Consider the following 144,179-nt stretch of genomic DNA (forward strand, 5'->3'; position numbering starts at 1 on the left):
ATTGCCTTTTTCACGTCACTGGCTTTACTGTAAAGTTTTTGTTTATGAGATACCATCTTTGTTAGTCTTTGGTTTCTTAGGCTGTGGGGTGAGTTGAGGAGTTTTGGGTTTTTGGGGGGGAGGAGATAGGGGCTTTGTGTTTAATTTTATTGTTTTGGGGTTTTTTTGTGATGGTGTTTTTCTTTTTGGTGAAAAGTGCTTGTCTTGTAATTTGAGCACAAACATGGGACATGAACAGATAGTGACAATTCAGAGGGAAGTCCTGGTATTTTGCGATGATAGCTTGTCTAGTGTTTTGGCAGCTACTGCCACCCCATGGTTTTCCATAATGGATGAATGATGCAGAGCTTGAATATGTTGCATTTCTCCAGAAATCTCCTGTAGGTCAGGGAGAAGACAATGAATATTAATTTTGTCTTATTCCCTCCTTCTCTACACCCCGTTTTCAGAGAAATCTCCTCTACTGAGAAAAGGGAGTATGGCATGAACAGAATTGCTTTGGTTTTAGGTTGGGTGAGTCCTTTCCATTCGATCTATAGCTATGTAATTGAATATTAATTTTGGCTCCTGGGAGTTCTCACTAATTATATCTGCTTTGGCAGAATATATTTTACTTTTTTTTGTTTTTGCTTTTTTTTTTTGAAACTTCAAAATGTACATCTGCAGAGAAAACTTTGAAACCTGTTTCTTAAAGTTGCTGCTGTTTTGGGACTCTGTTTACATCATGGATGCCTCATACAGGCAGATCAGGGTTAAAGCAATCTGGTCTAAACATGATGTTCTCTGAGCATCACTTAGAGCAGAGCTTTGCCTCCCCAATGCCAGCAAGCATCCGGCCAAAGGCTCTGACTGTACTTCACTACAGACAATACCTTTGGTATGCAGGAGGCTTTTTCTTTTGAGGAAGTGGCAAGAAGGATCACCTTTCATTTTGTCTGTCTTCTCTCTGGGGCTGGAAGCTTCTTTCCCTTTGGCCAGCCCTGATGAAACCAGATGTCAGCTAAATGGACTGTAGAAAATAACTTAGCTGGCATGGAGGCAGAGTCTTTGGCACAGGTATTGGGCTCCCAACTTTTAAATCCCAAACTTACTATCCGGAACTCCTAACTTCCATCCCTTGCCTCTACCTCAGCCGCCACCATATGAAGTCTACTGTGTAAGAAGTGTACCCACTGCACTGCATCTGTTTTTTCACTGCTCTCACAGAAGCTGGATCCCCTCTCCTTCAGCATTCCTTCCCGACGCCCAGAGGCCAGGGGTCCCTCAGCTGCTGCTCTGTGCTGAGGCTGGCTGCGGGGACACACACTGCACATCCCTGCCCCGCGGGCCGGGACCGTGGGCACCAGGTGACCCTGGTGCTCTAGGCTCAAGGCTAACGGGTGCAATTCCTCTCCCAGGGGGCTGAGCAGCTACTCTCTGCAGTCACCTGTAGATAGGCGCTGCTTTCCCTGCATTCCTCTGGAAAAGAAACCAGAAAGCAGCTATTCTCAGTCCCGATCCCTTCCCGCGTGTTTTCCTTAAGTGAACCAAATTTACATGTAGCAGGAGCGGAGGCAGTGCTGCTTTTCTAGGAGTGATGTGATATTTGTTTTTGCTGTCGCCTCCCCCCGCCCCACAGGGCTTGCAGTGGGGGACTGGAGGGGTACAAAGGGACGGCTCCCCTGTCCCCGCCCCGGGGGAGGAGCTTCAGCCCCAAATGAGGTGCGTTTTCACCTTTGGGCTCGTCTTGCCGCGGAGGCGCTGGGCTCCGGGCAGCGCCGGTCGCCGAGGTGCCCCGGCCCGGTGCCCATGGCCCCGCGCCCCGCCCGCCCAGCCGGCGGGCAGCCCCGTGGGGAAGGGCGAGGGGCCGCCGCTCCTCCGTGCCATGAACGGAGCGGGAGCTCCGAGCGGGCGGCGGGAGCCTCTCTTACGCCTGTCGGAGTCGAGCATGGAGGGATGTAAAATAGCCACCTGAACGCGGAGAAAAACAAACACGAGACCCAACAACAAGTAGTTCTCGCCTGGCAGGGAGGGACGGAGAGCGACTGGGAAGCGGTGTCCGCCGCCGCGCACGACCGGAGCCCGGCTGAGAAGAGGGGCTGCTAAGGCTAACCGTATCCCTTCTCCAGCAAAGGTAGGGGTCGGGAGGGATAGGGGATGGCGGGAGGGAGGGATTGTGAAGAAACCCACGGCAGCGTGACGCTGGCTCCACCGGTTCTTCCTCGAGATGCGCGCTCGTCTTCATGATTTGACTGGGAAAGTAGCGAGTCTAGCTCCAGACAGCTCTTCCAAGGGTGTGCCTGCTGCCTGAGCTCACTGAGGGGTATGGTATTTCTTTCCCAAAAGCAATCCCTCCCTCACAAAATGGGAGGGGGTGGGGTGGAGAAGAAACAAACCTCTAATCTTTTTTTTTTCCCCCGTCTCGTTAAGATGTTAGCATAATAAAAGATAGATGCCCATTAAATAATTAACCACACACTTTCTATTCCATCAGCTCGGTGCATGCAGCCCCGCGAGGGAGAAGGGGGTGGGGACGGCAGCGGATCCGTACACGGGAGCAGCAGCCGTGCCATTTGGGTAGCCTGCTTTCAGGGAGAGCGGGGAGAGAGCCCCGGAGCATTGCCCGGGGCGGGCAGGCGGGAGAGCCCGGCCGCGGGTGGTGCGGAGCCGGCGGCGAGGCGGGGGCGGGCCACGGGCGCTTTCCCAGAGGTGCGGGGCGGCAGGAGTTCGGAGGAATGAGGGGTCTGGGGCAGGCGGGTGACGGCGGGGAATCGAGAGGAGCCCTCTCCGCGCATCCCCCGTTCCCCCCCTCCCGATTATGCTTGGAGGGGGCTTCTCGATTTCATCTCTCTGTTTGCGTTTAAGGCAGAAGCTCGTCCGCCGCGGACCTGCCCGCGACCAGCTTCCCCCCCTGCCCAGCGACCGGTCCCGTCCCCCACCATCCCCGCTGCCGCCTCCCGCGCCTTCCCCAGTCATGTCCGACCCGGAGCGATGGGCAAGCTCGAGGACAACGAGAGGGTGATCCTCAACGTGGGGGGCACGCGGCACGAGACCTACCGCAGCACCCTGAAGACCCTGCCGGGGACTCGCCTGGCCCTGCTCGCCTCTGAGTCCCAGGGCGAGTCCCCGGGCGGCGAGGAGCCGTCGCCGCCCCCCAACCCGCCGCTGCCGCCGGCGGGCGGATGCCCGGATCCCGGCAGCGGCTGCAGCCCCCGGGGCAGCGCCGGCGCCTGCGAGTTCTTCTTCGACCGGCACCCGGGGGTCTTCGCCTATGTGCTCAACTACTACCGCACCGGGAAGCTGCACTGCCCCGCCGACGTCTGTGGGCCGCTCTTCGAGGAGGAGCTGGCCTTCTGGGGCATCGACGAGACCGACGTGGAGCCTTGCTGCTGGATGACCTACCGCCAGCACCGCGATGCCGAGGAGGCCCTTGACATCTTCGAGGCGCCCGACCTGCTGACGGGCGAGCCACCTCCCGACGGTGATGACGATGATCTGGCCGCCAAGAGGCTGGGCATTGAGGATGTGGGGGCGACTGCCGAGGGCAAGGGCGGGCGCTGGCGGCGGCTGCAGCCCCGTGTCTGGGCGCTCTTTGAGGACCCCTACTCCTCACGGGCTGCCAGGGTAAGCGTGGCTGGCTGGCACACCTGCCCCGGGGTGGCCAGGGAGGCTGCTGGGGTCCCTTGAGTGGGGGGTAGGTGTAGGGGGCGTAGAGGAGACAGTGACTCTGCTTGGGTGGGTGTGCAGAGGTGATGCTGTGGGCTGCTGTGTTGGGGGAGATATCAGCCCCTGTGGGATGTCAGTGCCCTGTGGGACAGCAGTGTCCATCCCCTCTGCATCTGCAGGCGACATGGGGCGGTGAGGAGGTCCCACTGTGCCAGCATCCCTCCCTAGGAAGGCTGCAGGAGCTGTTCCCAGAGAGGTCATGAGCTCCTTGGAGGTGAGGGATGCACTCAAGGGAGCCGTGCTCACCTCTGTGGCCTGGGTGGGGGTGCACTTGCTGAGGGCCTGTTTGTGTGTGAATGAGGACAGGAACAGCCTCAAGGTGCCCTCGTCCTTCCCAAGCACCTGCGTGGAGATGGGTTTGTGGCCGGCCATCATTTCTCCCCTAGCTGCCACAGCTCTCAGGTTTGGGGCAAGGTGGTGGCAGTGATGCAGGAACACAGCCTCAGCCCTTTCCCAGCTTTTCTCTGTCCGTGCTGGGAGGTGATCTGAGTTCAGTAAAGTAAGTGTGACAGGGAGTCACCCTGACTCTGCCTCATTGATTTCTCAGGGTGACCCTCACTGGCTCTGTGACTGAAAGTATGGGTCCGAGGCAGTAAATGATCGTACTAAGTTTCCATTACTTAGGTAGGGATTTTTAGATTTAGATACTATTTTCTACTTTGAGGATTTGGATTTTAGTTCCCTCTTTCAGTTGCTTTTGTCAGTGGCGATGTTGGTTTGCTTTCTAACCCAGGGCTTTGGAGCAAAGAAACAATAGTAATTCCTTTGAGAGAAATATACAGCGCTGCCTTGAATTTAACAATGAGAAAAGCAACCACTAGCAAATCCTCCCTGCAATACAAGCAAAAGAACTTTTACTGGAAATGTTTGATTTTCCAATAGTACTAGGTGTTTTGCAGTGTATTTGCTAGGATTCCCATGAAGTGTTTGGAGCTGAGCCTCATCCTGCAGAAAGTGCAGTTATGGTGGGTGTCATCTCCCAATGCAAACTCATAAATGTGACCATAAGTGTGTGATTATGGGACTTCCTGGATGGTACCCTATGGCCTGACGCAGTTTCTGTGAAGGTTAGCGACTCCTGTGAACTTACTGGGGTAAGTTAAACAGAAAGTAAGCCCTTGTAGTTATTACTGTCACTTGCTGAGTGACAGCGTTATGTTTTAGAAGGCTACCCACCAGTACGTTTTCCCTTGACAGCTGGCTCCAGCTGGTACTTGAAATACAGTTTTAGTAAAGGATCAGTTCTGAAGACAAATGACCAGAAGTGTCTGTCTTTGCTCATCAGTGACATACCCTTGTTTCTCACATCTCAACTAAGAGATTCTAAAGAAAATTTGTCTGTCCATTACCTGACGAAACAGTAGTGCATGTGGTGACTGTGCTGCATGTTGTCTTTCACCTACTGTTCCGTGGAAAGTTGCTGACAAAGTTGAATCTGTAGCTTTTGCAGTAGGGAATCTTTCTGCTCAATTTTGCTGGGGAACTGAGGAGCACAGAGTAAATGGTAAATGGAAGATATCAGGAAAAATAGGGAGGTGGACATGCTGATTGCAGTTGTACATGAGTCGTAGCTGTCGCTTGGGTTTTCAGTCTGCTTCAGTCCACTGTAACAGAACCTGTAGGCACTTGCTTTCCAAATTTTTCATCTACACTAGACCATCCTGAACTGTCCATGGCTCAGGTGAAGATATTTTGACTTTGCAAAATGAACGCTGTAATTAAAACTATAACAGAAGATAATGACATGGCAATATTGATCTCTTAGAAGATAAGGTATTTACCTCTTTATTACATCAAATCTGATTTTTAAATGGTGTATTCTGATTTCAACCCAAGGCAGGCAGAGTAAGGCTGTGTCAGAGCTGTAACAACAGTGTCTAAATCAGACTTTTCATTTCCTTCAAGGCTGCTACTTTGTATTTGCATCTTTGAAGTAGAGAGACAACTTTGAGAATTGCTAGCAAGTTTTAAAACATTAAGGACTTGGTTAGCATTTAAGAACTAGCATGCACTTATTAAGCACTCTTGAACACAGTAGTTTAATGTGATGGTAACCTTACATTGGAATTGAGACTTTACTGTCAATTCAACATTTTCCCACACCTGAAACAAATATGTTATTTTCTGAGTATTGTGGCAAATACACTTTTGTTTTGTGGCAGCTGAAATAATGACTAACTCTAAAAACATTTGAGTGAAATCCTGGCCTTACTGAAATCAAGACAGAACTCTGTGAACGTCAATTTTTGCCTCGTGGTGTTAGCTAGTGATTCATACACCTCTTAAATTACGGTGAGGCTGCTCAGTGGCAAACTTTCTTAATAACAGTGGTGATTATATTTTTTAGCAATGCTTCCTGATTTAACTTCAGCAATGTCTTTTCTGGGCGATATGATAATAAAAATGGTATATTTTCTATTAATGAAATGATACTTAATAGATGTGATTTTCTTTATCCTAAACTATGATCTCTAAAAATAGAAATTTATAGAAATTCAAATATAAGTTGCCATGGTAACCCATTGGGGGATAGTGCATGCAGAAGATTATTCTAGTAAGACCATCCAGTGATGTTATATAAATAGTGTAACTTGTTTGTTGATGAGAAGGTTTACTTTATTTGAGATCCCTGAAAAAAATGTCAACTTTTAGTGTAGGCAGTTTACTGTTCAGATGGCAACACCTACTAAACATGGCTTTTGTAAGTATAGAAAGGAATCCATGTACATACTATTGCTTTGAAATTGGCAATGCTTTTCTTTGTTTTTCAAGTTCAGGAGTTATGTCTGGATATTATTTCTGTTTTCTTTTTATGGTTCTGGATTTCATAGACCGTAATGAAAGTGTACGGCAGTACTCCTTTCACTCCAGGCTTAATAGAGCAATCATTCACAAACTGCTATTTGACAGAGTGCTATTATGTAGGTATGGAAAGCTACCACTATAAGATACTGTTCTAGGAGGAGAAGCATTGGGTAACTAAATCTTGTGTGTTGCTTTAAGTGTCTCTGAAACAGACTTCACCAATTCTTATCTCAATCAGACGTGTAGTGTGAGTTTTGCTAGTTAATAACTAAATGATTTTGGTATCCTGTGATGGCTCGTTAGTGCAAAGTACTCGTTATGCTTTAGTAAAGTGCAAAGATATTCTGAATAGTTCATAAGAAAGTACAAGAGGCGTAATTAAGCGCTGAGTTTAAAAGAGTGTCTGCAGATGCCTAGCAGGACCCAGAATGTCAGCCCTTGTCTCAGATATATTTCAAGTTAATTAAGCTTTTCAGGCCTTTTAGTTTTGAATAATAGTTGAAACATGATGCTGTTTAAAGAAGTAATTAGTATTTGTCATTGATTTTTCCTAAGGATTATGGATTGCTCATGTACTTAGTGTAGGAACTCAAAAATGGCCCTGGGACTCTCAAAGTTCCCAGCTATATATCATTCACTTTCTGAAAGGAATGGAAATCTGTTCATGGATAAGGGTGCAGTGCCTGTAAAGTTGGGTAGCTCAGCAGTCAGCATGGCCAGGGGCACTCTGGCACGCGCTGCCTGCAGCACCCTTGCTGCTCCCAGTAGCTGAAGGCAAGTCACACAACCCTTTTGCCATCCAGTCTTTGGGGTAGGAAAGAGCATAATTGCTTGGTTTGTAGGGAAGGATAAAAAGGAATTAGCAAGTATTTGTAAAGTTTGCTGTAAGTATTTACCAAAGTGCAAATAAAACTACAAAAGTCTTGCAGTACAGGCATCAAGATACTTATATCTTGCAAGCGTTTGTCAAAATACTGATTTTACACAGCTTCCTCATGACGTGAGGTGCTGGTTTTGAGCAGTGAGGAGCATTTTTGGACGGAGAAAACAAAGTTCACATCTACTGCTTTACCTGAAGTTACGTTGTCAAAGACTCCTTTCAGTGTCCCATAACATCTACACCAGCTTGGAACAGTCAGTGGGGTTGGTCATAGGAAGAATCAGCTGGAATGAGTGAGATAAGAGAGGGAGAAAATATTATTTTCTAGATCCCCTTGAAAGGCTAAAGCTGCAGAAATCATGTTGGAGACCATTCTTATGAAAGATAATATGTCTTTATTTTGGTGCCTTATGTTTTCTGCAGGCACCTAGATACCTATAATGTACTACGGTGCATGACTGGAGTGGGTTATATTTTTAGGGCTTTGACTGTTCATGATGTTAACCAGTTTTTATTTTTGGTGGAAGCAATACTACTGGGAAAATTTGAGATATTCGGAATAGAGTGGGGAATATATATTAATCTCAGAATTTATTTTTGTAGATTAATGGTGAATAGCAAAGTTTATTTGCTTTCCTAACCAATTCAAAGGTCTTTTTAATTTATAAGTGGAAATCTTTAGTCTCTGCCTTTTATTCAACAAGGAAAGCAAGTATACTTTAGACTTTACCATTTAATAATTTTTGATTTATGCAGGCATCTTCTGCCTAAAAGTGATACAAAGAAAACAGTAAAGGTTGATAAAGAAACTGCAAAGTAGTTTCTCCTTTTGCCGTGTTGGTAATCAAAGTGCTGAATTTATTTTTAGGTTGTAAAAGAGTCCATTAGATGAAATTGGTGAAAACAAGTCATTCTGCTTGAAGCATTTAGCCTATGGGAACTGTCTTTTTTAAAGGAACACCAAGATTGATTCCTAAGGAGAAAAATCCTAATGCATGACTGTTAGAGTTTTTCATAAACAATGTAGCTTTATGTATACATGAGCTGGCTGAATAATTGTAAGTAATTTTTATTAATTTACTCCAGGCCTGCTGGCTTTAAAAAGTCTTAATTGGAATTTATAGCTTAATACATGGCATATTTAATATAAAGTAGCTTGGTCTACCTTAAATGTAGATGGTCTCTGATGGTACTGACATAGTGGTAGAGGTATAATCAGCAAGATTTCTGCCTCCCTAACTTCTGCCTTTTCCTCTACAGCTGTTCTGCCTGATGCTGCTACTGTTTCCATGGAAACAAGCCAGCTCTTGGCTTCCTCTTTCCATTGAAAACAGCCTTCTTGCTGTCACTTATTCATCTGGCAAAGGCATTTTGTCATGGCTCTGAAATAAATGCCACAGAGGTGATCTATCCTGTCATTTCAAAAATAGATGCTGTGACGTATGTGCACGTGCGTACAGCCAGACTCATCTTCCAGTGACTAAAATCATTTGGTTAATGGACTTGGGCTGAATTTGCTTTGGTGTAACTGCAAGTGGAAATTAGCTTAACATACACAGCCTTAGATAAGTACAGTGTTAGAAGTATTTTAGGTTGAGAAATCTGGCAGACCATCTTCCCTTCCTTTTTGTGGTTCATATGCAATGTGCTGTCTGTCATGTTTGTTTACGGTGCTGACATTCTTATGTGGTTTACCTCGGGGATGAGAACTTGACTTCCAACTGTTTAAGATGGTGGTGGGAGGAACAGCTCATAGCTTCTTGTGAATATTGTAGAGGTTTCAATGCTACTGTCAGATGAGACATCGCATTATCATGTTGTCATCATGTGATGAAATCATGATATGAAGAAAATGACATAAGAAAAGGGTACCTTTGAGACCCCCATACACCTGAAGTGTCTGGTACTTAGTCCAAGGTAAATGTATCAGTCGCTACATTCCTGCAAAGAAGTCAGCTTTGGTGAATTTGTGTTGAATTGTAATCAAAGAAGTTCAGAACTCAGACTAATTGCAAATCCCTGATTAGTTTCCTTAGCTGTAGGAACCTTAAGATTTAAGGGAAGTTTGTGTGGAACTTGCTCGTCCTTTTTCCCTCAGTGATCATTGGCAGAAAGTGACTGTTTTCTTCTTATGAAGTTAGCTTGCAATTGGAGTAGAAGGATCAGAGAGAGGGAAAGGCATCCCTGTATAAGCTTTTAATATTTTAATAATCTCTTATGAAGTGTTGTCCAGTAGTTTTAAGATAGAAGAGACAAGTTCTTCTCAAGTGCTGTTTCACTGCTGTTCACTTCTCCAGAGATTCCTGCTCATCATGCGCTTCAGACTCTTGGGGAAACAGCTTCCTTCAGCCATAACTTTAAAGAAAGGATGTATGCTCTCTATATTTAGCACCTGATAAGGATAGTATGTTTCCACTTAATTCTCTTTAATAAACTCTTCTTTAAGACCTCACTTCTGGCAATGTAATTTACATAAGCTTATTGATTCAGTGTATAAACTGATTCAGTAGAAAGTTGTGATTTCTGCAAGTTTTGATTTTTTTTTGCTTTCTCTGTGAGTCAAGTAGTTGGGCAAATAAAATATAGGTATGGTAATACTTGAAATGCCAAGCTATCAGTTATTCTGCTCAGGACACTTCTTACAGTGATACAGTTCCTCTGTACACATTTACTCTTTCACAAGCACACACCCTTTCCAGTGTAAACTAGTAATTGCAAAGGAATAAAAATTTGTTGTTAACGCTAAGCAAGGCTGTTGAAGAATTTTATGTGGAGAACAAATATGGGAGCTATGTCCACTCTTATGTACGTGTGCTGTTATTTCCAAACAGTACGAGGGCTGAAACGTGAGGATATTTCACACAGCAGAAATAATTTAAAATAGTAAGCACAATATACAACTCTGGAAATGTGTACAGACATGCTAATGTAGACTTAATGTTGCCAATATTTAGCAACCCAACAAAAGGGATTCAAGTTACAGTGATGACCTGATACACTTTCTTTCCTATCCTGACATACACATGTATATGTTGATATAACTAAATGGTAATTTTGACAGAGCGAGCTGTCAAAATAGCTGCAGAGAATGAACATGAAATCACAGTCTTTTTCAGTTCTACAAATGTGTTTAATTAACATCTTTGTTGGTACTTTATGATGACTAAAGCACTTTCGAAGGAAAAACTCCACTTCCATCTGTTAATCAGTAGCATTAAAAATAGAGTGCCATCTAATCACAGGAAATACGTTTTTTTGTGATTTGGAATTTGCTTTACAGAGTTTTTGACTGAAGTGGTAACTTGAAGCTTAAAAATGAAATTATCCAGTATAGCAATGTGTTGTTCACTCTGCCAGCATTTCAGCTGAAAGTTCTGAAACACTGTGGTTTTGGTCTTTTTACCTGTAGGCTGATTATTACAGTGATGTAATAATTCAGCCCTTTCTTATTACAGACAGTGTTTCTAAGTGAACCTTAGCTATTGCATCTTTGATATGCTCTTGCAAAATGCTGTAAACAGAGAACAGACTCTTACCCCAGCGCTGAATAATGTGGTAAAATTCATTAGCATGCATTAACTATACCACACAATATCATCAGAAATAAGTATAGTTTAATGAAATGAAATGAGTATGGAAATGAAATAAATATAGTTTGTTAAGTATTTACATTTTATTAGTGCATAGCATACAAAGTTCTATGTTTTTTTGATGTGCCTAGTCTTTGAAACAAGGTGAAGTATCCTTTGAGGTTTGTGGGTTTACTGTTGGTAACTTGTAGAGTACTAGCTGTATAAGTAATAATCTTCTTTTTAACTGTTTAATCCTTATCGTAAGAGAAATAATTCTTCTTTATCTATGACTTCCACCACACTAAAATGCTTGGTTTGATAAAAGCACAAGGCTACTCCAGTACTAGAGATCTGATGGTACATGGGATTTTAGAGCAACAGAAATCAAATGCTGGAACTCAATCGGTGGCTGAGAAAAGTCTGTTTCAATGAATTGCATTGGAGAAGGTGAAGTTCAGGAGACTGATAAAAAGGGCTGCAGAGCAGTGCTGTGGAATGCTGTGTACATGTTGCTGCAACGAGGAGCACGGGCAGGGTTCTGGCTGATTTTGCAAGAGGGGGGGTGCATTGGTGCCTGCTGCAGCGCTGAGAGTACTTAACCATCCCCAATGGCATCCTGCTGGCGGGTGCTCTTACCTAGAGGGAAGAATAATGTCTTCTAATCATATTTCTGCTGGCCTGCTTAATTTCTCAGCTCATAAATGTTCACAAAATATATTAGGCTTTTATGTGCTGTCTGCTATAAGATTGAGGGTAATCAAGTATGTAGTAATTAGTATTTTTTTATAAAGCCCATGCAATAACAGAATTAATTTTTTTTTTTTTTTAGAAATAGTGGTAAAAATGGTTACAGGACAATGTAAAGGATGTTTTTAAAGTATATAAGTGTGTGGGTATAAACTTTAGTTCTTACAAAATACCAAAGGAGATATCCTCCTTAGTCCTTTTTTCTTACATAGGTATTTAAGAGTCCTCTCTATTTTTAAAGTGAACTGTCTATTTTATCTCCTTCATTGACACTTGGTAATCCTTTATCCATATGAATAGCAATTATTCTTAATAATTGGTTTCATGGGTATCTTAATTTTCACAGGATAACGATTGTTAGGAGCTGAAAAAGTTAACTTAGATTTTTTTACTCTTTTTTTTTTTACCATCTTCCCAAGTATGATGCAGTTTTTTTCTGCCAGGAAATGTGCAGTATTCTAAGTTCAATTCAGACATGGTTTCGAGAAGAATCTTATTTGTCTTCCTGATTTCTAATCACATTTGGAAAAGGAGTTAACTTACATTTTCAAATCTGGATCTGATATGTACTTTCAGTTTTCTGTTTTAATTTTAGGATATAATTAATATGCAAGAACATTTGAATTTAATCTTGAACATTCTTGCATTATTCTGGGAAATCACATAAACAAATTGTAAAAAACTTCAGTGGGAACTGAGTTTTGGCTCTGTACCGCTTCCATAGGAGGGGAAGTAGAGACGGAGTGCTGATCCGTTCTCCTGCTGATTGCTGGTATCCAGGGATAGGACACGTGGGAATGGTTCAGAGCTACTTCAGGGGAGGTTTAGATTGGACGTTAGGAACCATTTCTTTACTGACAGGATATTAAAACAGTAGAATGGCTTTCCTAGAGAGGTGTTCAGTGCTCCAAGCCTGTCAGTATTTAACAAGCAAAAGAACAAAGGGTAATGGGATGAAGCTGGAACACAAAAAGTTCCACTTAAATAGAAAAAAACTATTTCACTGTGAGGATGAGGGAGCCCTGGCACAGGCTGCCCAGAGGGGTTGTGGAGTCTTCTTCCTTGGAGATCTTCAAGACCCGCCTGGATGTGTTTGTGTGTGACCTGATCTAGGTGAACCTATTTCTGCAGGTGGATTGGATTAGATGATCTCTAAAGGTCCCTTCCAACCTCTATGATTCTATGATTCTGTGATTCAGTGACAGTGCCCTTCGTAACATGCTTTAACTTTTGATCAGCCCTGAATTGGTACAACAATAGGATCGGTCATTGCAGGTCCCTTCCAACAGAAATAGTCAATTATATTCTAAATAAATAAGTTCTGGTCTTCCAACCTTCTTAAGTCCTTTACTTAATAATTATGAAATTTCATGATTTAAAAAAGAAAGTGTATACAGTAAGTGACATCAACAGGTTTTTTTTTTGGGTAGAAATAAAGCAGGATGAGATTTTGGTACAGGTATTGGACATCAGCTCTGCTGTATAACTCACCGTCTATTCATTATCTGGTAATACTTTGTTAAACAAATTGATTTAAACACCTTGGGCATCTTCATCCTTTGGCTATATTAGAGGCTATTTGAGCATAGTTTGAAATTCAAGGACTGAGACTTTTGACAGCAGACTGGAGTTATTTTCCTTCTTGCCTAGGTGATCTGCCTGTGCAGCTTGGGCAATGTAATGGTCGTGTTTGTCCTTTGTCTCCAAAACAGGCATGTGAAGCTGATGTAGTAGTGACCCGTGAATGGTTTGATGCATTGCAGCTACAGGGTCTCCTTGGTTAGTCATTGTGTGTTTTAAGCTTGTGGCTTGATAGAACAAATAGGCTGGGGGAATTAGAAAGGAGAAAATATTTGATAAAAGTGCAAATTACATCTTGGTGAAAAATGAGCCATTGTGAACTGAAGCAAAAAAGATATTTTCATTGCTTTGGTTCATCACAGTATAGGCAGCCAAACCCTGAAACTGGCAAAGGCATTTTGTGTTGTATGTATGGAGGTTTTTTTTGAAGGATATTCATTGTTTTAAGGATGAAAGATGTTGATTTTCTTTAAACTGCAGATTTATCTACTTACTTTTTTTGTTGCAGTTACTACTTCCTTAATCTTAAAGGGAGAAGTGAGCTTTAACCTTTTCAAAATAAGTTCCCTAATGATTAGATTTATCATATTTTGGGAACAGCTACTGTAGGTAGGTATAGGCTTGCAGCCAGTCTCCACCTTAATCCAGGAGATGTAATAGCTGCAAGCATCTCCCAGAACTATCTCTGGAGGCTCTGGGATTTGCTTGTTATCTGCTTCTTCACACTTTAGCCTTACTGTTGCATTCAGTGTCTCACATTGTCAATGAGCCAATGACTGACTATTCTAATACTTATAAATTGATGCCTTTTCCAATGCTTTTGTGACAGTTAACCATTGTGCTGTGATTTGAAGTACAATGACAGCTGTAGATATCTCTCTACTGTTCACACTCCCTTTAGTAGACGTGCTAGTAGCTTTTCTTTGAAGGGATGATGGTATGCATCACTCATTGAAATGAAAACCAAGAAGAATTTAAATTATTTTTGTGTTCTCAACAATTTAAAGACATTTAAATTCAGTATTGGGTAGCAGAAATGTACCCATTAGTCTCTAGAGAAGTGCAGATGTAGTTCACATTGGGTTTGTATTTCATTACAGCAGCGTACTTTGCAGTCCTGACAGATTCATGAGATGAAAGCAATCTTTGAATGAAAGTGGGCATTATTTCAAATACCAATGTCTAACTTTCTAAAGCAGAGTGAGGAAAATTATTAAACTCCTTTCTTGTGCTAATATTATTTGTATACTCCTTGAAAAATATAGATCAGGAGGTGTATATTAGTAATTATAATGCACAGACTTTGAAAATCTTATTTTGTTTGTTTGCTGGCAATGCAATTTTATGAGAATGAGATAATTGTTACAGTTTCCTAATCCTACTGTGAGTAAAATACTGCCTTCAGAAACCCAAGCCTTGATTCTGGGTGGGAAAGTCTTGGCAATAGTGGAGGCTAAAGGAAAATGTGCGATTTCATGTTTTCATTGCAATTCTTCTGTTTAGACAAGTACAGTGTGACAACTGTGTGCACTGTAGAAACAGGACTAAAATGTGAGTCTGAGACAAGGGAGGAGAACATTTGTGGTCCTAGTGTTTTCAAACTTTACATGGAGTTTTTACCCATGCATATAAATACGGACAGAAATGTTTTTTGTATGTGTTTATATATGTGAATGTATATTCACACACACACACACACACACACGTTTCTAAGAAAATGCATGTATTGGTGTTTCTAACCTGTAATGATAGGCAGAAGATTGTGTTTTCCTTTTTTCACATTTGTTCTTGGAGATTTTAATGAAGAAGACTGCATCCCGGATCTCCCAACTTAATTCACTGTTCTTCCTTTTACTTGTTTAATTCAAGTTCAAGTAGAGTTTTGTGGATTGTCTGAATATCTTTATTAGGCTATGATAGATCTATCTTATGGGATATACATACTTATTACTATATTGGTTTGCAGTATTTTGTTAAACATGTTTGATGGCAGAAGTAGTATTCCATTATGTGCAAATTTTATCTTGCTGAAAATGGGGCAAACCTGAAGTGGTTATGTAACTTGCTTTCTGTGAGTGTATATCTTACGGGTGACTCTCAGGACCAATTACACTCTTTCCTGCACTTGGCATATTATAAAGTTTCAGTTGAGTGCAGATTTGTTGATGTCAGAAGGTTCTGAACTTGCTTCACAGCTTTTTCTCACTGAAAGTTTTGGATCGTTTTGAAAATCTCTGTCCTTTGGTCTAAGTTCGTTATAAATGACCAGCTTGCAGAGTTCTCAGATGAGGGATCAGTAAGTATTTTCTTCTTTTTTTTTTTCTTTAAATAAAACACAAGACTAAAAAAACAAATGAAAAAAACCCCAAACCAGAACAAAGTAAAGTTTCTTTCACATGGAAGTCCTGACAATTTAGGACATCTTTTCTCCAGAAAGCACTTACATTTACACTTGTTATGTCACAAAGCATAACTTTGCTGAAGTAATTGGAGCTCAGAAACAGGTTAAAAGTGCAAGTAGAGGCTGAAGGACTGTTGTAACTGGGAGGGAATTTGGCTGATGTAAGGAAATCCTTCCACACTTCAGAGCTCTGCCTTCTGTGCAATGAATACTGGATCAAGATGGCAATTGTTTGAGTGTTTAGTGCAGTCATTACTGCATTATGACATGCATTATGTCTTTTAAAAAATGCGTAATTATTCTAAAGCAAACCAGTATTTTATGGAAAGCACTTATAAAACGTAAACAAGGAGACTATTTCCTGTGTGACTTTATTTCAAACATCCTAGTACAAGCAAAAGTACTACTTTAATATTTTTTATGTATTTTTTATGCAGGTAATTCTGCGATAATATTGCTTTTACAGAGTTACATGGAACAGCTCAAAAACCGACTACAATGTCAAGTTCTTTTGGTAAATTATCTAGAATTATGCTAGAATCCTACTGATTTTTACATTGTAAAAACCTATACATTCTTTATATTATTTTATAAGACATTTTAAGGAAATAATGTCTCCTAGTGATGCAGCTTTCCCTCCTTCAGCTATTGGTAAAGGGACATGTTAAATACAATCATTTTTGACAATCATTTTCTTCAGATTGCACTTCTAACACATATAATGGTTTTTCATCTTTGAAGTGTTGCAACCTTTTTATTATTCATTTATCTGTGGTTTTTTTCATTTACGTTTTTATAAGGAAGAGAGGATCAGTTCAAGTCAAGATCATACATCTCTGCTTGTGAGGAATACAGAATAAAGGGAAATGCAAAACCATGAAACCAACATTTAAGCAGAAAATGTAGAAAATCATGGTGCAGTGAAACCTGTGAATGGCATAGGGATTATGTTATGATTAACTCATTTTGTCAGGCTGGGAGAGGCACAGAGAGTGAAGAGACCCTAGTGACTGAAGTGCTAGCAGTGAATTCTGGAGATCCGTGTTTATGCCTTTGCTAGGCTGTAGCATATTCTGTGGTTCACCACATCACTGTGGTTCACCCTGTCTGCAAACTGGGAAAGTACAAATGTTCTATTACCTTAGACAGTAATAATAAACACAAAAGCAGTTTAAAAAATAGGCAGTGTTCAAATTCTGTGGTAAAAAAGGCATAGTTAGATTTTAGTTGATAACTGCCAAATATACTGCAAAGGACAGTTTAGGTACATTTTAAAGAGAGTGGGAGACTGTTTGCTTATTTCTATCCATACGTAAAGTGGGAGTAAACTGCGGCCATGTAGACAGTCATTAGGATATATGCAGTAATGAACATGATGGAAACTCCTCATGATATTTTGATAATTTTGTTTGCAGAGCAGAGTTTGAAGCAGATATTCAAAGGTGGAGGCGTGTATATCACACCTGAACAATACAGAGGAAAAAAGAAAACTTTGAATTCAATAAGAAAACATTGTCTGTTTTGTGAACTGACTGAGGCAGGATCTACACGGGAGGAGACGCTTCAGTCACGTTAACAAAAATTGCTTTGTAGGATGTGAACACACAGAGATTGAATTAAGGTCAGGTTTTGGCACAGATAGTCAAAGGTTTTCCTCCAAAGCTTACTGTTACCGATTCTGAAATAAAAGGTTTCCAGAATTTAATGTACCTGAAACAATGTAGTTCTCCATCTTTCTTACATATTGCTGAATGTTTGCAAAGGCATTTGGCATTCGGCCTGTGCAGTTAGGTCTGGCACGACAGACTAGAGAGTCTTAAAATGAGAAATATTGGTCAGTCTTTACAGTTGGCTCTGCCACTAATTTGACCTTCGGTTCATTAGAATGATGGTTAAATGTTTTTGGTGCTCTTGTGCTGATTCTTGCTTGTGTGCTGTAGCTGTTTTTGAGGTGTAGATTGACAGTGAGCCTTAGCCACCAGGTATAGGGGGAATGGTTGAGCAGACAGGCTGTACTTCTAGGGGACACATTTTATCAGACTTTAAAAAAGAAAGAAAAGAAAAATGAAAGATCCCAAGGGAATTACAGCACTTAATTTTGTGTTTCAGAAGCATTTGCATTGGTTACTGAAAAGTAGTTGCTGTTAATTGCCCTTTTTTAATATGCTAATTATACTTAACTATATATATGATAAGTATTGACATAAGCATATAGCAGTGTTGTAACTGAGTTACTGTAAAGTTCAGTAAGAGATGATTTGAAAGGAATAGGTAATAGCTGCTCGTTAGTTCTGAAATAATGACCTTTGTTTCTTGCTTCTCAGGATCAAAACCTCCAGCTGTGAGTTCTCCCTATAGAGATGAGTGAATTTTTTCTATGCAGATGAATGCATTGTCCTGAATAGGATGTTGTTATTGTAACAAGTTATTGTGAAACAAAGCCAAACATTTTACAAACTTGATCAGAAACCTGACTTGTTTTGCAAGGCAGAAGCCATGGAGAACTGCACCATTGCCATCAAAATTGTTAGAGTGTTTTGAAGATCTACCTTTACAGATGCTTTGGGTTACCAATGATGTCAGTTTGATATTTTTATATGTATCAAACTATTTAATAGTTACAAAAAACTATATAAGGATATAGTTATATAACTATTACTATATAATATTAATTATATAAAATATAAATAATGGCAATTAGTTATTATTAATTATATGCAGTTATATAACTATGTACTATATGATAGTTATGTAATAGCTTATATGATAGTTATATATAATAGTTGCTATAACTATTAAGTAGTTATATCAAACTATTTAATAGTTGTTATATATTAATAACTATTATTATATAACTAACTATTAATAGTTATTATATATATTTTTACCCTCTTCTTGCCCTAACGCCCCTTATAAGTTCAGCATTGCATTATGTTTACATATCAGGGAAGCTATACTGAATTACTACAGGACATTCATTCATAATTTAATGGCAGAAGAAAATCAAAACAAACCCAAAACAACTATCCTTACCTCTCTTAAGATTTGAGGATGTGCTTGAAGCATGTGATGATGTTGACTGAACTAACTCCAAGAGATGGCATTTGACAGTTGTTAAGTCTGTTGTGATTGTGGACAGGCAAGCAATTTCTTCATTCAGTTAATTGCTTTGGAAAGAGATGCAGGATAAACAAGTGAGCTCAGTTTCTTTTTCTACCTGAAATGATCGTTGTCTATAGCCTTAAGAATAGAAAGCTTCTTTTTAGGATTTTCTTGTGAGTTTAACATGTAAAAATAATTCAATATATTCCTGGTCGTAACTGCAGATTACTGGTATGAATGACTAGTTTGGCCCTAAAAAAGCTAGGAGTTGGTAGCCATGATAATGAACTGCAATGCTTTTTAAACTGAATTTGTCACTAGATCTTAAGAAAGTCCTCCTACACTTCTATGGTTTTTATTAGAGTGAAACCCCTAATATCTTAAAATTCTTCCAAGACTTATCAAGCCAACTATTCACTTTGCTTTTTGTAAAGATTGGAGTTCATAATATTGTTCTTTTGAATTAAGGATATGTGTATTTAATTTGAATTAAGTATATATGTATTGGAATTAAGGATATACGTAAGGATATGTAAGCATAAAAAATACTTCCCACATTGGTCTGGCTGTCTGAATCAGGAAAGAATTTCCTAGAATATGCAGGGAATCCTGGACAAAGTGAGTATTTTCAAATTGATAAGCCAAGTGTGCTAGAGGATTTCAGTGCTCCTATAAATAGGAAACCAATCTGAAAAATTACGTTAAGACCTTGAGGAGGGAGGATCTTAAAGAAAAAAATCTAATCAGGAGATGCTGAAGAGAAGTGATACATTTGAAATTGCAATTAAATAAAAAGAAATACCAGTGGAGAGAAAAGAAGAGGGCTATTGGGAAGGGAGTTGGGTTCTTTTTGAAGACCACAAAGTAAGGCAGGCTTAGGAAATTAGCGACCGATGCTGCCCTGAAATGTAGGTTGTGTTGGTTATAGTTGCTTCTAGATTTGTTTTGTGCTGCTGCCTAGGGAAGAAGAAATACATGTTAACAGTTTTGTAGGGTGAAAATATTTGCATTTATCACAGTCCTTGGGAATTCTTCAGCTGATTATAATGAGGTATTGGCAGGGGCAAAGGAAAGGAGAGGGACAGTGAGAAGCCTCAATGCCCATTTGTACAGAGCTAAAGAGTCTTCACAGGCATAATTATACACTTGGTTCTTTAATTTTGAATAGCAATATATAAAATCTTTCAGTTTATGTTGAATCTCTCTGAAATGTTATCAGAAAGTAAACAATTCATTGTACCACTGTAAGCTCAGAATGGGATCCTGTATATGCATTTTCTTTATTCTTTTAGAGTAATTAGCTCACAACTTTGACACTGTGCTGGTGCTTAAACTGTCTATTAAAAGTAGTGCTTGTTCTGCAGCATTTTTAGCTTTTTAGATGGGAAGTGAAATGCCTGGAAATATGTGTCACATATGGCATTGAGGCACAACTGTGTTGGACAAAGCACTTGGAGTTAAATATGTACACATATGTACATATTAGGAACCAATATTAGGAACATTATAACATGGTTATTTTTCAAGAAAACACTGAGTTTTATTCAGTTCATAGGAAAGTGAAAAATAGGTCATGTTAAAGAGGCTACTAAGATAAATGTTTAATGTTTGAAATGTTTGAAAGTTTAAAAAGTAGCATAAATATTTTTTTCCCCCTTTTATTTCTAGCTGATTAGTTTTTTGACAAAATAACCTTGAATAAAATTATCCTAAGGGAGATTATAGTATACGTTGAGCTGTCATACTCAAATCAGTGCTTTTTCTACATCTCAAAACCTTCTTTAGGGCTATTGTTGGAAAAACATTGGTACTGAAGCAGTAAGAAGGCATCCTGATAAGGCTTTGAGGAACCTCAAATACCAAGTGGTTGTTCTAAATTTTTAAAGCAAGTGAACATTTTAAGGTTGTTGGAGACTAAGGAAGACAGGTGAGCTGTAGTCCACTGTGGAGTATTCTTCTGCAAAAATTATATTTATGTGGTATCAGCTAGTGGTGGCTTCTGTTCTTTTGGGAAAGAACCACAGAACATAGTGTAGGAATGGCTAATGTCTTGCTCTGTAGAGAAAAGGTGAAGAATACTGTAAATGACTTTTAAAAAATGATGTAATTTTTTTCCTACCATTTCTTGGTGCAGGGAAAATGTGTACGAATTAGAAGCTTGATATACATGTTTCCCAAGCTCTTATTCCTTTGACCTTACCTCATGCGTTTCTTCATTCAAAAGATAAAATCAAGAAGAAACTGTTCACCACACTTTTTTTTCCTCTGTAGGAAAGGATTAATTTTTCTCTCAGCTGTTGTCTAGAATACAGGAATGTGATCACCTCTATCTTGAGCTAATTATTGATTTTTAGTGTTTTAAAAGCTATCCAAAGCTTTGTACTACAGCCATTTTTATTAGATTTTCTCTTTTTTTGGTGGTAAACATATTGTAGCAATAAAAATGGTATTGTGATATGTAGTGTTTATGATTTATAATGTATTTTTATGATCACAGCAATGACAAATAGGTGGTCTGCTTCATCACTTTCTGTAATTCTGATATTGGTTTAAAATGTCATGCTTGTAAGTAATCTAGAACCGGAAATCCTTTGCTTGCCTCTAGGAGTCATACATTAATTTCACAGTAAACTGTTCCTGCTATGATTTAATTCCACAAAAAAAAGTGGAATCATTGTCCTTTACCTCGTCACTAATTTTCTGTCTTTAAAGATAGCACCGGTTGTGCTATTAGCTAATGTTAGTTTGATACAAAGAATGAGAGACTGAGCAGAAGAACGAGTGACTTGAAAGAAAAGAAAATCCTGTGTTGCTTGACCTATAGGGTACACTTTTATTACTGAGTTTAGGAAAATTATTTTATATCTGTTCGATTAAGATGAAAACTCAAGAAGGCAGAGGAATCATAGAATCATAGAATGGTAGGAAGAACAATAAAAGTTGAAAATGAAGCTTGCAGATTTGCAGTACTGATTTTCCTGAATTATAAATGATGGAAATTAAAGTGTCAGTCTTGATAAACTGCTTTGTCTGTGTTCATAATCAGACCACTTTATGGAAATTTGAAATATTTTTGGAACAAACAGGAAGCACTGGAACAACCCAACATGAAAATCAGTATGTGTGAATGATGATTTTAGAACAGCTCTTGTCAGAGATTTGCTTTGGAGTGTCTTGTTGTGTGTAGAAAGGAAAGCTGTGCCCAAATATGCACAGTCATGGACAGTTCTTGTCCTGCAGTAAATTTAGATTTTTCCTTTTTAAAATCCAAATTTATGTATCATCATTATTCAATAAATTTGGAAATTTTGGAATAAATTAGATTTCTTTTGACTATTTTCTATTTTTCTAACTCACTTTTCCCTCGTCTTAATTTTTTTTTCCTCATTTTTTTTTCTTATCACTTGATGACTTTCTAAATTTAAGTAACCCATTGCTTCTCTGTGGAAAGACTGATCAGCAAGGCTCAATAGTATGGGTCTTTACGTCTGTAGAGCTAGTGATATGTCTCATGAGATTACATACCTGATTCTAAAAACAAAATATGTGGATTTTTTTTTTCCCTTTCAGTGGGTAATTTAAAAAAAAAAAAAACAACAAAACTCTATAGATTCACAGCTTAGCACTATTAAATATAATGAACAATATTATTCTCTTTTAGAAACATGGTTAGCTTTACAAACTTGAAACTGCAGGGAGAACTGCCTCTACTTCTTTTATCCTCTCTGCAGATCCATTATATGCCTATTACAGAATCCTCTATAAAACTTCTGCTTGAAAAGTTCTCAAAAGTTATGGTATATAATTTTTCGTGTATGTGGCCAGGAGATGCAATTCAAAGCACCTAAAATTAGGAATCTTTAGAATCACTGCAATGTGAAAAGTGGAAAAAGAGGGAATCATTTGTGGCCTAAATACAGAATTAGCACTGATTTAACTAAATTGTTTGCTAAAACTTATTTTTCCTAAATCAGTGTAGCAGACCTGTATGACCATGATTCAACCAGATTAAGAGTGCCCAGTATTCATTTAGCTTTGTTTGGTTTCCAAACCAATTTTCCCACACTTTGCAGAATGCACCAGGTTCTAGCCAATTTTCAAACCAGTTTATCTAAATTGGTGCAATTTCTATGTGATTTCTGTATAGATCACTTGTGGTATTAAGATGTTCAGATTCTCATGAGATATCTGGGAAAACACTGTTGTATGCCTAGAGCTATTGCTTTTTCTCCCAAGTGCTTGATGTGTCTGAAATACACTTGCTCTCAGTATGTCTCAGTATGCATTATTTCTCTTGAAATTAATGTGAGTGAAATCAGATTGAACCAAGACCCAGCTACTCAGATACTTGCTTCCGAGCCACTCACTGCTTGTGTTTAACACTTTCCTGCTCATCCTTCTTCTCTTGGTCTCTTTGAACTTTAAATCTGGTGTAAGCACAGACCATTGCTTCCATATGTACACATGTATTTGACTTGTGCATGTTTTGGATTGCATGGTAGGAGCTCTGTTATCAGTTATGGGCTTCCCTAGTTGTCATTGCAATAGAGACAGTAGTAAGTTCCCAATGCAATTCGCTGTCAAGTCTTCTACATTTAGAGAGCTTGAACTTGAATATGGGGTTTTTTTGGTGATGGTATTTTTTTGTTAGGAAGTCATTAAAATCATCTTAATTCCATTCTAGAGTGTGTTATTAATGTTAACAGGGAAGAACTGTGACAGCTACCAGCACACTTTGTTACAACTTAGGACACTGTGTAACCACCAAGGGATGCTATTTTCATTCCTTACATTTGTGCTGAATTCTCCTTTGCCATGCCCCTCAAATGCATGACAGAGCCATTGCGTGCTTTTGGGACAGGCTGTGGTGGCATGAACCCTATTGGGGCAGACCAGCACACCCCAGCTTCTGCCTTTCCAAGCTGGGCTGTGCTGCACAGCAGGATTGATGTGGAGCTGGGGCATGTGTTTAGAATCATGAAAGAAATTCTTGTAGTAAATAGCAGGCTTGTGTTTTTGTAGTGAGTTGCTTGTGGAAGGATCAAGGGTGAGGTCTGCTTGTCCTCTGCCGTGTGAGGCAGGGAGAGCAATACTGAAGGAGATGACATGGACAGCCGCCTCTGTTGACCTGTCAAGGTCCATGCAGATGCAGCCTTGTTTTTATCTTTCAGACCTCTTTTGGTGATAGAATAAGAGACACACCAGAGCATCAACAACCTTAAAAGCTATTTTTCTACATGAAACAATAGACGGCTGTCACAATCAAAATGAAGGCCAGCACGTTTTCATTTTAAAAGGTACTAGGTAGCCTCTCTTCAAAGAGAAAGTAAAGCAATGGCTCAGCAGGAAGTCTCAGACTAGGCTGCAGTAGGCACACACCTGCTCAGCAGTGCTGAAGTGATGTTCAAGTAGAAAGCACCGTGCACCTGTGCAGTGTCACGGTAATTCTGTTTAGTTTCTTTTTACTTTATGAAGCTGGAAAAATTCCATAACTGTAAATTCCAGTTTTGCTGGTTTGATTTTTGATAAAGGAAGATCCTATTGGGGCTGAAATTTGCCTGTTGTCCTCTTCATTAAACATCTCCTTCCTGCTGCTATACACCCATGAGTGCAGCCCTCTGTGTTGGGTGGGGTGGGAGGTTGTACAGTTGCAGCTTTTATATCATTTACTCAGTCTGTGTCTGCCTGGGGAACAGAAACCTCAAACCTTCTAAAGATCTTTTGCTCACAGTAGATAATAGACCCATGCTTTCTTCTATGGGAAATAACTTTCATACACAATAGGTACCCTTTAAATGCAGAAATTACAGTAAAATACATCTATTAAAATTGTTCAGTTAACACCTTGAATTAGGGAATATTAAAACTCAGCATTTAGCAGCAATATCATCCTTATGTGTTTATTTATTTAAGATGAAGATTGCAGTGCTCAGTGATACCTAGTCAATGAGGGCTGTTACTACCTCCACAGTTTGTTCATCGAACTCCACTGCAGGGTATAGACATGCTAGTAGGTAGCTGTTAGTTTGTCATGTCCTTAGATTTTCTTGCAAACCTTGTAATGAATTCAGTATCTGTAGATCAGACAGTCTGGTGTAATCAGAAGAAGGATCCCAGTGTGGACTGTAAATTGCTTCCATTTGGGACCACTGTGTTTTCTTTTATGCTAAGAAGTTTCCCTATCTTTGAATTATATCTATTCTGCCTCTGTGGGAAGTGAAAATATTCTTATGACTCCGAAAGTCATTGAGAAGGATGTTGTTTTTATAAGTTGTGTTTGAAAGAAATAGATTCAGGGATTAAATGAAGCATAACATGGTGATGCTGTGAAGACCACCTTGGCTTCTTCATTGCATGCTAAGAGCTCTTCTAAATACTACTGTGGACACCACTGTGATTTCTTTCCATCCAAGCTGGCTTTTTACTCAGGATTAATAATGTGTGCACTGGTCTGGATGGACAGTTTACTGCAATGTAGTATTCAGCAGTGGCAAAGAGACCAGGGAACAAATATGGACTTTCTGTCAAAGGCCAAGAACTACCCTCCAAATGTTGCCAGAATAAACAAAGCAGTACTGAAAAACTGCTTCTAAAGGCCAGCTGCCCATTGCTATTTTGTTTTTTCAGAAGCTGGAAGCCAACTCCATTTGCTCAACTTGTAGTTAATGACTTCATCCATTTCAGAGAAAACTGTCTTGTAGCACACTAGAAAGAGATTGATGTTTGACTAAATGTCATTGGAAATGTCATAAATGTGAAAAAAGCCCTTACTTCAAATTTCAAAGCAACAGGTCTTGCCAATGGGACTGTAACTCAGTCATGTACTGTGTGGCTGCTTGGCGTCACTGCAACATAATTTGTTTCATACTTGTATTAAAGTTCCCAGCAAATTACAAAGGTTGTGAGAATGAGTTTTGCTACTTTACTGGCTGGTAGATGCTTATATGATGTGTTATCTTTTACTGATAGATTTCTTCAACTAAGTTTCTTCCAGTATGTAGTAGGATTTATTACATTCTTCAAATGTTTTGTAACCACTGTAGAATCTGACTTAGCAAAGAAATGAATGTTTCATGATTTTGACCTCTGAGGACACTCAGATTTTCAAGATTTGGCTGTTTCACAGCTAAGTTCTGATTGTGGTTCCAAAGTAATGTTTTATTTACTCTGGAGACAGGCAAAATAAATAAGAATGTAAGAGGAGTGAACTTTCTTATTTAGCTCACTGAATGCTGAAACTGGCTTCTAACCATAAGTGCCAAAAACATTAACTCTTTAACTGATGAACACATTAAGGAAAAAATGTAAATCTTATTTTTCTGGTTATTTATGGAATTTTGTAAAAAGTAGCTTAAGGACCAAGATTAAAACTAAATATTCAGACAGACTGATATCATAAAAGGTAATGTTTCAGTTAATTAGAATTGTGAAATATAACATCATGAAGACAATACTATAGAGCTTATATGACTTGTGTTGTGGTTTGTAACATTTTTGTCATTTTTCTGTAAAACATAGGCACAAAAGCTGCATGTTCAATTGCAGTTCAACAGCTGTATAAATATTTCCATATGACTGTCTTTGAACAATACTTGACACAGAAAAAAAGTGGAAATTAAAAAAATATTGATTCATATTTGACTAGGCATAAATACACCGCAATATTCCTCCCTCCTGAGTTTACCTGAGCCTCTGCACCTTGAGCTTTACCAATGTACTTCTGCCTTTCTCCTCCTGGTGCACCCCTTCTGAGAGGCTCTCCAGTAGGGCCAGCAGCAAAGTCTCACTTCAGGGTGAGTTAGTGGCTGGTATCTGGTAACAGGACTAAGTGATGCACTGCTTTTCTTCCCAGGGTCTCCGTGTGATTAGGTGAGCCAGGTTCACTGCATCTTCCATTTGCTACAGAAATTCTTATGAAGTATTATCTTTTCACTGGTTGCCTTGGTCAAATTCTCAAATGTCCCTAAACTGCTCTGAATTGGTGACTGATAACAACATGTTTGGGGAAAGATGGAAAAACAGGGAAGAAGATAATGATTTAGTGTGATCAAGTCTTCTGGGTACCTGGATGTAGCTTTTTCCTCAAAACCTGTGCTCCTGTAAGCATGAGTTTGTTTTTATTATGGAATAAAAAAAAAAAATGTAGATTAATGAAGACAGTCCAGATCACTGAAGTAGTCAGAAATGATGGCCTGTGGGAAAGAATAAAGGACCTAAGGTCCTAGGTGTTAGGGAACAGTATAATGTAGAAAGACGTAGGGAACTTCAAACAGCCTACTACAAAGAAAAGAGTAAGCTTTTTCCGTGTCTGTACCAAAGAGACCAAAATGTAATAGGATGAAATTGGAGGAAGAAAGATTTAGTGTAAATTTAGTTTAGTTTTAGCGCAGTTCAGGGCTTTAGCTTGGCCAGAACAGATTTTGATGAGACTGAGGTGAAGACACAAGCATGAAACATCAAGCCTTACTTTGCTGCCATCTCTCTGCATCTTTCCAAATTCTATAAAGTTGCAAACAGTCTTTAGAATTTAAAGTTCAAACTGTACTTCTATAGCTGGAGAGTTACAGATTACCAGGTGATTGCCTTAGATGAGCTCATCCATACTTTATTCCCATCCATGCTTATTGAAATTTTTACAAAGTGCTACTTTGTAAGAGCTTTTATGTAAAAGATTATGTAGTTCTAGACACAGAAATTTGCAAAATGTGTATTTGCCAATGGATTATGAACATAGATTTATAAAACAAGAGAGTGGCCTCAGAGTGTAAGTTAAGGTTTTCTGTAGGCCTGATTAATTTTTTTTTGGCAGACATTTTACTCCATGTTGTCTTTGTGTGTAGCTGTTAAAAACACCAGGTAGCAAAAGTAGTTCCTTATAACAGGATTTTTGGGAGCTGAGAGATATGAACTCAGGCAAAGCAGGCTGAAGCTATTTTGTGATAGTATTTAAATCACCGTGTAACTATAGTGATGATAGAGAGACCAGTAGTCCACCAGGAATAGTTGTCTGGGAAGCTTAAACATTTTTGCTTTACAGCCTCTATTTACAGTCCCAAATTTCTGATCCAGTTTCTAGTCATAAAGCAAGCTTCAGATTTTTTTTACAGATAGCCTCTGAAATTTGATTAAGGAGGTGCCAGATACCGTTGTTTTGCCTATATCCAAGCCAGGGACATAATTCATGATTTCTGTCATAAAAATGAAGATGTACAGGCCTCTTCTACATAAAAGCACATACCAGCCAGTCTGTACCTCTAAATCTACACTCCATGCAAAAGACTTCTACTAGTTCATAAATAATCCAGTGAGGTATCTAAATAAGCATGGAGAAAATAGAAACTTTTATAGTGTGTGCTTGTGCCAAAAATACTTCATCTTTATTGAGAGACCTATCTTTTTCTCATGGAAAATTGTAGCAAGATTTTTACTTGAAACAAGATTTGAAAATAGGTTTTGAAAAACTTGAGAATAATAATTTAAAAATTCTGAAATACTCTCCAAAACCTTCAACTCAACCAGATTTTGTCTTCCATATATTTTACATTCTTTCAACTGTTTCTCCTTCTGGATTTATCATGCCATATGATGTTGTGCCTTTTCATGTTTGTGCTTATGCAGCTAAGTGTCTATGCTTACACACTTTTCTGAGCTAAGGCTGTAATATTTTCCCGTAGTGTGTGTGGTCATGGAAGTCCATTCAAAAGCATGAAAAGCAGCTAAAATACTGGGCAATATTTACTACTTGGCCGGTAATAAATTCGTCCAAACTGCTATTTAGCGGAGATAGAAACTATTCATAAAACGTGGTGGTGGTGGATAATTTAAATATAGGGAAGGAGAAATAATGGGAAGTGGCAAAATTTTTAAGGAGCCAATTTTTTTTATATCAGCTGTTAATTCTGAAATGTCATTTTCAGTAGAAATATCATTAAAAGTTAGAAAAAAGAATTAGATAAGCTTAAATATTTTGACACTGAGGAAAATAAAAAAAATCCCTGAAAAAACACAAAAGCATCTGTTATGGGCTGATCTATGTTAGCATTTAGTAGCTCTTATATGTTCCTCAAACTGAGGAGTCCATTATTTTTATCACTCAAGTGACTGTCGCTGGTTAGACATCTAGGGCTTTCTGGGGAAGCTGGAAGAAAACAGGCAGAATTTAGGGCTCTCTGGAGGAGTCTTACAATAGCAGCATTAAGGGCAAAAAGCTCTGGATGTCAAACCTCCAAAGCAAAACTGACAGACTGCTCAGGTCAGGGAAGATGGTGTCATGAGCTGAGGTTGCCTGAAACGTGTACTGATACGTCTGAGCTGTGTGCGCTCTGACAGCAGTTGTCTGGAGAAGGTTCATTAATTTCAGAATGATAGTTTGTCCTGTGAGAGGAAAAGTGGAAGTCACGGCTCAGCATTTCAGCAGAAGTGAGAGATGTGCAAGGGGTTAAAAAAGAACCCCAAATCTGGTATTCTTGGTGGTCTTGAGGAGTTCATTAAGTCTCAGACTCGAATAGAGGCCAATTTTATAAAAATGTCATAGATGAGATTTCTTATATAAACATGATTACCTTCTGTTAAAAGCCTGTGTAGATAGAGTCTCTGAACATTTATTGTCTTTTTAACAGAGTTCATTATGCAGAAATATGCCTCTTCTGCTCATTTTTAAGTTTGGACATTAAACTTAATTAATTCATAAGAAGGCGACATTTGTAATAGGCTGTTATTAATGTGCATAACTTACTACGATGAACTTTGTTCTGCTGAATTCATAAGTGAATTGTAACAGAAATTGACCAATTACCAGCAGAAATGGAATGGTACCTCTTTGTAGACAAGGTATAAATACATGTTGTCACTGTAGATTGCTTTTAGATGTTATTGAAACAAAAAAGCCAAGGGAAGAACGACAGAAGTTACAACGGTGGGAAATGACAACAGTTAACTTCTCCATAACAGCAGCTATTCTGAATTAATGGAGTATGACTGCATGCAGCAAGGGATGGCCTTTTCTCAAAGGAGAAAAAAGTACAAAAAACACTTTGTGAGGCCTCTCTGCAAGAAATCAGTTGCTTTTTGCTCTGCTATGTGGAATACCTACTCAAAATATCTCCCTAAAGGCTTCTGTAATTTGTGCCGTGATGCATTTCTTTTATGCTGCTAGATGTGTGTGTGAATATTGTTGCCCAGATGTCAATGAGCTGTTGTCCAAGTATAAGCTTGTCCCTGGCCCTGTGAACATCAGATGTTCTATGGGGGCTGAGCTACCTAGTGCCAGATTCTGCTCTTGAGACCTATCTGTCTGATGTGATGTCAACTTGCAGGCCTGCATGAGTCTTCCTCATCTTCTAGAGGGCGTTGTAGACTTACTCGTGTGCAAGGAGGGACTTTCCCATAAATGGGAGAATTTGGAACTATGTCCTACCTTCTCTTTCTCTTGCACTTAATACAGTCTCAGTTTTGACTTGGCTCTGATGATAAAGCTAATCAGTCCCAATTCCATTTGCAAGATTTAAATGACTGTTTCACATTGAAAACTGAAAACAGGAGAAATGCTGTTTCAATTAAATGGTAATTGCTCACCAAGATGAAAAAGTTTTAAACTAGTCAGGAACTTATACCAGAACTGTTCCTTGCAAGAGTAGTTACTGGTTGCAGTAAGGTAAGTTTTTTAGGAGAAAAAGAGTTTGGACAACTCACTGGCAGCCTTATACAAAAGACTGCTGTTCACCTTCCCTTCAGGCATACGAGGTGCTCTTTTGCCCAATTATGGCATGAAGGGTGTATTATGTGAAGGAATAGCCACCAAAAAATACCTTAATTAAATTGAAACTTTGTTCTAGTATTAACAGAATTTTTTTTGCAATACTTATGTACTCTATGCTCAATGCTATTTCCCAGTCATTGTAGTTTAAATATGGGTTAACTCAGTTCAGCGATCTGTTTGACATGGTAATGAAGATGGATGGAGTTTGAAGTGAAGGCCTTTTGTACAGGAGCATCATTAGACACGTGCCCATAGTGTAGGCTGGTTTTGTTATTAGTGTTTTTGCTTACAGAATCATAGAATCATAGAATGGTTGGAGTTGGAAGGGACCTTTAGAGATCATCTAGTCCAACTCCCCTGGGTCCACCTAGATCAGGTTGCACAGGAGTGCGTCCAGGTGGGTGTTGCAGACCTCCAAGGAAGGAGACTCCACATTCCCTGGGCAGCGTGTTCCAGTGCTCCATCACCCTCACAGTAAAATAGTTTTTTCTTATGTTTAAATGGAACTTCAAGGTTAACCATCTTCAGCAGATGTTTTACCGGGAGCACTGATTTCCTGATGCTGCTGGAAGGTTTTCATCTGAGAGATGCAGCAGTGTCTTTCTCTGGCATTCATGATGTTACAGAGGAATTTCCTTTCAGAACAATGCTGCTAAAGGAAGAAAGAAATGCTAAAATAATGAAAGCATGTATCTTGACTATTTGAAGTTAAAAAGTTCTTTGAATGATCAAAGCAGCAAATAATTCAATCATAAAAAGATGGGAAAACACCCACTGAAAATACCAAACTCACCTGCTAATTATGTGACTGGATGTGCTGATTTCTCAAATGGGGCAGTGCTGGGATTATTTTGGCAGCTATGCAGAAATGAGCATCTTAGCATCAGTGTGACCATTCAGCTTATGGTCTTCTTGGGGCTTTGAAACATGTTTTTTATGTCCTCTTCATTGATTCCTCTGCCTTAGAAATTAATAATTGGCCAGGTAAATATGGACATTGAATCCATTTGAATATACAGTGGTGAATGAGGTCAGGAGTAACCCACACAAGGACTGACTCCAGAATATAGATCATTAGAGGCTTTTTATAGGGCAAAATTAATCTCACAGTTGTGAAGATTTATTTTTTTCAGTGGAGGAAGGGCTATAATATCTGTGGTGGGGGAAAAGGCATGAAGGGTAGTTAGAAAATGCATATGTGTGGTTGAAAGGGCAAAATAGGACACTTCTGGCCTCCCTTCATTCTGTTCCAGGAGTGGTGTACCGTTCCAGACAGGTTTGTAAGGAGTGACAAATTGAATCTGCTTCATGACCTTTCTAATGTGATGATGAACTAGTTCTTTTCCTGGAAGAATCTGATTTTGCATCAGTAAATAACTGCTATGCACACAACCAATAGCTTTTAGAAAATGTATTTATTTTGTTTTTCTTTTCTTTTCTTTTTTCTTTTTTTTTTTGTAGTAGAGGTGGTGTTTTGTTCTATAGGTAATTTCAGCATGTATCCAAGGCAGTCATTCTTCTGTGTATGAACTACTGGCTTTGTAACTAAAGCGTATGGGAGAAGCAGTCTAGTGGGAGGAGCATTTGAGAGATCTTCTAATCCTTGGGAAACCAGGGTGGTCATCATGGGAAATAGTTATTTGAACAAATCTGACAAGGTAAAGGTATTTCTAACTTTTTTCTGATAGAAAACAGAACTTGAAATTTTTATGTCAACTAAAACCTCTATGTTGAAATTGTAATTGTCATAAAACAATGGAAACTAGAATAGGCTTTTATTGTTTCTTAATGATTATTGTATTTGAGACAGATAGAATAAGGTGAAGAAAACAAAGAGATGAAAAATGCATTTTTTAAAAAATTCACTCTGTGTTTATAACTATTTGGCTATTGATAAATTATATTTGTATGAATAACAGTTTTCTCAACCAGATTTTCAATGACTTCAAAACAAATTGGCTGCTAATAATGGGAACAGAATTTAGCAAATGACTACCCCAGCTCAGCAATAACATTTGTTAAATTGTCTTATTTTTCTTTTTGCTATAATATAATAGAGCTAGTAATCTGAATATATTTTCTCTTCAATGGAGAGTGATAACTACTATAATTATTAATGCAATGCCAGTCACTTAAACATGTGGTATTCAGTATGAATAATAGTCTTTCTTTTAAAACAATTTTCACTCCTACGGTAATAATTTCATTACTTACTTCAAGTCATGTTATTATTAAATGGAGTATACCTAAATACTGCACAGAAAAGATATCACTGACACTTTCAAATTAATTTTAAGTCTAATTAAACTTCCACCATACCAGACCAGGCATTTGGGGATTTGAAAGTGTGTATATATATATATAAAGCAGGTGAAATGCCACTGGAACAGAAAGAGAGATAGAAATGCAAGTTGCTGTGACATGATATATTTGATCAGTCACACAGAGCTTTTCTTTCCCTGTGGAAATGTTAAATGAAGAGTACCAAGTGTCACAGGACACAACTGAAAATTGAAACTGCAGCATTTGAGTCTGTCGCTGGTCAGATGGGATGACACAGAGGTTGATGAGGCAAAGTAAAAACATCTGATGTGTTGAAACCAGTGGGAGTATTGGAATGGGTAAAAGAATAGGAGAAACTCTTTTTGTAAACTTGTGATATTAATCACCTTGTTCAAGCTCAGAGCCTGTTAAGTTTCCATTAGCAGGCAAATGGTGTGATTAGGCCCAAACACAGGAATACTGAAAGCCTGCTGTTGATGACGCTCTGAGTGGTCTGGTCTTCCTGATACAAATTTTAAAATTAATCTTAGGCCTGTGAAATGTGCCAAAGGAATATCACCCCAGTGCAATTGCAGAAGGGGCACATTATGATAGGCATATTTTATTTGCTTGTTCTCCGAACGCAGCATGACTTTCTGATTTGTGTTAATTGGCATTTTTTAGCTCTGGATCAGATGTGTATGCTAGGAACAGATTTGTTTTTTTCAACACTGAAATGTTTGAGAAGTAAACATTTGAGGAATGAAATTGTGGATCTAGCTGCATCTACAACTCTGAAGTTAAGAGAGGTATCGACTGATTTTTATCCTACATGCAATGCATAAAACTGCTATTATGTGAGATTTCCTTTATTCCAAAAGGGGAATTAAATGATACTCTGGCTTGTTGCTGGAGTCCTCCATGGCTCATAGCTGCAGTTTTCAAAGGAGAAAAACTATGTGCCAAATTTTATTGCATGCTAATAACGTTTCCGCTCATTAAACTGCTTTGTGATTCCTGGCTGACAGATGTCAATAGTCAAATATGTCACTCATGTTGTAAATTGCTTTAAACTGGATTTAATGAATAGTGGTACAGTTCAGTGGACCAACTCTCCTTTATACCACAATAGATGCTCACTTTTTTTTCTTTACTGAATGCATCAGAAAGCTGTTATTACTGCTTATTGATCAGACACTGAAAAGTATTTGCTGCTTTTGACCATTCAGTGGAAAATTGTCTTGGAACAACATTTTAATTTTGTGAGGGAAAAGGAAATTATTATTTTAAATTACATCAAAATAAAGTGCATGAGAGGGAGTTGCTTAACAGTTTGGGATGAGACTCTGCTGTGCATGTCTGGAAAGACTTAGAAAAATGTAGTCCTGTTTATAAACAATTCTAGGTTTAACATCAACTTCCTGTTAAATGTCCCTGTCATAACTGATGGAAGCATTTCCTAGACCTGATTAAGATTTTGATTCCACACTTTTTCTTCTTATAGTGATAGTTCCCTGTATAATTTGATGATACAGTGTCATGGTTTTGTGTGGAGCTGTTTCTGGTAATAGGGAAGGGTCTGTAAAGATGGCTGCGGAAAGAAGTTGCCTGAAACCCTCCTCAGCTCTGAGTCAGACCCACTTCTGAGGCTGAGACATTGGGTGCCTCCACAATCACTTTTTAAAGAGAAAAAGCTGGAAGAGGAGGGTTCTTCCTGTTCTTTCTTCGTTCTTTTCTGGCTGGTGGTGGTGTAAGGAGTTGGAAGAGAGAGATAAGCAACCATGCAGACCCCAAGGTCAGTGAGAGAAGAGGAGGTGTGCTGGAGCAGAGACCCCCCTGCATCCTGTGGAGAGGACTGGTGAAGCAGTGATTTGTTTGCACTTCATTAAAGACCCTGTACCAGGGGCAGTGACTATTCCCTGAGGAGGCCTTGTCCTGTGTGAAGGGCCCTGTATTCACAGAAGCCACAGCTGCTGGGAATAACCCACACCAAAGTTTGTTACGGACTCTGCAGAGCACTGCATCCAGTTGGGGTTTGGATATCTCCAAGGATGGCGATCACAACCTCTCCAGGCAATCTATGCTAGTGCTTGAACATCCTTGCTGTAAAACATTATTTTCTTTCATGAAAATGTCATTTCCTGTGTTCTGGCTCATGCCAGTTCCACTCTTCCTGTCTCTGGACACATCTGAGAAGCTGGCTTCCTCTGTTGCTTCATTTCCACTGGGAAATGTCTCAGCTGGGTCAGCCCTAAATTTGACTTGAATCGCCATGATGTATGGAGAGACTGAAAGCATTAATATACAGATCTTCTAGATTTTTCCAAAAACCATATGGGAAAACTGTCCTTAGTATTCCATTTGGTGTGGTTATTAGTTTTGCACTTTGATGAGTTTTTGGTATTAAAAATATCTCTTAATTAAAAAAAATCCCAAACATTGGCCATACTGGAAGAAAGAGAAGTTTTGTTTCAGAGGAAACAGCACCTTCTTATTGTACATATTCTACCCTGCTGTCTTTTAGAGTAAGTCTTTAGCTTGGTGGAAAAAATAAATATGCATTTATGAGACACCGTACTTCTAAAGTGTCACTTTTGTCAGAAAAAACCCTGATAGCACAGAATGGGACCTTAATAGTGAATTTAGTGTTAAAAAAGGTCTGAATGTTTACTTCACAACATAGAGAAGAATCTTATTAAGTCCCTATGCTATACCATAAAGGTGAGACCATTTTTCTCCATTAAAACTTGTGTAGCATTTGTGAGTTCATAATTCTCTACTCTCTGAGCAGTGCATGTGAAATTTCAATAAATCTCAGTGAACTATGAGTACAGCACGCTAGGGGTAGAAATTAATATGTTTCTAGTTTCTTTAATTTTAAGCCATTTCCCCAGAAAATTTGAACAATTTTGGGCAGTCTGGACACGGAGACTGCAAGTGACTCTTGCCGAAGCTCACATCTCCTGATGTCTTGTGTTTGGTGTCCTCTGTGATGTTCAGCTTTTTTTTTTTTTTGCTTGTGTATGTGTGTGGCATTAACAACTCTACTACCACTTTCCATCATTGTTCCTAAACTATTAAAACAGTGCTTGAAAGCTCACTTATCTGTCACAGTGCTATTTGTGGCCTAAAATGATTCAGGATATGTCAACGCTTCCATTGCAAGTTACTGTTTTCAGGATATAACTATGCTAAATACATTCTTTCTGCTCTGAAATATGACTGACAAGGTATGTTAGTAACAAGATTTGATTTTAATTAGTTTGCTTTAACTGAAACCTCTTGAGAGTGAGAGAGAGATTGGCTTTGGCTTGCATTCAAAGCCCGCACACTTCCCACGGATTCCTATGTTGCCACGCTCCAGCCTTTGCAGCATCGTCTCTCCTCTGGAAGGCTTTGCATTACAGTGAAACCATAAAAGGCTGCTAAAAGGGCTTTTCTCCTCTGAATGCTTAGGTTAAGAGCAACAGTTTTAGTTTATCCACACTAAATGTCAAATTTGAGTCCAGTCTTGTCGAAAATAAACAGTTCTGTCATTAAAACATTTAAACACAAGATTTGCTGAATTGTCCTGTTCACATTCTCTGTTAAAAGAAAAATACTTGTTCATGAAATGGCTCTTTTGAAGATCCACTGGTGTGATGAATAAAGTCCATGTACTACATTTTCAGATAAGTAGAAATCATGACTTGACTTTTACTTAAAGAAGAAAAAGAAGAATTATGTAGAAGATTAGTTTCTCCCCCCACTCTGCTGTGACCTGGTGAGGCCTCATGTGGAGTCCTGTGTCCAGTTCTGGGCTCCTCAACTCAAGAGGGACAGAGAATGTCTGGAGAGAGTCCAGCACAGGGCCACCAAGATGATCAGGGGACTGAAGCATAAGGAAAAGCTGTGGGAACTGGGGCTTTTTCATCTAGAGAGGACTGCAGGGGGGAATCTCATAAATATTCACAAATATCTAAATGGTGGATGTCAGGAAATTGGGGCATCCCTTTTTTCTATTTTATCTAGCAACAGGACAAGGGGTAATGGGATGAAGCTGAAACACAAAAAGTTCCATTTGAACATAAGAAAAAATTATTTTACTGTGAGGGTGAGGGAGCCCTGGCACAGGCTGCCCAGGGAGAGTGTGGAATCTCCTTCCCTGGAGGTCTTTAAAACCCACTGGAATGCATTCCTGTGCGACCTGATGAAGGTGGACCTGCTTCTGAAGGAGGGTTGGACTAGATAATCTTTAAAGGTCCCTTCCAACCCCTACCATTGTATGATTAGTTTCCAGTATCTTAGTGTGTTCATTTTAAGCCTGCAGATTTGTGCAGGAGCATAAGCCTTAGTATAAATAATGTTTGCTGCTCTAATGGGACATATATGCCTTGAGGTGATTACTGCTTGAGAGGAACATGTACACTCAGACTGTCCAAGAGTTAAGGCAACAGGACATTAGCTTCTGCACTTGTCTTGCCAAGAAATCTGCAGAATATGTCAGTGGAGGTATTTTCCTCCTCTTTTGGGAGGTAAAAAAAATCCCCTCTTTTCAACAGCTCCAGAGTATATGATTAAGTATCCTTGAGCATTGCCTTGGATTATAACCAGTCTCTTTGCTGAGCCTGAAAATCTGGTCCTTTAAACTGCCTGCTGTTTGATTATGTGTTTCTGTTGGGATTTCGGATTACAGCAAGTGTCTTCTAAGGACAGAGGTGCCAAAAGCAGATTGAAAGCTGTCCTTGCACCTCAAGATATATTCTCTTGTACAAATTTTCTGTTTACAAAGAAATATAAATGAAACAAAGAAATAGAAATAAAACTAGGCATTCCTTCAGTATCTGCTCATCTGGGAGCAGTTGGGGATCTTTTGTGGATCATGGGTCAGCCATGAGTGGGAGGGCTTAAGGAGAAAAAAGCTCAGAAATGGTGGGTGCAAAGAGAAAGTCTATATCTTTATCTTCTCTTGACAACCGTTTTAATGCATTTCAGCTTTTTATGGACTCTAATGGTAAAATCGGTATAGATGTAGGTTAGCTTAGGCTTTACTGAAACTGGGAGGTCTCATGCCATCTAACAACGAAGATGAAAAACTCATTTAAGGTAGACCATGGTAAGTTATGCATGGCAGTGGGTGACAAGGTTGCTAGAAATGGAACCAGCTAGTACGAATCTGTTGGTGTCTAGCTTGGTGATATCCTCAAAGATTTGATTTGATTTGCATTTACAATGTTCACTTGTACCCTTTTTGTTTGAATCACAGCCCACAGCTTAATGGGATTGTCCCTTGACCTTCTGTTGTATATTCTGTCTTCTCAGGAGTTTTGTTTTGTTTTTCTTTCTCTTTTTTCTTTTTGAAGCATACAAGAGTGGTTGCAAGTAGACATGTAGGAGAAACTGGTAAGATCTGCTGATGCTATGGGAAGTACCAGTGCATCATCACTCCCTGGATGGTTAGTCCCGTTCACATACTTGGACAGGTCATTGTTTTTACAACTAAGGGAGGATTGCTTACAGAGGTTTGAAAGTCGGGACGTGGTTAGTTGGTTTGTTATAATTTTAATTTCATTGAATGGGGTCTGGACCCCTTTCTTGGAGATCTCTTCTAGGAAAGAAATGTAAGGTTGTGGGTTTTTTGTTTAGGAAGAGGTTTGTTTTGTTTTAAATAGTATTGTGGAATTCTTGCTAGCACCAATGTGGACTCACTTCTTTAAAAAAATAAACCAAAATAATCTATTGTCTACTTACCTGCAATAGTAATACTTGTCTGCTTGGCCTGTGAGAGATTAGGCTTGATGACATTGGTAAAGTGTCCTGTTCCTGTCATTGTGGGCTGAGCAAGTGAGGCTGGCATTTCCAGCTTCTGAGTGTTTAATTTTTATGACCTAAGTAACACCTTTTATGTACTTCTTTCTGAGAGAACTGTGTAATACAGAATATCGCTTCATGCAAATTGTCTTTTGAAAAATACTGAATAGAGTAATACCTCATTCTTTTCAGTTATTAGAAAGTAACTTTCAAATATAGGAAATATCTACAAAGATAATATGAAAGGTACTTTTTTCCATCAGTGTGGCATATTTGTATTTTTCTTTTTATATTTTAACTTTTTATATCAATGTATTTATCAAGCAGCAATCATTTTGAAAGATGAAGCATTTACCTTAGGTCTTACAATTAGAATATGGAAGCAACAGGCATCTGTTTCAACTGGTTTTCCATTAACTGATCAAGTATATCCCTCAAAAAATATTTTTAGTTCTGAAGTGGATCTCTCTCAAAAAAGATACATCTCTATAAATTAAACCGATTTGATTTTCAGTCTTTTTTTAAACATTTACAAATTTACTTTGTGCTGAGGTAGTGCACAAATATTGCACTTTCTCACTCAGTAGGTCTTCTATTCAAACGTATTAACTGTGCTTAATGAAAAATTTGAAACCACTACTTAACCTTCCGCTGTTACAAAGAGTTGACTAGTGACTGCTTTTTCATGTATATCAGCAAAAGAATTGTTCACCCAAATCGAATTTATCAATTGTTTGTGAGCCATGGGAGTGTTTATCATATAAATACAATTTCTCTTTTCAAAAACATGAAAAGCTACTTCAAAATCTTCTGAATAGAGCACTAGTCCAGAGTGTGTTTAGAAATGAAGCTGCTGCCTTCAGAAAGATTGGAATGTTATCTAATTGTCTACCATTCTGTATAACTTCCAGCTATAAAACTCTTGGAAACTGACTTTTTTTCATGCTGTCAAGAGGTATAGGAGGTAGCACCTCAGTAGCTCTTGGGCTTAAAAAGAAGTATGCTGTGATCTGACCCAAATTTGCATGGGTTGTACATGTAAATGTCTTGGGAAAGGTCTTGAGGCTGGTTGTTTCTCGGGGCAGGGACCAGTCTGAATATTGACCAGTTTTTTTGAAAGTACTTATTGTGGGCTCTTATGTATGGATAGATACAGATAATCAAGTGAGAAGTACAATCTTCTCCCGTATTCCTTCTATAATTTAAATTCTCATCTGAAGCAAGATGAAGTTGTAAGTTCTGCAATCTAAAGGGTCACTAAACTTTTCCTCTCGGCTCAATTTCCTCCTATGGCTTTTATATTTTACTTTCCAATATTTATCCTCTTTTAAAGAGATGCTTTCTTCAGTTGCATTTTTCTCTGCTGTCTGACACAAATTCTGCCTTTTTTAGCTGTGTTTCTGCCTGAGCTGGAAAAAAAAGAGAAAATTCTCCAACCTTCTTTGCCTGTTTTCCATGTGATATAATGGCTTTTCTGAGAGGCATTGGCAAGGAACTGAGGTGCAGAAAACTGTGAAATACATGAAAATCCTAAAAGCATCATATAAAAAATTGAATGTCTAAATGTATAAAGCTCACACAGCATATCATCCTACTACATATTTAACAGTTTTTCTTGAGCAGTAGGCAGCTAATGTTGGGAAGTTCATGAATATTTTATTCTGTGAGATGAAAAGTAACCATGTAGCAAACATACAAGACCTACATTTTTTAGTTTGTTTATTCCTTTTTTTTTGTTTTTGTTTTCATCTGAGTGAATCAGCCTTTCATCTCCCACAAACCTTCTAAAATTATTCCCATCAATTCAGCAGTACTCATTGCTGAGGGCAGACCTCATAAGCTGGAGGTTCCCTTAGCGAAGGAGTGAGCTAAGCAGCAAATCACAACTGTTTCTTTAGCCTTGGAGCAGTTTAAGAATTAAAAAAAAAAAAAAGAGTTTATGGAGTTTAAGAAATGATAATACTGAGTATCAAAATTAAAATATAGTTTGCAAAATTAAAATATAGTTTGAACACTTTCTGCTGCTGGGAACTTTAACCTTCTGAGCTGACGACAGAAGCAGGAACCTGAGCTGTTGGTAAACAGGCTTTTTGACAGAGCAACTAGCTGAAGTGAAACCAGCCATCCTGTATGAGATGTTTGTCCTAATTCTGGTAGTCAGGCTGTTGTAGTTCTGCTAGAGATCTTATTAACATTTACAAATATCTAAATGATGGGTGTCAGGAGGTTGGGACATCCCTTTTTTCTATAGTAGCTAGCAACAGGACAAGGGGTAATGGGATGAAGCTGGAACACAAAAAGTTCCACTTATATTTAAGAAAAACTATTTCACTGTGAGGATGATGGAGCAGTGCCCAGAGAGGGTGTGGAGTCTCCTTCCTTGGAGGTCTTCAAGACCCACCTGGACATGTTCCTATGCGACCTGATCTAGGTAAACCTGCTTCTGCAGGGGGCTTGGACTAGATGATCTCTAAAGGTCTCTTCCAACCCCTACCATTCTATGATTCTATGATTGACAGGTAGAAAGAATATATTTTCTTAGATTAGAAAGCATAGATGGAAGATGTAGGCAAGGCTCTGTAAGCCCATATTCAGATGAGAGACTCTGAAAATGGGAATAGTAGAGGTTGAAGATAGTTGCCATGAGTTTAATTGTGAAGATTATCTAGACATCTTAGAGAAAAGGATTCTTCCTACTTGTAGTGTAAAGCACACTATTGTGATTGATCACATCATTTGATCTGGAGGAGACAAAAGCTTTAGTCTGATAACAATTGCTGACATACAGATTTTCCTTCAAGTCCACAGGTATGTTAGGGGGAATGCATGATCATTTTTGCCTTGGTAATTATTTTGTCACCATGGTGGAATTTCTTTTACGGCTTTCTGACAGGCATCTGTTCAAATTATTATAATGTGATTTTGAAATATTGTTTTGTGTTTTTTGCCCCCAAGGACTCTTGAGAGCTCTTGTTGCCCTCTGCCCTGTTATTCCTTTTAAAGTTTTTTGTTTTCTTTGCTATCAAATTTTCTTAGCTTACATCTCTCTCTCATTTTTCTGCGTTAATCAGAGAGTTCTTTTTTGTGTGGCAAGATGTCAGGCAGGTTAGCATGCCAATACAAGTTCCCCAGATGTCATATCACATGCATGGTATCTAGAACAGAAGTAAAGAAATTATCTGTATGCATTGTAGTAGGAGGCAGTGGAAAGGACAGCCTTCAGCAGCTGCCAACATTTATTTAGTATAGATGCTGAAACCAGGCAATCATTCTGCAGCTGTAGTTCTGAGGTGGCCAGATCTTCTGTAAAGGGCTAGAGACTGAATAACTGTCTTTTTTTAAAAAATGGAAATGCTAGTAACTGGTAATCAAACTCCAAACCAGTCCCTTGGACGAGAACACAGATGCAATAGGACAGCCAAGAGCACCTGAGCAATTATGTCTGGTGGAGGGGGCAGAAACCAATTGAATAGAGACAGTTTCCACCAGATGAAGATTTAGTGTGTGTGTTTTATTTCCTAAAATGTACACTAATATTCTGAGTGTTATCTAGGTACATCAGAAGAAAGGATAAGCCAGGCCACATAGAAAACGTGTACAATATGCTTAGCTCCTCATTTAAAACTGTTCTGAAACACTATCTACTGTATACTTAAGAAAAGTTCAGGATAGTTTGTGACGTGTAATAAAATGCACATGTTTACACATACAGCAGTTGGAGGACAGTAGATTTTATCACTGCCTGTGGAAGAGATAATATACTGTTGAATTGTTTTGGGAGCAGTGAACAGTTTGAGCCCGCTGCCCTTCTTCCAATACACAGCATCTAAAAAGAAGGCTGTACAAATGGATCTTGTCTTACCTCCCTTAAAATGACTTCTGCTTTGCAGGTCTATTAATAAAGATGAGCATCAGACTCACAAAGATGTAAAGTTACCTCATATTCCTATTTGCACTCTTCCCTTTTTTGTTCATGAGGTCATAGAGATTAAATGCTGTGGCATAGCATCACGAGATGTGCTAGAACTCCTCGAGTCCTTCTTCAGTTTTTCCAGTCCTGATCGCTTTTCTGTTTGCACATAAGCTTGAAACTATTGCAAATCTTTGAAGCCTGTAGGCTTTTCTCTCAGCATATGTTTATACCAGCAGAGTACCACTGAGTATTACTTCATTACATTCATGCCCCCTAATCAGCAGTGACTCTGAAGGTAAAACAGATGGAATTTGTTTGCTTATGAATTATGCAAAATTATAGTTTATTAAGTTCCTGCATTTTAATAGGCGAATGAACTAATGGTGATGTGGGTGGGTCGGGTACTACACAGTATGTAGCTGTGTAGACGGACTACAATTGCTTCAATTTGCTAACTATGCTGTCAAGTACACCTGTTCTCCATTGTGATTTTCAGCTGGAAAATTGGCCATCTGGAATCAGATCAAGTTTTGAACTGAAAACATGAATGGCCATAAATTTAGGTCAAAACACTTTTTTCTCAGCTAAAAGAATGCTCTTTTTTAATGGAACTTGATGACAGAAACAACTATTTGTTGAGCAATACAAAGATAATTGGAAAGTAAAGAGTTTCATATTGCATGCTAATGGATGATGAAAGCTGAAAATGAGGGAAATATGTAAAGTGTATTGGCACCACTTTAAATTTCTGCAGATTGCATTTAATCAGAACCTGATTTGACTTGAAATGGCTGTTTGTTGAAATTACAATTTTTATGTTCTGAGACACAGAACATAAAGCTCCAATGACTCTTTTTTGATTTAAAGAGAATGAACTGGAAAAGATAGGAAAGAGCAGATGACAGGTGTGCTACATGGTCATTGTCTATTCACAGACAGGAGATGGTCTTTTCATCTTATTTTTTTCATAGCTGGATGAAGTTTAAGGGAAGATTCTTTAAAAAATCAACATCTGTTTTGGTTTTGAAAGACCCTGTACCAACCCAGTTTTATCATACTAGCCTAAAAGGACAGGAAACTGTATTATAGGGTATCAGTGTAGAAAAAGGCAATAATTAAGATGTGAGAAGTAATGTTTTAATTTACTTGAATTATTTTTTGTAATCATGAAAAGTTTGTGACCCTGTAGGTGACTTAATAAAAAGAACCAACATGTGAAGAGAAATGGGAATATTATGTGTTAACAAATCAGTGTTCACTAGTTAATTTTATAGCTCCTCTTGTTCTTGGTGTGGAAGAGTAAAAAACTAAAAAGATGAACCAAAACATGCCTTTACATACACTAGAGCAAGTTCATAGACCTCAGAGTGATTGCACAGCTGTAACAAATGATGAAATGCGTTTGTTGGTGTGACAACCTTGTCTTCTGCCAAGGGCAAAGGCAGATCCCCTTTCCTGTAGATGTCAGAGAGGATGTTACAGCTAACTGTATTATCACCAAGATGAAGCCTACTATGACCAAAAGATTCTACCTGTAGGGAATAATTAATTTTTCATTCAGGTCTTCCAAGATGCTTAAGGAAGGCATTTAGAGCTAAGATGATGAGCTTTGCTTTGTAATAAAAAAGAATAAGCCTCCTTATATTTCTTTTCTTTCCTGTAGGACTGGTAAGCTGTAGGAGAGGACAAGTATCAATCAGCTCCTGGGGAAGAGTGGCAGTCCTGAGCCACTCTAGTAGCTTTAAAAATAGTCAAGGATATCTCTTCCTTAAGTCTCCAGTCAGTACTTTGTGGTAGTTACTGTTTCCTCCTGCTATTTTTATGCCATTAAGTGTGACTTCAGGTGTTGATTTTGGTGGTTTGAAATTTTAGTGGATTTTTTTCCTCTCCTTCTAAAGGGGAATGTTTGCTGATGCTGCATGATGCATAAATGATGAGCACTGATGACAGCTGCTCACTCACATTTGTCATCATTATGTAAACCACTGTCTGTCAGAAGTGGGCACCGTCTGAATAAAAAGCAGGAGAGCTCTACTGAGTATCAGCTGCCAGGCTGGGCTGAGCCATGACATGGCTGGCAAGATTGGTTGTAGACTTTTCCTTTGGCACTTGTTGCAGTGATGGGCTTTCAAATGAAATCAGTGTGCCTTGGCTGGCTGATGGGCATGCCTTGCTTCTGGTACTGTGCTCCTGAATAAACATTCAGCAGCTAATGATGTAAATGATTTCAAACGTTGCTGCTGACCATGGTAGCTTTTGCATCATGTTCACTGTGAACAGCAGTGCTATGTACGAGAGAAGAGTTTGACTACCTGAGTATTGCTTTTCCAGCAATAAATTCTACAATTTTGGAACCATCGGGCTTGGAAATAAGTAATGAAAGACTACTGTGGCCATAATAGAAGGAAAAGAGTAATGACTAATCTGAAACAAGCTGATAGAACCGTTTTCTGCTTTGCAATATAGTGCAGTTTGGAAACATTTTCTGACAATATGGCAGTTTTGTCCAGTTAGTAAGATACTATGTTAGAGGAAATTCCAGTTAAATATACTAAACAACCTAACAATAGTTACAAATTTCTATACATTCAGGTGCTTTCTTTTTGCAAGCTTATCTTCTTATGTTACAATTAAGTTAGCACTTGTCTAAACCCAGCAGGGTAATATTCCACATAAGCTAGTACTGTAGCGAATTCCAGCTGAAACAGCTCCTACAGCAAAAGAGATTGGTTTTGGTTTAAGTTTTATGCTTTATATTGCTGTAATGTAAAAATATTTCATTCACAATTCCTGATAACATGTGAGTCTTGATTAAAAAACATAATTTATTGAAACTTCCATTAAAAAAACCCCCTGATATCTTGTAAATCAGAAGTCATCGCAGAAAGATGATGCCTCCCTCAACAGTGCTGCAGCAAAATGCATGAACAGGGCAGGAGACAAGCAACGGCTAAACTTCATGTGCTCTGGAGGTTTACCTCTCGTGTTGACAGTGATGCAATATGGTACATCCTGCTTTTGATCACAGACCATTTAAAATGTGATTAGTGCATTTAGTAAAAACTTAAATATAAATAGAAAATAACCATCCATGTAAAAATATTCACTCTGTGTGATTTTTTTTGTTTCCCCTGGAGTATTAAATTAGCCAGTAAGAGGATTCATGCAGTTCTGTGATGTTTATTAGCTACTGTGCTTCAGAAAAAAATTCACTCTTTTCAATTTTATGAATTGAAGCAGTAGAAGAACCTTTGTTTGAACAGTTTGTGGCCAGATGTCTCAGACAACACGTGCAAGAAACAGTAATCTTAACTTTTAATATTTTTATAGCTTTACTTCATCAAATACTCAACATATCAGAATTAAAAATGTTTTTTGTTGTTTACGCTTGGCCTCAGTTACCCGAGATGGCAGATTTTGCGTTAAGGAGTTTGGAAGTACAAGGCCACAAGTTGTGGAGTCTGCAGAATTGGCCTTCTGGAGCAGAACTGAACAAATGTTTTGTTATACTGGAAATGATTAGGGGTAGTATCAGCATGCAACGCTACCGGTCTATACACTGTAGTCAGTTTGTACCACACACCAGCAAGCAGCTACTGATTATTCCCCAAGCCTGGGCTCCTTAACCTCCTCTCTGTTTTAAAAAGTGACATGAAATTCTCCCTGTTTGCTCTTGCATTATTTATGTTTTGCTGTCAAGCTTTTCTTCTGGTTCTTCTTAATCCACCTAGAAAATCTACTTTTTCTATCTCTTGCCTTTGCTATGAGGCAGAGGGCTAGAAGTCAGCTGTATTCTCTTTCTCTATACTTTCTGCAAACCTTTTTTGCTCCTTTCCAAACTCAAGAAGTCAGCTTCAGGCATGAAAGTCACCTTTATTTTTGTTTGTTGGTGACTTGACTCTGATAGTAACTGATGTACACCATCGCATTGGTTCTGTAGACTGTGGCTACTCTGTTTACACTGTAATGCCTCTGCTTCGCAGTCTCTTTTGTTGTGTTAGCTTGGGGCTGAAGTTCATGCTCAGCCTCAATTCTGTTTGATTCAAGGGGTTTATTTCTCTTATCCTGACATGAGAAGAGAGCCAAACTCTCAATGGTTTTCACTGGTTGGCATTGTCTGCTTTGTGGAGAACCTTCAACCACAACATGAGCATAATGATTCAGACTTTATAAGATCTTCATCAAATGTCCAGAGTATTTCTGGACTGTTCAAAGCCTTTTTCACTTCTCGTTCACAAGGGATTTAGGATGAAAAGGTAGAAGAAACAGCTGAGATAGATATGTGAACCATTTGTGATCTACTATGTGCCAAATATGCAAATACCTTCACTTCAAGTAATTTTATGACGTATATAATTAGGAAAAATATATATCCAGTAGTTTTCCAGTATCTAAAATGAACCAATAATGTTTATTCTGTTTTAACACTTAAATGGAGCAGCAGCTTCTTTATGTTGAGTTTATCACAGAATCGTCTAGTCTTCTAGTCCAAACCCCCTGCCAGAGCAGGACCACCTAGAGTAGGTCACACAGGAACTCATCCAGGTGGTTTTACAGGATCTCCAGAGAAGGAGACTCGACAGCCCATCTGGGCAACCTGTTCCAGTGCTCCCTCACCCTCAAAGTGAAGAAGTCTTTCCTTATGTTTCTTTGGAACCTCTTATGTTCCAGCTTGTACCCATTGCCCCTTGTCCCATCATGAGACATCACTGAGAACAGCCTGGATTCATCCTCCTGACACCTGCCCTTTACATATTTGTGAACATTAATGAGGTCACTTCTCAGTCTTCTCCAAGCTAAAGAGCCCCAGCTCCCTCAGCCTTTCATCATAAGGGAGATGCTCCACTCCCTTCATCATCTTTGTGGCCCTGCACTGAACTTTCTCCAGCAGCTCCCTGTCCTTCTTGAACTGAGAGGCCCAGAACTGGACACGATATTCTAGATGTGGTCTCACGAGGACAGAGTAGAGGGAGAGGAGAACCTCTATCTACCTACTGCCCACACCCCTTCTAATACATTCCAGGATGCCATTGGCCTTCTTTGTTCTTCTTCTTTTTCCTTTTAATTTTCACCTGTGAACTACTTCATAGCGTTTGTTAAAGCTTTCTGTAACATACCACATTTGGTCTGATTCTAAAAAAACTTTTAATCATGCATTTGCTGCTGAGATAAAAAGAGTAAGGGGAAAAATGGAAAACCGCTTTGCGGAAATGAACCTTATTACAACTTTGAGGAAATGACACTGTAATTAAAGCTGAGACAGACATTTTATTCAAATCCCTTCTCTTCAGCTGTGCATAGCATACTGAAAATTATGTTGCAATAATTTATCATATTTAAACTCTTTAATGGACAGTTTGTGGAGAGGATTTGCACTTAATTCTGAGAGAGAAAATAGACTATTTCTCCTTCATATGGTCAGACTTATGTGAACTTTTTGCAGAAAGTATCCTGCAAACCGACTTTAAACTTCTGTTTTGTGTCAAACTCCATATATTCTACATCCATGCATGTTCTTATATAGTGACATTCTGTCTTTTTTCTCTTAAGAGCCAGAAAACTGGAGTTTGGATTTTGACATTAATGCATATGATGTTGTGTAATGATTAAGGATTTTTTTTGCAAGAGTAGAAGTAGAAAAGGAGCAAACAGAAACAAAACCGAAAACATCCTCAACTGGATACGATACGATTGACATGGTTTCAAAGTCTTGCATTGTACCTGAGACCCTACCAGTAGAGGCAGTCCAGATTTGGGAATTTGTTGGGGAAAAAAGGAAAAGAAAGGAAAGGAAGGAAGAAGGGAAGGAAGGAAGGGAGGAGGGAAGGAAGGAAAAAGAATATGAGTAAATATGAGCATACTTGCACTTGTTCCCTCCTGTCTCAGCCATGATATGTACTATTTAGCTGGAAAAGTAATGAGATCAGACATTTTTGTTTGGTTTGCCAGTATGAGAATACTTGGAAAGATGAGTAATTGTCTTATTTCTTTCCTTTGCAATTCAGTTTCAGTAAGTCAATTATATAACAGTTGTCATTCTCCTAGCTTCTTCAGCCTTCTCTTAAAAACAGCAATATATATATATTCTTTCAATTAGAAAAGAATAGGTACAGGAAACATAGAATAGAAGATTTAAAGATTGACCCAGACATGCCATAGTTAGCCCTTCACCTTGTTCTGGTCATGAATACCTTTTTTTTTTTTTTTTTTCCAGCTTTTTCTTATTGCAGCCTTTTTTTAATGCCTTCTTTTTATTTACCAGCAAAGATGATAGTTTTTCAGAACACAGAGAAAATCAGTTGAGTTTGTCTGAACACAGTGAGAATCAAAGAAACTCATAGCTGTAACCTGCAGTTATATTGCCTGTTATTTTTAATTACAAATCCCTTTTTTCCCACTTGCTTATTTTTTTGTGAAAATCACAGTGTACCAGTATGTACTAAACTAATTGACAGTGTACAGACGGGGATGTTTATCAAGTAGATCCCATTCCCTAGAAAAGGGTAACTGTATTTTAAAAAGTTTGTGCTTAAATGAGAAGCAAGTTATGTGCATGAAATATAACAAATTTTATGTATCAATACAAAAAAATACCCAATAGCAAATATGCAAATATAAACCTTTGAAGAATTTAGCTTTTTTTTCTGAGAAGTATGAATTTTGTGATGGATTGTTTTTAGACAGGAAAAGAAAAAAATACTATTTTCAGTATCCTTTGTTGGTGTAGGGTCAGAGTTCCCAGCTATGTAAAGGGTGTAATTAGTGGTATGAAATCTTCTTCAAAGTGGCTTGTAAAAGCTGTCAAAGAAGATAAGTGATATGTCATAGTAAGTTTGAAAACCTTCGATACAAGCCATGTAGGCTGAAATTGCAGTTGAGAAGGACGACTTTATGCCTTGTCAAGCATTACAGGTAAAATAAGAAACAATATTTTTTTTCTGTGGCAAACCTGTATTTTTTAAAATGTATTTTTGTTAGCTGCAGAAAAAAATGTCAAAACAACTACCACAAAATATACTACATGGCTAAAGATATCAACAGTGAGGAACACTTCCCTAACAGTTCTGGTCTCTGCTTCAGCTTTTTTCCCCTCTTGCAAGAATATTTTCACAGATGCTTTTCAAAGAGAGTTTCCCAGTACAGGTGCTTAGCTGGAGAGGAAGACTGACAACACACCTGACTGGTAACTCTTAACAAGCAGTGATTATCAAAAGGGTGAATTCTTGTCATCGTCTTGATCTGTAAGACAAAAATTGTTGGAGCTCAACTGGTTGTTCTAAAAAACCCTACATATAGAAGCAGATAACTGGTTTTCAATATCCAGTGTTGGTGATACAGTGAGATTTCTAAGATCATTCCAAGATAACTATTAATGTAATACTTCAAAGAGATGCACAAAGCCTAGAGGGATGCTCTGACTGCTGTGTGTGATTGCAGAAGAAAGTCGTGAGGCTTGTGCACTTCAAAAGTCAGGGCATGCAAAAGTTCAAGGATTCTACGCAAATTCATCCCCCCCCCCAGCTTCTGCTTGTTTATTACAGTGCATATAGTTACTCAATGTGATTAATTTCTTCAGAGCGATTACTTTAGCAGTTAAGAGATTTGATGATATAAGTGTGAATGAAGTTCTTAGATGATGTTTGTTGGCCTTGAGTTTTTTTAGCTAAATAGAAATGAAACCTTTTTATTTTCTTGCTGCTGCTTTGCCTTTACAATCTATGTCTTTTTGCACCATGACTGTGTCTATTGAAGATCTCCCTTGTCTATTAAAGCAAGCCTCTGTTCTCAAATGCATATACAGTACACAACTCCCTGGCGTTTCGATCTATGGGCAGCATTTTCATATGTTGCAGTAGCTGAAAGAAATACTACATGTGAATGTTACCCTGCCTGCCAATGTTTAAATATAATCTAGTAACAAGATTTTATTTCCATACAGAAAGGAAACATATTTCCTTAAAAACATAGAGACAAGTTGTAGGGATGGAGCCTTAGCTCCACTCTTCCTCCAGGCCAATAAAATGACTCTGGCATGATGCAGACGCATATGGGTTTAAAGTAGCATGTTGTAAGTGCGCTCTGGAGTGTATGAGGTGAGGTGGAAATATCCTAATCAGCACTGTTATAGGTTTAAGTTCATGAATTTTGGCTTTTTCTGTGTATTAGAGAGGCTGAGTTGCACATAGTGGTTAGAGCAGCTATGTCCTGCAATGGCTAATGTAATATGCCCTTTACTTGTCCAAGGCTCTAGCAAGGCTGCAATTAAGCCTTTGTATTATTATTATTAATATTATTAAATAATAATAGTCTGGTTTCTGGGTTTTCACTGAGTGAGAAAACCCAGCCTCATTCAATACACAGACCGACCTTTGCCATTGGTTTCACAGGTATCAGTCGATGTCTAGAAGTGTTTTGGATTTGGGGACTGAGGTCTCTTTCCTCTAAAAAAATAAAATAAATTCATTATTAAGTATGACCTCAAAAATAGGGAATTTATAGCACTGTCTTTATCCATATAGTCAGGTAGTTTCAATGTAATGACTTTAAATACGTGTTTTTGGACATTTACATTTCTTGCAGAATATGTTATATAAGGTGAAAGGCAACAAACTGCTTATAAATTTCACTGTAAAGGATTCTTATGGTAAGATAAAATAGCCTAAACAAATTTATACTGACTTAATAGATTTTACTGGTGACAGGTTAAATGTGATAGATTTCATTAAATTAATTTATCAATTACTTTAAATTTGATAGATGTTCTAATTGCCTCCAGCATTAGCTATTGCTGACTAACCAGTTACTAAAGACATACAGTAATGTCAAACCTGCAAATACAAGCTTTATTAAAACAGTTAGGTTTTTTTTTTTTCCTGAACTATTCTTTTCCACTGCATGTTGACTCAGTTTACTTCCAATGCCTTTATCATTTAATTGTCAGGTTTTGATGAGAAATGCTAAAACTAGTGGTAAATGAGCTATAAGGCAAAACATTTTGAAATACTGTAATTTGTGTTTATGAAAAAGTATTTTAGGGGGAAAATCAAAATGGCCTATAATTAAAGCAAAGAAATGAGAGTCAGGTGTGCTCTTTATTTCCAGCTATGGCAGAAGCTTTATAGAATCGCTTAACCTTTTTGCATGTCTTTGTTTGCATGTCTGGAAAATGACATGATAAAGGTGAACAGGAAAGCTAAGCTAGTTCAAGGCTGCCAAGTGTTCAGAGACCCGTGAAGGTGTCAGATGGAACCATCTGAAACTTATTTCAATATGAAAAATTGTCTTATTTAAGGTAACTTGATTACAATGCTAATTATTTTTTTTTAATCTAGAGCATAAAGCACACCACTGAATCTCTCATGTGTACCAGAGTAATAACTTGTTTTAAAAAATGGTGGCAGAACTAGAAATGAGTCTTGTTTTCATGATGTACAACAGAGACCACTTTGATGGTTTCTGTTTCGTTTATTCCAACTCTGAAATAATTTTTAACTTCTACCAGGAATATGTAGCAATTATTCTAGGGCATTATCTAAATAAAATAAATTTTCATAGATTCTCAAATAAAGCAAAATATGGAAGTCTTGATTACTTGAACTAAAAGTGCTTGTTGGGAAACCTTTGAGCTCAACGAGTGGTTGAGAGGGCTAGGACAAAGGCTGGACTCAATCTTAAAGATCTCTTTCAGCTGAAACTGTTCTATAATTCTATAATTCTAACTAACCTGTACGGGCTTTTGATGGATACTCTTTCCTTTAATGGCCATTCTACCTATTTGATTTTGGAAATACTTTTAGAGTTCTCCAGAGGTCTTGTTGTTTGGGGGAGTAGAGAACTTTGGAGATACTTTGGTTAAGATGGTTGAAACAAAGTGTTTGGCTTAGAAATTTAGATATTGTTTAATTTCACATGAAAGTATGAGGTGGAAAGTAAAAATTCATGAATAAAACTGTTTTAAGTAATTTTTTAAACCAACTTTATGTGTTAAAATATCCATCACATTAAGACTGAGCATATTCTTGTTTATAATTTACTCTGGATTAGAACATTTACTGTCCCATGGTGAAATATTTAAGAGTCAGTATGTGCAAATGAAGCAAACAGCTAAAAATACGCAAATAGTGAATTATTGAGATGCATGTTACTTACTAAAGCGTCTCTAGGGGTTTAAAAGAAAATGAAATGTGGTGAATGTATTCTGTGTGGAAAATCATCTAGTAGGAAGATACTATCTTTGTCATGTAAGTAACAAGTAACCTCCCAGGGAACTTATACAAAGGAGAAGAATCTGAAGCCAGATTGGTTCTTGATCTCGGAAAAAATACTGAACGTATCAGGATTAATCTTATAATTAAATGATAAGCTTCTATTGAATTAGGCAAGTATTGTAAATTTGAATATTTTATCCCTAACATATGGTTTATTATAGTTGCTAGTTTTGCTATGCTAAGAAATACTGATATGTAAAGCAAGTGAAAGGAGGAAGTTATTTGAAATCCAGAGGAAAACTCTTTTAATGTTTCTATTCAAGTTTGCAAGGACTTGAGGCACTTGGTTGCGAGGTAATGTGTAAGAGATAGGTATGAGCAACCTTTCAAAGTGCAGGCCTTAAGAATACAAAATTGCTGTGTAAGTTTCAAGAAGAGGTAGTAACTAAATTGGTTCCACCTTTTGATAATCTGCCTTCATAGGAAAAAAGGAAGCTTCCCTCACATCTGGCAGTAACTTTGCATGAGTTTTAGGTTATATGATCCACATCCCTTAGAATACATAGAATGTGAATGAATCAATACAGTGAATTGGTCCAGCCTCGTGGTGATAAGCAGAGTGAATTATACCAATCTTTTTGTTATTATATGGGAAAAGAATATGTGATTTTGAATGTTAGATCTAGGTTTTTGAGCCAGTAATCTCAATCCCTCACAAGACATTCCTACACATCTATAATTTACCATGTCTCAGCATTGTCAACTCATATAGGGAAAAAATGATAAAGCGTATCTGAGGGTTTTGCCTAGCCATTTGTATTATTAACATCTTACATGCTTTGCTTGTTGATTCTTAAAGTGTTTGTGTTACAACTGCAAAAGCTATTTCAGTGTCCTGTCCAGATGAATGTTGCTTAATATTTCTATTGCTTAATAGATGCAAAAATCTGTCTTATCAGAGGTAAGAGTGAGCTAAATTGCTCACTGCAACTAAGACAGAATCAACTGCAGATTAACAGTGTGATAGGCTAGAGATGGTGCTTTGTGTAACTCTCTGGCTGAATAAATGTGCAATATTTCATTGTGTCTTAGAACTGTGGATGTTTGTTTCAGTTCTGTAAGAAAGAGTTGGACTAAATTATTTACTTTCTTCTTATATCATTAAAGATAACTGTGCAAAAGAGGGAATATCTTGGGTCTTGATCATAGCACAGTTTCAGGACAAGTCAAAACAAATTCCTGGACCCAAGAGCTCAGAAAAACTCACAGCTCCAATTTCAGCCACAGCTTTAATGTATGGGAGCCTTTTAATCAGATGGAGAAGAATTCTACCTTGATACACCATTAAGCCTATAAACAAGACTGTTTTTCTTTTCTAAATAAAAGTTTTAGTTAGAATTTACTTCTATGAAACTTTTCTGAGGGCTGATATTTAGCTGAACTGCAGCCTACTCAGAAAGGGGACAACTGAATGCTCTCTTGAAGTCCCTTAAGCAAATATTAATTGTCTACACTTGATAAGGACAAAGAATGCTGGAGGGGAAATGCTGTCTTGCAACCCTTGTGGTAACAAACCTAAGACTGACTAGAGCACAGGGAAGGTAACCCTTGCCTAAGGTTAGACTCAAAGTGAGATGTTGCCTTTGAAAATCTGAGCTTAAAGCAAAACCACACAATGGTTGGGAATTTCTGCTAGCTAGAAACTCTGTCTAAGAAAACAAGAACTGTCAGGGTAGTGCTACTTTTAGCAGAAATTCTGCTTCAAGGCTTGGGCTTGGGCTATACATGGAAGCTGTGGCTTTCATTCTGTCCTGTAGATTTAATTTTATTGAGCTGTAAATGTTATGTGTGAAAAACCATTTTAATGCTTCTGAGGCTATCTGCCATGCCAAATATTTAGTTCAGTCTCTGATAAGCCTATAGACTATAGATTCCATCACACAATTTTTTCACTTCTAGATATATAAACATTGATGCTGAATTGAGATCTGTTAAAAGTATGTGAATGCAGGTTTTATAATTTGAATTTTAGCTGCTTTTGTTCCTAAGGAAGCACTTTTAAGACAGATTTCTGGGGATTATTTCAGTGAGGATTTATTAGCATTTGTATCCTGTCTACAGGCTTATCCAGTCTCAGGCCTTTTGAAAAACAATCATTGTTTTGGAATGGAGTAGTAGTGCAAAACCAAGTACTATTCAGACAGTCTGAAAAAGTATAGGAATCAACAGAACAGAGATATATACAATCAATTTTGTAAGATAGTTCAAAGTTAGTTTTACTCACAGCCCATGAAAATGTCTGTTTTGGCTGCGTTGATGTTCCTGGTAGGAGGGGTTAGCAGCCTGAGGTTTTCAACTCTTTGTTGCCCAGGGATTAAAATCACTAAGAAAGCACACAGGGGCTGAGTAATCTTAGCTGAGTTTAGTAAAATCTTTCAGGAATTAGCAAATAATTTCCTTCCCTCACCTCAGTCTTAAGACGTGCTGTGGAAAAAGATGGAATCGTGAGCACTTCCACATGTCAATACTGAGTATTTTCTGTTTCTTTTTGAAACAGCTGTGCAGTGTTTACAAGAAAAAACTAAGTTGGGTCTCTGAGGTCCCATTGTTTCCTCCCCTCTTCAGTATGTCATAAGAAAAGAATTACTGACCTTCAGTCATTTATTTGCAGACTAGTGAAGGAATGTGGAAATCATCCCATGCTTACCTATTGATTTTGAGCATTTCACCCTAAATTGTAACACGCAATGTCTGCATATGTTCCAGTCTCCATTATTCATGCTAAATGAATAAAGTTAGAAGTTTTAGTAAATTAATTCTGAAAACTGGTACTTTATTAAAATATCTATTTTTTTTTAAGACATGTGAAGCAGAGAAGCTTCCAGATGAAAGCTGGTTAGCTTATAGGCTTTGGAGAAGTTGAGGGTCAGCACTGAAATTTATGGTATGACAACTGAGAACTCAAAAGAAAATTCACAAAAAAGTGAAAGGAAAAAAGTTGAGAGTTGTACACGAACATCTCTTAGCAACATAGTCCATAAAAATAAGGAAGATAATGTTAAGATCAGCACTTAAAGTGCCCATCACTCAGATGTCATGGCTGTATAGAGTAGTTTCAAGGGTGAATTAAAAGGCAAGATTGATTGACTGAAAGACAGTCTTTATTACTTGGTGTCAGGAAAGTTGTGGAATTACTGTTCTTGTTGTCCTCATCTGGTCCTGTCTGGAATACAACAAACTCCAGAAGGTCCATCTACTAGAAAATGAAAGGAAATTCTAATGTGTCCAGTTTCTTTATCATCCATACAATCTTCAGTTCCTTCTAGTAGGTACTTTACCTGGTGGTTGATGGTGTTTGTATTGCAATTTCCTTTGAGGAGACATAGAAGAACCTCTGCAGCTGACGAAGTTAAACCACTCTGTTTGTTTCCTTATGTCTGCATTTCTTTTTGCACTTGTCTTTATGTACCTTTCATGCAGAGAGGAGGACATCTCCTCCAGCAAAACTTCCCACTTCTCTTGACTTTCCTCTGTAGAACTGAGCACATCAAACAGTACATGTTCCAGGACCATTATCTCATGCCCATCTGGGCTACAACAGCAGAAGAACATCTGTGGGCTGAGATGCTGTGCCTCTTAAGAATGCTTATTTCTTTCCACTGTCTATGAAGGGAACAAAGATTTAGATGTCTACAGTACAGCCATCTACATTTGACCATTAATGCCTGCATAATGCTGCATATTCTAGTGGTCTTTTGGGATTCCATATAAAATAGCTCGATGGTACACAGAAATTGAGGAACCAGCCATAAGAATAAAGAAAAGAGTAATTTTTCCAGATCTATTATTCCAGCATAATTTGATTGGTGAGGTATAAGGATAAAAAGGAAACAATTGGTAAGCTGGTAAACAGGTGGTTGAATGCCGTCTTAGAACACTATGCAAAGTCTTGCTTTACCTGACTGCAGAAGAAGCTGACTTTTATGTATCTGGGAGGAAGGCAAGTATCCATAGTGCCAACATTCACGTAAATGACTTCTAGGGATCTGTTTTCAGAATGAGCATACAGAACCCAAATTCTCATTTTTATGTGTGCCAGCTGATTGAAACGGAAAGGAACATTGTCCTTATCAATAAGTAATAGTTGTATGTGTGTATGTATATATAAATTCTATGTAATGCACATATTTATATTTAAGCCACATAAATGGTAATGTTTATATACTTACCTATGTAATTTTAATGTATGTATCTATGTTAGGATGAATCAGCTACTATGTAATTTTTATTTTCACCTAATCCATGCAATCTACTTACATTCTGCCTGAGTAATAAAATTATGTACTTTTAAAGCATACAGCTACAGGGCTTAACAGATTAATTGCTATGATGTAAAATGACTCCACTGTCCCTGAACATGATGCTCCATCAAAATTTCAACTAGTTATGGCTTGTTGGCTGTAAGTAGATGTAAGTAGAAATAACAATACACATTTTGTATTTTGTTAATTTTTGTATTTTGTTAATGAATTAATTAAATAGCATTTTCACTAAGCTAGTTCAGAAGTTTCCACCATGCTTTCATCAAATCATAGAATCACAGGATTGTTTCAGCTGGAAGAAACCTTTAAGATCATCGAGTCCAGCCTTTGTCCCAGCCCCACCAACCACTAGACCGTTTCCCTAAGAGCAACATCAGCTCATCTTTTAAACACCTCCAGGGACATTGACTCCACCACCTCCCTGGGCAGGCCTGACAACCCTTTCAGTTAATAAATTCCTCCTCATATCAAACCTGAACCTCCCCTGGGGCAACTTGAGGCCATTTCCTCTTGTTCTATTGCTTGTTACTAGGGAGAACAGAGTGACTCCTGCCTCACTACAACTTCCTGAAAGGAAGGAGAACGTAGAGAACGATAAAGTCTCCCCTGAGCCTTCTTTTCACAGCCCCAGATCCCTCAGCCATTCCTCAAATGAAACATGCTCCAAATCCTTTGCTAGCTTGGTAGCCTGTCTCTGGATCCTCTCCAGCACCTCAATGTCCTCCTTGTAGAGAAGGGCCCAAAACTGAACACAGTATTTGAAGTGTGGCCTCACCAAAGCTGAGTACAGGGGAATGATCACCCCCCAACTCCTACTGACAATACTGTTCCTGATACAGGCCTGGATGCCCTTGGCCGTCTTGGCCTCCTGGGCACACTGCTGGCTCATGTTCAGCTGGCCGTCAACCAGCCCTCCCAGGTCCCTCTGCCTGCCAGCTTTCCAGCCACTGCTCCCCAAGCCTTTAAGGTTGCTGGGGGTTGTTGTGGCCCAAGTGCAGGACCCAACACTTGACCTTATTGAAACTCGTGGCACTGGCCTTGCCCCAGCCATCCAGCCTATCTAGGTCTCTCTGTACAGCTTCTCTACCCTCAAGCAGATTGATACTTCCATCCAGTTTGGTGTCATCTGCAAACTTAATAAGGATGCACTCTGTCCTCTCATCCAGATAATGAATAAAGATGTTAAACAGGAGTGGTCCCAGTACTGAGCCCTGGGGGACACCACTCGTGACCAACCAACAACTGGATTTAACTCCATTGACAATGACTCTTTGGACTCAACCATCTAACCAGTTTTTCACCCGGAAAAGTGTATGTTCATTCAAGCCAAGAACAGCTAATTTCTCTTAGAGAATGCTGTGGGAAACAATTTCAAATGCTTTACTAAAGTCAAGGTAGACAACATCCACAGCTGTTCCTTCATCCAGCAAGAGAGTCACCTTGTTGTAGAATAAGATCAGATTTGTTAAACAGGACCTGCCCTTCATAAACCCATGCTGACAGGGCTTGATCACCTGGTTGTCCTGCATGTGCTGCATAATAGAATTTAGGATGATCTGCCTTGTCAGCTTCCTGGGCACTGAAGTCAAACTGACAGGCCTGTAATTTTCTGGATCATCCTTCCATCTCTTGTTATATATGCATGTTACATTGTCTGGCTTCCAGTCAGATGGGACCTCCCCGGTAAGCCAGGACTGCTGATAAATGATGGACAGTGGCTTGACGAGCACCCCTGCCAGTACCCTTAGCACTCTAGGATGTACCCCATCTGACCCCATAGATTTGTGCACATCAGTGTGGAGCAGTAGGCCATTGACCATCTCCTGAATTGTAGGAGGGGACAGTTTGCTCCTTGTCCCTGAGTCGGCTTAAGGGCCTGACTTTTCCCAGTGGAAATGTTGCTATTGCTAAAGACTGCAGCAAAGAAAGCATTAAGCACCTCAGCCTTATCCTTGTCTTTTATTACCAAATTTCCTTCTGGATCTAATAAGATCTCTCCTTGATCTTTCTTTTAATGGTAATGTATTTATAGAAACATTTATTACCCTTTACCTCTAAAGCCAGTTTGACTTCTAGCTGGGCTTTTACCTTCTGATTATCTTCCTACATGACCTAAATAAATAGTTACATTCTTTATCTAAAATTTGGAAGCAATTAAGCCATTCCTGATTTCATGGATTTAAATCATGTTAGAAACTCGGAGACAGGGACTTGTCACTGTTTATAAAATTCTGCTGTCATTGCAATTGAAGATTTTCAAACTACCACAATTGAATTAATAGCAGAAGATAGGAATCTTTTAATTTTATATTTTTAGGATGTACGTAAAATAATTTATGGAGGGTTATACTTTGTTTCTTCTGAAAATGACAAATGTTATCAATGCTTTCTTAAAATTGACCATTTCCTGTACTTCCATATGTATTTCAGTAATATGACATGTTAATTTACATCTTTCTGTGTAAAAGAAGTGGTTATAAAACTGTAAGATTCATTCATTTGCTTTTTTATTAAGAAATGTAACTTTCATACAGGCTTATTTTTCTTCTTTATGTGAAATATTTCATATCTGTCAAGGCAATAAACAGCCTTTTTGAATACAAGAACAGAATATATTAAAACCAAAAGCAAACAAAAGACTAGAAATCATTGAGGTAATAATCTAGATTTACATGTCTTTGTGTTTTAATGAATCCTGCTAGTTACAGAGAGAAAGAACCTGATGTTTAGGTAGTAGAATTCTAGGTTCTGAAGTCTTCCATACTGAATATGTTACAATTCATAGCTATATTTGGAGGAACTGATAACTGCAGTATTTATGAGTATTTACAAGTCCTTAGCAGCAGTCAGATAACAAAATGAACAGATGTCTCTCCCAAGCTTCTTAAAAAGAACTCAAGAGCAGGATATGACTTATTAAGCATAACTAATGTTGCAGAAACTATCTCTCTCTTCAGCATAGATTCATGTTTGCATGGTGAGGTCATGTGGTTTTTGTTATGAATAAAGCAAACCTGTTTCTGATTGCATCTTGACTGGGGAACATTTACAGTGCTAGCTCTTAGCACAGCCTGTGTGGCATATGCATGTTTCAGAGAGCTACATGCGTGTTTTATTTTCAGGCTTCCAGGTAACCTTTTCAGGATATTTGGGGATATAGAGAGACTCCATAAGGATATTACTCCAGACTGATTGCTGTGGAGCTGCATATCATCAGGAGCCTTTCAGAAATTAGTTTTGCTGGCCTCAGCAACTCTCACATTTTTAAGGGGCTCAGGGAAGGTTTTCCCAACCTCTTCAGCTCAGCCTCTGTGTTACAGAAGGCAAGGTGACTTTTGGGGGCTGAGTCTTCTGACACATACCCCAGTCATTCTCTCCAGCTGGGTGACTTTTCCTAGTTGTTGATGCAGACCTGTGATTAAAAGGTATTAACTCAGAGCGTATGATTTGTTCTAGAGGTTTGTCTAATGCAATTTGTATAATGCATAATCATCCCTGTGTTGCTTATCTAATACAAGTGCAAAATAACTCAGGTTATGAAATTTGCAGGAGAGGCTTGTGGCCGCAACATTTTTAAACTAAAAATGCTGGATGATTGTTTATGCTTTTGTTCTCCTTTATGCAAATTGGCTGATGATAAATGAATGCAGTATTTTTTCTGTAGGCAAACTGAAAGCATTTAAGACGTGAAATCCTCTACTCTGCATAATTCTAGCTCATCAGCAAACCTGACTAGATGTTTATATCTTTGGTTTCTTTTCTACAGTTTAGCATGAAGAATGGAAGTAATTGTTACTGCTGAAATAAATCTGTTATTACCTAATCATACTGTGTCAAATATACTGTTAAAGTAATGTTAGAAGTGCTTTGGATGTGGATGCTGATTCAGAAATTCCCACCTCTACCTTTCAGTACATTTCACATCCAAGGAGCTCTGTCTCTGCACTGCCTTTCAGAATAATGCTGTGACAATATCTTCTTCTGTTCCCTGAGTTTCTTCTGCCTTTAGAGTTTCTGGTGCATCCCACCTCCTCCCTTGCTGAACAAGTCTTTAAATTCTGTGCTGGGAATCAGAAAACTGTCCAACTCCCACGTGGCTAAGCTATGCTATATGCTGCAGCATGTGCACTCCCTTGTGCACTCCCTGTGCGGCACTGGGACTATAGCTTCTCTTGTGTCTACCTGTCTCCAAGGAGGAGCACTATTGCTCACTCCCTTTAACTCCGACACGTGCTGAACATGTGCAGTTTTGCTCACCAAATTTACTGTTGCCCACTGCCCAAGGGCTCCTTTGATGAGAGTTTGATGCTGTCAAGGAAACAATAGCAACAGTTTGTTTATATCTCTGACACAATGTGGGCAGATCAACATGAATACCAAGTGCTTCCTATTTAAAAATACTGTGTTGTATCAAGTGTCAAACATTTATGTTCATCTAGGTATTTGACCTGGCCAAAGTATGGCCACTGTTATGTAATTTTATGAGTCTGTATAATTTCTGTTCTCATTTCCCTTGACAGTAACAAGAAAATCAATGACAACAAAACTATTTAATGCATTTGCCATTTGTGCCATTCAGTGCAACTGATAGATGTGTTTCATACAGACCCACTTTAATTGAGCGTGTTAAGATAATTTTGTCTTCTTTCAAACTGTTATCTTTCACCATCTCATCATTTTTATGTATCATTTTTATGTATCTTGCTTCATAACCTTTTTGTTAATTCTTCCCAAAACTTGCCAGGCCAAAGTTAAAACTTACATAAAATCTTGTAGAACTTGTACTTTTTCAAAATTGAAGACAGTCTAGAAATAGTATGATGAGCCGGATTGTGTAATTAGGGGCTTTGGAGGCAGGTAAAACACAGGAAAATAAAGGGGAAGATGGGCTAACCATTGAAGTCTAACAGTAAGGGGAATAGTTAGGATCTTTTTCAGGAGTACTCTGCTTTTGGCTTTGGAGGAATTCTGATTTCATAAGTGTTAATACTACTGGAGATTTGAAAATGCAATATCCGCCTGTCTGTCAGACCTCTGGATGAGGCATCATTGTTTCATACTCATCTTGTTCCTGTGAATTTGATAAAGCTCATACTGCAGATAGTGTTGCTAAATCTTTGGTGAAGTTCAGACTAACCAGCCTCTTCTAGAAGCAATTGTTACAGCAAAAGTCAGAGGATACAACCAGGAATTTATTTTGTCTATTTTGCAGTTCCTTACTCAGTATATATCGATTCCCTTAAATTTTCCAGGAAAGTTGCAGTGGGAAACCAAAAAGTAAAAGAAGATAGTAAGAGGAGAGTAGTCTTGTGAGGAGAAGAAAATAATGTCTTTGTGACTCCTATCTATGGATACATTACCTATACATCTGACTAGTTTGAAATAACATAATGGATATACAGAAGCAAAACTTTTAAATTGCAGAAGTTGGACAATACAGAGACAGAAGGTTAGATAACATCTACAGGAAGAGACAAGAAAAGCTGTCAGTCAGTTTCTGAATTAGCAGTGTGTTTTTTGAAATCAAAATACTGGTATTTTCATCAGAATATAAATATTTTATCTGCTTATATGTGTGTAAATATAAATTAGAAGCAACGACTTCCTCCAGTAATTCAACTACTGTGAAAGATCCTGTATTTCTTTTAAAAGACTATTTAAGTTATTTTCAAATGTCAAGAGGTAAGGTAAGGAAAAAAAGCTATAGCTATTTTTTTCACTGAAGTTTTGGTGATTCCATTGAAGAAGTCAGATGGTGACACATGGAAAGAGAGCCCTATATACAAATAAATCATTTTTGACATATCCCTTGGGCAGTTGGCTTTCTTATGCCATGCAGTGCACTGGGATGTGCTATTATTATTTCCCATGGGATTATATGTGTGCATATGCTGTCACTTTCCATTGCTGGAATAAGCTGTTTGAGATGGATTGTTTCTGTGTTTAAATATTTCCTCTTTATTAATGAATGAAAAGTTATTTTGATGCAAATTAAGGCCTTACTGAATATAATTAGCAAAGCAGCATACAATTTTCTTCTCTGTTCCATCTCCAGTTGTCCAGCTAAGGGGAGTCAGCAACCTCTAAAGTGATACCTTAGATGCTGTAAGTGATGTGAAGTAAAATATGCAGCTTTAGCTGTCTGTTTCCAATTTGAAGGCCTCCAATTTCAATGTGCTATTGGCAGCTGCGACTGGAACCCAAAGTAACTGTGCAAGTGTTCACTATCTCCCCACATCTAGACCTAAGGAAAGATACCTTGTATGAAGTGGTGGAAAAAATTGTCTTTTGTAAATTGCCATGTAATGCTCTGTGTGGCTTTCAGGGATACTTTCTTTGTGGCTTTCTGTGCTTCTATCTTTTCTGCTTACAGCCTGGCAAGATAATGATGCTTTCACTATATTAAATCAGAACTAAGGCCTCTGTGATACCAGATCACAATAATATCTGATTTGTCCTGAAGGGAAGAAGAGTCTGGTTACATTTGTTTATTCATGAATCCTCTTCTATCATATTCCTTATGACAATTATTATTTCTCACTGGTTGTAGGTGCTTGTTGTAGGGGCAAACACAGCGTTTAGCATCCCGGTCAGTATAGGGAATGTAACATGCACAATATTTTGCACAAGAGAGTACTAGTCATTCCGTGGCAGATTGATTATTCAAGTAAATATTACTGAACTATGACCATTCATTTTTTTTTGTTATATCCTGTGTGTTTCAGGGTGTGTGTTTCTTTGCAAAGCCATAGGGTTTGTACAGGTTGGCTGCAGAGAGAGAGGAGCAGGTTCCTAATGCAGCAGCTCTTCTTTGCCCTGAGGTTGCTGTGTGATTTACCACCTCTAACCACTATGATGTGGGGTGGGAAAAGAGAGGAGGTTTCATCGTGAGCAACAAGAGGAAATGGCCTCAAGGTACAGGTGGATGTTGTTCTTAGGGAAATGGTCTAGTGGTTGATAGGGCTGGGAGAAAGGCTGGACTCAATGATCTTAAAGGTCTCTTCCAGCCTAAACGATTCTATAATTCTATGATCACTCAGATTTAGGCATTTAATTAACCAGGAACAGCCAAGGTTTTATCAGACAAAGCCATTTATGTGATATTGGCCTATGGCAATCCTGCTTTGTCACCAACCTGTCATATCCCCTCCTGTGTTGCTCCGTTTTCTGTGTTGTCACAGAGCTTTGTACAGCTGTGCTGTGAATTGAATTTGGAAATGGATGACTTAATTTTTCCTATCTCACATGCTTTTTAAGTCAGAACAACAGTGCTTCTCATATAACCACAGCTAAATTCAGAGGACAGTATTCTGAGGAACCTTACATAGTAAGTAGAGAGAGAGCGATTCCTTTATAGTGCTCCTTTTTCTGCAGATGGAACTGGCTGGAAGTTAACTGTTGTGAAGGTGCCTTAAAAATGACGTTTTCAGAGGAACTCTGAGTCTGAATTGCCCTGTTTTTTCTGTAGATTGAAATACTAATTTTGTTTTGACAAGCCTTCCTGTGTTCACAGAATATATGGAGTCACGTACTTTGTGGAAACCAAGTTGTTATCAACGGCATGAGCACAAACTGGTTTTTTTTTCCTTGCAGTTACTCACTTTACATTTTGTGATTCATGAGGGGGAATAATGTGACGTAAAGCTATTTTGTGTTTCTACTTTAGCATCTCCCTGTGTCTGGGACTTATGAGATTTTCCTCTTCCCCTGGCACTTGTAATGGCTTTTTCTATCCACAATAGTCATTGTGCTTCAACTGCAGCTGCTTCAGAGCCTACTTGCTCTGGGCAGAGGAGGAGTGAGAAGCTGCAGCCTGAGGAGCTGCCTTCAAAATGCACCTATCACTTTTGCTGGTGTACTTCAATCAAGCTTACTTCAAAGTATCTCTGACTGTTACTAGCTGCACAGGCGGTGTTAGTTATCATGCTGTCAGATGTGCATGCTAGATCCGACTCATTCAGACCTCAGAAGGTTATTTCAGGCTTCTATTATTAAAGTGTTTAAAAATAACCTGGAGCTTTGAGTGGCTGTCCAAGGTGAGGGGATGGTGAATACGCCCTTTGCTGCTGGAAGCATGAAAGAGAGACCACAGATGCAATTCTTCCCACATTGTCAGAAGGAGGTGAAGAAAACTGTGTGGTTTCCTGTCTCTTTTATTCAATATAATAAATTATCAGACTTGTGGCATGTTATGATATCAGTTGCTGGGAAATCAGACTGCTCCGACTGTATGTACACAGGCTATCCCTAGTAGATGAAAATATGAGTCCATACGAGTCAATGTTTTTCAGTAACTTCAAAGCAAAAATTAAACAAAGTGAAATTTGTTTCAAGGAAACTGGTTCAGGATTACAAGTATTTTTATGCCAGAACATATATAACAAGTTTTATTGGAAGTGTGAAAGATGCATGTATACATGTCTATATACAGATGGAAATTTGATATAACTTAGTATGTGATGGTGTACAGACTGCCACTTCAAAGACATGTCATGGAATTTTCTGCAGAGAGAGTAGGGGAAAAGAATAGAAACATACCATTTTAAACCTTGTGGTTTAAACAATTTAGAAGAAGTTATTCAACTTTAAATGTAATTCTACCAAAGCCTTCTAAACAGAAAGGTGATTTCATTTTGTGTCTAGCCCCAAGCATGTGTCTTGAGAGACCTTTGCAGAAATGTATGTTTTGTACAACTCATTATTTCATAGTTTTATTATATCATGATGAGTATCATAGTGAGTCAACTGAAGTATGAAATGATGAAAAGCAATCACTTCAGTACTGCCCAAAAAGCACAATCAAAGTGAGTATTTAAACTTCTTCCTTTATTCTTTGTTTACATGGCAAATGGAGCAATAGATAAGTGATATATCCATAAAAGAGTCAAGTAGGATTGAAATTGTGTAAACACCATCTGTTGTAATTTGAATCTCTCTGTGAAACATGTCTTATATGTAACCTATGTAGTCAATGGCAAAAATGTTTCCCTGCTTCCTTTTAAATCTTTCTTTAATTTATGTTGTCCATCTAACATCTTCAATTTCAGCCCCTTACTGAAGTGTATGTTCCCAGAATGGTAACCTCCCTACCTCTGTGGTCTCTCTGTAAGGATTCTGGTTAGTTTCACATTATCATGCCCATGTCAAGTCTGTGCTGTGAAGCACTCACTTCCTTACTGCTGAATTGTCTTATTCAGTTGTAGCAATGTACTCTGTGTGATTTACCACCCTTAACCAGTAAGATATGGAGTGGGAAAAGAGAGATTTCATGTACTCTGAGGGACAGATGCTAGTGCATCATAATCATTCGTGTGGTTGTTTTATGGGCTCAACTGTGCACCATAGCCTCTCTACTTGTTTCATGAGACATGCTTTTCACTCCTCATGCCTGCAGGCTGCTCATCATATGGACTTTCTAAATGTCTCTCATTGATTGGCTTGTACTGTTAATTAGACCCTCCTACCCTATGACAGTGCCCTTTCTGCTGCAATTTTTCTTGTTCTTGGCTCCTCTGACCTTCTTTTACTCTTCAAAGCTCTCTGACCTACCAACCACCCCAATATCATTGAGAAAAACTGCAAGGAGAAACCTGCAGTATCTAATTTCTATTGAATGATGTTAAATATTTGTAAGAAAGTGAAGGCAATTTATACATAGAGGACTAAAAATGCCTTCCTAGAAAGACAAATAAATTTCATGGAATCATAATAATCATATGGGAATTTTCTGTTACAGTTAAATTAAAAAAATATGCAATATCTGAATGCAAGTTTCAAAGTCAATGTTGCGCCACTGGACTACAAAAATATGCTCCCAAAACCGAGTTGCTTCTAGGTCTCTACAGCAAGCTTTTTTACATTGCAAAAGAACAAGCTCTGAACAGAAGCAATCTGGCTGTTATCTTCTCACTGATTTTTTCAGATATTATTTCTAAGCACATTTTAACAACATTAAAGATATAGATAATTAACTTCCATTTGCTATGTGAAAAGCAAGAAATGAAAGCCATAGCAGCTTAACTCACATGTAAACCTGCTTTTCAAGACTCAGGCTGTTTTTTTACTTCATTTCTTGATGTTCAGAAATGAAGGACAAGGAGAGCAAAGCAACTAAATAGTTCAAGAATTCTGAGAACTCCTGAGGCATTAGTTCATAAGTCAGATATCCTTTCCCCCTGGGAAGCTTGCCAACAGAATTAAATGAGAAAACAGTGCTTTCTGCCATGATGTACTGTTTCCTTTCCTTTCCTTTCCTTTCCTTTCCTTTCCTTTCCTTTCCTTTCCTTTCCTTTCCTTTCCTTTCCTTTCCTTTCCTTTCCTTTCCTTTCCTTTCCTTTCCTTTCCTTTCCTTTCCTTTCCTTTCCTTCTCCTTCCCTTCCCTTCCCTTCCCTTCCCTTCCCTTCCCTTCCCTTCCCTTCCCTTCCCTTCCCTTCCCTTCCCTTCCCTTCCCTTCCCCTTCCCCTTCCCCTTCCCCTTCCCCTTCTCCTTTCCCTTTCCTTCTCCTTTTTCCTTTTTCCTTTTTCATTTCCTTCTCCTTTTTTATTTTGTTGAACTATAGAGAAAGGAGTTAATCAGATGCTGAAATTTTGCTTTATTTTCCTCTTTTGAAGCAAGCAAGCAAGCAGTACATGTATTTTTCTTTCATTTTGCTTTATCTGCATTTATAACTGCATAGGAAGATACAGTCTTTGTATACGTAGACTGAGGATGTAAAAATAAAAGTATGACAGATCCTTTTTGATGATATCTTAGAATCACAGAAGGGTAAGATAAATTACATGAGATGATATGAAAAACATTTAAATGTTAGAGAACTGAGCAAAGTAATGGCTTTAAAGGCTGGCAGAACCATGATTTTGACTGGAATTTTATTATTAAATGTGTCTTATTCCTAATTGAATATCATTTCTTAGCTATGAAGAGTTAAAGAGCTATCTACAATGCAATGTTTGCATTAAGAAATTAGAAATGTTTGTTATTGTTATTTTCTTTCATTTGTTCCAGAACAAAAAAGAGTATAAAAGTGCATGCGCCAGGCAACAAGTCCAAGTTCACTTTCTTATATGGTAATCCTAGAGGTATAACCAGATGTAGTTATCAGCAATTCTGAAGGTCAGCAATTTGAAAAATTTAATTTTTATTCCGTGGGGACAATGTTTCACTTAGTGCCTACCCAATGGTTATAGATCTGCTCATATTAGTTTATACTGGTCTGATATTTCTTACATAGGAAGAGAGTTCACCAACAAAGGCAATAATCATCTGTCTGGGGTGGGGCAGGGTGTGTGTGTATGTGTGTGTGTGTGTGTGTTAAAGATGTGACACTTTTCCATTCATCTGTTTACTTTTGCCATTGTTAGATCTGTATGGTGTCCCATTTAACTGATACAAGAAATGCAGAATATGTCACAGTAAAATATGTCTACCTCAGGAAAATGTAGCAATGACAGCACATCTAGGAAATAGGAGGTGGATTGTGAATATTATTGACTCATTTATCAAGTATTATGAATGGAAATATTAATGTGCTGCCTTAGTTGGCCTCTCTGTGTCACAGTTATGAATTGGTTTCACAAAATGTAAAAACATTCAAGAATATGAGGTATTTTAGTAGGACTGGAGTATTGTGATTTATAATTCCATTCCCTTCCCTTCTCTTTTTTAAAAAAAAGACAATATTTTTTGCTCTATTTTTCTGCTAAAAGAGTTTGTATGGTGGATAGTTTCTTTTCTATCTTTGGATTTTGGATTTATCTATGGCATTTTATGTAGGGAGCACAGGGAGAGATACTATCACGCTGACCTCCTGTCACTAAACTCATTTGACTCCATTAAATGTCATTTTTTTATTTTTTATAACGTGCAAAGATGAAGAGGTGTGCTGCAATGATTTGCTAACATTTGTAAAAAATGCACTGTGGCCCAAGAAGAAAGTTTGTTAAGTTGCAGTGCCTCTGGCTCTCAGCAACACATTGTCCCTCTGAAGATCCCACTCTCAGCCCTGAGGTCTTCTGAAAGGCTTCACAAGTGAGTGTGTGCATTTGGAGACCTTCTAAGTTCCTGATGAAGAGATCATTCACTGAAAACCCAGTCTTTTTGGTAAGCCTCGGGGGAGATCTTAAAAACATATTTTCTGAATCATTTTGTCTAGCCTGAACAGTAGCAAGCAAGTCCAGGTTTACCTCCATTAAATAAAATTGTGCTAGTGTAACAAGATATATCACTGGTCCCTGGGGTTATAAGCACTCTTTAAATCGTATTGTATCAAAGGTGTTTTGCTCTTAAACTTTTATTTACACTGTTTCTTTAGAGCAAAATAATTCTTAATTTGTATTTAAAATAAGAAGTTTTGCTCATTACAGTGCTTTATCACTCTAGTATAGAAGTTCATTTGTAGATTTCTATTAACTAATTGTTTTTCTACCCCAGGCTGTATACCTGCATTTTAAATAGAAAGGAATAAGCAGCCAGTCATTCAATAAAATAGAGTGTATCTGAAGGTCAAATTAAGATGTCACATCTGTTTTGTGACTGCATAAAATTGGAATATTATTCTTTTGATAAAAATATGTTCTGATCTGACTTTAACAAAACATTGGGAAAAAAAAATCTGCCCATATATTGCAATTCCCTTTAATGCTTAAGTTAGCAGGATTCTTTCTTTTCACATATTTTTACAGCTACAAATGGCCTGAGATGCAACAAGCAGAAACTATTCTGTTGTGCTTCAGGGTCTGAGACAAAACATTTTGATTTCAAAGTAAAAAATGTAATGGACATTCAAGGGCATTTAAAGAATGTGATGTAGGCTAACCATAATATGTCAGGAGGGAAGTAGTCTCATTTTGGTTTTCTTTATTTTGTTTGGGGTTTTTTAGTGAGCTTTTAGAATGCTGTAAAGGTTAATATATATTTTTTAAATGTTCTATTCAATGTGAATTCTCATTCAACATTTCAGACTTTCCTCATGTGATGTGAATTTTGCATTTGTATTTCCCCTCTCTCCTCAAAATGAGGGTAACTGAAGACTAATCTAACTAGAATTGCTGTCACTGTCAAATCTACTGTCTCAAGAAATCCACTTTCTGCTTATAAAGTACCTGTAAGTCGTTTCAGTGGTATTAGTATCCCAAGTGTGTTAGATGTGAAGATGGGAGACGTATGCTCAAATGTTGATGTCCACACAGAAGTTCAGTCATGCTGATCTCCTTTCATAGTCAGTGGAGGCAAAAGCTTACTTTTGTGTCCTGTGGTTCAGTTCTAAAGGAGACATCTTTACAGGTCAGGTGAGTGGTAATTTAAAATTGCTTGGCTCTCTCTGTTGGCTATAAAAAGAAGTTAGAAGGCAGGACTTCTATGAAGACATGCTATAAATGTGAGAGAATGTCTATTTTCTGTAGTCCCAGTCAGCTTAAACATATAGAGCCCTTCAGATTCCCCAAATCGGGCTGTTTTGGATAAGGATGATGTGTGCATCTCCTGATGCCCACAAAATATGAAGACAGAATAAGGAGTCAGCTGTTAATTTTGAGCACCTCCAAGCTCTGGTGACAAATGAGGAGGCTTTTGTAGATTATAGCTCTGGTGTGTTTTGGGACAGTAAGTCGCATATGGTGTCTAAGACCTCTGAATATGACCTCTGAACCTGGGAGCCCAAGAAAAGTAGAATTTATTAGCTAGGAAGAAATAGCAAATGCATAGATACCAATTCAGAAAAGTGAGACAGACTTAGATTTTTCAGCACAAGCTAATTTCTCACTAACTTTGATGAGATTTATTAGTCCTACAATGACAGGAACTTACAAGATGTAAGAAAACATTATTTAATAAGACCTCTTTGAGATAACTTCCAGCCTGGTCAAGGATTTCATAACACTTCCCATTCAAAGATGATGTGTGCATGCATATTTTAGATAGAGTAATTGTAATAGCAGCTATGTAGCACTGTATAGTTTTAAAGCATTTCAAAGGTCATTTTCATAGTATTATATGTAGTTTCAACTGCCCTGTCTCAGCACTTAAGAAACATACATCAAAGAGTTTTAAATCCTGCCAATCCTACCAGCTCTGTTTCCCCTTTCTACGTAATTAGGTTAATCTTTCAAGGCAAGTTGACACATGTAGTCAATTGGTTACAGGGATTTTAAAGATCATATTTCATATTCTTCTAGTAGGCTGGAAACTGCTGAAATCTAACTTGGGAAATTTTCTACCTGCACTGACAGCTCCTTATTATTAAATTCAAAGTGCATATATGCTGATTGATTTCTAATTAAATCCTTGTCTTCTGGAACTCTCCAGACAATTTATTTGTAAAGTTTCTCTTGCAGTCAAATATTAAGAGGAATAATTCACTGTATTATGTACAATTATTTGCAGTAATAGTGATTTAATCAGTAATATTTCTAGGAATCCAGACACTGGCAACATAAACTGCAATAAATACCTATTACAGTTCAGTTTGTTATAAATTTCCTCACATTTAGCTGCTTTCATGCATTATTAGTTGAGCTGTGAAATTTACAGGCAGCTTGAGAAACAAACAGCTACCTAGTAAGTAGTATGAAACCTGCTTTTAGTGACTGCTGGCATCTTGACTGAAGTACTGGCTAAAAAAGTGGCATATAAACAGTTTACTGATGAAGGAAGAATCTTGAATTGGGAGTCTGACCAAGGCCAACTAAACATTAAGGGGAAGGTCATGCACAGAAAATTTGCTGATAAATGGCATCATCATCTGCAGAATGAAACTGGGGACTTTGCACGACTGATTGCAAAAAGGGAAAATGCAGTAGAGGCTACAAGGTAAAAGATTTAATATCATCACAGTGAACATGATGGTGGGTAAAATGCCACTCCTGACACACCACTTTAGTCTGGACTAAATTCTGAAATTGCTGAACCAGCTTGGGTCTCTGTTTCCCATTTTTCACTATCACAATGCTATTTCTGCTCAACACTTTCTGGAGGTCATATAACTAGCTATCTGTGTTTATCACCACTTATTCCTATATCCCTGTAGGAGAGACATCCAAGGGAGATGAGCCAGGGAAGGTGGGAGGGATTGTGATTAGTACAGTTTGCTGACCCTTGGCTTGCAGAACCACAATGAGAAAGCCTTTCCAGCTGGCACCAGAGGAACAGCTATGATGAAGGACAGATGTAGAACTGTTACATTCAGTGGAATTAGTCCAGACTCACAGTAAGTCAAGTGGCCTGTTGTTGACAGCGACGTGGCTGTTGTTGCTATGAGAAACCAACCACTTATTGGCAATAGGGAAAGACTGCAGATTAAATATTTATGCCACATTTATTTACCCCTTCATTAGGAAAGCAAGAAAATTAATTGCCTATGGCATAGTGAGGTTAAAGGTAAGATGATGGATATTTTTTTATTGTTTGTAGTGAAAATATGGTCTCTCTTGAGATGTGCTCTTAAAGCATCCTAACTAGAGGAACAAGCATGCTGTAGAAGTTGCAGGGAGACCGTGGTAATGGCATATTTTCAACTGTGGATATTTGCCAGGGAGGAATCCTGTCTTCCAAACATCAACTCTTTCCCTCTGTTCTTTGTGGCTGAGCGTACAAGAGCAATTCCTGAAGCTGTTGCACTGACAGAAGGAAACACTTGTTTCATTTCATGTTTTCCAGCTATGGTGGTTGTGATATGCCCCCTTGTCACAGATTTTCAGTATTAACTCACAACTCACCACCTGTGGACATGTCTGTGCAATAGTACAAGCCTCTGATATGTACAGTTAATGGTCTGAGTCTAACTTACGCGTCCCATCCTTGTCTTTCCATGGGAGATGGTAGATGTTTATAGAAAACTTGTTTTTGACTGTGCCGTGAGTAGTTGCCAAAACATATGTGAATGACTATTATGTTAAATAGATACTGATGATCCAAGCAAATGTTCTGCCTGTGCCTTATTTTTCCCTAAACAAACTGCCTACTTGAGGAATCAGGATGCTTCTTCCAGGAAAAACACTGTAAATAACCATCTGACTGAAAGTCTGATATAGGAAAATGAGTTACACTTATTTATGGTGTCTTTCTACACTGCTATGCTAAGAACATCTCATTTAAAGGTTCACTGAAGCTCCTATTTGTAGATATGTTCCCTCAGGTAGACTGAATCTTATTTTTCTATTTAATTCCAATATCTACTGCTGCTTTTGAAGGCTCTGATGGATTCTTCCTTCTTCTTTACTTCTTTCTCAGTCTAAAACATTGAGAAAATACATTTTTGAAGCCTGGGATTTATTTCTACTTTCAGTGATTGTGGGTAAATCTCTGTTATAATAGTCAAAACATGAAATGAGTGATTATGTTTTCTCTATTTTCTCATTAGCAATGAGGGCTGAAAATGTAAAAAATATGACAACTACACAAAATATACAAACACACACAAGAGCACTTACACAAGCAGGATGGGAAGAACTTTAGAAAGTTAAAACTTGTGCCTCATGGTGTTTTTATCCATGACTTAGACCAACTGTCCAAATTACATGTGTCGGAGAAACAGAATATTCTGAAGAAATGCTCCTTTGGTACTGCATGGTGGCAGCAAGTCTCTGAACTAAGTCAAACTGCCCTATTTGCAGGTAGCTGGAAAATTAATAGGACATTGATTGAAATAAAATGTTTTATTTCTCTATATGTGAGCCTTCCTTTCCCTCCTAACCTGGGAATTCTTCCTGTCTCTTCTGCGAGCTATTTAGCACACATAAGATAAGCAGCTCTCAAATCTAGCCTGAGGTTTCGAGTAAATTTATGCTAAAGATGAAAATGAAGCTTCTAATCAGATGAATGCCATTAATTCAAAACATTTCTGGTGACATTTCATCGACTTGGGTTGCATCTGAGATAAGAATATTACCAGAGGTTGAATAAGGCTCTATTTACTTTTTCTTTTGTTCTCGGCTACATTATTTGCTGTAATTATTGGTACTCTTAGGAATTAGGAATTCCTTTATGAAACTTAAGTTTGGAAACAGCAACAAGTATTCACAGTCTCCTATAAGTCATTCCATCTTGTACTCAAAAGTGTGTCATCGTCTTAGAAGTGCCTTGCTAACAGCTGGGTTTTATTGTAGTGACTCTGTTATACCAATCTGCCCGCATGTGCCTGTTTTACAATGACAACTGAGTACTTTCAATTTGACTGGTTCCATGTATGAAGGGTTTCCAATGACTTGATGCATCTATATCGTCCAGATTTAGTTTAATAAATGCTTTCATCATGCTAACAGCGTAATAGAGAAATCTAGCAAGGACATGGGAGAAATAAAGCTCTCTCACATACATTGTCACCATTTTGAACTTCATTTCAAGATTACTTCTATAATAAGCATGTAAGAGAATATTAATTAATGATTCATAGACTAGCATCTCACTGCATGTCTGCATATCTTACAAGCCTGCACTGAATACATCTGTTTTGCACTCTCCAGATTTGCTTGAATAAAAGAACGACCCTGTCACGAGCCAAATCTTGGATCATGTGGATCTCAGAGTTTGTTTTATTGCTTCTCTATAAATTTACTACACCTAGTAGCTGCGGAGCAATACACCAGCAGTCTGTGCTCACTGAGCTTACACACATGGTGGGGGGACAGACTCAGCATCACATTACCAAAATCGATGTGTTTATTCCTGGGTCAGCAAGATTCTTAAGCACATGCCCCATTGAAACCTCTGTGTCGTCATATTGACTTCAAGAGAATTGCACAGTCACTGTCTTAGTCTGACATTGTCAGGCTAGATTACTTTTTTTGGCTTACTCTCCCATTTTCCCAGTTCTATGTCATTGGATTTTTTCTGGCCTCAGTTCTAACACCTCGAAACTCCATTGTGTCGTACTAAGTTATTTTGTTATTACACCAGTTCAGCTGCATTTATAACCAGGTCTGGTGGTGGTCAGCCACTGAAGGAATACAAGCTTGAATTACATTTTGGAAGAGTGTCACTGCTACCAGCTAGCATTGCAGGCAGCCTGGATCTGAAAGAAATGAAAGATGTCTTTGCCTGTGCAGATTGTTACTGCCCTGTCACATAGATGGGTGCATGTGTACTGTACTACGTGTTATCTAATGGCCTACTGCCTCTCTAATGTGCCTTGTAAATGCACATTCAACTGATAAATGTTCTTTTGCTGTTGCATGTGGCTTGCCTTATTGGCTTCTGTTATCTTTCATGGGCCTAAATTTTCAAATAGGCTGCTTCTGATCAACATATGCATTTGTTGATATATTGAAATCTTATATGACCATGTTTTGCATGAGCCAATTTTAAGTATTATCATTTCTCCAGACAAAAAAAAAAAATAACCCCAAATTTAAATATCTGGCTCCACTTACACAGAATGTTAACTTCTTTTGCTTTCGTAAGGGAAGATTCCACCTACCCCTTATTCTTTCCTTGGAAAGTGCAAGAACCTCGTGTGCCACACCACTTCTGGCAATGTCATGTTGTGACCTTTGTAATCTCTTGCAATGTGCATGTTTCAATAACACAGAACTGCAGAAAACAAATACAGGCATGCTTTCACATATAACTATTATCTGATAAGTAAAATAAAGTAATATAAATACTTTAATTCAATGAGTGAAAGTAGTGACAATTTTCTCTTCTGGTTATCTAGTGCAGTCATGGATCTGTGACAATGAGCAATGTCACATACAAACAGTCGACCCTTCTAGAGCAGGCAGAGGTCTATCTACAAATGTACAAAAATCTTCTCAGCTTTCTTTATCCTCAGTTTCTGCTCCTATGCAACCTGATCTAGGTGAACCTGCTTCTGCAGTGGGATTGGACTGGATGATCTCTAAAGGTCCCTTCCGGCCCCTACCGTTCTATGATTCTATGATTTAGATCATTAGCCAGTAGTAAATAAAAAGAGATTTAATAATAGACAATTGTGTACTTTTTCTGGTCATATCCAGCATTTTTCATACACTTGAAATAAGCTCTTAATGAATATGAAGCTGTGAAATGTAGACTTTCACACTGTTCTCACTTCATTTGTGAAGCATTACATCACTTGATAGCAAGCTAGTAGTTGAAATGTGTAATGAAATCCCTACAAGCAACATAGGGAATAAAACTTTTTTCATCTTTTAAACATAGACCTATACTCTGTGAGCAAAACTCCTCAGTTGGCCTGTTTCATATTGGTAGTCTTCCAAGAGAAACAATAATTCTTTCTTCCCAACTTCTTACTATTCATGATTTCAGAACCTAGCTTTTAGAATGTTCCCAGGCTTTAGTAAGTATCTGTTAGCAGGATGTCTGTTGTGATTTAGCTGAGATTTCATGGCTGAAAAAACCCTCAAAACCATAAATAGCTATATTTATTTCAGAGAACCTCTCATTCTGGGACTGCAGTTCTCTGTTCCTGAAGGATTATCTGTTTCCTACTCATTTATGTCATGAATAAATTGCAGTGACTTTGTGAACAGGAAAGGCCTCAGAATAAGGAGATGTGTGTAACAGCAAGTGGTCCACAAGCCCTCAATCTTGGTAGTAATTTAACCCCTTGTAACATAGAGAATTTTCTGTGTCCCAGAAAGTTTTTTAAGATTGGGTAAAAGAAGGAAGCTGTAACTGGCAGTGTAGTTAACTGTAAGAGCTGCATTGGGACATTATGTAATCAAAGAAATGGTAAACATTAATAAAAGTTAAAAAATTCCAGAGGGCTATGGCAGCAAGACTAAGAGCTCTGGAAGCACTAACATAAAGTTTGTTATAGATCCCATACAGAAATAGAGATAGAAACTCATGTTCCTGTGCGACCTGATCTAGGTGGACCTGCTTCTATAGGGGGGTTGGACTAGATGATCTCTAAAGGTCCCTTTCAACCCCTACCATTCTATGATTCTGTGACTGCCAGATGAAATGTTTACAAACTGAGATTTCTACTGATTTTATATTCCACAAAGTTAAAAAGCTTTGTCAGATTCCCACATTCACATGTTTCCTAAAAGGAGCCTGGATAAACAGTTTCACCAGGCTAGTCTTCCTGTACTCTCTCTGTTTTAAGTATTCTGAGTTCCCACTGCAGGAGGTGCTCAATATTTCACAGGATTGAGCCTGAAAAGCTCTATATATTTGGTTCTGGTTGAGCTCCAGCCACTCTTTTTTTTTTTTTTTTCTTATAGAAATAGTATTGTTGCCAGCTGTGCAAAATAGAGAAAAAACCCCCACTCTTGCTTTGTCTCATTCTATATTGGTTTTCTTCTGGAGAAAAGCTCTTGTATTCATGAGCGTGTGCCCAGGCCATTTGTCTGAAGGCCAGTTTTTGTTCTGGGTTGGCAGTACAGTATTTTTATGAGCTTCCCCCCTGCTATCACTGCAGCTGCACCTGGCAAGAGGAAGCAACCCACAATCTAAAAAGCTCATCAGAACAATAACGTCTGATTCTCTCTTGACAGGTTAATTAATTGCATGCCATTATATTTTGTGTGTGGTTTTGGACCATTTTGATACTTTTCTTCCAAATGTGTTTCCCAGCAGAGTTTTAAAAGGCTGATGCATTGTCTGCCTGTCTGTCACTTCAGATGGTGTTTGATGCAGAAAGAAGAGATGGAGAGGAAAAGAAAGAGAGAAAGACTGCAATGGGGTGTTACAGTGTACCTTACCTGTTCGGAACTGGGATAAAATCATGGTTATGACTATCTGGAAAACAAAAATTGTGTTTCATGAAATTTTGAGTGAGATCTGTTGCACGGCCTTTGGAAGGCAGGGAAAGCTGGACTCCACATCAGTCCAAGGCCATAGTTTAGGGCAGACATGGACTCCTTAGAGACTTTAACATGGTCTTTCACCTCCCCTGTGAGCATCCTATTTCCTAAGCTATTGACTGTTTTGGTGGGAAGCCTCTTTTGTGGGAGAGAGACAGGGGAAAGCAGAAATTAAATTTTCTCCTGGAGAGACTGGAATTCCCAATGAAAATTTTGTGAACAGTTTTCTGTGAATAATTGCATTACTTTATTTTAGAAATTGAAGTATTTTAGACATTAAAGTAGCAGCATGAAAATCATGTACCAGAGCTAAGGCAGTTGACCACATATGGTTTTTCAAACTGGAACATTTCCAGAGATTGTATAACACCTCTTTATGTCCTCCTACCCAAAAATATATTGAGACTTATAGAAGGAAGAAATTTGACAGTTTTCAGTGTTCTTGGAAGATCTACTGTCACAGAAAGTTTTAAAAGATGTAAGTGCAATATTCATGTATTGAGACTATCTTGGATAAACAAGGTAACTTATTAATGTCCACATTCAGCATGAAGAAGGAGACTATTAGAAATGTGTTACTCGTATCTACCTTATAGGTTTGGAGGACATCTGTTGTATGGCCTGAGACAGGAGCTTTGTCTCCAAACAAGAATTTGTCAAAGACTCTCTATGTCATGCGTCACACCATCCTTCCAAGTGCTCCTGGTAATGTGCTGGCATTGCTAATGGTTGTTATCAGGCTCTGCTTTTGCATACCTCTATCTGGGATACCAGTGCAGAAAGCATGCCCTGGTATCAAGAGTTAAACTTCACATGGACAAGCAGCTGCAAGTGAGCATATTTGGAGCAAGAGAGAAAACCAAAGTGCAACAGACTTACCCAGACATCCTAATTTATAACTGTATGTCATTCACCATATAGGAATTTTTCATTTCATCTAGAAATGACAGAGATATGAGAAGTCTAAAGGTCTGGGAAGCAACCGGACTCCTTGCAACATGTGGGAGGCAGGTTATTTCTATCTGTACTTCAATGATTTTCATTTCTCTTGTACACAAGAAGCTAGAAATGGTCGGCTTTTTGGCACTGGGACATCTGGAGTGGTGTTGTGGCCTGAGAGCTGCTTGCCCTTCCTGTGGTGAGGTGGAATTGAGCTCAAGATCAGGAAACACTAAAGGCACCTGGGATCCAAACTCCCAGCCCACACAGTACAGATGATATCATGGATCATTCTGGAGTACTTGAACTGTGTGAATGAAAAATATTCTGTACAGGTGAGTTTGTTTTTTATTAGTTTTAACTTAGCAAGTCATATCTCTTTTTATTGTTTTCCTCTAAAGAGGGAGTCTAGATTTACAGACGGTAGTCACTACTGCTGTTGTGAAACAAGATTCTTGCAATGCTAAAAATCCCCTTTGTAGCAATATTCTTCCATTTATTGACTGGATATGCTACTCTCAACCTTAGTCCTTCATGTGAGTCCTGCATCACACTCATCTGACACCGTTCACTCCTTGTCTCTGCCTAGGGACCAAACTCATAATTGCACTGAGACATATGCACTGAAAGTGCCTGTTATAAAACTGTAGGTCAAACACTGTGAAATATAAGCAATCTGTATTTGAGCTGGAAACAGCATATCTTATAAACATATTTATAAACATAGCATATATGGTAAACCTTGCTCATGGATAATATTTTTTGACCCTCAATTGCTTTTCCCCATCCCACCAGGAGAGGAGTGAGTGAGCAGCTGCATGGTTCTTTGTTCTCAGCTGGGTCAAACCCATGACAATGGTTAAGAATCATGTTGAATAACTGTGTTTTTGTTAGGAATTTGAAGGCTGTAAAGAAACAGTCACCACTAGCGTTCTGCTAATTTTTGTATTTTGTTTTCAGTTTCCCCAAGAGTTACCAGGGCAAATTGCATTAGACTCCAGGGAAATGGGATTTTATTCAAGTCATGAAGGAGCAACCATCTGGAAAATTTGTGATGAAATGGGTTATCTTCATATTCTACATCTCAAGCTGCAAAATGGTAGAAGCGTAGGTAGGTGAACTGATGCAAAAGAAATGAAGAAACAAGGTGAAAATGAAGGCTGAGCCTGCCACTAGACTTCTCTGCTTGTATGCTGTTAAATAAAGTTGTTTTTCTTGGCATGCCTCATTTTGTCAAGATGTTCTATGACTGTCACTGATATGTAAACAAAGAAAATTTATTACCCTTCAAATCGGGACTGCAAAGCCTTAAATAAAAAACGCAGAGTTCCCCAAAGCAAAGTTTGCTACTTTGTAAACACCACCAGTGACTGACCTCCACTGCTGTGTCACATGCATATTTCAGCAGTGACAACAGTTGTTATTCCATGCACAACTAAGCTGCTCCTTATTTAAGAGAAGTATACAGACACATGTAACCAGTTTTGAAATGAACGTGCCAGCAGTAAATATCCCACATAGACCTTAAACTGGAAAGGGAAACTGCGAAATGGGGGTCTATGAAGCATTGTGTACCACTCCTTTTGCAGATTACATTCACAAAGAGTCTCTAGTGAGCATAGTTTGCCTGGTAATGGCAGTGGTGGCAATTCATTCTTCCAGAATTTCCACTCTGTGCATAATCGGTAGCAAGATCTCAAGTCATGTCAAAGACTCACTTTTTTGCTTGATTTCCAGACTCTGGCTTTTGCCACAGAAGCTCTCCCTAGAGAATTGTGTTCCCTTAATGCAAAGTTTCCAGTACATGCTACAAACATTGCCTTTCATTGCTGTAAGGATTGTTGTAAAGATTCCAGCCTGAACCATAACCAGTGCAGAGTTATTTTCTGTCAGTCCAAAATCCTAGTTGCATGGAGAAAGAACTACCCCAGCCAACTCAATGGCTTGTTGATTCTGACACATAATGGTAATGGAAGTATTGATATTGCTGGCTGCTTTACTGCAGATGAAGTTTAGCCATCCAGGACATCCAAATGTTCATGCTAAGTTTATATTTCTTCTTACATTGCTTTGTATGGAGAATTAAATAAAAAAGATCCTAGAATGGGTCCACTGTGTATATACTAATATTGATTTTTCATGTGTAAATTATTAATGTAAGTTCAAAAACAAACAAATGAGTTTTAGAATCACAAGGAAAAGGATGAAAAAAAAAGTTTTCTGAATAACTATTATACCTCTGAAAGAGACAGACAAAAGTAAAGAAGACAGACAGTAGCTTTCCTTGTCAAGTTGGAAGGATTGATTCTAAAGCTTTCCAGATTGGGATGAACACTCTTTTCCATCTCGGCACTTGGTTCTGAAGAAATATATGCTGTGATGAATTAACAGATTTGACACAGGAATTCACTCCTCAGTTCCGAGTTTACAAGTTAAGTCCCGTATGGTTCCCCTCTGCTGCTAGCAAGCTCTCTCTTATCAATAACAAGCTCTTGGATAAAGAAATATTCAGCAGGATGATGGTCTGTGCAAAGCATCACTGGTATTTGTCATTGTGCTAATTAGTCCAGCCTTGAGTATGTGGATCAGTGTCTGTCCCTAGGGCAAACTGGCGATAAAACCCTTAGAGAATGTTTAAGCTAAATAACGTTGTCAATGCACATGCTATTAAATAATAGCAATACACTTGAAATGGTGCTGTACGTGGCTTCGATGCTAATGTGTGCAATGGCAGTAGCTTAGAACATTATGTATTAAATAAATGTGTAAATTGGATTTGGAAATATTCATGGGGTTGAAGCTCTGGAGGAGCCTCTTGGGTCTTTGAGTCCAATTCTCTGTTATCACAGGCCCAGTGTCATTTAATCCCTCTCATAAACTTGTGTAATCTTTTTCATATGCTTAAACATGCTTCTCCCAGGATCTAGAGGAGAGACATGAACTATCTTTCATCTCAGTTCAAGTGTCTGCTTTGAACAGGGCAGGAATGAAATCTGAATGTCACAGTTGTCTGAGTATCCTAATAAATGTCATGCTGGTGGCTTTTCTTTCTTACATTCCCTTTCTCGGTTAAATTGAACTGTCACTTCTGCATCCCTGGAGACAGGGTAAATGGAATTTTAATATAATAAAAACTGCAAGTAAGCTACATATAGTTCTTTACTTATCTTTAGGAAACCCATCAATAAGATTCTGGGCAACTAGTTGACCAATGTGATTTTTTTTTCACCATGGAGCCAAAAGATAGATCTGAAAAAACAATGTGTGTGTATGAACTCGTGCTGTCTGGGATGATGTGCTTAGTTCCCGAGAGTCTGGATAAGCCTAGCTGACTACTCTTGCAATGAATAATTCACTGTCTCTAAATTTAGCTTTGATCCATGTGACTGTGTTGTGAGCTTGAAACATACTCATATATATCATGCACAGGAGCTTTAATAGCCTTACCCTTCCCCCTCACATAAAAACACCCTTTTGACCTCAAACTCTTCTCCAGGTGCATCACCCTTTCAGCTGTACCAGAGTGTAAGGGTGCATAGTTCATCAATTTAGGTATCTCAAAGATTTTTTTAAAATCTTAAAAGACTTTTCAGAGGATTCTGTGAGATGGTGGAACAATTCCAAAGACCCTGTCTTGTCCGGCCTAGGAAAAGGTTAGTGCTGAGATACTATATTTATTTTATAGACTATCCAGTGAGTTGACTACAGAAATGCACAAGTCTTCCTCTGAAGAGGAACTATTTTATTAAACAGTAGATTTGTTTAATTAAGGTCAACATTCATCTTATACTCCCTTCTGCTTTCCTGGCATCTAGCTAACATGGGAGAGAAAGACTTCAGCCTCAAAAGTGAGGCCAGGTTTAGAAGAAGAAACATCTTTAATTGGACCAGTAATTTGGTTGGAAAAAGCAGGTGACTTTGCAGACGTGTGCCCTTCAGATTGAAATATAAAAATCACAGAAGCCAAACAGAGAGTATACTGGCATAAAAATCATGATGAGGTTGTAAGTGGGAGCAGAAAAGATACCTGAGAGTGGCTGGACCGGGAGACCATGGGGTGGCATCAATGCTGGAGCAGAAGGAAGATAAAGTTGCTTTTAGAGATGGGAGACAGGAAAGTGGTTGTGATTTATGTCAGGGAAGAAGGGCTTGAAGAACCTCCAGAAATGTGGAGGGAGGTAGAAAGATACAGAGAATGAGAAAAGGAGGAAAACAGGGATGCCTGAGCAAACAGCCTATTATGAGGAGCGAGAGTAGTATCTGAAGCAAAGACTGAGGCTGGAGAAAGAGCCTGGAAGAGAGGAGGAACATGAGCTCTGGAGAGAGAACTGTGTATGAAAATAAGTAATTGGAGATAAAGGCCATGAATATAAGAATAAGGTACGAATACATTACTCAGAAGGAGAGAGGAGGAAAGCGTGGGATGCAACTGTAAGCTTGAGGAGCAGACCTGGTCTTGAAAAGGGAGTGAAGGACAGGGAAAAGACAATACTAGAGCATGGGTACACGAGTCTGAAATGAGGAAAGGCCCAAGCTATGGACGTATGGGAAAAACACCCTGGAATCCTTTCATATCACTACTAGGGAGCTTGAGACTGCCGAATCTCAGCACTGTGTACTGTACTGTGAGTCAGTGGGACTACTCCTGTTATTGGCAACCCTGTTAATGCAAATAGCAGAGGAGTTTTGTCTACTGGATTGCAACTGTGACAGTTCCCATACGAAGCCATAGGATAAGGTTCCTGGGTTCATCGTTTGCTTTTATTAAATCCAGATTACTCCACAAAACTTGCTGCATTTTGAAGCTCATCATTAAGCCTACCATACTAAGAATCTTAGATTTAGGAATTACCATAGGCTAGGTAGCTTAGTCATTATATTTTTGCTTTCCCATAACTAATTTGGATACCAGTTAATATTAACTGTATTGTATTACTGTGGTGTAGTTATGAAAATTTAAACTACTGCTGCTTAATGAGTATAAGGAAGAGCTTCCTGTCAAAAGATACCTGTTAATCAACTGTTTGAGAGTTCTGTTCTGCATACACTTTTGAGTATCTTGGAAATGACTTCAGCAATTTCTGTTCTAGCATTTACATTAGAAGTCCTCATGTGTTATGCAGGAAAGTCACAGGATTGGAAATCTTGTAAATAGTTCCAGTATATTTTGGTTAGATTTGGGATGGCAAAAAAAGGTTATACAGTTTGATTATAAGGCTTCTCTGGTGAAAGCTAAGATGGGCTCTATTACAAATCTTAATGGATATCAAGCCTCAGAATCTTAAAAGTTTTCTAAATTGACCCAAGTGTAATTTTAAATTAGGCCAACAGGCTTGTTTTAAGTGAGAGCAAAAGTAGACAAAATGAGACTGCGTGCTTGAGACAGAGATGACAGGACTCAAAATGTCTCTATAATTTTAATAGATATGAGATTTATGTACTAAGAAAAGTACAATATAATAGAATTTTCATGAATTTATCTTCTTAATAATTTTTCCCTCTTCTCCATTTATCTACATGGATGTGAAAGTCTATTAATAATAAATAGCATTATAACAAATATTTTTTTTCCAGTTTTGACCCCTTGAGCCAAATGAAACCTTTTCATGATAAATCAAGAGCAGAAAGGAAGATGCTGCCTGTGTACTATTTCAAGTTGCTGAGGGAAATGGTTTAGTTTGGTGATGGACTTAGCAGTATTAGGTTAGTGTTTGGACTCAATGATCTTAAAGGTCTTTTGTAAAAGAAGATGATGATTCTATGATAAGTTGCCAGGTCCCAGAGCCTAGTCTCTGCTGTAATGGTGTGAACAGGAAGTAATCCAGGGAAGGTGAACAAAGCATACAGAGAGACTAATTCAACTCAGCATGTAAATCTAGAATTGGCTGAAATGAGTTCTCCAAAATCTACCATCTTCATCCCTTGAGAAAATTTTAGCTTCTTTTTGGAGAATGCTGTTTCAGTAATAAGAAACCACTGAATGTGTGATAGCAGACCCAAACTATGGACTGAGAATTCTTCATTTTCTCACCTTTGCTTTAACTTAGGAAGAACACTCATTGCATTTTTGCAGCCTCTAGAAACAGTTTGCCTGTGCAAAGATTTATAACAAAGTTTAATGAATGACTGGCAGTGACTTGCTTATCAGGCTGCATAACAATGCAGACTTTTTCAATAAAGCAAGGTCAAAGTGAGCCCTGATGATGCCTAAAAATGATTGCTAAAATATAGATGCCAAATCTAGTTAAAAAAATCAGGATAGCTGGCTGTAAAACCTAAAACATTGCTGCAATGGTCACAGATCAGAAAGTTCACAAGTGAAACAAGCTAGGTAAGTTCAAGTGGATGGGAAAAGGAAGCTTCTGAAGGCAGCATAGTTGCTTTTCAAGCAGTTCTGCCGAGTCTTCAGGAGATAAAAACAGGCAGTGAGATACATGTTGTATGTTGGTATGACATGTTTGTCTTAGCTGCTCAGTGAGACAACAGTCATACGATTTTGATTTGCCTAGTGGGAAATGGCACTGTTCATTTAGGAAAGGAGTACAAGGGAATGTCCTGGACAGCAGATCAGTTGTGTTCCAGGAGTCCCACTACCTTAAGTGTGGCCTCACCACTGAAATGCATTGTCACATCTTTCCAGTTGCACGGTGGAGACAAAGTTTTCAATGTTGAGTAGCAGTAGATGTGTCTGTATCAGGGTAGGTTTGAAAATCGGTTTTGAATCTTTTGGGAAGATAGATGTTACTTAAATGGAATTAAAATACTGCATAATTAGTAACTCTTCATGCTTTTCTTCATGATCTGCTTTATAATGCAGATATGTCTGAGATTTGTTGAGTCAGATATGTATCTGGGTCAAACTGGTGTCAGACTGCTGATTTAGCTGACAGCCAAGTGAGAATGACTTAATTGTAGACCTGGATTTCTGAATATGAAGAAAGGCATTAATAACCTTTTTATTTGTACTCCAGCTGGCAATGAAAGACAACTGTTTTGTAAAACTATAACAAATGAGAAAAGAATGAGCAAGCAAGAACACATTTGTGTTTCCACTACTACGTACAGATGGTAGCCAGTCTGAGCTGGAAATACTCCTGCACTATAAATCTATGCATAGCATATTACTTATAGGCTGTTCTTAAGCGGTGTATCAAAAAAAGTGTATTGATATATAGATTCTGTCATTCCAATATGACTATGCCTGGAATTGTAACAGCAGACTGTTGACTGTTAAATTGAATGCCAATAATATTAGCAGGAGAAAGTACAAATGAGGAGGAAATATACTTGGGATTTGAAAAGAGTGGACTTATCTTTCACAGGATGAAAACCAAAAATGTTGATAAGAACTCTGCTGACTGTGGCTTGTTGATTGTTGAGAAATTATAATGGCCAGAGTTTTCCAATTAGGATGTTAAGGTTGGGCTGTTAAATCTTTATGTAGACATTTAAAAAACAGTTTAATGTTGACATTCCATCTTATCCCCCAGAAGAAGGGTGGGTTACAGATTTTGAGAGACATTAAATTGATCTTAGTGCCTGATACTTCATTTATCTTTTTTTTTCCCTTGAAGATTTATTAAAATGCTGTATCTGTATTCGTTCCTTAATCTTTGGAGAGTGATAATGTGAAAGACTATGATTTATGAGTGATGAAGCAAACTGATAGTATATTTGCCTTCAGCTTATATTTTAAATGCCAGCAGTTTGGTTAGTAGCAACTGATGGTATTTCATTTCTTGCTCAGTATACCCAGATACAAAGCACTGAAATGCATCACACCATAAAAGTGATTTTTTGCTTTTTTCTAAAGGAGATTGTAGCTAAGGAAGAATAGCATTTTGAGAAACAATTGTGAAAATACTGATGATCTGCTTGCTGAGATATCTAGGTTTCTGCAAAATGAACATTAATATCTAAATTTAACCCCATAGAACATTAAACTGTGCAAAGAGAAATAAGAGGCTGTGTTCTGACCAGCCTGGAGCAATGGGCTGGGGCCAATTGTATGAGACTTAACAAGGCCAAGTGTTGGGTCCTGCATTTGGGCCACAACCATGCCATGCAGCACTTCAGGCTTGGGGCAAAGTGTCTGGAAAGCTATCTGCTGGAAAAGGACCTGGGGATGTTGGCCAACAGCCAGCTGAACATGAGCCAGCAGTGTGCCCAGGTGGCCAAGGAGGCCAGTGTCATCATGTTATATCAGAAATAGTGTGGCCAGCAGGACCAAGAAAGTGATTGTCCCCCTGTACTCGCCACTGGTGAGGCAATACCTGTGTCCACTTCTGGACCACGCACTACAAGAAAGACACTAAGATGCTGGAGCATGTCCAGAGATGGGTAATGAAGCTTGTGAAGGGTCTAGAGAACAACTCTTATGAGAAATGGCTGAGGGAACTGGGAATATTGAGTCTGAAGAAGAGAAGGCTGAGGGGAGACCTTATCCCTCTCTACAAGTACTTGAAAGGAGATTGTTGCGAGGTGAGGATTGATCTCTTCTCCCAAATAATGAGTGATAGATAAGAGGAAATGGCCTCATGTTGTGCCAGGGGAGATTTAGATTGGATGTTAGGAAGAAATTCTTCACTGCGTTATTAAGTACTGGAAAGGGCTACATAGGGAGGTGATGGAGTCCCCATCCCTGGAGGTATTTAAAAGACGTGTAGGTAGGTTGCTGAGGGATATGGTTTAGTGATGGGCTTGGCAGCGTGAGGTTAGTGGTTGGACTAGGTCATCTTAAAGGTCTTTTCCAACCTAAACGATTCTGTAAGGTCATCACAAGAGCTCATTATTAAATCACATTATGATTTTATCAGTCTCCTGATAACCAAATGAAACGAAATATAATTCTATTGTGTTAAAATCAGAAATGAGGACCATCTGTCAAATCTATATGCAGAGAAAACTTTCTTTAAAGCTGGAAGTGGTGTCTAATTCTGTGATTTCACTCCAATGTTAGTTGCTACTCATTAGAGTGAAGCATGCCATGTACTTTTTCTGCTTAACATCCATCATCGAAACATGTTGTCCTTGAACACTCAAATCTCTCAAATTTTTTGGAATTTGTATGGGATTTAAAAAAACCCACCTTTTGGTTTATATGACTAGGCAGCTATAAAACAAGATTAAAAAACAGTGTGAGTTAGTTGTGACTGATTGGAAGCAGTATATTACATTGATTTTATTCCCTGTTTGACTGATTCTCACTTCTACAGAACGAGGGGAATTCCACAAAGTAACTGGGGTTTTGAATTCCTGGAAAATTAAAAAAGAAAGATTAAAGGACAAATATATGGAAGATTTACAGGAACAAAGCTTGAGAGAAAAAAAAAGTCCATATCAGATTATGTTTAGATGAGAATATATAATTTTGGTATGACCATTTGTAACTGTCTTGCTCTAAGAAATGGTGTTGATCACTGAGTCTTAAAATACAGATGAAGAAAATATAGTTTTATAATGTATACATCTGACAATTTGTTGCAGTCAATGAGACTGAATGTGTTTAAACATGCATTAGCTCACTTGTGGTCAGAGGAGTAGTAGCGGAAGAAATTGAATTGAGTTTTTTTCAAATTATTTCTTTCGTCTTCTGAACTATGAGAAGATGAGGGTTAAACTAACAGATGTGAACAGATGTCATTGGAAGTCATTTTAAAATCTTCAAAGTATAGAAAGTTATTTTTTATTTTTCAAAATGAGTATGATATTAAGAAAAATTGTTTCCTTTTAAGTACTTTGTTATCCAGCAGAAAATTTACTCGGCTTTGAGGATTTTGTTTAGCATGAGTAGTCCAGCAGGAAAGCAAGGAACTCATGTCTGAGTTCCTCATTCTTATTTTGGTCACGAGAAGTGAAGTTATTTAGTAAACCAAGATATTGGTTTTTATTATTGGTATTGGTATTTAGTAAACCAATATCTTACTAAATAAGCAGAATTTTGTTTTTAACGGTGAGCAAGCAGTCAAAGCTGATTCCTTTAAGAAAGAAAGCACAATCTGTTTTCTGTGATGAAAACACAGATCTATAGTTGTATTTTGGATTTATTAAGTGTGGTGAGGAAGATTATTATTTTGTTTTTCTGAAAATTGTTTTAAATTCCAGAAACATGCATGTATCAAATCTCATATTGTGCCTTTGAAGATATTTATTTAAAACAACATTTTAATCTTTTTTCTTTAAAGGCAGTTCTGTACTTGAGTTAGAGAATATTAAATGTTGTATTTCCAAGGGCTCATTAAATATTCAGTAGTTTTCTTTTTCTGTAGTCAAGTGTATCAAGGGCAAACCTTCTAAGTCCTGGAATGAAACTCAAATGAACTAATCAGACCTTAAAAGTTGCTATTAAATACTTACATTAGAAAATATACATTACAGAGTGAGCGTAGTTGAAGGAGGAAGTGTTGGGATCCAACCCCAGGACAAGTTGTATCCAGATAGAATGCAGACTCTTTTCAGGAAAATACTAAAATATTGTGAGAGATTTTATTCAAAACTTAACTGTGTAGCAAGAAGTAAGGGTGGCTGTGACTACTAACAATTAACTGTGCATTAACCTCTTCACTGACTATGACCTGTCCATCTTGGAATACTAAATAATATATAGAAATAGCTTAAGAGTGTGGGATGGACAGATAAAACTATCTGTGACACTAAATTCAGAAGAGGAATCATAAACTTTTCTACTTCCAACAAGTAATCTGCAGGTATCTGACATTCACTTTAGATTTATGTGCTTTATTGAAAGTCAAGTTGTAGATGATTAATTCACTTACCGTAGGACTCAAAAACAGAGCTTGGCTGGTGATCCCATCAACTAGAGAAGCTGGGAACTGGAAACTGTACCAGCTTTGTCTGAAATGTGATGTGGACATACATGAACACAATTGGGTATGCACTGCCTTCTGAATGTGAGTAGAGGGAATCAGCAATCTATTGAGAGCTTTATCTACCTAATGAGGAGCATTCTGCAAGCTATGTATAACATACTGAACATTTTGTAACTTTTAACTGCTCTGTTCTGGCATAAATGTACTGAACTGCTTATTCATTCAATTTATTTTAATTTCAGTTTTTAAAAAGTCTGGTTTGATGGCCCTGAAGTGTCAGTATAGCCATTCTCTTACTTAGAGAATTGTACCTTGGAGATAAAGGGAAAAGCTAAATGAAGAAAGATACTTTTATCTGATCCATTGAAACAAACAAGAAACATTTTTTAAAAAACTTTTAAGAAATGAGAAAAATATCCTGATTATTTACATTAGAAAATTTTTCTTCTAGTCTTTGCTAAAGTTTCAAGTCATATGCTTGAAAAAAGGAGTAAATGAAACTGGTTTACTGTATGCCAAGGCTGAATTTGTCTTGCAACTAGTCATAACCTAAGTTTTCAGAACTTATCACATTGAAAGGTTGCTAGTGATTCAAACAAAAAAATGTCTTTTGCCTTTCTGAATAATCAGGGTAACTACTCTTACGTTTGTGTACTTCATAAAAAACACCCCAAACAAACAAAACAACAACCCAAAGGTTCTGTGTGGTCCCCTAGTTACTATGGACATTAGTAAGACTGAGAAATAGAACTTGTCTGGTCTCATCAACTAGAGATTCAGAGAGTTTGGATCTATATCAACTTCGACTGAAATGTGGTGCTTGCCCACATGAACAAAACTGTGTTTTTAAAGGCTCATTATGTTCAAATTGAGAGAAGATGGAATCAGAGTGAGGCAGAAGGAAAGCATATAATGAGGATAGCACGTGACATTTTAACTTCTATCATTACAGCAGTTTGGAAAACATACTAGAGTTTTTTCAACATATTGCCTAGCGTTATATAACATAATACTAAGGAAATATCTTAGTTAATGTAAAGTAAACCCCTAATCAGTTTTTTTTGGACTGAGAAAATGTTCCTTCTTTCTCTGGTCATTACATTTTCTTCTTGCGTGTTCTCTGAACCCTATGACTATTGCAATAACGTTGTAGGTGGTCTTGTGTATGAAGTCTCATCATGCTAGGTTCTGTGCAAGCTCTGTACAGAATGTCCTGATCCAAGAAACCTACACTTTAACACAATGCAGTAAGAGATAAAAGGAGTAGATGTCTTTACTCAAAATGAGTGATGTACATGCTATTGTGTTCATGGCAAAATGTGTTTTTCACGTTGTTTTATGTTGCTATGAATGGAAATTGTGGGATCGTCAAGAAATATGTCACCACATTAATACATTTTTCTTGCCTTTTTTTGTTCTAATCTCTGGAAGATTATTGTGTTTAGGATAACAGAGTAGGATACTCAGCAGATTGTGGAAAAGACAGAAGGTCTTTTTCCTTTAGGGTTAATAAAGTGCTGTTGAATATAGGTGCATAGTTAAAAATTTTGATCTGCTTTGCCAAGAGCCAAGTGCACCATGACTCATAGAGCCAGTGGTGAGAAAAACAGCAAAAAACCCCTGTTTATTGAGCAGTCCTACCTGTAGTTAATCCTTTGGTATTTGACCTTTTTTTTTAGAAAGGATCTGAACCAGAATGGACCCAGAAACAGGTGATAATTATTTACACACTGTTAGATTCTGTGCACTGTTAAATAACACTTATTACATTTGAGTTGTTGGTAAATTTTACTTTATCTAGGTTAAATGTAGTTTTCTGTTCTCAGACAAAAAATGTTCACAGTTGTCTGAAATCACCAAACTGATAAGGTTGCTCAATATCTTATCAATTAAAAATTCCCATCCAGATTGCACACTACAGTGCTGACAGCTTCAATTGATCCTCAACATCCACAGACCTGTTTGCTTTTTCCTTCCTTCACTGTGTAGAAGGTAAAAGATGCTCTGGGAGCCTCCCAAGAGTTGTTCTTAGTCCACCAGTGGCTTAAAGCCTGATACATTCTCTATCCATGCTATGCAGAGGATTTGCAAAGATCTGCTGAAATTAATTCACTCAGATTATATAATTCTGGTTGTTCTGGCTGAGACTAATTGTCTTATGCAAGGCTGAGGCTTTTTTGTGTATGTTGGTGTCAGGTGCCAGGAATAAATGAGCTATGAATGTGTAGCACTGTTGTACTTAAGGCAAAGATAGAAAAGCCTGTTCAGTAAAAATCAGCCAAAGAGCATAAGACTGTTTGCTTAGCTCATCACTAGAACTTCAGACTGGATGGTAAGTGTTCAGTTTGGTTGCTGAGTCAGTCTTTCCTGAAAGACAGTAGATTTAGAGCATTATAGTTTAGGGGCTTGGTGTGATATCTTTGTTTTATTGTTTGAGGAAAAGACGCCATGAACAAGCTGCAAATCTTTGATATAAGTAGATAAATGGGTTTTATTGATAGATAGATAGATAGATCGATCTTTTGAGTCTGAACATAATAAATTTGCGAAGTCTGTGCTGCAAATTTAGGCTTGTTTCTATAAGTAAAGGCAATTCTGTCTGCTGTCAGTGGAGATAATATTTTGTTTTCTATCTAATATTCTGTGTTAGAAATGTGCCACCATTCAGTATTGTACCAGCCCAAATGAACTCCTGTGGCATGTAAAATCTGAGTGCTAATACTAAGTTCGTTGATTGATACCCGAAGTACACAAAATAATTTCATCACAACATTGTAGCGATGATTAAAGTGACATGACAGACATGTTCTTGCTTATGGTTGCTGTTCCTTTCCCTCATAACTATTTTTTTTCAATGACATTCAGTATTTTGTTGTGGTAACGTACCAGTATCCTGTTGCCACTTTTTTTTTCTTGCCAGTACCATTGTAACCGAGGCTGTAAGTTGCCCTTTCCAGTAGATATTTTTTCCTACTTTCTGGACTTAATTAAGGTACTCAATTTCAGGTTGAGAATGAATAAATTAAGAACAGTGATACCCTGAGTGCTTTTTAAGTAGCATTAAGGAAAACATAAAATATTTGAAGTCTATTTATGAAAATACATAATATTAAAAGAGATGAAGAGCCTGTCTCAGCATCTGAGATCCCTATCCTATATTTTTGTTTTACTAGCAAGTAACAGTTTAAAATGATAAAATCCAAAGCCAAAAGAGTAAGTAATTTGCTGCTATTTTGACAGAAATGTGTTTCTGTCTTGATGTTATGCAATGGTAAAATTTCAAGCTGCTACATATGTGAGGAAGCACGGAGGCACTAGATATTTTCAAAAACCTCTTTAGATGTCTTTTTTTTGTATCTTTCGGCTCCTAACACCTTAAAAAATCTTCAAGTCTTCCGAGAGTTTTTTCAAGGATAATGCTGGCAATAAAATATCTTTTAAGCTGAAAATCCAGAATAACAAACACGTTGATAATGTGCTATCAGTCTTGGCTGAGGGAAGGATTTAAACACATCAACAGGTCAAGGGAGGTTCTTCTCCCCCTCTACTCTGCCCTGGCGAAGCCTCATCTGGAGTCCTGTGTCCAGTTCTGGGCTCCTCAGCTTAAGAGGGACAGAGAACTTCTGCAGAGAGTCCAGCGCAGGGCCACCAAGATGATCAGGGGACTGCAGCATCTTTCATACGAGGAAAGGCTGCGGGAACTGGGGCTGTTTAGTTTGGATAAGAGGAGACTGAGGGGAGATCTTATTAACATTTACAAATATCTAAAGGGTGGGTGTCAGGAGGGTGGGACATCCCTTTTTTCTATAGTAGCTAGCAACAAGACAAGGGGTAATGGGATGAAGCTGGAAAACAAAAAGTTCCACATAAATATAAGAAAAAACTATTTCTCTGTCAGGGTGAGGGAGCCCTGGCACAGGCTGCCCAGAGGGGTTGTGGAATCTCCTTCCTTGGAGGTCTTCAAGACCCACCTGGACATGTTCCTACGCCACCTGATCTAGGTGAACCTGCTTCTGCAAGGAGGGTGGACTGGATGATATCTAAAGATCTCTTCCAACCCTACCATTCTGTGATTCTATGATTCTATAATCTATTCATATACCACATCGTTTCTGGTAGAGTGCTAATATGGTGGTAATGCATTGTCATTTAAAAGAAGTTAACCATTTTAGCAAAGGAACAACTGCTTTCAAAACATCTTTTCATTTGGCACATTTTACCGAGTGTAAGAAAGTTTAGCTCCCCCTTAATCTGTTTGGCTTAGGGTTAGTTTTTATGAGATTCTGTCCTTGGTAGTTTTCTTTTCTTCAGTGTTTGATTGCGATGACTGGCTTGAAGATCAGGTGGGAAATGTTTTTTAAGTTCTTAACAGTCCTCTGTGAGGGCTGTCTCCAGGATATTTATCTATAATCTATCTGTTCATATGCTGCGAATACAACTGAACTTGTACTTTCCTATTTGTTCAGATTGTCCTGGATTTGTAACTTTGATAGCAGGATAGTAGATCCTAACAGACTGGCAAAGCTCTGCCACAGCGGAGAGGGCGATTCTGCTAGGTTTATTCTTAAATCCTACTTAACAGTATGACTGAGGGATGACTTCAAATGTAACAGGCTGCATGATTTAGTCTAAGTGTAGCATAGAAAGCATTTTCTATTAGTAAATATCCTGTGTTTGGGAATCATTGAAAATCAAAAAAACCCCCTAGGATCTGTTTGTAGGACTGTCTGAGATGCCCTTCAGATCAGGTGTGAATTCATGAACCATAATCTCACGACCATTAGAGTCAGCTCCATTTTTCACTATCTTAGAGGTGGACAACCTTAAATCTTTCTGTGGTTGGTGTGTATAGGGCCTGTTTATAAGATATCTTGTCAACTGAATGAAGTTCAGATGTTTTATCATAGATTGAAGAACTTGTTGCCACTTTGTGAATGACTTGTGGCCTGTCATGGTGTCTATCATCAAGACTTTTTCCGCTTCCAATCTCTTGGCCTATATGTGAGAGATGTCTGCTGGTCCCCTCTGGCCTAGATACAAAATATTATGCACATGAATTTGTGAGTCATTTGGGGATGAATCAGTAAAAGATTTATAATGATCACCGACATTGTTAATAACACAGCTCTTCTATGTGGTTCTGATGTCTTTTTTCCTTCTTTTTGTTTCAGTTCATCGCCTTTGCCTCCTTATTCTTCATCCTAGTTTCAATCACAACCTTTTGCCTGGAAACACATGAGGCTTTCAATACTATTATAAACAAAACTGAACAAGTCATCAATGGGACAGAAACTGTGCTACAGTATGAAATTGAGACAGATCCTGCTCTGACGTATGTGGAAGGAGTCTGTGTGGTTTGGTTTACATTTGAATTTTTAGTACGCGTTATTTTCTCCCCCAACAAACTTGAATTTATCAAAAACCTCTTGAATATCATTGATTTTGTGGCCATCTTGCCCTTCTACCTAGAAGTGGGCCTGAGCGGGCTCTCCTCCAAAGCTGCTAAGGATGTGCTTGGTTTCCTCAGGGTGGTTAGATTTGTGAGGATCCTGCGAATCTTTAAGCTCACCCGGCACTTTGTGGGCCTCAGAGTGCTGGGCCACACTCTGCGAGCCAGCACCAACGAGTTTTTGCTGCTGATAATATTTCTGGCACTCGGTGTATTAATATTTGCCACCATGATCTACTACGCAGAGCGTGTGGGAGCCCAGCCTAACGACCCGTCAGCGAGCGAGCACACTCAATTCAAAAATATCCCTATTGGCTTCTGGTGGGCTGTAGTCACCATGACCACCCTGGGATACGGGGATATGTATCCACGGACTTGGTCAGGCATGCTGGTTGGAGCCCTGTGTGCGCTGGCAGGGGTACTCACCATAGCCATGCCCGTGCCTGTGATAGTCAACAATTTTGGGATGTACTACTCCCTGGCCATGGCAAAGCAAAAACTGCCAAGGAAGAGGAAGAAGCACATCCCTCCTGCTCCTCAAGCCAGCTCACCCACCTTCTGCAAGACAGACTTGAACATGGCCTGCAATAGCACACAGGGTGACATCTGCCTGGGAAAGGACAACCAGCTGATGGAGCACAACAGATCATCAGGTAGGACCCCACTGGAAATGCATGTCCTCTGAAAACACTTTATAGACCAGTATGTTTGGCAGGGGTCAGAAAGCAGTCTGTCTTTCTGCCAGGAGAAGATGTAGCTCCCACCCTTCTCCCCTCCAGTGTTTGCGTGTGTCAGTCTCATAGAGGACGAAATAGGTTTAGCGATGTTCCCAAACCTCTATGTAGCTGGTCTATACAGTTTTGCTTGCTCTGTTGAGAATGCTTTCCTGCTGATGATATCAACCTTTTCTTTTGCCTGTTGTTTGTTGCGTTGTATGGATGTTTCTTGTTTTTCTGCATGACTGTGACTATTTGAGCAGCCACCGTGTCCCACCCTGTTGGACTCCATGGTGTTTTGCCTCAGTGTCTGTCTCTTGTGTCAGCTTTGCCTGTGCCACATCGTGGCCTGTTAAGCAAGATCCTACAAAGAAGCAGTCATTTAAAAGGAGCAGGTGCTTTACATCAAAAGCCCAGCACTCAAAGGAAATAAGAAGAAATTATCTTTCTAGCTTTCTTTCCATTTGGCATTCTGCTTCCCTGGCTAGAAGAATCTCCTTCATCTGTGTTAGATGAGACATTGCATGATATTTACTATTAATTGAATGATAATAGCATAGCTGATGTAAAGTTTGTCAAGAAAAATGAAAATGACAGCCACTAGCAACATCATTGTTATTAGTGTTGAATTTTTTAATTTATATTACCTTAGTTTGTTAGAGTTCCAAATGATAAGAAGTACTTTGTGATAATTGCTGTGAAAATGCATATCAAATGACAGCCTCTGCCCCTCCAAGCCACTGGCCCACATTCCATATCTCTTCAAATTAAAGAGTAAATTTTATCTCTTGGTATACTTAAAGCACATTTTTTAGCAGCAAGATTTTTTTTGTTTTTTTCTTGAATGTATTAATTCTTAAATCAAGCACAATCTGATTACAAAGCTCACATACCAGTCATTAGGTTCCTGTTGGAAAGCTGCTAAAGAATTATAATAACAAAACGACCTGTGACTGGTGTAATTCAGTAGATGAAATTTATTTTTTAAAAAGAGGAGTCTGGAAAATTGATCTCTGAACAATATCTGTCTTTGGTCTGCTGCTCTGTTACTGAATAGCATTTATGTTCAAAGCAGCTCGGTTTCAGTCTCTGAGTGAGTGTTCACAAAGTTAACAAAGCTTTTTGAACATCCTAAATATATTTAAGATGGAAGCCCATGGAAAGACTCACGCTGAGGGTGAAATACAGTTAGTTTTACAGTTCTTTGACTGATACCCACTTTCAGACATCATCTTTAAAATGTACTAACATAACAGCTTTTTCGTGCCATCAGATCCTACTAAAGGTATTCTGGAATGGAGGAGGCCTAGTGTGATAGAGGAATGAGACACCTTTCTGTGTCTGCAACTTTATTTATGATGTGTTATAATCCTTGAAGTCAGAGAGAAAGCAGATTTGCAAAAAGGAGTCATTTTAAACTGTTAACTTTCTCTTCAGTAGTGCCACCTCTTACATCATGCACTGTAGCTTTATTTATGGTGGCAAATGCTGTTAGAGTCACTAGACATGCTGTGCAAAACTTCCAGACTGAATATAGCCCTTCCTTTATCAGTTCAGGAAAACACATGCTCAGGTTTAAATGCAAAGGTAAGACTGAAATTAAAAGTATGCTATTACCTGTTATGTGCTATACTGAGCAGAGATTTTTTTTCTCTTGAAGTGTTTCCTGCATCTGAAATGGTAGATAATTTAAAAAAGAGAGTCCTTGGGGAGTGTCAAATCAGAAGAGAGAAGAGTTTTGCCGTCTGGCAAAAAAAAAAAAAAACCCTCAGAGACCAAAGACAGCATTTAATGTTGGATACTTATAATGACAAGCAGTGCAAACATTATAAATATAGAAATGAAAGCAGTGTGTTATTAAACAAGTTTTAGTGTCAAACATTTAAAAATTAACCCTTCTGGGGGAGGAGTTATCTTTAAAATATGCTAAACAACATATTAAAGTAAAAATGAATAACATGAGCTCTTCCCTAGCAAAAAGGATAACCAAAAGAGTAAATACTTGTTTGAAATATCTAAGACTGACTGTACCTTGAAGAATTACAGTCCATAACAGGCAACTAACTGAGTCTTGATTTGAGCATTTCTGATTTCATGTTAGTTTAGTATAACTTTATATGAGATTTTAAAAAATAACTAGAAAGCCTGAAGATCATTTGTTCTTAAATAAAAAGATACTTTTTGCCATTTTGTACTGCTTAATGGTGAATTGCAATCTTGTTTTCTGCTAATGGTTTACCTTGTAACTACTTTTTGAGTGATGGGAATATCCAGCATTCAGCATAAGCTCTTTGTGATGTCTCATTTCCTCATTCATTATTGTCTGTAAATGGGCATGGTGCTTTAACCAGTGTTATCAGGTGAAGACAGTGCAGGAAGTGAGCAGCCACTCTCACCTGGTGAAAGGCTCCCTCCCATCAGACGCTCTAGTACAAGAGACAAAAACAGAAGAGGGGGAACATGTTTCCTACTGACAACAGGTGATTACACGTGTGCTACTGATGGAGGGATCAGGAAAGGTATGGACTTCTTTCGTTAGATCATAAAAGGTTCCTCAGCAGTGTGCTTGTTAAAAACAATCTTACAGTAAAATAATGTGCACAATGCTCTTAGAGGAAAGACTGTACTCACAATGTATCTTTTTTCTTTTTTCCTAGTAACTATTTTCCTGCTTTCCTTTTAGAAACATTCATCTCCTTTAGTCTTCACAAAATGTGCTTGATGTTGGACCCTCTTTTCACTTGTGTCTTCATTTGTCTGTTATGTTTAACGGAAAAGCCTGCAATTCAGACCTTGCTCATTCAATCACTCATAACTCAATACCATTTGTCATTCTAAAAGACAATTAATAACTTAGTAAAAATTACAGCTGAATAAGTTACACTTAAAAAGTTAAAATGTCAGAAGTAAGCAACATTTTTGTTCTGAACACAACGATGCATATCATAATAGATGCTATTTGGATTTATTTCAAAGAAAAGTTTTAGTTTATAATGCCACAAAATATTTCCTCTTTGTAATACATCACTGATGCTAAAAGGTGACTGTCTAGCCCCATCAGAAATCAACTTCACTAAACAGTATTTGATCTTGCAAGGTGCTAAAAATGCCTTTCGCATTATTCAGCCTCTTCAAAGCTTATTACTCACTGTTCAGTAGGATTAGGATCCCCAGGTAGAGTGTGAAAAACCTTCTTTCATCGTATGTATCACCATACATGCTAGAGGTGGACTTGCCATTTCCTTAGATGAGAATAGCTTAGGTTTCTTGGCAAATCGTATCATTCCAACAAGTTTCATGTTCCTGAGTGTTGATGTGCAATTATTCACCTGAGAGTTCATCTGCAGTAGCCATGTGGCACTGGACAAACATTTTGGTTAAGATGTTTCTGCCTTTTTTTTTTCCCCCAACTTGTTTTTCAACTTTTTATGTAAACATAGCTGTCCCAGCCAGCCATAGACCCTAAAGGAATTATCTTGATTTATTCTGCAAATGCTCTGTTACATTTCAAAAGCATGAACTCGGTAAATTAAACCCGTGAAGGCAGATATGCAACCAGAGTTTGATATGCATGGTGTTTGTAGAGAGTACAATGGTCTCTATGCTCCTGCGTTTTACATATTCCTATATGTAATGTTTAGGTTAAATGGCAATTAGTTGTAAACATATTTTTGCACAGATTTAGGGTGTTTTCCACTGAGCATATATCTCACACTGTTGTCTCAACAATTAGTATTTAAAATGTCTCTAATAGTAGGAGTCCAGTTCTTGAAGAGGTCAGGAACACTTGAATAAGGCAGATTGCTGTGGCATCTTGCAAGATAAGATTCTTGACTTCTTTTAGGAATTTTAGTGTAAAATATTTTGAGTACTGTTCACTTGGCAGTAACCATAATTAGAACAGATAAGAAATAAAACAAGTTACCAATCACCTACTACAGACATATTCGTATAACAATAGAGTATATATTGAGACCACGTGAACATTTTCATTTCAAAACCAAGATTCAAGAGGAAGTGGTTTCATAGCTTTTACTAAAAAAATGGGGCTTGAGTTCAGTGCTGGCACTTTCACAATGAGAAATGTGCTCTTTGATTCGCTCTGATGATAACCTTAGTCTAGGCTGAAATGTTTTAGCTACTGACTGTCAGATTTATTTTACACAGAGTAGTGGAGCTAGTTCATAAGCAGAAAACATCTTCCAGTAGCATCCAATTGTTTTGAGTACTTGAATTTAGTTCACACCTCAAGTCAACCACCTTTTTGTTTTATTTTTTCCCTTTTCTTCTTTTGGTTGTTTGGTTGGTTCCTTGATTGGTTTTTGGTTGTATTCAATAATAATTTATTCTGAGCTTTTTTTGCATTAACACCTTCTCTCCATCTCTAAGATAATATTGATTCAAAGCTGATCCAAGCCCCACAAAAATACCTAGAAAGTACTGATTTTGGATCATGCCTTTATCTCTATTCATCTCATATATCTGTTTTTCATTTTTTAGGAGTTCCTGTTTTCTTTATCATCTTAACCATCTTCCTTTTTCAGTTCTTTGCTTTTATCATTAGGAAAGTAGCAGGAAAAAAATGTTTTAGACATACTTTCTTAGTTTATGTGTAAAGAAGCTACCTGATTATTTTGATTTTTTTTTCTTTTTGTAAGCTTTATGTTTACAGGGGAGATTAAATATGTACACTAGCAACGTTCTTCCCCTCGATTCCCCTTTCAAACATGATTCTTCCTAATCTGTGTAAATACTGATTAAAACTGAGAAATTGGAGACTATTTTTGTAGTGTCTCACAAGTCTGTAAAGCATCTGCCCTTGCAATCTGGAGATAACATTGCACAATGTTTTAGCAGACATGAGGTTATACATTGCTTTAAGTATAGTGTTATACTATGCAATTCTCAATAGGTAGGAAACATGTTAATTGTCATTAGGAAAGAAACTAAGGTATAATTTTTATCTGAAGATGCTAACAACTGTCTGTTATCTGTCTTGTTACCTAGGGATCTGGAATTTTAACCAGTTACTATTACAACAAGAAAAAAAAAGTGTTTGGTGACATCCCACGTAACGTGTAGCTGTGTTGTCATTGACATTTTATAGTTTCTATGAGAAAAGTCTCAATAATTCACTCTAAGCAATTTATACCTGAATGTTTTAACCTGATGAATATCCAGATGCATATTTGTTTTCGAGGAAATAGGCAGTGCTATTGAATAGAATGAGACTTCTCATGCTTGTAGTGAAGCATGTATCCATTTACTTGAGGAGCAAGGTCCTGTCAGGCTTCATCTTTGTTGTATTTCCTTGCTGATGTCTCTCTCCAGACTGATGGCCTGATCTTTTCCTTCATCAATGGCCTTATTCAAGTGCAGTTGGAAATACTTGAGTATGAAGACAATGATGCAGTGAATAGCAATGCTTTTCCATCACTTTACAGCATAGCCTCTGCAAGGTGAAAACAATCTATTTGTAGCAAAAAGTAGGTAGCTACACCTCATGATATATGTGAACAGAAATATCTACGAGTGCAGTGTTCCCTCCAAATTGTGAAGCATTTTGTGGTTGCCTCATTTCATGATTAATTATTTACTACTTGCTTATGTGGATTAATACCATTTATTTAATTTGAGTCAGCTGGAGAAGGAGTGCGAATATGGTGTTTTAAAATTACCAATCAGGAGGCATCTGCAAATATGTCAAACTCTGCTATCTCATTATACTTTAATATTAGATGCAAAATCTTAGAGTTAATATTTCTGAAGATGGAGCTTCTTTCACATATTATCCTCTGCAGAAATGATTTACACATACTGTATGCACTTTGTCTGGGGTTTGTTTTATTTATTTTTTAAAGAAGAATCATCCTTTCTAAGGAATTTGGTTTAGCAGAGATTAAATAATTTTAACAGTTTTTATAGTCTGTCTTAATGGGATTTTGATTATGCTTAGCCAGATAACTCACCCAGTAACTCTGTTGGGATCCTTTATCTTGCACTCTCTGCAACCCTGCTGAAGCCAATAGAGCGGCACTGAGTGCAAGAAGGGATGTGAAGGAGCAGGTCAGACTTCTTGTGTGATGATCTGTTTAATTTTATGGGAAAGAATAGCTGCATTAATTTGTAAATAATTTTGTTTAATAATATCTTTTGGTAGTAGTGTGTCTCGACATTGAGTTCTTTTTGCAGGCAGATTCCCTCTAAGTCCCAGATAACTCCTTGGATTACATTACATTGTATTGTTTGTCTTTGTCTATTTTTTTTGGCTGAATTCAACTGATGTCTGTGCATTTTCTCATACAAGGCTATGAAAAATCTCGAAGCTTAAACAACATAGCTGGCTTGACAGGCAATGCTCTGCGACTGTCTCCAGTAACATCACCCTACAGCTCACCTTGTCCTCTAAGGCGCTCTCGGTCTCCCATCCCTTCTATCTTGTAAACCCGATGGCATCAATCGGCTATATAAGATTAATTCAAATACTATTTACCACATACTGGAAATAAATGTAGCATTAACCATAGGCTCCACAAATATGGTATAAGTCCTGCATGATACAGTTGTCACTAGTAAGAAATGCCACTAAGGTAACTGAAGATTTTTATCTTGGCTTTTGAAGATTACCTAAGGTAGCGCTTCTCCTTTTATCTACTATATTGTCTGACTTTCTTGTGGCAATAAAAGGACAGTTAGTGGATGCCATTGGCCAGTATATTCAATAAATAAGCATATTATCAGGGAGATTTATTTAAAATAATGTGCTTCCAACTACTTGTCAGTCACTCCATTGAACCTCCATTTCTTGTGACTCTAATCCATTCTGAAGATGTCTGGAATCGTGTCTTGGTTGCACACAGTGTGACTTGGGTCTGCTCATTTGCATGGACCATCCTGTCTCCATCATCTGACAAACTGTGTTGCCGATCGCGGAGACCACAGAGGGCTCTGGATGTATGTTCTCACATTGTACCATCCTGCTGAAATGAAAGCACTGATAAACTGGTCTGCATGTGGGATTGTTTTTCTTTGTTTAACTTTTTCCTTTATTTTTTAATGATCTACTTGTTTATAAATGGCTTTATTTTGTGATTAACTTACTTCAGTACTGGATTGTTGTATCAGAGTTCTGAATGTCTCCGGTTGTTTGCACACAGATAACTGCAAAGAGGTTGTCATTACTGGTTACACGCAAGCAGAAGCCAGATCTCTTTCTTAATGGCTTGGGGAAGGCACAAAACATGCAAGAAAGGTAAACGCCATCCAGACTTGCAATTTTAAGCTAGCAAGTGCTGCTTGGTATTGTAGTAATTTCTCTACTCCAGGGTTCTTCAACACTTTCAGAGGCTGAGTACCAAGTAAAATTGAGATTATTGGGGGCTTTTTTGTACCACTGTAAGAGGGTAGTACTTCTCAAGTTGGGTATTTGACCAGCCTTATACCTCTGGCTCATGAGCTTCAAAAATTTATTCAGTCAATGTTTTTTGAGGTGCTTTGTCCTATATGTTGTTTGTCTGTCTGTTTTGCAACCTGTCTACTGTATTCTCCATCTGTCTCCATAAAGCACAGAGATACTGTTAAAATGCCCCCCTCTTTTATGGTTAACTGAGGACATTTTTCTCCTTTTCTCTTTTTTGTTATTTTTTTTTTTTTCATACGGACTATACTTAACATTTCTAGATACAAATATCTCTATTTTTCAAGTGCAAGTTAGTATTGCCTAGACTAACTCGTGAGCAGTCTGAAGATTTTTCAAATGGGATTTAGTAATGACTTTATAGTACTGACCGGTTGCCTATTGCATCAATCTTCTTCCTAGCAACCAGCATTCGTTACAGTTTTGAAACTTTATCTCCTCTAGCGGCTTTTTCATCCAATATTAACCTCTATTTATACAACAGGACAAATGCAATGGCAGATTTAATGTTCTGGTCTGGTGAGGAAAAATATCCCCAAACCATAGAGTTTTACAACTACATGGGGAAGACCATAACAACCCAAATATTAAGAGATCCTTGAGATTGTTGAATAATCCCTGATTGTCATGTTTTATTTTTTGTTAGGAAAAGAAATAGAACTTATTGTTGACCATGTAACATTATTCTGTATATAGCCTAGCACAATAGCATGACCTGCATGTCAGAATCCTTGTACAATAATGTATTTATCAAAGTATACATTTCTGATATTTAGAGATGTACATTGATTTAGTTTTGGTAAAATATTGTCAATAGAGAGATAATTGCAAACAGCTTTTAGCAAAGGAATTAATATACTATCTGGTGCTGCTGTTATATTAACTACAGTGTTGTACAGAATTTGTCATGGATTTTTGACTGCTGAAAAAGGGACAATGGAATTTAGCCATACCAAGGACTGTACTGGAAAGAGACTGCTGCTGCTGAATGGGCCTTGATAAACAACTCGCGCCTTGAAGAGGTTGCTGAGACTTTACATGCAAAGTAGAGCTTGTTAAAGAAGATTAAAGACTGCTTATGATTACTGCTGCCAGAGGAAGGGGTGACTAGTCACTGTTGATGAGTCAGCTGTAAATAAAACGTGTATGCATGGAATATCAGGTTTTATCTATATCAAGGAAAGCTGAAATCAAGTCATCATTGCTAAGGCTCCATGCAAAGACCCACACCCCTGTATGTATTCTTCCTGGTTCTTGCAGTAAGTTGTGCTGTGAATCATACAAAGACACACACTTAATAATGATAGTGATGTAAACGACATCTGTCTTGACTTCTGTCATAATAATGGTATATTTTGCAAAGGTCACAAATATGAGCAGAGTAGATTTGCATAAGTCCTTGCTTTCTCAGTTTGCCATATTTGTACAAATTCTAGTGTACATGCCAAGTCTTAAGTTTACTTTTCACTTTGCTAACAGAAATGTGACTGCAGACAAACATCACCGACTTTGTTCACAGCACACAGTCTTCTTCCATTGTTACCTCAAACTATAAGTATTACAAGAAATAAAATTCTGGCAGCAAGACTATTTTGGTTTATTTTTTTTTTTTAATTCAAAGTATTTCAAACCCAACATAAGTCTAAAAGATGTTTTAAAGTTATATCTTACAAATGTATATTTTACATAAAAGAGATATTCTTTGATCAGTTACTTTCTGTGATTTTTGTGGTAAATGGATCTAGTCTATTCTATGTTTATGAAGCATTGTAGTGCTACGATGTGGTAATTATGTTCTCTCCATCTTATTCAGCGGGAAGTTCTCCAGAATCTGTTTTGTCACCCTAGTGTCCCAATTGTAGGGACCTACCCCACTTGTGAAACTCTGTATCGTGGAACTTCTGTGAACATGTCAAGGTGCATGCACAATCCTGGTGAAAACCAGTGGAAATGTAATACCTGAATTGGAGAATAAAAGGCAAAAGACCTGGGGAGAAACTTGGAACATATCTTCTGAAGTGGCTTGTGCGCTTTTTTTAACTGTTTGGTCCCCTGCCTGCCACTGGACATCTCAGCTTTCAAACCACTTTCCTGGATTACATGAGGAGCTAATTAAAAAACTATCATGAGCTGGCTTCTAAGATAATTTAAAATATTGCTTCTTGCTCATGACCCTATGCCTCGTGCAGAAGTTGTGAATGGGCTAGATACTGTCAGACTCAAGGCAGTTCTGTTGCATCCTGATGTCATGTCAGCCTAAAACAAAGATGATAAATGGATGCTTAAAACTCCTCATCCAATACTGTATTTAGGGCAACCAGTGAAATCCTCAAACACATGATCACAGTATCTGAGAGAAGTGAAGGTGCTAGTACAGCTGTACACATGATCTGGGAGATTGTTACTGAAATATTTTGTAAAAGATACTGGAACGTAAGAAAGGTTCCAGAAAAGGCGATCAAGAGATGTTCAAGTTTTGGGAAATGTGTTATGACGTGCTACGAAAGCTCAGTGTGCTGAATATGCCCAAAGGTTAAAAGTTGTGACCTGTGAACAGTACCCATTTGAAGAAGAGGTGTAGTGGTTTGTCAGGACAAGACTCACAGTCATCTCTAGCCACACAGGTCTGATTGTCTACCCCTAATCACCCACAGAGAAGTGTCTGGGTTTCCTCAGTGATACATGGGGATGGTGAGGAGCCCCAAATGGTATGCAGACAAGGTGGTGTGTTGTGCTGGATGAAACTATTGAAAAACACTGATGATCAGATGGTATCTGATATCCTCTACTGTCTCTATATGGTAAGGAACCTAAGCCTAGAAGGACCTCCACTGACACAAGACCTTGAGTCCAGATTATCCCGATAGCAGCTACACATTTTTCCCCTAGAGAACCAGGCCTATGGTTAAATGTTTTCCTTTAAAACACACTGGGAAGACAAAGAGATGGTGAATCTAGTAACTATTCATGCATCTTGTGACAATAACCCAAATTTGAGTATCCTCAGAGGAAGAATTGGCTTAACCACCAGATGTCAAAGAGTAATCTCTCACGTGTTTCTGCTGCTTCTGGGCCCAAGAAGGGATGCACGTGCATTTTTATGGGAGGCAGGCCACCAAGGTTTTACTTTCTCAGACTGAGAAAGGCATTGAACCTAGACTTCACTCCTCAGGGTAATGTGGTTTTTATGTCTCAGCACGTAAAGGATCAGCAGCACTTTACATTCACTTCCTCTTTTGGCCATCTTTTTAAAAGAAGTAGCTACAATGATCTTTTCTAAAGGAAGTCCTCAGAATGCAACGTGCTTACACTGAGCAGAACTAGCCAAGCCCCCAGAGGCCTTCAGCCCTGCACAACCCAAACTGCTCCTGGAGGAAGGAATTCTCTGTAAGCAGGAAGATGCTATGTGAGTGTGGGTATCCTGGGGATCAAATATTTACCAACGCGTGGTTGTGAGTATTTCTGGGCCTGCTTTAAGAGTCCAAAACCTTATTTAACACTTGTACAAGTAAGACTGGAGGGTTAGAAATCAAAACTAGATAATAGTTAAAAGAGCAATGAGTTTAGAAACTGCATTAAGACAATTTAGAAAAGGCTGCTGCCTGTTCTCCTTTTAAGCTTTTAAGGTCAAAATGTAAAAAATTGTCACATTTTGAAAGATAAACTAGTGCATCAGAAGAGTTGGTGCAGAAATTCAAAAACTATGGTATGTTATGAAGATAAGCAGATTCTGGGACTGTGGGACTTTGAATGCAGGTATTTTTCTGATGGGGCTTCATTCAGCATTGAGAAAATGTTGCTGTTCTAGAAAACGTTGAGACCCTGTATCATGAGTGTTATAGGTGTATACAGTAAAGTGATGCAAGAATTCCCAACAAGTGTGCAGCTAATGATAATTAATATAATGCTGTATGTCAGGGGGCCTTTTCATGTGTGAAACAATGATTGTTCCTAAAAGTTCTCTTGCAAAAGGTCTGGATTAAATTAAAACTGTTAAAAGGAAATTTAAGGAAGCTTCTGTTTAGATGGGTTGCTGAAAATTAGAGGGAGAAGGGACCAATCTGACATGAGCAAACTTACCAGCATATTTAATGTGAAGATATGAATTTTAAAAGTCATGAATGAATTAACTGTATGAAAGAAGAGGGCATTTTATCACTAGAATAAATCTTGCAGACGTCAGATAAAGGAAATTGGAATGGAAAACTGCTACTAGGAAGAGAAAATGAATATATTAATATGCTGTATTACAAGCAGTGGCTTGAATGACTCCATAATAGAGCCTTTGAATACTAACTGGGAAGAAATTACAAAAAAAGCAGAGGTTTCCATCAGGTTAAAGTTATCAGAAATATTAATATTTTTATGATGCATTATATCTTCTTGGAAATATTTATTTAATTTCTAAAGAGACAAGTTCTTTAAATAATGATGGTTTTTAAAATTGAGAGTTGAGTCATGAGTAAATACTGAGATGTTTCTGTTGGTTATTGGGTACCTGGCTGGTGTGTCATTACCAGCATTTCCCCTACTACTTAACTGAATATCCCTGGGATATTGAAATTGCAGAAGTGTCAGATTCTTGGTCCCAGAGTCAGGGATCTTTCACACGCTAATTCTATGTGAACACTTGCCATGAGTTTGTGTGGAGCCATTTCTGGTAAGGCGGAAGGGGCTGTAAAGATGGCTCTTGTAAGAAGTTGCTTGAAACTCTCCCCAGCTCTGAGCCAGACCCACTCTGGGGCTGAGCCAATTAGGTGCTTCCATGATCAGTTTTTAAGCAGCAGCCAGAAGAGGAGGTTTCTTCCTGTTCCTTCCTTCTTCTGTCCCTTCTTTTCCGGATGGTGGTGGTGGAAGGAGTTGAAGGAGAGAAAAGTGACCGTGTGGACCCCAAGGTCAGTGAAGGCAGAGAGGAGGAGGTGTGCTGGAGCAGACTCTCCTGCATCCCACGGGGAAATGGCAGACTGTCCCTCTGCCACCTGTGGAGAGGAGTGGTGAAGCTGAGATTTGTTGGCAGGACATAGAGGACCCCATGCCAGGGATGTTGACTGTGCCCAGAGGAGGCTGTGAATTTGTGGGAGGGCAACGTTGCAGCAGAAGGTGCCTGGGATGCTGCTGCTGCAGAGGAGTCCCACGCTGGAGGAGTTTGTGAGCAGAAGCTGCAGTCATTGGGAAGGACTCATGTCAGAGAGATTCGTTAGGACTGTCTCCCATGAGGAGGGACCTTTTGTTGGAGCAGGGGAAGAATGTGAGGAGTTGTCCTTCTCTCAGAAGAAAGAAGCATCAGAGCCCATCTGTGAGAGACTGACCACATCCCCCATTCCCTAACCCCCTGTGCTGTTGATGGGGGGAGGAGGTAGAGGTTATCTTTTTTCCTCCCATCTTGCTGGGGCCTCCACTCATATTTTTTCCTAATGACATGTTGATGAACAACTGACAGATTTCAGATTCCTACTTTCACAGCTTAGTGTGCGAAGATGGCAATATTCTAGCATATTTTAAAAAAAGAAATTGGAATATTTTGTGGGAGACAGTGTCAGAAGCCTTGCTGAAGTCAAGGTAGATGACATCCACTACTCTCCCCTCATCTAGCCAGCCAGTTGTGGCCTCATAGAGGGCTATCAGGCTGGTCAAACAGGATTTCCCCTTGGTGAAGCCATATTAACTCTCTCTGATAACCATCTTTTCCTTCATATGTTTAGTGATAACATTCAGAATGAGTTATTCTATCACCTTTCCAGGAATGGAGGTGAGGCTGACCGGCCTGTAGCTTCCTGGGTCATCCTTCTTGCCCTTTTTGAAGACTGGAGTGACATTGGCCTTTCTCCAGTCCTCGGGCACTTCACCTGTCCTCCATGATTGCTCAAAAATGATGGAGAATGGCTTAGCAGCCACATCAGCCAGTTCCCTCAGCACTCTCGGATGCATCCCATCAGGACTCATTGACTTATGAATGTTAAGCTTGACCAGCAAGTCTTTAACCTCTTCCACCCAGGGCAAGTCCTCCGTTGTCCAGGCCATCCTACTATCCTTGCTGGACTGGGCTTCCCTAGGGCTGGCCTTAGCTGTAAAGACTGAAGCAAAATAGACATTCAGTAGTTTGCCCTTCTTTGCATCCTCTGTTACTAAGGCACCCTCTGTGTTTAGCAACGGGCCTACATTCCCCTTAATTTTCCTTTTGCTGCTGATGTACCTGAGAAAAACCTTCTTATTTTCCTTAACTTTCCTAGTTAGATTTAATTCTAGAAGGGCTTTAACTGTCTTGGTTGCATCCCTGTGCTCTGGCAATCTTCCTGTACTCTTCCAGTTTCTCCCCATATGGGATTTGGAGATAGGATGCTAGGGCAAGGCAAAGAGTACTCTTTCAAGGTAAATATTTTCTCTATAGAATGGTGGTGACTCCTATAGGTCTGTAAACATGAATTGTAATATGAAAAACAAAAATACTGCTTAGGAAATACTGGGACTGTAATAGATGGTTGAAATTCATCTTTGTCTTGCAGAAAGGTAGAGGCACCTCTTTAAATCACAGAATGCAGATGATTTTGTGTTGGCCTTCTCGGAGAAGCATTAGACTTGTATAAGATAATGAGCTACCAAAAGAAGAAAGTGGAAGTTGTTTCTGTTGACCTTGAGACAGCTTATTTGCAAAAGAAGCAAGATCAGACTTCTCTAAGAAGCTTGGTCTTTACAATGAAACAATGCAGAACTCCATCAATCTCAACAATAGTAAACCATAGCCATGTTATCCTATTAAGCTGATGCTAAATATAGAATGGATTTTCATTTCCTTATGGGGATTTCCTTGCTTTGTGACTAAATGCAGCAATGGGGTTTTACAAAAATCTTAATTTCTTCATGCCCACGAATTTTGTCAGTACAATGCAGTTTTTGGCACTCTGAAGGTCTTAAAATGATACCATTGTTTAGTAATACTTTTTGCATTTTTCCAGCATTAAAAATCAGATTTCTTCTGAAGTGGAACACTAGAAAGTGGAGTAGAGGGAGCACTGAAGGAAAAAGTTTTCTTGAACTGTTAGAGAATTTGGTGCATGTAAAAATACAGATCTTTCCGTCTGTCAGTGTCTTGACATTTACTGTAAATTTTCCAGTTATGAACCTGTTCTTCTTAATTTTGCTTGGAAATCATGGCAACAAAATTTATTTAGTTACTACTGTTCATAACCTCTACTCGGCCCTTGATAAGTTTGCTTTACATTTGTGAATATTGGAGCAATTATAGAGCTTAACAGCACTATGACTGAGCTTGGAGAAGAACCTGCACACAAAATTAATAGATCCATCTGTAATGGTTGAAGAATTTTCTCAGTTATAGGGCATCATCTGAACACGTTCCCAGCATGAAATGTCCTCACTGAAATTAATGGTAAAACTGTCCTTGGCTTACCTAAGCAAGACTAGGTCTTGAGAAGCAACTGGTTCACATCATGGACATTTCTAGGACATTTATGACCAATATCTTAGTATTCAAACGTATTTCAGCAATAATGATAACAACTGAACAGCAATAATAATAATAATAATAATAATTGTTCATTTATCATAGTGGTCACCAATTCTGATTTGAGAGCAAGTAGGCATAAGGATATGCAGCTGTAGCTTTGATCTGTGCCCCATTCCCCTCTTTTCTATCCTCCACTGACTGCTGCAGCAGAGTGGCCCATGTGAGTTCCCGGGGCTCGATGCTGCATCTGAAATGTCCAACGTCCCCTTGCCAGTGCAAGGGTGAGGAGGAGAAGGTGATTGTCACCTCCACACTCAACTCACCTGCAGAGTATGTAGCAACACATCTGTCCCATGTATGTCTGGTGCCTACACCAAGCAAGCTGCTTGTGTTTCTCCAAAGCTAAAGAAGATGGATCAAGCATATCCAGAAAATTATTTTACCAATATCTTAGATACCTCATTGAATATGGGTCAGATTGATCTCTGCAAGTGCCCGTTGACAGACAAAGCCATATCTGTCTCCTTCCTGGTGCAGGGACAGAGGCTCAGTGCAGAGGCAACATGCCCCTGTTCCACTGTTTCCTAGTGCTTTACCCTCTCTCACAGATGTGCAGTGCCAAGGCTACTTCATTATTATTCCCCCTTCACTGCCCTAGAAACAGTTTCTATTTTCAGCACTTGTATCCTTCTCAGAAGGAAGTGTGCAGTCAGAGCCTGCTCAGGAGGTGCCTCCTGCTCAGGTGTACACAGGTCTTACATGTCTCCACACTGACTTCCAAGCTTTCTTCACCTTTTTTTTTTTTTGTTAATTGCAAAAAATACAACTCTGACTGAAACCATCCTATCTCGAGCTCCAAGCATACTTGAAGACTCTTCTTGAAAGAGCATTTAGCTATCTGAGAAGACTTAAGCACAGTTAAAGTTGTTTGCTTTTATTCCCTTCTGTAGTCTCCTGAACCCACTGTGTAGATTACTCCCATGTTTGCTTTGTATGTACCTTCACTGTTCTTTGCTTCTGCAGCTTTCCTAGCTTCAGCTCTGTCCATCCTATATACAAGATTTAATACATGCCTCTTCATTACAGTGCAGCTGTAGTCTGCATGAGAGCTGCTGGGAAGGGACAAGGTAAGTGAATTTGGACTTTAATCACAAAAGTAGAGGAGCAGAGGACTGTGTCTCTTTGTGAAGCTGACTGAAACTTGTTGGAGATGTTGCCTTATGCAGTTGGGTCCAGCCCAACTTGGAATGAGTTTGCAATTCTCTGAAGCTCTTTCTGTATGGCCACCACAGTTGGGAACATTAAATTTTGGAACAACAAAGTGCTGTGTAAAGGGAACACAGCTGTGAATGAAGAGCAGTTTGCAACTGGAATATGGCCAGTGCCAGGGACACTGCAGAGAGACCTGCCAAAAAACAGAGAAGAGATGATTGCTTAGAAATCAAATACAGAAATTAGATTTTCCAACCACATATTGACTGAACTATTGATTTGCAAATCAATATAATAGTACTGAGCAGAATGATTGGAGTGCTGAATACATAATAATTTATCAAAAATAATAACAGATACTGACATGATTCCTTCTGCCCTTTTTTTAAGGCTTACTATTATACCAGATTTCCTTTGGACCTGAAGATAAGTAAAATGAAAATAGTGCATTAGTTAAATTAAGGTCAGGAAATAAACATCCCTCAAAGGGAACTATAAGCATTTACTTTAAGAAAAGTTTTTATCTTCTAGTTGTAGACAAAAGATGTTCATTACGTTTTATTCATAGTCTTCAGTATCCTTCAAGTAAGGCATAACTTCTGCTGTCCTTATTACCAGGAAGCCTGTGTGACTTGCCTGTATTTGAATCTTTAGGCAGTAACTGGTAAGTTTTTCATTCAGTCATTTCTGCATTGCCTGTATCTGTTTGAAAATACTAGACAAACTGTGTTATATGCTTCCTCAGGTTTTCAGGTGAGATGTTTTGTAACAACTGGCAAGGCAGGCAGACATATGCTTAGCATGGGAGATGATCCAAATTAATGGTCTGTAGCTCACAGCAAGTCCTTGGAGTGATTTGTGAGGCTGGATTTACCTCAGTGGGGCTGTTGCTAGATCTGACTTCACTCCTGCAGCAGGCTGCCTTGTTTGGGACCCAGCAGCAGTACATGAGGTGAGTGTAACGGCTTTCAAACCTTAACACTCAGCTGTGCAATCCCTGACAGAAGTTTTAGTGAGTCAACTGGAATGTCCTGTCTACCCAAGAAGCAGTGTCATGTGATAGCCACAACACTGCTGCAGCATGTGTCTATCCTCTTGTCCTGAGGATTTAATGAGGGTGCTCTCTCCTGTGTTGTGGGCTTCACTTGTGAAGCTAATAGCAGGGAAGCAGAGCTCTACTGCAAGCACCAAACACATTGCAGCCCTCTCCTTCTTTCCCTTCTTCTCCATAGCTTCACAGAGTAGTCTCATCATCAGAAATGTCATATAATCATAGAATCATTTCAATTGGAAAAGACCTTTGAAGTCATTGAGTCCAACCACTAACCTAACACTGCCAGGCTCATCACTTATCTAAACCTCAGTACCTCATTGACGTGCCTTTTAAATATCTCTAGAGATGATGACTCCACCACTTCCCTGGGCAGCCTGTTCCAATGCTTAATAACCCTCTCGGTAAAAAAGTTCTTCCTCGCGTTTGATCTCAACCTCCTCTAGCACAACTTGAGGCCGTTTTCTCTTGTCCTGTCATTCATTACTTGGGAGAAGAGACTGACTCTCATCTCAATACGACCTCCTTTCAGGTAGTTGTAGAGAGTGGTCCGGTCTCTTCTCAACTTCCTCTTCTCTGGGCTAAACAACTCCAGTTTCTTCAGCTGCTCCTCATCAGACTTGTTCTCCAGACTTTACAACAGCTTCGTTGCCCATCTCTGGACACGCTTTAGCACCTCAATGTCCTTGTAGTGAGAGGCTCAGAACTGAACACAGTATTTGAGGTGCGGTCTCACCAATGCCAACTACAAGGGAGCAATCACTTCCCTGGTCCTACTGGCCACCTGGGCACACTGCTGGCTCTTGTTCAGCCAGCTGTTGATCAACACCTCCAAGTCCTTTTCCGCCAGACAACTTTCCAGCAAACAACCTCAGTTGCATGGAGTTTATGTGGCCCAAACGTTTGAATAATGTGACATCTTGTTTTACAATACCATGTGCTCTGCATAAACTGTACATTGTACCATGTGACACAAGGCAGTGGGAGGCAAGGGATCTTCTCAAAATCTCACTGCAGGAGTATGCCTTCATTTCCAAGAGACAGAGAAGGAGTTTGTGGTTTTGCTCATTGGCTGTGTAGCTGGATTTGGAGGCTCATGCAGGTCCAGATGGTGCACTGGATGGTCACTGTGTTCATGTCCTGGCCTGCCTGCACCAACATCCAAGGGTCCTGGTTGATGTGGATGACACTGGGAGTGCTGAAGACAGTATATCCCAAATCAATTTCAGTGGCCAAATCCTTCTCGTCCTTATCTGCTGGGACTGTGGGTTTAGACAGGAGGTGACCTGGCAGCGTTGCACAAGGAGATAGGCAGCTGCAGAAGCTGCAGGTCAGTGGAGAAAGCTGTTGCCACGGCCTAGGGATGGGTTATGGGACAGTTCAGCAAGGTGCAGCATCACTGCCCACTGCATATCCCCTCGTGCTCACAGACAGAGGCTTTGGGCCCTTTGTCACAAAGCTGGACTGCTGTCCTCCCCAGTCCCTGTGTTTTTTTTCAGGGCTTCATCAGGCTTCTATAGACCAAGGGAAAGCACAGAACATCCCACAGGATGGGGCAGAGCAAAACATTTGCTCCTTGGTGTCCTTGGTATGGGGAGTTCTCCTCTCCTGGTCATCACTGGAGCCACCAGCTCTTCTTCCTACCCTATCTTGCTCTCTGTGCATCCCAATGGAAATACATCCCAGCCTGAAAATAAGAAACCACTTTTCATTTCTGGTCCTCATGAGGTTCTTTCTATCTTCTTTGATGCTCTATGTAATGCAGTGTCACCATGAAGGTGACACTAAGTACCTTTGTCACCACAACCAGCCCAAAACAGTGTGATCAAAAATAAGGCAAGGTTTGTTAAGTGGCTTTGTGGGCTAGGTATGGATTGTAGAGATATAGTTGTTAATATACATTTTACACAAGGGATTGTTATTGGTTTTGGCTGAGATAGAATTATTTTTTTTCAAAGAAGCTTGTATGGGGCTGCGTTTTTGATTCGTGAACAAAACAGTGTTGGTCACACAAGGATGTTTTAGCTAGACCTGAACAGTGCTTACATGTAGTCAAAGCCTTTTCTGCTTTTCACTCTACTCCACCAGCAAGCAGGCTGGGTGTAGGCAAGAAGTTATGAGGAGACACAGTTGAGACAGCTGACCCAAACTGACCAAAGGGATGTCTCAGACCACTGTACGACATTATACTCAGCAGCAAAAGTATGCAGGGTAGGGGAAGCTGGCCAGGGCTGCTGTTGCTTGCGGAACTAAGCATCAGTCAGCGGGTAGTGAGAAATTTTGGGGTTTTTTTTGCACCACTTGCAGGTATTTGTTGGGGTTTTTTGAGGGTTATTTAGTCTTTTTTTTTTCTTTTTAATTTTACTTTTAAACTGTCTTTATCTCAAATCTTGAGTTTTTCCACTTTTACATATTTTCTCAGAACCTGCTTTTGGTTGTGTTTAAGGTAATAACAGAGCTTGTTTGCTTGGATGTTTTTACATCAAATTAGCCAGTCTTAAATGTCTAGTTTAGCTTCTACATAGGAAAATCTTTCTTTCCTTTTTTTGAAACACTATTTTCTCTTTTAAGACCAACTTGAAGCATTTTGAAGGAGACATCAAAAGCCTAGCAGCAGGTGTTGAAATGCAAGTCCTGTCTCACAGTTTCCCAGCTGCATGTGGTCTTTAGCCTCATCAGGATTACAAGGCCACCACTGTTTCTCCATTAATTTTACATAACTTCAAATGAGCTTCAGTTAAAAAGCATACTCAAATAATACAAGAGAACACCTCCCCCTTCAAAGGAATTGACAAAAAATAAACAAGTGAGAAATTCTGTTCCTTCATTGGCACTGTGGATCTCTGGTAATGGGTTTTGAGGACAACTGATTGTCAAACGTTCAAAGAAGGATTCCAGGAATTCTCCCTTCTAGCATTATTTGACTTCATGTTTCTTCTGTCAGAAGTTTTGACTCTTCAGACAGAAGTGGTTCTTTGCTATACCAGTGTTTTGAGCTTGGGTGCTGTGCTCCTACAAGCTTCTGCTCTGCTGCTGGTCCATACAAGCTCACTCAGCTGAAAATGTCAGGCTATTCTGTTCTTTAGCATTGGAAAAAGAAACAGAAGAGACCACTGGACAAAACAGAAGAGGCTAGCATTTAGGAGTCTGGCATTCACTGAAATAATGTGGTGCTCTTGATCTGACAGGTTGAATAGATCTGCTCAAGATGTAGGAACTAGAGCTCTGTTGGTCCAATATTGATCATTGAACTATTGCACTGTCTCTGCTTAAATGGTGAGTGACTGGGCCTGTCTCCTGCTTTAAAAAAACTCAACAAATGTGGGTAATGTTACTCATCCACTTCTGAAAGGTGCTTTGTGTATAAGGTATTCTGTAGTGGGGAGCTGGCACATGGGTAAAAGGCACTCTTAACCTTATGCAAAGCCTGAGGGTAAAAGATGATGAGATATAGTTTGGAAAAGAAAAGGCCCTTCCTTGTATATGTCAAATACTCCTACTGTGAGGGAGCTGCTAGTCGGTTTGGTCACAGGTCACTCAGGGGAGCGGCTGATGACCTATGTAATGTTGCCAGACACCAAGGTGCAGATGAGAAGGTTACAGTGGAGCCATGAGCACTAGGGCACTGTCAGGGCTCAGGAGCTCCAGAGACTGCTAATTCCTCTGTCATGCTTTACCAGCATGCAATAAAATAAAACTGTCTCCCCAAAAAGAGACTTTTATGCTTCTCATCAGATAGTGCAGTAAGTAGTGCTTGTCAGTGTGAGTGCAGTGTCAATATGTATGCAAATGGACTGGGCATTTCAGAGCTTAACCCTGAATTTTTAGAGCTACCTGGGTTACTGTCTTGTGCCAAGGATTTTCACTGAATTGTACGCAGCTGCTTGACAATCAGAGGGAAGCCACAACCTTGTCTGTCAGCTGGCACCACTGGATTAGGCTTTTTGATGGTCCAAGAGAGCAAGGGGCATCAAGGATGATAGCAGGAGACATCCCCTCCCACTGAGGAAAGGTATTTTCAGTTCAGTACATGTTCTCTCAACATGTTGGCTCTTAGGCATCATCCCCACAGGCTCCATTCCTTTGGCACATGGGCAATTCACATCCTGCCACCAGCTTTAATTCAGACAAACTCGTTCTATCTTTGGAAGCCTTTTTTGTGGACCTGGATTACAAATGAAATTTCTGTCACTTTATTTTTTTCTCAAGAAAAGGAACAAGGATACATGCACTCTGTACGTTTGGAATACTGTTTAATATATCCCAGAAACAATAACTTAAGCAGAATTCATGTAATATAATAGATATCCATTAGTGCACTTCCTTAGTTTTGATTTCCTGAGTTTTTCATCAGAAGAATTCTTATTTACTGTTTATAAACATACTAGCTGCAATAATAACAAAGGAAGGCATCCCTTTTCAATAATCATCCCAAATGAGTAATATTGTATTTTTTTCATCTTGACCACACTGAGTTAATTTCTTTCATATCAACATAAAAACTAGAAAAATGATTCTGTTTTACTTTCTTTTAATGTTTGACACTGTCAAAGTGTACATCTTTCTCTTGTGGAGTACAGACACTGCTATACATTGAAAAGATACAGATTTACCCAACATTAATTTTTAGGTGCTAGCATGTAAAGAAGTGATAACATCATGTATTACTGGGAAATAATGAAAGAGGCTATGCCAGCCACCATGTTGTGTGCCCAGAGGTGGTGTCCAGAGTTAAGGGTCCTTAAGATTTTTGGTCTCTTCCCTTGTGTATCAAACAGTTTGTGAAAGCCATGCAAGATTCACATGAGCTGCTTTTAACAGGCTGTGATGGCAAGCCAAAAGCAGGATGTTGCATAAAAAGTCGGCATCCAACTTCCATCACTAAATGTTTTCTGAATCTACTGTAGCTTCTAGGTGAGCTGTTTCTGAGAGAGTAGCCTTTAGTCATCACTTGGGCCCCATGCACTATTATGAAGAGGAACAGCACAGTGCCCAATACATAGTCCTATTTTAACTGTGCAGAGATTAACATGGTGCTACTTGTCACAACAACTCAACACTGTCTGAATCTGAGAAATGAGTGCTGCAGAGAGATGAGCTGTTCTGCTGCGTGTGACACACAGAAACCTCTTTGCAAGAAAAACCCTGATAGTCATACTCAAACAACCCTGACTGGTATAAACAGTGTTCAAACACTCCTAATCTTCAGGAATGCCTCATATATTCTATTCATATCATAGCAAATCTTTTTTAGGGAAGACTTTTCTTCCTGCCATGTAGGGTTAGGAGCAGAGTTTCAAGCTACAAAAACACGGTGTTTGCCCACTGGACAGTGACATAAGGAATGAAAGATGAGGGAGATGCTTGTCATGGCACAACAAAGAACTCAAATCAGCCATGTATGGGGCTGCTCCCCAGTTAGGATGTTATGGAATAAAGTCCAAGAACCCTGCCTATATACTGTGGGTGGAAAAAAAAGAAAAAACTCCAGCCTTCCATCTATGAAAAAGATGAGAAAAAATTGCTTTCCTGTCAGCCTTGCCCAAGCCTCAGTGCAGCTTGTTCTCAAAAAATTATGAACAAAGTCTCTTGCAAGTTGGCTACATTAAAAATTCATTTAAAGATTGACAGAAGAAAAACCTGGTGGCTCATGACCAGTGTAGGGAGTTGGTACTGGCCTTTCAACTACAAAACTTGGGACCAGTATGATATACATTAGATCAAGGTCTACCCAGACAGTGTCCTTGCCTTTGATGTGATATGCCTATGATTCATGTCCTAACTGTGATGATTCAGGTCTCTAACTGTGGATGTGAGAAGATCTAGATTGTTGCTGTTGTATTCAGACCAAAGTTGATTTGCAGAAGGAACAACTAAGAAACAAAGAGAAGTACAAGGACAATAATGCTTCTTCAGTTTATGTGGTTTTATGTCTCACTCTGCCTCTCAGCATGGAGACATTATACAAATATAACTCTCTCTGCCACCAGATAAATGTAAATGGCTTTAATGGAATCAATCAGACTGAAGGACTACAAATGCTATATATTGCTTTATACACAGCCTTTGAGCTTCTGGCCCTATTTCAAAGTTTTCTCATCAGCAGCAAGGTAAGTTTAGAAATGTGATTTTTCCAGAAAACTCACATGAAACTGCACACCATCTTGCAGGTTGGCCTCAAGCACATCTTTCTTCTTTCTTCAAAACAACATCAAAATGGCAGCTGCTTTCACATTTTCACACCAGAGTGGTCTACTGAAATTTTCTTTTGAAATTGCAAAGATGTGAAGAGCACTCATGCAAGAGGAAGTAAATATCTATTACTTCTAATAGAAGACTGGAGCTGAAGATTAAGAAAAATAGGGGGAAAAGCATTAGTGAATGCTGTCATGTGCAGACATCAGAAGCCTCCACTTAATATACAGTTTGCCAAGAGCAGACATCTTTGAAATACGAATGTATCTTTGTGAAGAGCAGGAAAAAAAACAGCAAAAATGCAAGAGAAAAATAACATGCTGAGTCTTGAAGTTTTTCTGTAGCCCACTCATCCAGAGTCTGCCCCTGAAAGATTAATGTCCTAGAAATGTAACTGTGAAAGGAAATCTAGATTACCTGTCCAGCTCTTAAAGTGAAAAATAGTCAAGGAGTAAACAAAAAACTAATAATTCAGGTCTAAAAATTCAGATTGAAAGTTTAGCCTTTCTTGCTGTTTTTGAGGATATAAATAGATATGGAAAATTATTTCCTTGAATGGATCTGGGGAGAAAATAATAGATATATGTTTTTTAATGTATTTAAAGTCTAAGCATGAAATCAAAGGCACATATTCTGGACCAAATTCTTCTTGGAACGTTGCTTCTGTTCCAAAAATGTTTATATAGATAGCATTTGGGAATACTATCTAACTTAAGAAAACAGATCTGAATGTGGCTTAATGTGAGTATAGAGTACAAGAGTCTGTGAGTGATTTATGTTTCATGTGTCTGTGGTTATCTGTGATTGATTATAACAATCATATCCCTCAGTGGATGAGTATTTCTGGAATAAACATTACTATATGTCAATTAAAATTTTGCTTTTCTACAGTCGTTTGCATCTACAACTTTGTATTGTGCTTCAAAGGGCATTTCGGTAAATGTTCACCATTGCAAAACTTGCTTGTTCTTATTGTGGTGATTGAAAAGCTGCATTGAAATTCAAAGATGGATTTCACTCAGTTTAAACTGAAGTTACAGTGAGATTCAGTGGCAGAAGTGTTTGCTTAATGTAAATCCAAAATTCCAAACTTTATGAATATTACTCTAATAAATGCATTAAAAAACAGTGATGACTCGTGAAATATTTGACAGGATACAGCTAGACCCAGAAAGGAAATTCTGCTAGTTTAGAAAAATATCTCTAAATGAGAAGTATTTTTTTCACCAGGTTAAACAAGCCAATGCTAACAAGATTTTCCCTTTTATCTACCACCAACATGGACTGTTTCACTTGACTTGTATTTTGGCACATGTGACAAACCTTTAGATTTTCCGTAATGCCACAGTTCATCTTGGGTCGATCTAAAATGTCTCTGGTTCCCCTCTGAAATTTTCCAGTCCCTAAATGACCCTCACACAGCCTTTTAAACGTGTTTTTCTGTAGCCATTTAGGAATTGTGCACTAGTCCATTTATACAAAAAAAAAAAAACCAAACCCAAAACTCCGCTATTGAGAGCTCTGTCTCAATGATGCAAGAGACTGAGAACATGCCCAAGGTAACATTTAATGGGGGTGCTAATTGCTTTAATTTCCTCCTGCCACACATCATCCTTAGCTGCACTTATTTTCTATCTGAGCTCTGGCACACTTTTCATCAGACAGTACTGAGAGAGCCTTTTACCAGTCATTGTTTGCGGCACTTGAAGAATGAGGGGATGTGATGACCAAGCCCTTCCTGGGCTTCCCACTCACAGCTATCTGGAGGTGCAGAAGTTGATCATTTTATTAGACAATGCTTTGGTCATTTCCTGACGACACTGGTCTCCTAGAAAGTGCCTCAGCATTTTTAATATCATCAACAAAGGCCTTCATAATGTGTGTGAGCACTTAGGAAGATACTGATATCCAGTTTTACTCAGTGTTGCACATTTCTCCATAGATAGCTTATCTACAAAGCACATGTTAGTGGGTCTATCTGCTGCTCTCAAGATTTAATAAAATCAGTCAGCATGGGTTGATTAGCCTGTTCAGAGGACTAGCATAATGCCTTTTTCCCTCAAAGCAAAACAGAGAAAGTGTGAACTGGATGTTCAGGTAGTGAGGTGGATTGTTAACTGGTTGAAGGGAAGAAGGCAGAGAGTTGATCTAATTGGAGGCCTGTATCTAGTGGAGTCCCTCAGGGGTCAGTGCTGGGACCAGTACTGTTCAATATATTCATTAACGACCTTGAACAGAGGGCACTGTCAGCAAGTTTACTGATAATACTAAACTGGGGGGAGTGACTGACACACCAGAAGGCTGTGCTGCCATTCAATGAGACCTGGACAGGCTGGAGGGTTGGGCAGGAAGAAATCTAATGAAATTCAACAAGAGCAAGTGTAGAGTCTTGCATCTGGGAAAGAATAACCCCATGTACCAGTACAGGCTGGGGAATGAACTCTTGGAGAGTAGTGTAGGGGAAAGGGACCTGGGGGTCATGGTGGAAAGCAGGATGACCATGAGCCAGCAATGTGTCCTTGTGGTCAATAAGGCCAATGGCATCCTGGGGTGTATTGGAGTGGTTAGTAAGTCCAGAGAGGTTCTCCTCCCCCTCTACTCTGCCCTCATGAGACTTCATCTGGAATATTGTGTCCAGTTCTGGACCCCTCAGTTCAAGAGCTGCTGGAGAGAGTTCAGCACAGGGCAACAGCTTGGAGAAGAGGAGACTGAGAGGTGATCTTATTAATGTTTACAAATACATAAAGGACAGGTGTCAGAAGGATAGAGCCAGGCTGTTCTCAGTGATGTCCAATGATAAGACAAGGGACAATGGGTATAAGCTGGAACATAAGAGGTTCCAAAGAAATACAAGGAAGAATTTCTTCTCTGTGAGGGTGAGGGAGTACTGGAACAGACTGCCCAGATAGGTTGTTGAGTCTCCTTCTCTGGAGACATTTAAAATGCACCTGGACAAGTTCCTATGTGACCTACTCTAGGTGGTCCTGCTCTGGCAGGGAGGTTAGACTAGTTGATCTCTCAAGGTCCCTTCCAGTCCTTAAGATTTGGTGATTCTGTGATTTCCTCCAGTGCCTGATAAAATTTTACAGCCTCTTATTATGATTGCTTGTGCCATCATCATTGTGTTCTGCTGTCATAAAATTTGAGGACTCTTTCATCTTTCAGCTTCTTGAGCTCTGTTTGGATTTTCATCCCGCATCCACTGTAAGCCTCTGCCTAGTAATTACTCTTATGATGGTCAAGAAGAACACCTCATATAGACTCAGTTCTCTATTTGGAGTCTTTAGCATCCTTCCTTGCCCAGGCAGCACCCACACTAGTGAAGACATCAGAGATTTTTATCTTTTCGGACAATATTAACCTCTACATTTTATTCCACTAAGGATTTTCTCCTCCACAGAACTCTTGATGTTGTGTTGTTCATCAGTTAGTCACAGCCAAGCCGTGTGGAAGTTGTCTTCTTCATTCAATTTTAGCATGTCCATCATGTAAGTAGCTCTGACTTGAAGCAAACTGTTTCTGAGACAGTGTAAGTCCTTTACACAGTGCATGTTTCTGCCAGAAACGCTTGATCATGATTACAGACCACCCAGATGAGTGTCAGAGCTAGTGTCTAAAATCTTAATTCTGAGAAATAATCCCTTACCAGCAGAGTAGTTAGATACACTTAAATGCATGCACTTATGCAAGACCCATTGACTTCAGATGCACTTAAAGCACATCTTTAAGTGTCTTAGTGAATCATCATTATTATAAAAATCTAGACTGAAAATTAATGCCTTTTGAGCAGATAAAGATCTTGTATTTCCGTGAGGTGTTGCTTGAAGATTGCTTCCTTTTCTATTTCTTCAATAAGGTGACTCAGCTCCTTCTGATCATTCACAAAAATCTATTGGAAAAGTTTAATCAGTTCAGGAAATTTCTGGCAGCTTCAAACTGAATCTCTTTTTCAAGGATGACTGTCACTTCTGCTTACTAATAATCAAACAGCAGGAAAAAAAAAAGGCGAGCATAAATTAACCTGGAAATAGCAGCATTAAATGTTTAATGGCTCTGGAGACTGCATATCTTTGAGTTATTCATTAACATAATTATATCCACTGTTTTATCCAACAGGATTTTTCCTTGGGCAATCTCATGGCTTTATCCACGGCTTATACAACCTACTGCTCTGGGATGTTGTTCTGTACTCCTTTCTGGTCTCACCTTTTCTCAGTGTGCCAAAGCACTCATCTGACTTCCCTCCCTCTACTGCTCTCACATCTGACACCCAGAGCCTCCAAGTGGTGCCTAACCCCAAAGGGTTCTAATTTTCCTGCACAGCTGCCTTGGGCATGTCAGATGCTCTCCCTGTCTCAGACAGATCAGCATTCAAGAGGTTGCAGCCCTTGCCCGGTTTTGCAACATTGGCTTCATGTGCTCATATTTGGAGACAGAGGTACATTTGTCAAATCTTAAGAACTGTAAGGTGTCTTTGTGCATGTGGAAGTACACCTATGTCCTTGAGTCCCCATTGCCTCAGCCTTCCTTAAGCTTCCTTGTCCCCAGATTATGTTCTTTAAAGCAGGGTCTTGCAACCTCCATATACTTTGGTTTTAAACTCTTGATATGGGTGTAGCATAGACAAAAGCTGATAAGGTAATATTTTAGCAACCACATTAATAAAATATTTATAAACTACAATATAATTTCTTAGACTATCATGGAGCTATTTCATACAAAAGCAGTATTGGTAAATTTTTAAAACACTCAGACCACTATGAGCTACAAATTTAACAGGAACACTTGAGTGACAGCTGGCTTTCATGAGCAGAAATCCAGCTTGGAGAAAAAAAGTGATAAGCAGGCTGACCTATTTTGGGAAATGGCTGTCTGACTGGCACAAGGGATTCACAAGCATGGAAAACATGTAATTCACAGACAGACATAAGGGAAACTCATAGGGTCTCAGACTTGCTGCTGCGATCAGTGATCCATCTTTCCTTATGAACTTCGTTTTTATAGCAGCCAAGAGCTGCTGCTGTGCAGCACCTTCCACAGAGTGCCCTTTTGAATTAACCCTGTTCATTGAATACAGACACTTCAAATTTACTCTTTTTCTAGCATTTATGAAATATCCACTGACCAAGACCTGAGTACTCCTTCTCAATCACTATAGTAAATATATTATTATGTTACTAATAGCATTTTCTCCTTTTTTCCTCCCTTCTCATTTTGACTTCCTGTCCCTGATACATTGCCTAAGGTAAGATCTTGACTGAAGTTATGCAGAAGAGGGCGTCATCCTGGGAGGTGTGTCTCCTGCATGCAAATAAAACCTGTCTGCCTTTCGGTGGGCTCACCTGTGCAAAAAGCGATGCATGCATCATGTTTGCAGGATCAGGCTCAGGGTGCAAACTGCTGTTCCTGCTCAATGTGGTTTCTAGGACTTCCAACATGCTTGCAACACCTGGGGATATACTGCAGAGATGGCAACACAGTTCTTCAGAAGGGGAGGTGAAATGCACAGGAAGCCTTCAAGTCAGAGTACTAGAATTGTCTTTGCAAGTTTGCTTTTGACTTGCTGGGAGATGTAAGGCTCAATCTGTTCCCCAGTTCTTATAGCTGCATTAATATTGTAATATGCACTGAGGTCTTTTTTAAAGTGAGTTTTATGAATGTCAGAATGATGATTATTTGGCTCAGCTACATTCTTCTGAAATGCTTACTCACATGAAAGATTTTTTTCTTTTCAGAGGTTTGAAAGATAATTTGGCTAGATTGTTCCTTTCAAGTAAAGCAATCTCACATGTGGCATGGTTGGATTCAAAGTTGTTCAGTAGTATCATTGCATTACTAGCTTGCCATTCATGTTCTCAAAGAATTTCAAAAGGGATGCTTTGATGTACTTATGGACTTGTTCCAGCTGGTATGTAGCACATAGCGTCTGAGGTTTTGTAGCGAATCATAACTTGACTTGTGAGATTTTTAGTATTTTACTGACTGCCTGAGGAAGTACACTGAGGGGTGCTTTTTGAACAACATATAGGAACTGGATAATAAGGTGACAATCATAAATGGAATATTTACATCCACAGAAAAATTTCCTGTGCTCCTGGAAAGAGCTGACCACTTCTAAAATTGACACTTCCCTGTAGCTCCTTAGATTTCTGCAAAGGGAAATGAAAGTGTGTGGCATCTGAGTTGCTTCTGGCTTCATTTTCCCCTGTTTCTCAGCTTCCCAAAGAGGCTTATTGAAATCCCAGTGATCATCACTTGAATCTAAGCTTAACATTCTGGCTTACTGTGCATGTCTGTTGGCATAGTTGTTATCCTCACCAGGTGGTAACGGGTTTATTACAATTTCTGTCTATGGAAGCAAATGGAAGCTGTCTATGGAAGTAGTGTTGGGGAGGGACTCAAGGAGCTTTAGAAACTGTTTTGCCTGGTGAAAGAGCTTAGCTTTTCAGCCAAAATAGTCTGATGCTGGCTTATCAGATGAAAGACACTTGAGGAGTGGTATTAGCCTGATGCAGTCTGGCAATTGCTGTCTCCTTATGAGATGGTGTTCCCTGCCTGAAAGGTGGATGCAGACAAGGTGCTAACGATGCCCCATATCTCTCCTGGGGCTGTGTATTGAGTGATCAGATTTGGGACACTGTGTCATCACTGCAGGATCCTTCACCTGTGGATTTGCCCCAGTATCTCATGGCCACTAGGTAACCTAAGGCTAAACACTAACATGTGAGCAGCATACAGTTAACTTGCTGCTCCAACAGTCTCACGCTGCAGCCGGACACAGGATACCACTGCCACAGCTCAGTGTGCACATGAGATTAGGTCATGGGTCTTGTAGCTGATTGCTGGAGTTGAATCTTTTTTTTGAACCTGACCCTAGAATATCTACAAAGCATCCTGACATACTGAGGTCAAGACCAAAGCTAATAACTACAAAGGGATGACTGACCCATTCTCTGTCACAGAGATGAGGCTTGTCTGTCATGGGCACGGACCTTTCTTGATGGCTGAGCTGAGACCATGAAACTGATTACACAGGAACCAAGGACTGCCACTAACCTGGTCATCGCATTCTCTGATGGTGAGAGACATTGCTGTGACTGGTTCAAACACAAACATGTTAAAAGAAAACCTTTATCATACCAAACTAAATAAAAACCCTTTAAAAACTGGATGTTTCACATGATCCAGACTTCTACCCCTGGGGCAAAGTTGAGAAGCTAAACAGTCTGTTACTTAATGCACTATGGGTAGGTTGCTAGGGTGCTATGGTGATGAACATGTTATAAGAGATGACACAATAGAATGAGTATGAAAAATCCAGACATCATGTTGAATTTGCGATTCAGATTGAAGTGCATTAATAATAAATTGCACACATGTATTATATATGGAGATTCCTACTGAAACATTTCTTGAGGGCAGCTGAATTTTAGTGCCATAACAGAATGATAATAGTTTTAGAAGAAATGTAGATTACTGTCATTTCTCTTGTAAATTGTGCTGAGCAATAATTATGGCAGGGCTCACACAGGGTATATCACAAGAAAATCAACCTACTGTTAAACTCTGCATTTCACCTCTGGCCACAGAGTCAGATCTTACCAGTCTCTTTTGTGAGGGAAGAATAAAAAATATGCTGCAGGTTACTGGTCAAAAAAATCACCAGGAGTATGTCCAACAATTTTAAAGGAACATCTATTGATGCTGGAATTAAAGATCTCTAACTGAAGTCACATTGTTCCCAAAAACCAAACATATCTTATAAAAAATACATGGAATAGTGAAATGCTCATTTATGAGCTTAAGGATGATGGGTTGCAAGTTGTATACAGAGGGATTTCTCAAAGTCTCTCCCTTCTCCATGAGAAGGCAGAGAGAGGTAGACCAGGGGCATGGTCACAACAGCATGTGCCCTGATTTCTGACCCTTCAGATTTCCCTCTGTCCAAAACCTTCCGTACAATTCCTTTTCTGTTACAGAGTGACAGTGGTGTTTTTAATGTGTTCTCTCTCTTCCCTGGAAATGTCAGAATTGGCAGGAGGGCATATCTGCTAGGGGAGGTTTGCTTACACTGGAGGGCAAATGCTACTAGCATTTTAGCTAACTTAAAAATCTCCTGACTACAAAATCTCTTTGCTCCTCCCTAGACCTTGTAGCTCAGCTCAGGAGCAAACAAGTGGCCCTAGGGTCTCTGGGTAGCAGAGTAACCTCTTCCAAAGATAAAGGTGCCAATTTCTCCTGTGAAAGGTGTAGTAAAGGTCCCCTCCCTACAGACAAGAGCAGCTTTGCAGTGCTTTTTAATACTGAACCCAAACTCTTATCCTTGTCTTTCCACACACAGATTTTTCTGTGGAAAGCATGCTTGGAGGCCTCCAGGGACTGTGTTTGGCTTTTGAATATCCTTTCTGACAAGTCTGAATACTTCATGCTGGCAGGACATACCTTCCACACTTCCTATCTGGGCCAAGTGAGTGGATTTGGGCCCTTACAAATGACTGGGATGCCTGCCCACAATTCAGTGCCTTTCCACTTCCCTAAATTTAGAGCAGAGAGAAGAAACAGCAAAGGGAAGGGCAGTTCCCTCATCACTCAGTCCCTTTGACGTACTGAGCATCACCAGCCTCAAATAAGACATCCTCAATCAACTACAGTCTTCACTCCCTCAGCTGCTGCTTTTGCTACAATAAGAATTTTGCCCCCTTTTTCTTGGACACCTCAGCCTTGCCTTAGTGTTACTGGCTACTTCCACTTTGGAGCTTTCACTTCAGAGCTGAAAAGGCTGAACAAGGAGGATGCTTTCCCAATTATAAGGGTCAATTTTTGTTTTCATAGATACTACCCATATGCAGGAGCTGGATGCAGGAGGAGAGGCAGGATGATTCCTCCTCTCCTTTTAGTGCTCTCTCTAGCTGGAGGTCTGATCTGCCTTTGCCCTCACTTGGATTCCTGAATTCATTGGTTACGTGGGGATTATATGTTCAGACTTTCCCTTGAACCTGCAATGACTAAAATACTTTTAATGTATTTGCCTTTTTTTTTTTTTTAAATGAAGGTTGTGTTCCTGATCTAATCTGAGGATTCAGAATCAAAGGACAGATTCTCAGATGTGCTTAGGTGCATAAATTCTTAGAGGGCCTGGGACATAGCACTTATGCTAATAACAGAACCTGCTTTCATGATCATCTTTTTCCAGGTCTTCTACTGCTAACAGAGATTAAGGACAGACAGGGAAGAAAACATCACTTCTAATTAGGAAAAATAAGGGATTTAGCTGAAAACCAAGCCAGAAAACATGGTGAAACTTTTCAGGGTTTTTCAGGATAAAACCACTCAAACTGGAGGTGTGAGAGACTCTCAACATCAAGTTTTGCCTCAGCCCTGGTTGTCCAACTGCAGTGAAATAGTCCCAGTTCTTGTGTTTGGTACTCTGCCATGGAGCTAGGCCTTCATATCACGATGGGCAAAAGTGGTGATATGAGTCCCATGCTGTATTCCTTTCAATGTTTCAAATGAAAGCTTAGGCACTGGTGTAGGTGTCTTGGGTTTGGCAGGGATAGGGTTAACTTTCCCTAGATGCCACAAGGGGGCCAGTGTCACTGGGCATTGCTGGTATTGTGTATCCCTTGGCTATCATTATAACTCCTTATTCTCTGTGTTGTTCTATTCAAGTGTCTTTATCTCAATGCACAGAGTTCTAGAATTCCCTGTTGATTTCCCTCCCCATCCTGCTGAGATGGGGAGGAATAAGTAACTGTGTGGTTTGGTTACTGTCAGCCAGAGCTAAACCACCACCACAATAGGCAATAGCATAGAAGAATGAAAGGAGCTGCATATACTTGCTCAATAAGAAATGGAAAAAACCCAACCTCCTACAGACACTACAGAGTTTTGTATCTTTTCATTTGAGAAAGAAAAAGTGGGATTTAAAAGCATTAGGATTGGAAAGTAGATCTTTATAGCTCAGCAGAAGGTGCAGACCTCTTGAACCAAGACACCAGAAGAGAGAGCCTTTATCTGAGAAGACAATGTGGACACTTTGTTAAGTGAAGTCCTAGCAAGCTATGGGCACAACTTCTAATAGCTTCTAACAGGTTCTATTAACCTTTGAAAGAAATATTTGCAAGGAGCTTGAAATTTCTTTCAAAATAAAGCAGCCATATTGGAGTGTTAACTAGCAGAGCAGGATAATAAATGTAACGATATCCAAGTACATGGCTTGACAAAGATAACAGTGCACTGAGAGTTAGACAAAGCAGAAGAAAGCTGGATTAGGCATGGTATTTCCATGTGAGCAGGGTGCTAGGACTCCTATACTACTTCATTGAGAGCTGGTCACCAGTTAATGGAGCCTGGATAGTGATCCATTTCTCTCCAAAGGAAACTGAGATGATAGTTTAGACATCATTTACAATGCCTTTGAGGGACACAGGCATCTCCATAGGGCTGTCAGATATGTCACAGAATCTACAAGGGACTTCAGGTCTCCTGTAGTGGCTGCTGGAGGCAAAACAGATACCCAAGGGTATCTTTTTTATCAGGCATGGCAACGGACTATGGGCAGACTATGGACAAATACAGTGCCTCAGGTGAGAGGTGTGAATTTTCAGCCAAGGGGTGGCAATTTATAACATTGCTAACTCTGTTTTCCAGGTTTGGCTAACCATGTCTTGAATGGTCAGGAAGCCTGGGGCAGCCTTGGGCTATTCAGTTACATAACCCAGGTAACTTATGCCTTAATTTTCTATTTCTGTGAAAATAGATATATTGATCCAAATCTTCTCCTTTGTAAATTGTTTTAAGGATTCATGAGAAAAACTTTTGTCTATAATGCAGGGGGGAAAAGGAATTAATACCCAGTAAGTGTTAAGTCAAATGAAACTTACAAAAAATCTGTAAAAATGCTGGTAAGCTACTACCTTGTGAGAGCACTGTCAGTGTCCCCAACTACACTGTCTTCTAGATGCCAGTGTGAGAACACCTTAGATAAAAGCATAGCTTCTGTAGCCTTTTGATTTAGGAAACCATAAACTAATATTATTTGAACTTCTTTGCAAGCGGAAGAAGTCAGACTTAAAAATGAGCTTCTTACTAGATCTATAGTTTCTCATTTCACAGCAAGACTACTGGGACCACTTAAAGAAGCAAAGTCACAGGAAAAACTAATTTTTTTCATGCTTAGATGGGGAGCCCTCACTCATCTGGGGGCCATTAGGTGGAAGACAGACTGTAATGATAAACATTACCATTTTATGTTATGAGGAAGGAATAACACACATTGTTTCATTGGCAAATGACAAGAAGACAGTAGGTTTCAAAAGAAAAATTATGGCATCTATTTGAAAACAAATTAGCTGAACTTCTCAGTTTTATATCTTTCAAGATGGAATCATAACTATAAAACAAAAAGGCAAAACTATGCTTAGTAAAATGAATGGCTTTTAACTTCTGGAAAACTCAACAAGTTCTATTTTATAGCTGACAGCAACTATCGATTTCAAAGCAAACATCATAGAAACCGCTATTGGAGAGGTCACAAATCATAGGAAAAGTCATAGCTGATTCCTATACATTTGGTTCCTACCTAGAGACACAGAGATGTAACTGATAGATTAGTTTTAAAATATTTAAGAATTATTTTTTCCATCAAGATTATCTGTCTAGTGAGATTCTGATTGAGAGAATTTGTTCTCTTGCACCAAACTCCAACTGTATGCCCAGTGTTTAACTGGTTACCATTATTCACAACTAGGATGGTTTCAACATGAAGAAAAGCTGAACCACAAACTGTCTGGGCTCAGTTTTTATGGACCATCCATGGGATATGAGAAAGCAGAGCCATAGTCACTGTGATGATCATAGCCCTGGCCAGAGAGCTTTTCTCCACTTGAGATCTGAAGGGGCCCCTTCTCACTACCTCCTTCATATTGCAAAGAGGACACAGGCATAGATTTTCACTTGTACTTCTGCACTTACAATCCCTTTTGCAAAATTTCCTTTACATAACATACATCAATATCATTGTGTTATCCAGCTGCTGACCTTTTTGCCAGCTTTGCTAAACACATTTGTAAGCTGTAGCAATTTGTCTGGGAGAGGAAATCACAAGCTTGCCAGGGTGAAAAGAAGCATTTATGAGGGCTAAAGGCAAGATGAAGGGAGGAGCTGGGGGTGTTTCTTGGGTAGTTTATACTTGCAATCTGCTGAAAACACATTGGATTTGAGAATGTACTAGCTCAAGTCTAAATTCGAGTGACTACAAAGTAAATCTTCCCTTTCATTACTCTTCAAGCATTCATCATGCTTGTGGAGTCCCAGGAAAAATGTCTATGACAAGAAGGAAAATGACAGATTGCTTCTGCAGTTTACCAAATTTCAAGTCATGCTGTGAAATAATGCTTTTGCATTCTAAACCTATCTCAAATTTGGCCAGGTTTCTCATTGGCTGACTTTGTTTCTTGAAACATGATAGTGTTGCAGATCTTCTTCTTTCAGATTATGAAAGACTTTGCAATTCTTATTTTGAACTTTTTAACCCTAAATTTTATTACTTTTCATCTCACTGTTAAGCTGATTTTTATAGTCAAGCATTCCTTTCACCTGTTTGCTCACTCCCTTAGTGAGTTTTATTTAGCTTTGATCTAAAATAAAAATAATTATAATAATATATAGATAAAAATAGTGTTCACACAGCAATGAAGTTCAACAAATTACAGCCATTTGTTCAATCCCCCTATTTTCATCAGTCTCTTAAGTTACATTTCATTGTTGTCTATTAAAGTATTTCCTATTATTGAAGGACACCATTATATTTCATTTCAGTAAAATTTAACCATGAATTTCCACAATAAGGACCACCATAAACATGTTCCTTTCAAAAGAAAAAAACAAACCAAGAAACCAAACCAAACCAAACCTAAAGCAAGTCACCATGTTGAACATTCAAAAAGCAAGCAAGTAAACCAATCCATAATAATAAATTAAATAATACTAGAAGAATGAGAAAGAAAATGCAATGTCTAACCCCCTTACCAAGACTTTCCTTAGAGATGATGATGAGAAATACACACCTCCTGTGGACGATTCATACCATCCCTGAGATCAGAATCCAAACTAAATGGGATGACCTGCTTTCAGATATCACTTCATTGAATTTAGAGAGCAGAAATGCTTACCTTAGATCGGATGCTTGACTTTTAGACTGTGACAGTTAGGTGTACAACCTTATCAACACTTCAAAGGAGCCAGCCACTGACTGCTTATGGCATTGATGCTGAAGACATGCAGATATTGGCAAATAGTTTCTCATGCTTACTATATACAACTATTTGATGCTATAATGGATATTAATCTGTCTGTATTGATAAGCTCTATATATCTTATTTTCAGCTCCTACAGAGAGCTTATTGGAGCAAATTGTCTCTTGGTCTTCTGCACTGGGAAATCAGTCTTCCCAAACTGACTGAAAATGACAGTATAAATACCTAAGGAGGTATTAAATGTTTTCGAATAAACTTTTATTTTTTCTTTTTAATCATACAATCACTGATTGTTTGGAACAAGAAGAGAAAAATACATTTGTGGTAGCAGAGGCAGCTTTGTTGTCCATCACTGAACTGCAGCTTGGAGCAGTGAAATTGCTCAGTACAGGTTCAGATTTCCACTGCTTCCTTTATCAGCATTCAGAGACGAAGACTTATTTACCATCTTGTAGTTATGATGGTACAGTACATAGCATTAAACAAGAATCTAATCAGCTGGAGGACCATATACAACTAAATTATTCTCAGAAATGACTACCTCCTTTATATACCCTTAAGCAAGCTTAATGATGAGCAGATCAACAGCAGAATAAACAAACCTCATACAAATTAAGGTACCCTGATTTCATTTTTGTGCATACTTTCGTGCTTTTCTTTGGGCTTACAAGACAGCAAAAGGAAGAATGCTTTCTGATACTTGCACCCTGCAGCTGCTTGTTCCTGTCCCTCTGATGGCACTTATTGTGCCTGCAGCAAAATCTGTGCTCATATGAGCACTAGTCAGTCATTTCTGTGCAAAGTCTGGTGGCCCGAACTGTCCTCTGAGGTGTTTGGCTATGCTAAAGGAGTGATCATATATCTTTTCTACTGTCCTGCTGCAATAAAATACACTGCAGAGAGGAGTGATAACATCTTAAATCATTGTTATCCATTGGTATTTGAAAGTATGTCTAAGTCCTGGAGTTAAATCAGTCAGATATTCAGAATAGATTGATGAGAATACCAACCATTTTTATGAAAAATGAGGACTTAAAAATTTCTGGATTTTCCAGGTTTTCTTTGCATCTAGGAAGGCTAGACACTAAAATAGAGATTGTAGTTATTTTCATGATTTCAGAAACAGAAGTTACCAGAAAACACCCAAAGTATTTAGATGCAATATTATGCTGCAACAAAGAGTCTGTATATTTACCTGTCTTCTTAGGTTAATAAATACTAATTGATGACATGGTAGAGTTTTTTATATTGTCAGCTGAAGTGTGTTTCCTTACAAGTTTGAATTCCTGAAATATACATTTTCTAACATCTTTTATATGCCAATCAGGAAAACTCAGCAGGGATGTGTTTTTCCTGAAGTTCATTAGGTTCCAGGGTGATTTGCAAATATTTAACTGTTGGTTGCCTGGTCTTTTGTTGAAGACACTTCTGAAGTGCTTTGGTGATTTTTCTTCAAGGAGACCTAAAATCTTGAGATTGTGGAAGAATGCTTCTAGGTAAGTCTTTTTTCTTCTAAAAGTGATTTGAGCAGTTTGTATGAAGTTGTGTATATATTCACAGTGCAAGAGTGTCATTGCCATAGTGTTCAGCTTCCATCTTCTGTCTCTCTTTTGGAACTAGATAGTTCAACCAGAATGCTCTTCACCATGTTGCCTATCTTCACTGTCATCATCAAAACAATTTCAAACACACAAGAGGTTTCTGATTGGTCTTATTTGTCACTAGTAAGATGAGTGACAGTCACAGCAGCAGCAGTCTCTAGAGGAAAATCTTCAAAAGCCATCAACTGAATCTGTTTTTTAAGTCTAGTAAACATATTCATTAAGTGTTGATCCATGATAATTAAGTTTCTGTTTTTTCTATATTCATAATCGAAGCCTCTTTCTTTTAAATACAAGTATCTTTCTTACACCTTTAACTCAAAACAATTCTGTACTGGCAGTACCACCACATGAAAGAAGATTATCATTGGGTTGTACAAGGGCATCTTGAAAGGGTAGATCTTGGGAATGGTGTAAAAATCCAGACTTTAGACACACAGTTTTTAAATGCAGTGTTCTAAACAATGTGTTTTTATGTCTGAGTGACATATCAGCTGGTGAAACTGAGAATATACATGGGGTTTTTTTCCTCATTCTGAAGGACCTTGAACTCGTATAGTGCTCCAGGTTTATCAGTATTCAAGCAGAGGACTAGATGGCATTTAATAGGTTAAGATAGATGCCATTTTAATACTAATATTAGTATAATAAAACAAAATGTAAAGGGTTGATCTACAGCATTTGTCCATTTTGTGAAAATAATAAGCTAAAATGCCCTTCCTGTTGAGGACCAAAAGCCAACATTATTGACGCAAGGCTGATGTCTGCTGTTCACATGCAGCAATTAAGTTCGGAGAATTGCAGCTACTTTGAAAGGATTTTTCAGCTTTAGTCTATAGCTTTTGATCTCCTCAGGTCATGTAACATAATTTTCTGTTGTAGTGCTATCATTTTTTCCACACTAATATATTTTTACCCTTGTCTCAGTTGTATGACAGCCTGGAAATGTGCATTCCCCGGTAAATGACAGAAATTGTGTTAACCAGTGAATGGAAATTGACAGCAGACTACCCTTGTAGAATGGCACAGATTAATATCTCTGCATTTTTTGAGGAGTTTAACATTTTTCAGTGTTGAAACAAATGGCAGAAGCAGCCCTTATTAGATCAAAATAAAGACACGGGCTGTAGGACTTCTAAATGCAAATGCTTATTTTGAATCCCGGAAGATTGACCTAATTGAGGGTGAAGCAACTTAATCAGATCATACACTTTTTTTCTCTTGAGCAAACTATATTTTCCAGTCTCTTTCTGAAGAGTGAACTATAGACTGTACAAGGATCATATAGCACTCAAAGTCTCAGAGAGAGCTCACCTTAAAGATTCACAGTTATTCACATCTGCACAATTATCCACAACTGCAGGAGGGAAATAAAACCTAGAGAATCAGTAATGTCAAAAATAAAGTGCACTAACATAGCATTTGCTAAACAATGACAAGCTGTTGGGAAGACTTATCTACAGAGTAAATAAACCATAGGAGTAGAAAAAGAATAATGTAAGATAGGAAAAAGAAAAAGAAAACAAAAAGAAAATCTCAAAATTATATAAAACTGTGGTAAAGTTCCTATTGAGTTTGAGAGTAGATGAATTTCCCAGGGACATATGTGGAGGACAGTGGTCTTGAAGATGAAAGGACAATTGCTTTGAAATAAATAAAATCATAGAATCATAGAATGGTAGGGTTGGAAGGGACCTTTAGAGATCATCCAGTCCAACCCCCCTGCAGAAGCAGGTCAACCTAGATCAGGTCACACAGGAATGTGTCCAGGTGGGTCTTGACGACCTCCTCTCTGCCCAGAGAGACTAACACAATTAAGAGAAAAAAAAATTACACAGGCCAAGAAGTAAGACTGTCAGGAAACAATTGGCTTTCAACTGAAATCTAGTGTTCATATGTAAGAGTCTATGTTTTCAAAACAGAAAAGAAAGCCTCTTCAGAATATTATGCTTGGTGGCTCAAGAATTCTCAACTTCAAATTTTTCCTTTAGCATAAAAATTGAGGAGAATATATGAAAAATACTCTTTTATTTTATTGCTTTGCAGAATTACCAGCTCTGGTGAAATTTCTGTTACACTTTAAAAGGTAATTAAAATGACCTGAAAAGCATGTAGTATTCTTCATCATTATAATACCAATAGTAATAACAATAATTATTCTTAATAATACTAATATGGGAGTAGTTGATTCTGCAATCTCCATAAGACATAATTTGTAGAAAAAGAAAGATAGTAAAGATGATCTGTAGCAGATGTAACATTTCTGTACATTAATTAATAAATCACTTGCTGCAGTGCAGTGTAAGGACCACATTATAATATGCATGATGAGGTGTGTCAGACTTTTGATATTTTATCATGGTATCCTGTTCCTGTACAGAGTAAAATCTTCTGTAGAATTTAATTTTGCATGTCAGCTGATAAAACACAATTTCCTCTATGGATATCAAATGCATTGCTCTAATTAAAATGTGACCTCCATGGAAGAGTTGATGCAGAGTAGATTTTAATGTTAGGCAGGATGGCAGAAAGATCAAAAAGGATTTTAAATAAAATATTAAAATCCAATTTATTTATTCCATAACCATTCCCTGCATCAAAAATCTGTGCAGTTTGACAATCTACAGTGATTTTTCTTCACTCCGTTAACAAGATATTTAGAATAGGCTGTTATCAAACCTTACTACCAACTTCGGGGACCACCCAGCTTTCTTTTAGGAGGTTACTGATTTCTGCTATCTTCAAATATGTTTCAACTGGCCAGAAAATACAAAATCTTATTAGCAAAGAGTTGCCCGGTTATTCAGTACAGCTCATTTGGTAGAAGGTAGTAAGCAGGCTTGAAATGTCATCCTACTGCTTTAATACCTGCATCATACAACAGCTTTTGAATCCTGAACCCTTTGAGGTCTCAAAACCTTTATGTTGGATGATATTGACAGATTTGAGTATTGAAGTTGGCTATAGAAATTCTTGAAACTTCCCAAACCATACGCAGAGCAGAAAAATAGACCCATAGGATGCATGATCTTTTAAATAAGCAGTAAAAATGAATGACTACTTTCTAGATTATTTTCTTTTGATTTCTGTTTGGTTTGCCCTCTTCAAACCAGGCATATGTAACAGATCTGTCTATGTAACAGGTGATATTTGTGTTCAGCCAGCCCACAAATGCTGTTCTGGTATGATGCTAGGAGAGGGACCGATTTTGTTGGCTGGAGGACCTCAAGAATGGTCTACATGACTGTCTTGGCCAAAAGGTTTAAACCAAAGAAAAGCCTCCCAAATTCCATACTGTTGATTCACACACACGCTTTAATCAGTGGAAGGTATACTTACTGTAACCATCACTGTTATCAGACTATGTTGAGGATAAATGCTTCAAAAGAGAAAACATTTATCATGGCAAAATATGGCAATTCAACCAGAACAGTGACGTAGTTTGCATTGCTGTTCAAGAGCCTGGCCAGTGGTAATATTGTGTTGCATCATTAAATAAGATCTGGCATGTATCTTTTGATATTTTACAACACTCACAGAAAACATCGTCTCTCTCCTAAAGGAGAACTTTGCACAAAATTGCATCGTGTCTTCACAGGCAGACCATATCAAGCATTACATTACTTCAGGTATGTATATCAGCCTGATAGGAACTCACTTTGTGTCTTTGACTATACTAGATAGCATAGTCAAAAAGCACCCTAGAGTAAATGGGGAAAATTTTTCTTTTTGACAGAGAATGGAACAAAATAATTTTGATTTAATCAAGAAATGTTCTTTAATTGCTGTATCTGGGTTTTTTCCATTTATAATGTTACATACGTTGTCTTGAATGTAATTAGTTCTAACAGAAATGAAGTGCTTTGATTTGCAGTGTTATTAAATGAACTTGCCACCAAACCAAGCTTTTAAAACCATATAAAACAGCCCATAAGTTTAATAATACTTGACACAGAAGGAGTTGGTATTGCTCATTAAAATTCTACTGCCAAAAGTCTTTGGTTGGTTAATTTTAAGTGGATAAAATGCAGCGCAAAATACTGTGATGTCTAGATTGAGCTAATGTTATTAAAAACTTTAGATCTAGTAATTTTGCTGAAAGGAATGAGGCAATCAAGTACTGCTAAAGTGTTTGAAGCAGGTTGTTGGTGCGACTTTATAAACCCAATCTGGAATGACAAGGGAGAGGTAGTTAAACTGGTGAAGGTAATTTGTGTGTGATTTGTGTACATGTCTAAATGCTCATGAATCTATCTGAATTACAAGATATGTGCCACCTCCCCCTCCACATACTTCCTCAGTTGATGAATGCAGTAATTATTTGCACTGCTAGAAAAGAGTTTTAAGTGTGGGAAGAAGCCTGTTATGACAGATTCGTAACTTCACTGGGCTAATTAAGTCCATTCTGTAGTGTTAGTTTTTCTTCAATATGGACAGAATGGTAATGACACATTAAGGAATGAAGTCACCAGATGCACTTGACCCCACTAACCAAATGTGCAGTAGTTTGGTCCAGGCCCCAAAGGAGGTGACTGAGCAGCAGCCGGGCCAAGAACTCCTCTTGGAAACCCACAAAGGAGCAGTGATGCAGTGAGCATTGTTATATATGAGCTTGGAAAATTGATCACACAATTGACACGTGAATAGTGGATGGCTTTTCCAAGACTCATTTATCAAAGAACAAAGAATGTTGTGGGTACAAGATACAACGTGGATACATCTCATACATTTCCCATTGTATGCAATTTGACTACAAGTTAGCAATTATATCAAATAAATATGATAGCCTGGGTGAGACTTTTTTAGGCTTTCTCTGCTAGGCAGCATGGCTGTGTGGTGGCAATCTCCCATTGAGCTGGAATGCCTCTCAAGGTTTGAGATTCCTTACCTGAGACTAAGAGATCCATCCTTACCCAAGGCAAAGAGACTTCTTACAATGGATCCTTGGTAAGTGACTGATACCATACTGGATTAATAGCAAAGAAATACTACTAATCCATATACTTATTCAATATAAATTATTACAAAATATGTATGTGTAATCCTTTAGACATAAACTGTTGACCAAGTCTTGGACTAAGTCTGAATCCAGACACATTTAGACTGCTCCTTTCTGAGAAGGAGTTTAGAAGGCAAGAGGGACCATTCTGAACCTTATGATTCAATGAGAGTGTCTTCCTTACCCTTTTGCATCACCAGTCTCTGTAAACCACTCTAGCTTGATTGTAATCTGATTTGCTTTTGTATGTTTCTTCCACGTAGTAAGAGTGAACTTTGTCATCAAACTTTGTCAATTCACATTTTTGCATCATATTAAATCCACTTTTGCTAAGACCTTTGCCAGTGATTCTTTAAGCCCTCTAAATCACTCATTCATGACAAATTGACATAGGCAGCAGGATCCTAAATCAGGATTCATGACACTAGCAGACATAAGCAATGTAAATAAAATTATGAGGAGAAAAATTCAAGTTTGCAAGGCAGATCAATAAAACACTGAGTGAATCTTCTACGCTCTTGTTCCTTCTCCTGGAAATTAAGGACAAGCTGTGATATTAATTCTTTTGGAGAACTGCAGAGTGAAGCCACTTGGTTCCATCCACATTTTCTAACTCTGAATGAAGTTCATCCTTCTCCCAGGAGTAGCAAACATCAGAACAGATTAAAAGTTTCTCTTATGTTTCTGTGCTTCTACAGGCATTCTGGAAGGTTATGTATGTGTTTTTTTAAAGACCTCGAGCAGAGGTAGCAGCACCAGGGAGGCAGTGTACCAGAGCCAAGACTAGTGTGCAAAAGCAGCTCCTATAATGCAGGCTGGGGCCCCATTTCTCCATTGGATTTCAAACCAGCTCCACAATATTTAAGATGCTTATCTAAATCATTGTCTCCCTCAGATGATCACACCTACCTCCCTTAGCTCCCTCTTTCCATGGAAACATGGAGGGTTTTCAGTCAGACAGTGGCACTTTTTTTTCCCCGAAATTATTAAGGAAAAGGATATTTTAATGCTCCTCAAAGTTGCAGTGGTGGTGTTATGAAGTAGAAAGGATTTGAGTGGAACAATTTAGTTGTCAGTTGTTTGTCATTACATGGTTAAGTGTTTGATTAAGTTTTTGCAACAGAAGGTGTTGTGTGCAAGCAGAGGGAGGAGGCAGATATTGTTGTGCTGAAGTCCTGTGGAGAATATGTGCAGAAGGGAAAAATCAAGATGTAATTACCAGTGCTAATGGAAAACAACTTGTGTTTTTTTAAAAATAAAGTGATCAATACTTTAACTTTTTTTTTTTTTAAACAATACATTTTCACAGAATCACAGATTGATTGAGGTTGGAATGGACCTCTGGAGATCATCTTGTCCATTCACCTGCTCAAGCAGAGCCACCAAGAGCTGCTTTCCCAGGACCATCTACAGATGGCTTTTGAATATCGCCAAGGACTTCACTATCTCAGGGCAACCTGTTACAATGCTATTTCACCCTCCCAGTAAAAAAGTGTTTCCTGAAGTTTGGAGAGAACCTCCCACATTTCAGTTTGTGACCATTTCCTCTTATCTTGTCACTGGGAACCACTGAAAAGAGCCTATCTGTCTTCTTTACACCCCCCATTCAGGTACTGATATATGTTGATAAGATCTCCTTGACCCTTCTCTTCTATAGGTTGAACAGGTCCATCTCTCAGCCCTTCCTCCATAAGAGAGATGTTTTAGTCCCTTAACTGTCTTTATGGCCCTTTTTTAGACTCAGAACTGAACCCAGCACTCCAGATTTGTCCTTCCCAGTGCTGTGTAGAGCGTAATATCATGTCCCTCAACCTACTGGCAACACTCCCTCTAGTGAAGCTGAAGACCCTATTATGCACAGTGCTGTCTCATGTTCAAATTGGTGCCCCCCACATCCTTTTCTGTAAAGATGCTTTCCAGCTGGGTGGAAAGAAGATTATTTTTCAGAAATCCAAATACTATCTAAGCAAAAAGTCTTGTCTGGCGTCTGTTCTTCCAGGAGAAAATGCCAACAGCCCCACTACTTCTTGTTTTCAAAGAAAGTGCCCTCCTGGAAACAAAGCCTTGCCAGCTGTCTGTGAGAGCAAGGCAGAGTGCCATGGAGAGCCCTTTCAAGGCTCTGTCCAATACATTTCCATCAAAACAAGATCAATAACAAAATCTTTCTCTGCTAATTAATTGTTGCAGCCTTTTCCTAGTGAGTGAGGTTTTCTCTAGACACATCTTTGATCAGTAGCAGCCCTGAGATCCAGCTGAACACAGATTTGCTGACTCTAAATGCTTACATGGAACCTTTAAATCCTATACCACAAAACACTTTTCAAAGGGAGACAAGCTCTGCTACCTTGTGGTGCCCCAATTTTGGGCAATTCTGCCCAACTGATCACTTGCTATTGAAGTACAGTGATTACACACATAGAGGTAAAATCCTTAAATGAGAGTGAGAAAGCCTCGGCTGAACATACAACAACATTTAGATCCAAAGGAAAACTACTGGATCCTATGCCTCATCTTCTAAGAAGATCTGTGGTTTTTACCACCTTGTCTTAATTGTGTTTTGGAAGAACTTGTTGAAAAATAGCTTTTAGCTACTTGAATAAATTACTCAAAGAATTTGTAAGTACTTTTGTTCAAGCATCACACTCATGTACAAAATGCCCCCCTCAAACACATCTCCCTGGGAGGCAAATCTCACGTGTCTTGCCTTGCCCCCAAACAAATGCTTTTGGATGAGTCACGGACTGTGGACTATTAACCCTAATTGAAATGCACATCTAAACTGACAATCCTGATTTTTTTAAAGCAGCACATGAGGCTGTGGGCGATACTGTCTTATTTGGGATAGCACCTTTTCAGCCTGGAGGCTTTAAAAGTGTTTTATTTACATAATGTCTCATTTATTTTGTAAGAATTACACTCTCCTCATCACTGCTATGAACTACTTTGGCATAGAAAATATCCAACAGCTGTTTATCAGCCTACAGAAATGCTGTGTAATATGAAATAAAAAGAGATTGTGAATCTCACTGAAATCATGGAGTGAACCAAGAAGGAACACTACCAGGAGGAAAAGGAGGAAAAAATCAGTCATTGGGCTTCCACTCTTCATTTGTGCACCCCTATGGGTCACTAATAGATACATAATCAGATGGGAAAAAGGCATTCACTAAGTTTTTACCCATGGGCTGTACAGTCCTTCTGGTTACCAGCAGGCACAGTGCACTAGGGCACAGGAACCACCCTGGGCAGTCTCTGTGCCGAACAGTCTTTTATATAACCTGAAAAGACAAATGCATCAGCCAAGATTTTGAGAAGTGACACATTCTTTGGCAGCTGAATAGAAGATATTTTTAAAGGGTGCAGAGCCTGTGAGTTTGTTTGGTTTGTTGTTTTTTTTTTTCAAAAGCAGATACCTATGAAGGAATACTAATTTCAACACTTGGGGCAGCCAGTGACAACCACAGGAGAGCACAGAGAATAAATTGCAGGAGATAAATCCCACAAAAATACATATCCGCTAAAGTAGTTCTCATTTTTTATTGTTTAAAATAGTCTGATCAATATTCGTGTTGCATTTGTTTAGGATAACAGCACAGGAGAAACATCAAAACTTTATGAGTTGGGGCCACTAGGTAGGCAAAGCTTACTATAGTGTAGTGGTTTTGCCCTGGGTCAGGTTTTAGTAGCGGTGGAGTAACAGGGGCAGCTTCTTTAAACAAAGAGTTGCCAGAAGCTTCCCCTGTAGCTGACAGGGCTAGTGCCAGTCAATTCTAAGATGGACCCAGAGTTGACCAAGGCTTGGTCTGGCCTGGCCAATTGCCAGTGACTGAGGTAACATGTCTGTGAATAATGTGTTTGAGAAGGGGAAGAATTTGCTGGGCAGTTGCTAAACTGCAGCAGCAACAGAGAGTGGGGATGTGAAAACATCTCTGCAGCCACCAAAGCCAGTGGAGAAAGAGGCAGAGGAAGGTGCTTAGACCCAGAAAGAAAGACTCCTCTATGACCTGTAGTGAAGACCATGGTGAGTCAGGCTGTACCCCTGCAGTCAATGGAGGACCACCAAGAAGCAGAGATCCACTTGCAGCCTGTGGAGGACCCCATGCTGGAGTGGGTGAATGCCCAAAGGAGGCTGTGACTTCTTCCATGGGAAGCTCACCCTGGAGTGAGTTCCTGGCAGGACCTAAGATCCCATGGGAAGAGAGGAGCCCACGCCAGAGCAGGTTTGCTGTCAGGACTTGTGGTCCTGTGGGGGACTCACGCTGGAGCAGTTGGTACCTGAAGCACTGTTCTCCCCATGGATGACCCATATTGGGGCAGGGCGTGAGGAGCTGCTCCCATGGGAGGCCCCATGCTGGAGCAGTTCATCAAGAACTGTAGCCCATGAGAAGGACCTGCATTGGAGAAGTTCATGGTGGACTGTCTCCCATAGGAGGGACCCCACATTGGAGCAGTGGGAAGTGTGAGAGGGCCTCCCCCTGAGATGAAGCAGTGACAAAGTCCATCTGTAATGAACTGACCATAACCCCCATTCCCTGTGCCGCTGTTGAGTGAAGGTAGGAGAGTTCTGGCAAGAAGGAAGGATGGGAGCAGTGGGAAGTGTGAGAGGGCCTCCCTCTGAGATGAAGCAGTGGCAAAGTCCATCTGTAATGAACTGACCATAACCCCCATTCCCTGTGCCGCTGTTGAATGAAGGTAGGAGAGTTCTGGCAAGAAGGAAGGATGGGGGGAGGTGTTTTAAGATTCAGTTTTGTTTCTCATTTCCCTGCTCTGTTTCGATTGCTCATTAATTAATCAAACCTTTTCTCCCCAAGTTGAGTCTGTTTTGCCCATGACACTAATTGCTGAGTGATCTCTCTGTCCTTATCTCAACTCACAAACCTCTCTTATATTTCTCTTTTGCCTGTCCAGTTTTGGAGAGGGAGTGATAGAATGACTTGGTGGGCATCTGGCACCCAACTAGGGCTAAAACCACCACGTAGTTTTAGTTTAGAGTTTTTTGATTACCTCAAACGTGTAGTGGAAAAGATATTTATAGAGCAAAAGGGTATCAGCTGGTATCTTACAAATGAAAAAATATTATGTGCAGAGAGATGCATTGCAATTTGAGTTGTGAAAATTATAGCTATTGCTAATTATAAGAGGCAGAAACTACAAAATATAGTATGAAACCTGGTGGGAATAATGAAAAGTTTACTAAAAAATAATACATTTCCCAATATACAGTTTTAAGTACACAACTTGAAAGCCAATTCATGTCCTC

General features: G+C 38.7%; 1 protein-coding gene across 7 annotated transcripts; it reads left to right on the plus strand.

The window, feature by feature from the left end:
• Positions 1-2,938: 2,938 nt before the first annotated feature.
• KCNC2 (potassium voltage-gated channel subfamily C member 2) lies at positions 2,939-104,139 on the plus strand. 7 transcript variants are annotated; one of them, XM_061996743.1, is made up of 4 exons: positions 2,939-3,603; positions 94,730-95,660; positions 98,075-98,242; positions 104,030-104,139. In XM_061996743.1, the coding sequence occupies exons 1-4, from the start codon at positions 2,971-2,973 to the stop codon at positions 104,137-104,139; spliced, it is 1,842 nt and encodes a 613-aa protein (XP_061852727.1). In that variant the 5' UTR covers positions 2,939-2,970. The 7 variants fall into 7 exon arrangements, with proteins under 7 accessions (XP_061852727.1, XP_061852969.1, XP_061852645.1 ...); XM_061996985.1 differs by lacking the exon at positions 104,030-104,139 and adding an exon at positions 102,881-102,942; XM_061996661.1 differs by lacking the exon at positions 104,030-104,139 and adding an exon at positions 102,031-102,167.
• The last annotated feature ends 40,040 nt before the right edge of the window (positions 104,140-144,179 follow it).

Source organism: Colius striatus, chromosome 1 (genome assembly GCF_028858725.1).
Source record: "Colius striatus isolate bColStr4 chromosome 1, bColStr4.1.hap1, whole genome shotgun sequence".
NCBI lineage: Eukaryota > Metazoa > Chordata > Aves > Coliiformes > Coliidae > Colius > Colius striatus.

Coding starts and splice junctions, on each gene's coding strand:
- KCNC2 (XM_061996661.1), top strand. CDS start 2,971: ATGGGCAAGCTCGAGGACAACGAGAGGGTGATCCTCAACGTGGGGGGC. Junction 95,661..98,074: donor GGAGCACAACAGATCATCAG/GTAGGACCCCAC, acceptor TGCTTTAACCAG/TGTTATCAGGTGAAGACAGT. Junction 98,243..102,030: donor TGATGGAGGGATCAGGAAAG/GTATGGACTTCT, acceptor TTCTCATACAAG/GCTATGAAAAATCTCGAAGC.